This window comes from Pseudophryne corroboree, chromosome 4 (genome assembly GCF_028390025.1).
Source record: "Pseudophryne corroboree isolate aPseCor3 chromosome 4, aPseCor3.hap2, whole genome shotgun sequence".
Lineage (NCBI taxonomy): Eukaryota > Metazoa > Chordata > Amphibia > Anura > Myobatrachidae > Pseudophryne > Pseudophryne corroboree.
This window is the reverse complement of record NC_086447.1, coordinates 559,582,895-559,727,073: the sequence shown is the minus strand read 5'-3', so window position 1 is coordinate 559,727,073 and position 144,179 is coordinate 559,582,895. Positions and strand designations below refer to the sequence as shown.

Genomic DNA, 144,179 nt, shown 5'->3' with positions numbered 1-144,179 from the left:
ATATTTTTAGGCAACTATGGGTCTATCTTGCTAGTCTGGATGTTATATTAGCTGATTGTACAGTAGGTATTATTTCCTTAAAGGAGGATCTCTGCGATATCCGCGCTGCTGTGTCAGGAAATAACTAGGTTTACAATGTGCCACTTGATCCTGACTCGTCGTCCTTAAACACAATATAGGCAGCTAAGGTGTCTCTGTCCCTGTTATGAGCACTGTATCTCTGGAAGGGCTTGCAATGAGTAGTTAAGGGCACCTTACACTACAGCGACATGTCTGAGGCTAAAGTTGGATGCGATATCCCTTGAACCGGTAGCTTCCCAGGCGGCAGGATCGCATAGGATACATCGTATGCATTCCTTTTGCATTTGATGTATCTTATGCGATAACACACCAAGAGCTAGTCCGCACAAGGCCCCTCCTTGGAATAGAGAATTGCCACAAGGGCATAGACTGTTAACTTAGACAAGGAGGTTGATGATAACACATAACCAAATACCTCAAGAATTAATTAAATATAAATTATTATCAAGATTGCGAGAGGGCTGGTGTTGCTCCCCAGAGTCAGACACAATAGCATACACACACGAGAAAAAGAAGACTCTATTATGGGGGCACTCAAAATGAATTACTTCAAAGCCAAATTGGACCAGACAACTAAAATAGAGTATATTAAAATTGAACCTTTATTGATTCCATTAAAATGGGCACAGGTGTTAGACTAGGACATACACAACATATATACACATAAGAAATATAAAGCACATAACCTGTGAACCTAAGTCCAGTTCTAATGTGCAAGTTAAACACCTCAATAGGAATTATTCACCGAAAAAAATCGTGTATATTTCCAAAATCAAATTGATTTGAGTGGTATATCACAGACCAGTCATAATTATCCGGAAATTGTCCGTATTAATCCATGCTCAATTAGTACCACGGGATTATATACTAAATTATAGAGCCATATTGCCCCTCGTATATACAAAATAAAACAGTGCTCCTGTCATCAGTTCCGTAAGGGTTTGAACACACCTCAATGGTGTTGAAATATTGAGCCGATATAGGTATATCGTCCTCCTATTTACACTCCAACTTTAATAAAACAGCAAAAGATATAATCCTAAATACTTGATGACAGTATAATGAATCATATCATAAGTGCCTGATTTTCACAGCACTGTAAACCTTTACCCTAATTAGGATTGGGGTATATTGGAGTCATAATAATTCCCAAACCTTTCCTATAAATTAGACTCATACTATGACAAGCATCAAAGGATATTCAACCATGGTAAGTATTGAGATTGTAAAGGAATTTCTCGCTGTAATCACAGTATTGCCCTTTATGCAGCTTTAAATCATAGAATAATCCCCAACGGAATTCAAGTGGGAGGAAAATTACAGTGTACCCATCGATCCCATTGGTGAATCACTTCTGCTGTCACACCGTCTTGGCAGCCAATCGCCTATACTGGTCCAGCGGCTGGTGGATGAGAGAGCGACAGCCGGGGAACAGCCGAGTAGGAAGGAAGGAAAGAAAGCCGTACTTCTTTCCTTGTTAGTGCGGTAGTGACACCCTGTTGTCTATTGACACTCCGCAATTCAAGGATGAGATCTGGCAGAAAAGGATTAGTTACCTATTCAGCATTAACACATGAAGGAACCGGATCATTGGAGAGTCATGGGTCCGTGATGCCCACGTAGTTCAGACACAATTAGAGTGCGGATAAAATGTTTCACCTTCTGGCTTGCTCACATCACTGCACTGGTTTGGCATGTATTTTATGCGATCCCAGCCATGCCTGCGGGATCCGACATATCACAAGTGCAGCACTAATGACCTAGGGGCTCCAATCCGTTGCTCATGGGACCGCACATCCGATTTGATCGGATGTAAAACACATCTGATTTGCCGAAAGGTCGAAATCGGGCATTATCGTTCTAGTGTATGGGGCCCTTCAGTGAAACAGGGCTACTGACCTATACTCCAAAAAGGTTACTGTGCTCGATTGTTACATTTACACTGTCTGACTGAGAGCAGTACAACATCAGCTGGAGGCCCCTGTGATATTGAGGTCTGAATCCTTTTAGCTTTCTGTGTAAATAAGACAGTATTGTTCCTTACTGCGCTACAAAGTTCTGGCTGTGTGCTGAGATAAATGCAGCACGTGACTGTTTGCTTCTGCACAGAGGTGCTTACTGCTATTTGACGGCTCTTATCAGTCTCATAAAGGGTGTTGGTAATAATAAGATTTTACTCACCGGTAAATCTATTTCTCGTAGTCCGTAGTGGATGCTGGGGACTCCGTAAGGACCATGGGGAATAGACGGGCTCCGCAGGAGACTGGGCACTCTAAAGAAAGATTTAGGACTATCTGGTGTGCACTGGCTCCTCCCCCTATGACCCTCCTCCAAGCCTCAGTTAGGAACTGTGCCCGGAAGAGCTGACACAATAAGGAAGGATTTTGAATCCCGGGTAAGACTCATACCAGCCACACCAATCACACCATATAACACGTGATAGGAACCCCGGTTAACAGTATGATAACAATTGGAGCCTCTGAAGAGATGGCTCACAACAAAACCCGATTTTTGTAACAATAACTATGTACAAGTATTGCAGACAATCCGCACTAGGGATGGGCGCCCAGCATCCACTACGGACTACGAGAAATAGATTTACCGGTGAGTAAAATCTTATTTTCTCTCACGTCCTAGTGGATGCTGGGGACTCCGTAAAGACCATGGGGATTATACCAAAGCTCCCAAACGGGCGGGAGAGTGCGGATGACTCTGCAGCACCGAATGAGAGAACTCCAGGTCCTCCTCAGCCAGGGAATCAAATTTGTAGAATTTAGCAAACGTGTTTGCCCCTGACCAAGTAGCTGCTCGGCAAAGTTGTAAAGCCGAGACCCCTCGGGCAGCCGCCCAAGATGAGCCCACCTGCCTTGTGGAATGGGCTTTTATTGATTTAGGCTGCGGTAATCCCACCGCAGAATGCACCAGCTGAATAGTGCTACAAATCCAACGCGCAATAGACTGCTTAGAAGCAGGAGCACCCAGCTTGTTGGGTGCATACAGGATAAACAGCGAGTCAGTTTTTCTGACTCCAGCCGTCCTGGAAACATAAATTTTCAGGGCCCTGACTACGTCCAGCAACTTGGAATCCTCCAAGTCCCTAGTAGCCGCAGGCACCACAATAGGTTGGTTCAAGTGAAAAGCTGAGACCACCTTCGGGAGAAACTGAGGACGAGTCCTCAATTCTGCCCTATCCATCTGGAAAATCAGATAAGGGCTTTTACAAGACAAAGCCGCCAATTCTGAAACCCGCCTGGCCGAAGCCAGGGCCAACAGTATGACCACTTTCCACGTGAGATATTTTAATTCCACAGTCTTAAGTGGTTCGAACCAATGTGATTTCAGGAATGCCAAAACCACATTGAGATCCCAAGGTGCCACTGGGGGCACAAAAGGAGGCTGAATATGCAGAACTCCTTTGACAAACGTCTGAACTTCAGGCAGTGAAACCAGTTCTTTCTGGAAGAAAATCGACAGAGCCGAAATCTGGACCTTGATGGACCCCAATTTGAGGCCCAACGTCACCCCTGCTTGCAGGAAGTGTAGGAATCGACCCAGTTGAAATTCCTCCCTCGGGGCCTTCATGGCCTCACACCAAGCAACATATTTCCGCCAAATGCGGTAATAATGTCTTGCGGTGACATCCTTCCTGGCTTTGATCAGGGTAGGGATGACTTCCTCCGGAATACCCTTTTCCTTTAGGATCCGATGTTCAACCGCCATGCCGTCAAACGCAGCCGCGGTAAGTCTTGGAACAGACAGGGTCCCTGCTGCAGCAGGTCTTGTCTGAGCGGCAGAGGCCAAGGGTCCTCTGCCAGCATCTCTTGAAGTTCCGGGTACCAAGCTCTTCTTGGCCAATCCTGAACCACGAGTATGGTTTTCACTCCTCGCATTCTTATTATTCTCAGTACCTTGGGTATGAGAGGTAGAGGAGGAAACACATAAACCGACTGGTACACCCACGGTGTCACTAGAGCGTCCACAGCGATCGCCTGAGGGTCCCTTGACCTGGCGCAATATCTTTTCAACTTTTTGTTGAGGCGGGACGCCATCATGTCCACCCGTGGTCATTCCCAACGGTTTACCCGCATTTGGAAAACTTCTGGAAGAAGTCCCCATTCTCCCGGGTGTAGGTCGCCCATCGGAGAATCCTTGTGGCTTCTGCCATCGCCATCCTGCTTCTTGTGCCGCCCTGTCTGTTTACATGGGCGACCGCCGTGATGTTGTCTGATTGGATCAGTACCGGCTGGTTCTGAAGCAGGGGCCTTGCTTGGCTTAGGGCATTGTAAATGGCCCTTAGCTCCAGAATATTTATGTGAAGCGAAATCTCCTTGGAAATTTCTTCCCTGTGTGACTGCACCCCAGCCCCGAAGGCTGGCCTCCGTGGTCACCAGGACCCAGTCCTGTATTCCGAATCTGCGGCCCTCTAGTAGATGAGCCCTCTGCAGCCACCACAGCAGTGACACCCTGTTTCTTGCCGACAGGGTTATCCGCTGTTGTATCTGTAGATGGGACCCGGACCATTTGTCCCACAGGTCCCACTGGAACGTCCGAATGGAATTATGCTTCGTACGAAGCTACCATTTTTTTCCAGGACTCGTGTGCTTCCACTGGAAGAAACACTCTTTTCTGGTCTGTGTCCAGAATCATTTCCAGGAACAGAAGACGTGTCGTCGGGACCAGCTGTGACTTTGGAATATTGAGAATCCAGTCGTGCTGTTGTAGCACTTCCCGAGAGAGTGCTACCCCCACTTCCAACTGTTCTTTGGACCTCGCCTTTATCAGGAGATCGTCCAAGTACGGGATAATAAAAACTTCCTTCTTGCGAAGGAGTATCATCATTTCGGCCATTACCTTGGTAAAGACCTTCGGTGCCGTGGACAACTCCAACGGCAGCGTCTGGAACTGATAGTGACAGTCCTGTACCACACATCTGAGGTACTCCTGGTGAGGAGGGTAAATGGGGACATGCAGGTACGCATCCTTGATGTCCAGGGAGACCCTGTAATCCCCCTCGTCCAGGCTCGTAATAACCGCCCTGAGCGATTCCATCTTGAACTTGAATCTTCTGATATAAAAGTTCAAGTATTTTAATTTTAAGATGGGTCTCACCGAACCGTTCTGTTTCGGTACCACAACCATTGTGGAATAGTAACCCCTTCCTTGCTGAAGGAGGGGCACCTTGACAATCACTTGTTGTGATTATAGTGTTGAATAGCCACCAACACCGCCTCCCTGGCAGAGGGAGGTGCCGGTAAGGCAGATTTTAGGAAACGGCGGGGGGAAGAACGTCTCGAACTCCAGCCTGTACCCCTGAGATACTACTTGAAGGACCCAGGGATCCATGAGAGAGAGCCCACTGGGCGCTGAAATTTCTGAGACGGGCCCCCACCGTACCCGGGTCCGCCTGAGCAGCCCCAGCGTCATGCTGTGGACTTACCGGACGCAGGGAGGACTTCTGCTCTTGGGAACTAGCTGTGTGCTGCAGCTTTTTCCTCTACCTTTGCCTCTTGGCAGAAAGGATGAGCCTCTAGCCCTCTTGCTTTTCTGGGGCCGAAAGGACTGTACTTGATGATACGGTGCTTTCTTTTGTTGTGGGGTAGCCTGTGGCAAAAAAGTAGATTTCCCAGCAGTAGCTGTGGAAACGAGGTCTGAAAGACCATCCCCAAACAGTTTTACCCCCTTATAGGGCAAAACTTCCATGTGCCGATTCGAGTCGGCATCGCCTGACCATTGCCGAGTCCATAACCCCCGTCTGGTGGCAATGGACCTAGCGCTTATTTTTGATGCCAGCCGGCAAATATCCCTCTGTGCATCACGCATGTATAAGACCACGTCTTTTATATGCTCTATTGTCAGCAAAATATTGTCCCTATCCATAGTTATTTTCCGACAGGGAATCTGACCACGCAGCGGGAGCACTGCACATCCATGCCGAAGCAATGGCTGGTCGCAATATAATGCCCGGGTGTGTGACTATATCTTTCAGGGTAACCCCCTGCTTTTTATCAGCAGGTTCCTTCAGGGCGGCCGTATCCGGAGACGGTAGTGCCACCTTTTCTGATAAGCGTGTAAGCACTGTATCTACCCTATGGGGTGTTTCCCAACGTGACCTATCCTCTGGCGGGAAAGGGTACGCTGCCAATTACCGTTTAGAAATTATCAATTTCTTACCGGGGGAAGACCACGCTTCCTCACACACCTCATTTAATTTCTCAGATGCAGGAAAAAATAAGATTTTACTTACCGATAAATCTATTTCTCATAGTCCGTAGTGGATGCTGGGGACTCCGTCAGGACCATGGGGAATAGCGGCTCCGCAGGAGACAGGGCACAAAAGCAAGCTTTTAGGATCACATGGTGTGTACTGGCTCCTCCCCCTATGACCCTCCTCCAAGCCTCAGTTAGGTACTGTGCCCGGACGAGCGTACACAATAAGGAAGGATCTTGAATCCCGGGTAAGACTCATACCAGCCACACCAATCACACCGTACAACTTGTGATTTGAACCCAGTTAACAGTATGATAACAATGAAGTAGCCTCTAAAAAAGATGGCTCACAACAATAATAACCCGATTTTTTGTAACAATAACTATGTACAAGTAATGCAGACAATCCGCACTTGGGATGGGCGCCCAGCATCCACTACGGACTATGAGAAATAGATTTATCGGTAAGTAAAATCTTATTTTCTCTAACGTCCTAGTGGATGCTGGGGACTCCGTCAGGACCATGGGGATTATACCAAAGCTCCCAAACGGGCGGGAGAGTGCGGATGACTCTGCAGCACCGAATGAGAGAACTCCAGGTCCTCCTCAGCCAGGGTATCAAATTTGTAGAATTTTGCAAACGTGTTTGCCCCTGACCAAGTAGCTGCTCGGCAAAGTTGTAAAGCCGAGACCCCTCGGGCAGCCGCCCAAGATGAGCCCACCTTCCTTGTGGAATGGGCATTTACAGATTTTGGCTGTGGCAGGCCTGCCACAGAATGTGCAAGCTGAATTGTACTACAAATCCAACGAGCAATAGTCTGCTTAGAAGCAGGAGCACCCAGCTTTTTGGGTGCCTACAATATAAACAGCAAGTCAGACTTTCTGACTCCAGCCGTCCTGGAATTATATATATATATATATATATATATATATATATATATATTTTCAGGGCCCTGACAACGTCTAGCAACTTGGAGTCCTCCAAGTCCCTAGTAGCCGCAGGCACCACAATAGGTTGTTTCAGGTGAAACGCTGACACCACCTTAGGAAGAAACTGGGGACGAGTCCGCAGTTCTGCCCTGTCCGAATGGAAAATCAAATATGGGCTTTTGTAAGACAAAGCCGCCAATTTTGACAATCGCCTGGCCGAGGCCAGGGCCAACAGCATGGTCACTTTCCATGTGAGATATTTCAAATCCACAGATTTGAGTGGTTCAAACCAATATGATTTGAGGAATCCCAACACTACGTTGAGATCCCACGGTGCCACTGGAGGCACACAAGGGCTGTATATGCAATACTCCCTTGACAAACGTCTGGACTTCAGGAACTGAAGCCAATTCTTTCTGGAAGAAAATCTATAGGGCCGAAACTTGAACCTTAATGGACCCCAATTTGAGGCTCATAGACACTCCTGTTTGCAGGAAGTGCAGAAATCGACCTAGTTGAAATTTTTTTCGTGGGGCCTTCCTGGCCTCACCCACGCAACATATTTTTACCACATGTGGTGATAACGTTGTGCGGTCACCTCCTTCCTGGCTTTGACCAGGGTAGGTATGACCTCTTCCGGAATGCCTTTTCCCTTAGGATCCGGCGTTCAAACCGCCATGCCGTCAAACGCAGTCGCGGTAAGTCTTGGAACAGACAAGGTCCCTGCTGGAGCAGGTCCTTTCTTAAAGGCCGATGCCACGGTTCCTCTTGGAACAGACATGGTACTTGCTGAAAGCAAAACCCTTCTTAGCTCCCGAGGCCATTAGTCCTCTGTGAGCATCTCTTGAAGTTCCGGTTACCAAGTCCCTCTTGGCCAATCCGGAGCCACGAGTATAGTTCTTACTCCTCTATGTCTTATAATTCTCAATACCTTGGTTATGAGAAGCAGAGGAGGGAACACATACACCGACTGTTACACCCACGGTGTTACCAGGACGTCCACAGCTATCGCCTGAAGGTCTCGTGACCTGGCGCAATACCTGTCCCATTTTTTGTTCGGGCGGGACGCCATCATGTCCACCTTTGGTCTTTCCCAACGGTTCACAATCATGCGGAAAACTTCCCGATGAAGTTCCCACTCTCCCGGGTGGAGGTCGTGCCTGCTGAGGAAGTCTGCTTCCCAGTCGTCCACTCCCGGAATGAACACTGCTGACAGTGCTATCACATGATTTTCCGCCTAGCGAAAAATCCTTGCAGTTTTGCCACTGCCCTCCTGCTTCTTGTGCCGCCCTTTCTGTTTACGTGGGCGACTGCCGTGATGTTATCCCACTGGATCAATACCGGCTGACCTTGAAGCAGAGGTCTTGCTAAGCTTAGAGCATTATAAATTTGCTCTTAGCTCCAGTATATTTATGTGGAGAGAATTCTCCAGACTTGATCACACTCCTTGTGTGACTGCTCCCCAGCCTCTCAGGCTGGCCTCCGTGGTCACCAGCATCCAATCCTGAATGCCGAATCTGCGGCCCTCTAGAAGATGAGCACTCTGTAATCACCACAGGAGAGACACCCTTGTCCTTGGATATAGGGTTATCCGCTGATGCATCTGAAGATGCGATCCGGACCATTTGTCCAGCAGATCCCACTGAAGAGTTCTTGCGTGAAATCTGCCGAATGGAAGCGCTTCGTAATAAGCCACCATTTTTACCAGGACTCTTGTGCAATGATGCACTGACACTTTTCCTGGTTTTAGGAGGATCCCGATTAGCTCGGATAACTCCCTGGCTTTCTCCTGTGGGAGAAACACCTTTTCCTGGACTGTGTCCAGAATCATCCCTAGGACCAGCAGACGTGTCGTCGGAACAACTGCGGTTTTGGAATATTTAGAATCCACCCGTGCTGTCGTAGAACTACTTGAGATAGTGCTACTCCGACCTCCAACTGTTCTCTGGACCTTGTTCTTATCAGGAGGTCGTCCATTTTCTTTGAAGACGAATCCTCCTTTCGGTCATTACCTTGGTAAGGACCCGGGGTGCCTTGGACAATCCAACGGCATCGTCTTGAAACTGATAGTGACAGTTCTGTACCACGAACCTGAGGTACCCTTGGTGAGAAAAGGCAAATTTTGGGACATGGAGGTAAGCATCCCTGATGTCCCGGGACACCATATAGTCCCCTTGTTCTTTGCTATCACTGCTCTGAGTGACTCCATCTGGATTTGAACCCTTGCAAGTGTTCAAATTTTTCAGATTTAGAATAGGTCTCACCTAGCCTTCAGTACCACCATATAGTGTGGAGTAATACCCCTTTCCTTGTTGTCGGAGGGGTAATTTTATTATCACCTGCTGGGAATACAGCTTGTGAATTGTTTTCAATACTGCCTCCCTGTCGGAGGGAGACATTGGTACAGCAGACTACAGGAACCTGCGAGGGGGGAAACCTCTTGACATTCCAATCTGTACCCCTTGGATACTACTTGTAGGATCCAGGGGTCCTGTACGGTCCCAGCGTCATGCTGAGAACTTGGTAGAAGCGGTGGAGGGCTTCTGTTCCTGGGAATGGGCTGCCTGCTGCAGTCTTCTTCCCTTTCCTCTATCCCTGGGCAGATATGACTCTTATAGGGACGAAAGGACTGAGGCTGAAAAGACGGTGTCTTTTTCTGCAGAGATGTGACTTAGGGTAAAAAACGGTGGATTTTCCAGCAGTTGCCCTGGCCACCAGGTCCCATGGACCGACCCCAAATAACTCCTCCCCTTTATACGGCAATACATCTTTGTGCCGTTTGGAATCTGCATCACCTGACCACTGTCGTGTCCATAAACATCTTCTTGCAGATATGGACATCGCATTTACTCTTGATGCCAGAGTGCAAATATCCCTCTGCGCATCTCGCATATATAGAAATGCATCCTTTAAATGCTCTATAGTCAATAAAATACTGTCCCTGTCAAAGGTATCAATATTTTTAGTCAGGGAATCCGACCAAGCCACCTCAGCTCTGCACATCCAGGCTGAGGCGATCGCTGGTCGCAGTATAACTAGAGATGAGCGCCTGAAATTTTTCGGGTTTTGTGTTTTGGTTTTGGGTTCGGTTCCGCGGCCGTGTTTTGGGTTCGAACGCGTTTTGGCAAAACCTCACCGAATTTTTTTTGTCGGATTCGGGTGTGTTTTGGATTCGGGTGTTTTTTTCCAAAAACACTAAAAAACAGCTTAAATCATAGAATTTGGGGGTCATTTTGATCCCAAAGTATTATTAACCTCAAAAACCATAATTTACACTCATTTTCAGTCTATTCTGAATACCTCACACCTCACAATATTATTTTTAGTCCTAAAATTTGCACCGAGGTCGCTGTGTGAGTAAGATAAGCGACCCTAGTGGCCGACACAAACACCGGGCCCATCTAGGAGTGGCACTGCAGTGTCACGCAGGATGTCCCTTCCAAAAAACCCTCCCCAAACAGCACATGACGCAAAGAAAAAAAGAGGCGCAATGAGGTAGCTGTGTGAGTAAGATTAGCGACCCTAGTGGCCGACACAAACACCGGGCCCATCTAGGAGTGGCACTGCAGTGTCACGCAGGATGGCCCTTCCAAAAAACCCTCCCCAAACAGCACATGACGCAAAGAAAAAAAGAGGCGCAATGAGGTAGCTGTGTGAGTAAGATTAGCGACCCTAGTGGCCGACACAAACACCGGGCCCATCTAGGAGTGGCACTGCAGTGTCACGCAGGATGTCCCTTCCAAAAAACCCTCCCCAAACAGCACATGACGCAAAGAAAAAAAGAGGCGCAATGAGGTAGCTGACTGTGTGAGTAAGATTAGCGACCCTAGTGGCCGTCACAAACACCGGGCCCATCTAGGAGTGGCACTGCAGTGTCACGCAGGATGTCCCTTCCAAAAAAACCCTCCCCAATCAGCACATGATGCAAAGAAAAAGAAAAGAAAAAAGAGGTGCAAGATGGAATTGTCCTTGGGCCCTCCCACCCACCCTTATGTTGTATAAACAAAACAGGACATGCACACTTTAACCAACCCATCATTTCAGTGACAGGGTCTGCCACACGACTGTGACTGATATGACGGGTTGGTTTGGACCCCCCCCAAAAAAGAAGCAATTAATCTCTCCTTGCACAAACTGGCTCTACAGAGGCAAGATGTCCACCTCATCTTCACCCTCCGATATATCACCGTGTACATCCCCCTCCTCACAGATTATCAATTCGTCCCCACTGGAATCCACCATCTCAGCTCCCTGTGTACTTTGTGGAGGCAATTGCTGCTGGTCAATGTCTCCGCGGAGGAATTGATTATAATTCATTTTAATGAACATCATCTTCTCCACATTTTCTGGATGTAACCTCGTACGCCGATTGCTGACAAGGTGAGCGGCGGCACTAAACACTCTTTCGGAGTACACACTTGTGGGAGGGCAACTTAGGTAGAATAAAGCCAGTTTGTGCAAGGGCCTCCAAATTGCCTCTTTTTCCTGCCAGTATAAGTACGGACTGTGTGACGTGCCTACTTGGATGCGGTCACTCATATAATCCTCCACCATTCTATCAATGTTGAGAGAATCATATGCAGTGACAGTAGACGACATGTCCGTAATCGTTGTCAGGTCCTTCAGTCCGGACCAGATGTCAGCATCAGCAGTCGCTCCAGACTGCCCTGCATCACCGCCAGCGGGTGGGCTCGGAATTCTGAGCCTTTTCCTCGCACCCCCAGTTGCGGGAGAATGTGAAGGAGGAGATGTTGACAGGTCGCGTTCCGCTTGACTTGACAATTTTGTCACCAGCAGGTCTTTCAACCCCAGCAGACCTGTGTCTGCCGGAAAGAGAGATCCAAGGTATGCTTTAAATCTAGGATCGAGCACGGTGGCCAAAATGTAGTGCTCTGATTTCAACAGATTGACCACCCGTGAATCCTTGTTAAGCGAATTAAGGGCTGCATCCACAAGTCCCACATGCCTAGCGGAATCGCTCCCTTTTAGCTCCTTCTTCAATGCCTCCAGCTTCTTCTGCAAAAGCCTGATGAGGGGAATGACCTGACTCAGGCTGGCAGTGTCTGAACTGACTTCACGTGTGGCAAGTTCAAAGGGCATCAGAACCTTGCACAACGTTGAAATCATTCTCCACTGCACTTGAGACAGGTGCATTCCATCTCCTATATCGTGCTCAATTGTATAGGCTTGAATGGCCTTTTGCTGCTCCTCCAACCTCTGAAGCATATAGAGGGTTGAATTCCACCTCGTTACCACTTCTTGCTTCAGATGATGGCAGGGCAGGTTCAGTAGTTTTTGGTGGTGCTCCAGTCTTCTGTACGTGGTGCCTGTACGCCGAAAGTGTCCCGCAATTTTTCTGGCCACCGACAGCATCTCTTGCACGCCCCTGTCGTTTTTTAAAAAATTCTGCACCACCAAATTCAAGGTATGTGCAAAACATGGGACGTGCTGGAATTTGCCCATATTTAATGCACACACAATATTGCTGGCGTTGTCCGATGCCACAAATCCACAGGAGAGTCCAATTGGGGTAAGCCATTCCGCGATGATCTTCCTCAGTTGCCGTAAGAGGTTTTCAGCTGTGTGCGTATTCTGGAAAGCGGTGATACAAAGCGTAGCCTGCCTAGGAAAGAGTTGGCGTTTGCGAGATGCTGCTACTGGTGCCGCCGCTGCTGTTCTTGCGGCGGGAGTCCATACATCTACCCAGTGGGCTGTCACAGTCATATAGTCCTGACCCTGCCCTGCTCCACTTGTCCACATGTCCGTGGTTAAGTGGACATTGGGTACAACTGCATTTTTTAGGAGACTGGTGAGTCTTTTTCTGACGTCCGTGTACATTCTCGGTATCGCCTGCCTAGAGAAGTGGAACCTAGATGGTATTTGGTAACGGGGGCACACTGCCTCAATAAATTGTCTAGTTCCCTGTGAACTAACGGCGGATACCGGACGCACGTCTAACACCAACATAGTTGTCAAGGACTCAGTTATCCGCTTTGCAGTAGGATGACTGCTGTGATATTTCATCTTCCTCGCAAAGGACTGTTGAACAGTCAATTGCTTACTGGAAGTAGTACAAGTGGGCTTACGACTTCCCCTCTGGGATGACCATCGACTCCGAGCGGCAACAACAGCAGCGCCAGCAGCAGTAGGCGTTACACGCAAGGATGCATCGGAGGAATCCCAGGCAGGAGAGGACTCGTCAGACTTGCCAGTGACATGGCCTGCAGGACTATTGGCATTCCTGGGGAAGGAGGAAATTGACACTGAGGGAGTTGGTGGGGTGGTTTGCGTGAGCTTGGTTACAAGAGGAAGGGATTTACTGGTCAGTGGACTGCTTCCGCTGTCACCCAAAGTTTTTGAACTTGTCACTGACTTATTATGAATGCGCTGCAGGTGACGTATAAGGGAGGATGTTCCGAGGTGGTTAACGTCCTTACCCCTACTTATTACAGCTTGACAAAGGGAACACACGGCTTGACACCTGTTGTCCGCATTTCTGGTGAAATACCTCCACACCGAAGAGCTGATTTTTTTGGTATTTTCACCTGGCATGTCAACGGCCATATTCCTCCCACGGACAACAGGTGTCTCCCCGGGTGCCTGACTTAAACAAACCACCTCACCATCAGAATCCTCCTGGTCAATTTCCTCCCCAGCGCCAGCAACACCCATATCCTCCTCATCCTGGTGTACTTCAACACTGACATCTTCAATCTGACTATCAGGAACTGGACTGCGGGTGCTCCTTCCAGCACTTGCAGGGGGCGTGCAAATGGTGGAAGGCGCATGCTCTTCACGTCCAGTGTTGGGAAGGTCAGGCATCGCAACCGACACAATTGGACTCTCCTTGTGGATTTGGGATTTCAAAGAACGCACAGTTCTTTGCGGTGCTTTTGCCAGCTTGAGTCTTTTCATTTTTCTAGCGAGAGGCTGAGTGCTTCCATCCTCATGTGAAGCTGAACCACTAGCCATGAACATAGGCCAGGGCCTCAGCCGTTCCTTGCCACTCCGTGTGGTAAATGGCATATTGGCAAGTTTACGCTTCTCCTCCGACAATTTTATTTTAGGTTTTGGAGTCCTTTTTTTACTGATATTTGGTGTTTTGGTTTTGACATGCTCTGTACTATGCCATTGGGCATCGGCCTTGGCAGACGACGTTGCTGGCATTTCATCGTCTCGGCCATGACTAGTGGCAGCAGCTTCAGCACGAGGTGGAAGTGGATCTTGATCTTTCCCTAATTTTGGAACCTCAACATTTTTGTTCTCCATATTTTAATAGGCACAACTAAAAGGCACCTCAGGTAAACAATGGAGATGGATGGATTGGATACTAGTATACAATTATGGACGGGCTGCCGAGTGCCGACACAGAGGTAGCCACAGCCGTGAACTACCGCACTGTACTGTGTCTGCTGCTAATATATAGACTGGTTGATAAAGAGATAGTATACTCGTAACTAGTATGTATGTATAAAGAAAGAAAAAAAAACCACGGTTAGGTGGTATATACAATTATGGACGGGCTGCCGAGTGCCGACACAGAGGTAGCCACAGCCGTGAACTACCGCACTGTACTGTGTCTGCTGCTAATATATAGACTGGTTGATAAAGAGATAGTATACTCGTAACTAGTATGTATGTATAAAGAAAGAAAGAAAAACCACGGTTAGGTGGTATATACAATTATGGACGGGCTGCCGAGTGCCGACACAGAGGTAGCCACAGCCGTGAACTACCGCACTGTACTGTGTCTGCTGCTAATATATAGACTGGTTGATAAAGAGATAGTATACTCGTAACTAGTATGTATGTATAAAGAAAGAAAAAAAAACCACGGTTAGGTGGTATATACAATTATGGACGGGCTGCCGAGTGCCGACACAGAGGTAGCCACAGCCGTGAACTACCGCACTGTACTGTGTCTGCTGCTAATATATAGACTGGTTGATAAAGAGATAGTATACTCGTAACTAGTATGTATGTATAAAGAAAGAAAAAAAAACCACGGTTAGGTGGTATATACAATTATGGACGGGCTGCCGAGTGCCGACACAGAGGTAGCCACAGCCGTGAACTACCGCACTGTACTGTGTCTGCTGCTAATATATAGACTGGTTGATAAAGAGATAGTATACTCGTAACTAGTATGTATGTATAAAGAAAGAAAAAAAAACCACGGTTAGGTCACTGGTATATACAATTATGGACGGGCTGCCGAGTGCCGACACAGAGGTAGCCACAGCCGTGAACTACCGCACTGTACTGTGTCTGCTGCTAATATATAGACTGGTTGATAAAGAGATAGTATACTCGTAACTAGTATGTATGTATAAAGAAAGAAAAAAAAACCACGGTTAGGTGGTATATACAATTATGGACGGGCTGCCGAGTGCCGACACAGAGGTAGCCACAGCCGTGAACTACCGCACTGTACTGTGTCTGCTGCTAATATATAGACTGGTTGATAAAGAGATCGTATACTCGTAACTAGTATGTATGTATAAAGAAAGAAAAAAAAACCACGGTTAGGTGGTATATACAATTATGGACGGGCTGCCGAGTGCCGACACAGAGGTAGCCACAGCCGTGAACTACCGCACTGTACTGTGTCTGCTGCTAATATATAGACTGGTTGATAAAGAGATAGTATACTCGTAACTAGTATGTATGTATAAAGAAAGAAAAAAAAAACACGGTTAGGTGGTATATACAATTATGGACGGGCTGCCGAGTGCCGACACAGAGGTAGCCACAGCCGTGAACTACCGCACTGTACTGTGTCTGCTGCTAATATATAGACTGGTTGATAAAGAGATAGTATACTCGTAACTAGTATGTATGTATAAAGAAAGAAAAAAAAACCACGGTTAGGTCACTGGTATATACAATTATGGACGGGCTGCCGAGTGCCGACACAGAGGTAGCCACAGCCGTGAACTACCGCACTGTACTGTGTCTGCTGCTAATATAGACTGGTTGATAAAGAGATAGTATACTACTAATATTATATATACTGGTGGTCAGGTCACTGGTCACTAGTCACACTGGCAGTGGCACTCCTGCAGCAAAAGTGTGCACTGTTTAATTTTAATATAATATTATGTACTCCTGGCTCCTGCTATAACCTATAACTGGCACTGCAGTAGTGCTCCCCAGTCTCCCCCACAATTATAAGCTGTGTGAGCTGAGCAGTCAGACAGATATATAATATATATAGATGATGCAGCACACTGGCCTGAGCCTGAGCAGTGCACACAGATATGGTATGTGACTGAGTCACTGTGTGCTGTGTATCGCTTTTTTCAGGCAGAGAACGGATTATAAATAAAAGTGGTGGTCACTGGTCACTATCAGCAAAACTCTGCACTGTACACTACTGAGTACTCCTAATGCTCCCCAAAATTAGTAAATCAAGTGTCTAAACGGAGAGGACGCCAGCCACGTCCTCTCCCTATCAATCTCAATGCACGTGTGAAAATGGCGGCGACGCGCGGCTCCTTATATAGAATCCGAGTCTCGCGATAGAATCCGAGCCTCGCGAGAATCCGACAGCGTCATGATGACGTTCGGGCGCGCTCGGGTTAACCGAGCAAGGCGGGAAGATCCGAGTCGCTCGGACCCGTGAAAAAAAACATGAAGTTCTGGCGGGTTCGGATTCAGAGAAACCGAACCCGCTCATCTCTAAGTATAACACCAGCATGTGTGTGTATACTTTTTAGGATATTTTTCAGCCTCCTATCAGCTGGCTCCTTAAGTACGGCCCTATCCGTAGATGGTACCGCCACTTGTTCTGATAAGCGTGTGAGCGCCTTATCCACCCTGAGGGGTGTTTCCCACCGCGCCTTAACTTCTGGCGGGAAAGGGTATACCGCCAATAATTTTCTATCGGGGGAAACCCACGCATCATCACACACTTCATTTAATTTATCTGATTCAGGAAAAACTACAGGTAGTTTTTTCACCTCACACATAATACCCTTTTTTGTGGTACTTGGAGTATCAGAAATATGTAACACCTCCTTCATTGCCCTTAACGTGTGGCCCTAAAAGAAAATACGTTTGTTTCTTCACCGTCGACACTGAAATCAGTGTCCGTGTCTGGGTCTGTGTCGACCGACTGAGGTAAATGGGCATTTTACAGCCCCTGACGGTGTTTGAGACGCCTGGACAGATACTAATTTGTTCGCCGGCCCTCTCATGTCGTCAACCGGCTTGCAGCGTGTTGACATTGTCACGTAATTTCCATAAATAAGCCATCCATTCCGGTGTCGACTCCCTAGAGAGTGACATCACCATTACAGGCAATTTGCTCCGCCTCCTCACCAATATTTTCCTCATACATGTCGACACACACGTACCGACATACAGCACACACATAGGGAATGCTCTGATAGAGGACAGGACCCACTAGCCCTTTGGGGAGACAGAGGGAGAGTTTGCCAGCACACACCAAAACGCTATAATTATCCAGGGACAACCTTTATATAAGTGTTCCTTTTATAGCATTTTAATATATATACATATCGCCAAATCAGTGCCCCCCCTCTCTGTTTTAACCCTGTTTCTGTAGTGCAGTGCAGGGGAGATCATGGGAGCCTTCCCACCAGCCTTTCTGTGAGGGAAAATGGCGCTGTGTGCTGAGGAGAATAGGCCCCGCCCCCTTTTCGGCTGGCTTCTTCTCCGGAGTTTTAGATATCTGGCAGGGGTTAAATACATCCATATAGCCTCAAGGGCTATATGTGATGTATTTTTCGCCATACAGGTATTATACATTGCTGCCCAGGGCGCCCCCCCCCAGCGCCCTGCACCCTCCGTGACCGCTGTGTGAAGTGTGCTGACAACAATGGCGCACAGCTGCAGTGCTGTGCGCTACCTGATGAAGACTGAGAGTCTTCTGCCGCCTGGTTCCGGACCTCTTCATCTTCAGCATCTGCAAGGGGGGTCGGCGGCGCGGCTCCGGGACGAACCCCAGGGCGAGCCCTGTGTTCCGACTCCCTCTGGAGCTATGTCCAGTAGCCTAAGAATCCAATCCATCCTGCACGCAGGTGAGTTGAAAATCTCTCCCCTAAGTCCCTCGATGCAGTGAGCCTGTTGCCAGCAGGACTCACTGAAAATAAAGAACCTAAAAACTTTTTCTAAGCAACTCTTTAAGAGAGCCACCTAGATTGCACCCTTCTCGGCCGGGCACAAAAACCTAACTGAGGCTTGGAGGAGGGTCATAGGGGGAGGAGCCAGTACACACCATGTGATCCTAAAAGCTTGCTTTTGTGCCCTGTCTCCTGCGGAGCCGCTATTCCCCATGGTCCTGACGGAGTCCCCAGCATCCACTAGGACGTTAGAGAAACTACTGGTAGTTTTCTCTCACCAAACATAATACCCTTTTATGTGGTACCTGGGGTATTATCATAAATGTGTAATACATTTTTCATTGCCTCAATCATGTAACGGGTGGACCTATTTGGAGGGTACACTAGTCTCATCGTCGTCGACACTGGAGTCGGTATCCGTGTCGACATCTGTTTCTGCCATCTGAGGTAGCGGGCGTTTTTAGAGCTCCCCATGACATTTGAGACGCTGGAACAGGCACAAGCTGAGTAGCCGGCTGTTCTGTGTCGTCGACCTTTTGTGTAAGGAGTTGACACTTTCACGTAATCCTTCCATAAGTCCAACCACACCGGTGTCGATCCCGCAGGGGGTGACATCACATTTACAGGCATTCGCTCCGCCTCCACATCATTATCCTCCTCATACATGTCGACACAGCCGTACCGACACACAGCACACACACAGGGAATGCTCTGACAGAGGACAGGACCCCACAAAGCCCTTTGGGGAGACAGAGGGAGAGTATGCCAGCACACACCAGGGCGCTATATATCACAGGGATATCACATATAAAGAGTGTTTTCCCTTATAGCTGCCTATATATATTGTATACTGCGCCTAAATTGTGCCCCCCCTCTCTTTTTAACCCTTTCTGTAGTGTATTGACTGCAGGGGAGAGCCAGGGAGCTTCCCTCCAACGGAGCTGTGAGGGAAAAATGGCGCCAGTGTGCTGAAGGAGATAGCTCCGCCCCCTTTTCGCAGACTTTCTCCCGCATTTTTATGGATTCTGGCAGGGGTTAAAAAGCACCTATATAGCCTCTGGGGCTATATATGGTGCCAGTTTGCCAGCCAAGGTGTCAGTATTGCTGCTCAGGGCGCCCCCCCCCCCCCAGCGCCCTGCACCCATCAGCGACCGCAGTGTGTGGTGTGCATGAGGAGCAATGGCGCACAGCTGCAGTGCTGTGCGCTACCTTGGAGAAGACAGAAGTCTTCAGCCGCCGATTTTCCGGACCACCTTCTTGCTTCTGGCTCTGTAAGGGGGACGGCGGCGCGGCTCCGGACGACGAGGTCGGGTCCTGTGTTCGATCCCTCTGGAGCTAATGGTGTCCAGTAGCCTAAGAAGCCCAAGCTACCACCACTTAGGTAGGTTCACTTCTTCTCCCCTTAGTCCCTCGGTGCAGTGAGCCTGTTGCCAGCAGGTCTCACTGAAAATAAAAAACCTAACAAACACTTTCTTTCTAGGAGCTCAGGAGAGCCCCTAGTGTGCATCCAGCTCAGCCGGGCACAGAAATCTAACTGAGGCTTGGAGGAGGGTCATAGGGGGAGGAGCCAGTGCACACCAGATAGTCCTAAATCTTTCTTTATAGTGCCCAGTCTCCTGCGGAGCCCGACTATTCCCCATGGTCCTTACGGAGTCCCCAGCATCCACTAGGACGTCAGAGAAATAGAAACTGGCTAATTTACTGTATAAAACTGTATTCTCTTGTATACCAGGTTATTTCAGCAGGGAGTCTGTGACAATCAATTAGAAGAATCAACAATTTTACTGAGGCTCCTACTATGGAGTGTGAGGATGTACAGTTTGCAATGCGGCTCCTGGATCTCACTAGAAATGGCTATTTTGCCTCAGGGCTGACGTAATCTGCTCACTGCTCCATAGACGCTCTCTTTGTCAGATGCTGGACTCTGATGAGGTGCCTCTTCCACCTCACTGGTCACCAGCTGATTTACTGAAGGTGGGGCCACTTTTGTGCCCATCAGATTAGGCTCTTCCTTTGGTCCCCAGGGACACCACCAAATCGGGTTAAGTACACCTCAGCCCCTTCTGCTGCAAGGAGCTGTTCCACTCTGCCTATCCTCCTAAGATGGCTGCCGCCCAACTACCAACAGGCTCGGCATACGGCTGTTAACTGTCCCAGCATATGCCAGCTACAAGCACAGAAAGGGGGATATTCAATTGTTGATGTCGGTCTTTTCCTAATAGACAGAAAAAAAACATACACCCAACCAACACCCCAAACATCCGAATTCCCAAAAAAATGTTCTTAACCCTTTCCCTTCTGAAGTTTCAAAGCATTTAGCCAGGCTGAATTTTGTAGAGTGGGAAAAAGGGCAGAGAAATAAGATAAATGACCGTGGCAACCCTGATGGGGTGTCACATTTATAGTGCACAACACGCGCCCCACCAGGCTGTCAGTCAGCATGACTGCCCTCCCCTGGGCCAGAGGCAAAACTAGCAGCCCACTGCTATTAAGGGCCCCATAACTGGTGGTTATATAATGAGTCAAACTGACTTATTAGTATGCCACCACACCACCGTCCCATGCGCCGTGACAAAGAGGACGTGGTCTGGCCAGAGGAAGAGGGGGGAGTGATGGCAGGGAGGCCTCCCCTCGTCTCTCCCCAGCTCCTCCTCTCTGCCTCCTGAGTTGCTAGAACTTGCTGGGTGCTGATTAGGAGGTGGTGGAGGTAGTGCTGCCCGGGTGATGGCACAATCTTGGCATGGTGGATAGGAGCCACCCTACCCGTCTGCAATTCCTGTGCCATTCTCCAAGACTGAGCCAGCCAAACCAGTCATGCTGCTCTGTTGTGGATTCAGCACCCAGACCCAACAGTAAGTAAACCTATGTCTCTGCCTGCAGCCACCTTATAGCTGTCATATACTGCCTACCAAGTCACCCACTGTGTATCTTTGTCACTCCCTGCCTATTCCCATCACCCACTGCTTCTACCTGCCACGCACTGCCTCTCTCTCACCCACTGCCACCCCCTGCCGCACACTGCCTCTACCTGTCACTCTCTGCCTTTTCCTGTCACTCTCTTCTTCTCCGTAACCCTCTGCCTCTCCCCATGAGTGGGGGACCAAAGCATAATTTTGCACCTGAACCCACCACTTACAAGTTCTACCACTTCCCTGGGCAGCTATGAAAGATCAGCCCAGGTCCGCCTCCTGCATTCTTATTCGTGAGCTAGGCTTAATTCTTGTTTTTGGCTGTCACCCTCAGACAGTCTTTACTCAGTCTCTACAACTGTCTATATAGATGTGGCCTCAATATGCCACGCAGTGGGAGATGCCTGGCGTGAGTAAGCTGACAGGTCCCATGCAACTCTGATAGTGTTGGGTGTCTTTTTTTGCTGACAGTGCATCTTATTTGCATCTCTATGTGAATAGGACACACAAGCAGACTCTGCGGATTAAAATGATAGGTGGCATACCTATATTCTCTGTGAGTCTGCGGCTTCTAGGAAAACCATGGTCACACACAGAATATAGGCATGCCACATATCATTTAAATCAGCATAAGCTGCTTGCATGTCCTATATAAAAAAATAAAAATTATTTTTGCGCTATGAAAAAAAGCAGCTCACATTAGCAGTAATAATAACAATATAAAAATTGAGCGCTAAATGTACTGTAGCACCTATGAAGAAAAATTGTTAAAACCTCATTTTGTTTACATTTTAGGGCTTTTTGTGGAAGTCCGAGTTCATCACATCCTAACTGTCCTTACCTACCAGTTACCAAGGGATTCCTCAATCTCAATGCAGGAATGGCTGTCTGCGTCCTCTCAGTGTTGCTTGCGCTGCACTGCCGCTGCATCCAGCGGGCGAGCGGGAGAGCCGGGAGGTTGACGTCACTCGGCAGCGCCGGGTCTGCCGTGCTGCAGCATCTGAGTGTCCTCGTTATTTTACTTATCCACCAACACGTTTCGTGCTGAAGCACTTTTTCAAGGTTGACTGAGTTGGCATTTAGCAGATATTTATATCTAAAACTTTATTGTCCCAATACGGAAAAACGGAAGTTCCAGTCTGGAAGTAAGGCTAAAATAGCAGGAACCACATGTTTGATAAAAACGGTTTTCTTTAATAAAAATTCAACAACAGGTGCCACTATACAATATGGAGAGCAATTATGTATAAAGTATGTGATATGAGTATGAAAAAATGCTTATTTATAAAAATACATTTAATTAAATGTCAATATTGTGTCCCAGAGGTTGTAATGTTTTAAATTCGAAGATCCATTTGCTTTCGTTTTTCTTCAGTTCTGATACTAGATCTCCTCCTCGCCAGTTACTTCTATTTTTCTGTATAGGTAGAAATGTTAATCCTGATGGATCTTTATTGTGACTTTCCAAAAAATGGTTAGACAAACTGTGTGTATTCAGTCCTCTTTTTACATTATAAACAGGTTCAGCAAACCTAGTTTGGGCCTTTCTTTTCGTTTGGCCGATATATTGAAGTCCACATGGACAGGTTGCTAGATATATTACCCCTTCTGTGTCACATGTGAGATGATCTTGAATAGCATATTCTTTTCTAGTTATATATGATTTGAAACTAGTGATTGCTTTTGTAGATTTATCCTTTTCGTTTCTGCACGCCTTACAATTTAAACATTTTTAATATCCTTTTATATTTCTTGAGGTATGGTGTTCTTCCTCTTTCAAGAAACTAGAAACTAAAACTTGTTTAATATTTTTCGCTTTCTGATATATGATTTGTGGTGTTTCTGAAATGAATGGTCGTAATGTTTCGGCCAACAAAAGGACATGCCAATGTTTTTCCATCATATTTTTAATCACAGAGGTATTGCTGTTGAATTGTTATTTTTTTCTTTGTATTATAGCATGTTTCCTTTCCATGTTCTCTATCGATGTTAATTGTAACTCTAAGTTTTCTTTTTGGTACCCTTTTTCTATGAAGTTTGTCATCATCTCTTTACTCTGGATCTTGAAATTGTTTGAATCAGTACAATTGTGTTTGATATGTTGAAAGTGACCTCATGGAATGTTGGAAATCCAATTTCTATGATGGTAACTGGAGGTCAAAAGGGCATTGTTGCCATTAACCTGTTTGATATGTGTTTTTGTTTGCATTTGGTCGTTTTCAATGTACATTACTAAATCCAAAAAGATAATTGATTCCTTGCTTGCATGTCCTATTTGCATCACTTTGGGAATAGCACACATTTTAATAGTAAACATTACATGTAAAGATGATCAGCGCTACAAAGTCACACCACTGCATCCTATGATTAGAAGGGCTGTTTAACGTGCAGGAAGGCTAGATGTAAGTGGACACATCTGTACATTTAATTGGATCTATTCCAGAAACAAAGTTAGAATAGTGGAAGCCAGGGCTGCACCTCTATTTGGTGGGGTTCGGTATATAATGTCAATGCTAATCATGCTGAAAATAATGTAGCTATGTTCATCATGTTGACAGTCAGTACGTCGACACTCTAACCTGAATGGTAATGTTGACATTTTCACTATGCTGACATTTTGACAATGTCAAGAATGATGTTGACACTTTAGCCACGTCGATAACATAACTGTCAACATTCTGGTGCCAATATTCTGAATATCGACATAGCGAGCGTCGACAGGCTGACTGCGGGCTATTTTGCATACATAGTCTTTATTCACCCAGCTAAAATGTCACCAATGTTCCACCACAACCATTTATAACGTATATGCAACCTAAAGGGGAAAGAAAGTCTGAACATAACTAGATCTAAGTTAGAAGGTTAGAAAAGATTTACAGGCACTATAAAATACTTAAAAAATTGCATAAACAAAATAATTTTTAATTCAGTAATATATCAGCATTCCCTTATTTCTTTCTCAAAGTTAGAAGGTTGCATACATAGCTATGCAGGACACAGCCAGGACTCATTACACCTAGCTAACAGTGTACTTAACGTCTACTAGTTTGCCTAGTCCTCCATTTGTATGCTCAGCTCCCAGCGTTCTGTCAGCTGCACTAACTCATCATTCTCTGGGGGTGCCTCCGGTTGGGGTGGTATGCAGAGTTGCGACAAAAGTCCTTCTTTTGCTTCCAGGCATTGTTTTGTGGAGAATTCCTCCTGTACATGGTTACACAAGTTTGGGATACGGAGGTGAGGATTCTTTGGACTCCAATCTAAAAACAGGGTTCCAGATTCACAGAGACCGGTATCATTTATTACATTTGCATTTTCCCAAGTGTGGTCTATTAAACATTCTTCTTCAAAATGGTCATCATTTAATGAGTCTAATTTGGTACAATTATCATTCTTTGGGAGGTAGGCAGACAAAGTTCTATCTGACATATTTTGAATAACTTTCAAATCATCTTTTTCTTGCAGAGGAGCAGTGTCAGACTTGCATTTAATTTGTCCATACAGATCTTGCTCCCCAAGTACAGGATCTAATGGTGCTGACACAGGTCTAGCTTGTTCTCTAACAAAATAATGAGGCATATCATATGGTGAGGGTGACAGCTGTGGCCTACATGGCCTATCATCTGGGACTGGTTCAGAAAGACTGACATAACCATGATCATCTTCTAGAACTCCTGAGTCATGACTGATATTGTCTCCACCATCAGTGAGGTACGTCTCACTCTTTGTCTGGATTTGCTCTTCGCCAGACATGTCTTTTTGCACGTTTTTAATGCCAGAACCAATGGTAATAAGATTTATGGTCACGGTGTGCCCTTCAACCAAAACTGTGTTGTTGTTACTGCTGGCGGTTATGTTCTGAAATAATAAAAAATGTAATTTGTTACATAACTGAGATGAAAAAATATGGATATTGTGGGATTCCCAGAAACCTTTAAAGACAGTCAATCGATAACACATGACAACATTATCCCAGTATATATTATATATATATATATATATATATATATATATATATATATATGTGCCCACTCCAGTGACCTAAGTAATGCCAAAACTACAGTATAGGGAGCAACCCCCCACCCCACCCCCAATCTAGCTACATATGTCCAAACACAGCAATACATAACAACCGTCCCTCTCTGCTGTCATAGTTCTGTAAAGTCTCACATCTTGGTCTTAAATAGTAAGTTTAACCGCTTCCTATCCTCCCCATAGCAGCTTTTCATCTGGTTGCATTGTACAGTATTTATTCAATAGGAGTGTCTGCCAGTCATTGTCAGCAATTAGGTATCATTTGTAACCAACATAAAAAATGCTTTGATTTCACTGAAATTCTAGCAAGAAAAAGCTTCTTGATCTTTACAGAACCTAGAACAGTGTTATCACGAACAGTGGAGTACTGTACTTTATAACATAAAATGCCAATGACATAAATGTAAGTTTACATCCACATTCAATAATTCACATTCAATAATAAGTAGTATTGCTGTGATATGCTTATAGAAATTTGAGACTTACCAGAATGTGTGGTTGACGCAGGTTGCTGACATGGATATATTTATGTACACCATATCCTGCTGCAAATAACATACAAGCGAAAAGTACCACAGACAGAATACCTACAATAACTTTAACAATTTCAATGGATCTCTGATCTGTAAAAAATAACAGCAATTTAAACCCTTCATTAATATGCTCTCATAATAGTCAACTATAGCAAGTAGATAATACATGCGCACTCCCGTGATTCGCCTATTCAATTGCAAAACTGGATTACCACGAAAATTGTTTCCAGCAGTGAAAAATGGGTAAATCTGCCTGTACCCCACAAAAAAGCTAGACTAACATTGGATAACAGTATAGAAGTTTATTATTGGTTATAATAAAAGTATTTCTGGTACTCAAATCGGGTCAAATGGCTGTTATATGCATTGTTAAAAAAATATTTTAAAAATGATAGAAAGCAACTTTTTTTTTAGCAAAATAAGTGCTAAAATTTAATTTGGGGTACATAAAAATGGGTATAAGTATATATTTGGATAATTTTAGCAGACTTTGAACCTGCCAGTCTAAAAATACTTGTCCAACTCGTAAAGTACCCCACTATACCTGACCAATACTTTCTAATCCACTTTCCATCATTTTGCACTTTTTCACCTCAAAAATAACATCATTATAGGCTAATTAAATGAGTCATTCAGGGATGTGTCCCAGGGTTCTGAACCAAATTCCGACATCTTTAGTTTAAAATAGAGATTTTTCCCTACTTTTCTCCTGCTTAGAGGATTGAATAGGCACTTTTCACTATAAAGTTCCAGTTTTTACTGCGAAAATAGCTTTTCGCAACTAATTGAATTCGGTCCAATATCCCTTCAAAATTTTGCAGTGTTACCTGGAAACCAGTTCCCATCTAAAAATACATACACTGTACCAGTGGCGCAACTAGGGTAGGGTGAGCAGGGCGCGGGCCCTGGGTGCAGTGGTAGGCCCAGCAGAGGGGGCACTGCTGGCCAAGGCATCATACCAGCACCGCCCACAACCGATCGCCCATGTAACACAGACCCGGCTGGACAGTGAAGGAAGAGGGGTAATATGGGATTTGTAGTTTATTTTTTATTGCGCAGAATCTGAGTGGTAAAACAAACTACAAATCCCATGATGCATTGCACTCTCTAAAGATGGCCACCACTGGAGCAGGACAACATGTGAGGTGTGTGTGTTTGTTTGTTTGTGTGTGTGTGTGTGTGTGTGTGTGTGTGTGTGTGTGTGTGTGTGTGTGTGTGTGTGTGTGTGTGTTGAATGCATGGGTCTTGCAATGTATGTGTGAGTGCTGCAAAAAATGGTGTAGAAGAATGAATCTGTAAGTATGTGACTGATTGCATGGATTGGAACGCATGCTTGTGTGTGCTTGCAGAAAAGATAAGTGTAAGTGTGGGTGCTAAATGCATACATGTGGCCCACACTTACTGTATACCTATTCATTCAGAACCCACGCATATACTGCAATACCCACATGTGGTACTGAATGTGCATGCATGCGTTACAGCAAAATGCATGTGTGGATGCTCAAATAAAAGTATCAGTGCTGAATGTACAGTATATACCAAAGAGATATGTGAGGCTGTAATTTATGTGTGTATAGTATGTCTATATGTTGGTCTATGTAGCTGTACCTGAATGTGCTGAATGGTGGGAGATGGTGTGCTAAGAGACGACGCAGGAGGGAGATGGTGTGCTGAGAGACAACACAGCGGTGAGATGGTACGACAGAGATGGAGCAGATTATGGTGCGGTTGAGAGATGCAGGGGGGAGATGGTGTGGTGAGAGACGATGCAGAGGGGAGATGATGGTGTGCTGAGACGCAGGGGTCAGAGAGTGACAGTGAAGGCACAAGTGTGGTTAAGCTGCTCTTATATGATGCTGACCTTGTTAATATTCCTACACAATCAGGCATCTTCCAGACAATGTGAAATCCTACATGAATAGTGAATACTGGCTGAAGATGTCATCTTCCCACGGTTGCTACATTTCTTCAGCGGTTCCCCATTGTGAGAAACAGTCATATAGGTAAGGTGCATATGGAATGCAAAGGAATGTTCTCAGAGTGACGAAAAATGGGTGGCGTGTCATGTTGACACACCACTTTTTCAGCGATCATGCCCCTTTCGCCACGCACACATAATTTTGGGGGGCGGGTGTGTGTGTGTGTGTGTGTGTGTGTGTGTGTGTATGGGGGGAGGTTGGAGGGGGTGTTCGCCATCTTGCCCTGGGTGCCGAAGACCCTAGATACGTCTCTGCACTATACACACAGAATCAATGAAATAATAGATAAAATTGTTATTCAGATATGTCTATGCATGCCCTTATTGTAAAGTTCTGAAACATTCTGAGAATCATTTACAATTAGGAGTAAAACCAGCTACATGCAAAACCATGCTGAACTGCAGGAGGAGCAGATATAAAATGTACGGACAGATTAAGAGTTGGGCTAGTGACACATCTTAGGTTTACAGTGTAGAATAAAGCTGCCCAGTGTGTGTGTGCTACTGTACATGCACAGTCAGGCAGTATTTTCCATGCAGGCACGAAAGTCTGCACTTTATCACTTGCATCACAATATGATTTGTCTAGGTGCAAATTTGCACCTAAAGGGCTCTATGACAGGCCGCTCAGCACACATCTCTCCCCCGCGCTCAGCACTCAGCTGATGTGTGCTGAGCAGAGGGGGGGAGCGCTCACTTCACACATCGGTGAAGTGAGCGACCTGACTAGATTCCGGTGATAGCGACGCATGGGGTCGCGCAATTGCTATTGCTTTGGGCATACACACGGAGAGATCTGTGCTTAAGTTTTAGAAATTAAGCACGGATCTCTCCGTGTGTTCCCCCCTATACACTGTTGCACGCTAGTTTGATCAACAGACAGAAATAGTGATTTTTAGCACTGCCAACACTTTGTAGCCATGCGTGTGTATTTGTGATGGACTCGTAAGCATTTTAGTCACAACTTCACTTGCAAAAAATAAGCCAATGGGGTGTTTTCACGTAGGCTGAATTCAGTGAGTCCATGTAGTCGGAATTACAGGCCAAGCTGAGTTATGCATGAGTAAAAATTCTTCTGCTTCCAGGTGGATCTATTGCGCCAGATATAGGGTGAAAGTGTGTGTTTTGAGCATGACAATGGCCCTTTGAACAGGTGGAAAAATGGGGGTGTTAGCCCAAACAGATGTGTAAAACTTGTTACATTTAGTTTAGTGTGAGTGTAATTGTAGACAATCCCCAGGGTCCTTCTTCCCCACTTGTGTATACAGGTGCATTGCACAGGTGTGCTGTCTCTACATAATAAACCTTAGGGGACGATTCATCAACAAGTTTTATCATATGTAACAAGTTTTAAAACTCATTGCGTATGATAAAACTCATTGATAAATCAGTCCCTAAACATTTTAACATAAATATAAACAACTTAAAATAAAATATGCAGCTATAAATGTGGTAGACTTTGAGAAACAAAACACATTCAGTATTGCTAGAAGCCAGAGAAATAAAATATATCTTGGGCATGGATAACCTGGGCAGAATCAAGAAATCTAAAATATAATATAATATTGGAAGCTAAAGTTGCATACACACTTGTTGAGAAAATGAGCGACATAACTCATTTTCACCCTTGTGACGTCGCTCATTTTCTCGGCACGTGTGTATGCCACCAACGACGATCGATGCGCGGCCCCGCGGGTTGTTAATGACCCTTGCTGTCAGCTGTGCAGGCAGCTCAATCTGGACTGTCGTCCAGGAGCTGCCTGCTCGGCACGGCCGCTGTGTGACGTCACTGAACGATATGAATGGTCATATGTGTACAGCCGGCCGCCAACCGCCCAGCCCGGGAGGGGAAACACTGGGCGACATCGTTCATAGAGCACGTTGCCTAGTGTGTATGCACCTTAAGAAACACGATCACAAAATAGACGTAGAGCTTCCTATTTCCTTACCAGCTTTAGTTGTGATACATTTTTCGTTTGATGGATAACTTTCTCTTTTCCCGGATACAGACACTTTTGCAGTTATACAGTATGTTGTATGAGAGTCTAAATGTTCTATCTTATAATATGGCACCTACAAGAAAATTAGGCATGGTTAGAAACAGTGAGTATGGATTATGTCAAACAGGTTCACATTATGGATTTCAAAATACATTATTGGAAATATCTTTTCTTCTACCCTTATGTGAAGTCTGGGTCTTGTATATATTGGCTATTAATGCAAAGCTGAAACTCTAGGCAGAAGTCCTTATTAATATTCCTGCTAAATGTACAGTCATCAACATATAAAAGTGTCTTCTTCAGTGACTCAATGAAAAGAAAAGGAAACGAAAAAGGAAGGAATACCCAGCTATAATTAACTACTGTAGATGTTCTACCCGTTCTTCGCACCGAGGTTTCTGATTTTCACCGTTGTAAACATAAATGAGTGTTAAAAATTTGGTAAATTTGAGACGTCTAAATGCAAGTAAATATTAATCCATGGTTCATGGCGTTACCCGAGGAGCATCTGTAGCAGATACGGTAAAAAGTGACAGGACCATTTTTGTAGTCTATTAAATTTTATCCACTGGAGGTGCAATCCAAATTTTGATCCGATCGTGATTGTTTCATTTGGGCATTATCATTCATGCAACGCAAGCCACGCATCGGCAATGACGTCATTATGTCAACCCCCTGTTCATCCCGTTAGGGGAGGTTTATTAAAATTGTAATTAAGTAGTCTTCCTATTTCCCACCTGAACAATACCTATGTTATACTTCAGCTCGCTAACATAATCAGGAAGTAGAAGAACTAGTGATGAGTGAGTGAGTTAGTTAGTTAGTGAGTGAATGAGGGCTTTCACTTATATATATATATATATATATATATATATATATATATATTTATTTATACCTCTGCCTTTATGGTCTTTAATCCGAGTGCCGCCGACAGCATGCTATATATCGGACCTGACAAGGTACCTAAGAGGGCAACGGGACAGTAATTGGTGTAATCGGAGTGCCGCTCCAACATTGTTATTTATATATATATATATATATATATATATATATATATATAAAACGAACACGGGAATCGGCACTCACCCTAAGTTGTATAAAATGCTCTGGTGCCATCCGGGTAAATAAAACCCAGGTAAAATACTAATATATATATATATATATATATATATATATATATATATATATATACACACATACATAAGCACAGGCCCAGCGACAGGGGGGGCACAAACGGGACACCTGTAACAGGCCCCCGAGGGTTAAAGGGGCCCAGAGGATCCAGGGCAGCCAGTAGCATCTGTTAATACTGCTGCACCCCAATTAACTAACAAACTAATGGAACCAGCTGGCAGCACAAACCTCCCATGCAACTCCCTTCCCCCGTACCGCTTAGTTGGTCCCGTCCCAGTTGTGCTGGCGTCGTGACCTCATGGCGCTTATGCTGCTGCTCCACCTGCCGCTACCGCGGCTGGTGAGGAGCAGCCCATCCTCCGAGTGTGCCCACTGCCCAGTCTCCTCACAAAGACTCAGTCAGTCGGTCAGATGGGGTATTTTCTGTGCAGACAGCAACAGCAGCCCGCAGGTCAACCTCTACAGAAGACAGGGAAGTAAGTCCCTCCTGGGTTCTTGCACCTCAGTAATGATCCTGCACTCTTAAATATGTAACCACTGCAATGTTACCTGCTTAGTTGCCCTTTCCTGGGGATGGCACACCCCAAATGCACAAATAATAAGATTTTACTTACCGATAAATCTATTTCTCGTAGTCCGTAGTGGATGCTGGGACTCCGTCAGGACCATGGGGAATAGCGGCTCCGCAGGAGACAGGGCACAAAATTTAAAAGTTTGACCACTAGGTGGTGTGTACTGGCTCCTCCCCCTATGACCCTCCTCCAAGCCTCAGTTAGGATACTGTGCCCGGACGAGCGTACACAATAAGGAAGGATTTTGAATCCCGGGTAAGACTCATACCAGCCACACCAATCACACCGTACAACTTGTGATCTGAACCCAGTTAACAGTATGACAAACGTAGGAGCCTCTGAACAGACGGCTCACAACAATAACAACCCGATTTTTTTGTAACAATAACTATGTACAAGTATTGCAGACAATCCGCACTTGGGATGGGCGCCCAGCATCCACTACGGACTACGAGAAATAGATTTATCGGTAAGTAAAATCTTATTTTCTCTGACGTCCTAGTGGATGCTGGGACTCCGTCAGGACCATGGGGATTATACCAAAGCTCCCAAACGGGCGGGAGAGTGCGGATGACTCTGCAGCACCGAATGAGAGAACTCCAGGTCCTCTTTAGCCAGGGTATCAAATTTGTAGAATTTTACAAACGTGTTCTCCCCCGACCACGTAGCTGCTCGGCAGAGTTGTAATGCCGAGAGCCCTCGGGCAGCCGCCCAAGATGAGCCCACCTTCCTTGTGGAATGGGCCTTGATAGATTTAGGCTGTGGCAGGCCTGCCACAGAATGTGCAAGTTGAATTGTGCTACAAATCCAACGAGCAATCGTCTGCTTAGAAGCAGGAGCACCCAGCTTGTTGGGTGCATACATTATAAACAGCGAGTCAGATTTTCTGACTCCAGCGTCCTTGAAATATATATTTTCAATGCCCTGACAACGTCCAGCAACTTGGAATCCTCCAAATCGCTAGTAGCCGCAGGCACCACAATAGGCTGGTTCAGGTGAAACGCTGAAACCACCTTAGGCAGAAACTGAGGACGCGTCCGCAGTTCTGCCCTGTCCGAATGGAAAATCAGATATGGGCTTTTATACGATAAAGCCGCCAATTCTGACACTCTCCTGGCTGAAGCCAGGGCCAGTAGCATGGTTACTTTCCATGTAAGATATTTCAAATTCACCGATTTGAGTGGCTCAAACTAATGGGATTTGAGAAAATCCAAAACTACATTAAGATCCCACGGAGCCACTGGGGGCACAACCGGGGGCTGTATATGTAGTACTCCTTTCACAAAAGTCTGGACTTCAGGAACTGAAGCCAATTCTTTCTGGAAGAAAATCGACAGGGCCGAAATTTGAACCTTAATGGACCCTAATTTGAGGCCCATAGACAATCCTGTTTGCAGGAAATGTAGGAATCGACCCAGTTGAAATTCCTCCGTCGGGGCCTTCCTGGCCTCACACCACGCAACATATTTTCTCCAAATGCGGTGATAATGTTGTGCAGTCACCTCCTTCCTGGCTTTTACCAGGGTAGGGATGACCTCTTCCGGAATGCCTTTTTCCCTTAGAATTCGGCGTTCAACCGCCATGCCGTCAAACGCAGCCGCGGTAAGTCTTGGAATAGACACGGTCCCTGCTGAAGCAGGTCCCGTCTTAGAGGTAGAGGCCATGGATCTTCCGTGAGCATCTCCTGAAGTTCCGGGTACCAAGTTCTTCTTGGCCAATCCGGAGCCACGAGTATCGTTCTTACTCCCCTTTGCCGTATAATTCTCAGTACTTTTGGTATGAGAGGCAGAGGAGGAAACACATACACTGACTGGAACACCCACGGTGTTACCAGAACGTCCACAGCTATTGCCTGAGGGTCTCTTGACCTGGCGCAATACCTGTCCAGTTTTTTGTTGAGGCGGGACGCCATCATATCCACCTTTGGTTTTTCCCAACGGTTCACAATCATGTGGAAGACTTCTGGATGAAGTCTCCACTCTCCCGGGTGTAGATCGTGTCTGCTGAGGAAGTCCGCTTCCCAGTTGTCCACTCCCGGAATGAACACTGCTGACAGTGCTATCACATGATCTTCCGCCCAGCGAAGAATCCTTGCAGCTTCTGCCATTGCCCTCCTGCTTCTTGTGCCGCCCTGTCTGTTTACGTGGGCGACTGCCGTGATGTTGTCCGACTGGATCAACACCGGCTGACCCTGAAGCAGGGGTTTTGCCAGGCTTAGAGCATTGTAAATCGCTCTTAGCTCCAGTATATTTATGTGAAGAGACATCTCCAGGCTTGACCACACTCCCTGGAAGTTTCTTCCCTGTGTGACCGCTCCCCAGCCTCTCAGACTGGCATCCGTGGTCACCAGGACCCAGTCCTGTATGCCGAATCTGCGGCCCTCTAACAGATGAGCACTCTGCAACCACCACAGAAGAGACACCCTTGTCCGTGGAGACAAAGTTATCCGCTGATGCATCTGCAGATGCGATCCGGACCATTTGTCCAGCAGATCCCACTGAAAAGTTCGTGCGTGGAATCTGCCGAATGGAATCGCTTCGTAAGAAGCCACCATTTTTCCCAGGACTCTTGTGCATTGATGCACAGACACTTTTCCTGGTTTTAGGAGGTTCCTGACAAGTTCGGATAACTCCCTGGCTTTCTCCTCCGGAAGAAACACCTTTTTCTGAACCGTGTCCAGAATCATTCCCAGGAACAGCAGACGTGTCGTCGGGGTCAATTGAGATTTTGGAAAATTCAGAATCCACCCGTGCTGTTGCAGCACTACTTGGGTTAGTGCTACTACGTCCTCCAGCTGTTCTCTGGACCTTGCCCTTATCAGGAGATCGTCCAAGTAAGGGATAATTAATACGCCTTTTCTTCGCAGAAGAAACATCATTTCGGCCATTACCTTGGTAAAGACCCGAGGTGCCGTGGACAATCCAAACGGCAGCGTCTGAAACTGATAATGACAGTTTTGCACCACGAACCTGAGGTACCCTTGATGTGAAGGGCAAATTGGGACATGCAGGTAAGCATCCTTGATGTCCAGGGACACCATAAAGTCCCCTTCTTCCAGATTCGCTATCACTGCTCTGAGTGACTCCATCTTGAACTTGAATTTTTGTATGTACAGGTTCAAAGATTTCAGATTTAGAATAGGTCTTACCGAGCCGTCCGGCTTCGGTACCACAAATAGTGTGGAATAATACCCCTTTCCCTGTTGTAGGAGGGGTACCTTGACTATCACCTGCTGAGAATACAGCTTGTGAATGGCTTCCAATACCGTCGCCCTGTCTGAGGGAGACGTTGGCAGAGCAGACTTTAGGAACCGGCGAGGGGGAGACTTCTCGAATTCCAACCTGTAACCCTGAGATACTACCTGCAGGATCCAGGGGTCCACCTGTGAGTGAGCCCACTGTGCGCTGAAATTCTTGAGTCGACCCCCCACCGCCCCTGAGTCCGCTTGTAAAGCCCCAGCGTCATGCTGAGGGCTTTGCAGAAGCCGGGGAGGGCTTCTGCTCCTGGGAGGGAGCTGCTTGGTGCACTCTCTTACCCTTTCCTTTGCCTCGGGGCAGATATGACTGTCCTTTTGCCCGCTTGTTCTTATAGGAACTAAAGGACTGCGGCTGAAAAGACTGTGTCTTTTTCTGTTGGGAGGGGACCTGAGGTAAAAAGGTGGATTTCCCGGCTGTTGCCGTGGCCACCAAATCCGATAGACCGACCCCAAATAATTCCTCCCCTTTATACGGCAATACTTCCATATGCCGTTTGGAATCCGCATCACCTGACCACTGTCGCGTCCATAAACTTCTTCTGGCAGATATGGACATCGCACTTACTCTCGATGCCAGAGTGCAAATATCCCTCTGAGCATCTCGCATATAAAGAAAAGCATCCTTTAATTGCTCTATAGTCAATAAAATACTGTCCCTATCCAGGGTATCAATATTTTCAGTCAGGGAATCCGACCAAACCACCCCAGCACTGCACATCCATGATGAGGCGATGGCTGGTCGCAGTATAACACCAGTATGAGTGTATATACTTTTCAGGGTAGTTTCCAGCCTCCTATCAGCTGGATCCTTGAGGGCGGCCGTTTCATGTTTTGATAAGCGTGTGAGTGCCTTATCCACCCTAGGGGGTGTTTCCCAGCGCGCCCTAACCTCTGGCGGGAAAGGATATAATGCCAATAACTTCTTTGAAATTAGCAGTTTTCTATCGGGGTTAACCCACGCTTCATCACACACTTCATTCAATTCCTCTGATTCAGGAAAAACTACAGGTAGTTTTTTCAGACCCCACATAATACCCCTTTTTGTGGTACTTGCAGTATCAGAGATATGCAAAGCCTCCTTCATTGCCGTGATCATATAACGTGTGGCCCTACTGGAAAATACGTTTGTTTCTTCACCGTCGACACTAGATTCGGTGTCCGTGTCTGGGTCTGTGTCGACCGACTGAGGTAAAGGGCGTTTTACAGCCCCTGACGGTGTCTGATACGCCTGGACAGGTACTAACTGGTTTGCCGGCCGTCTCATGTCGTCAACTGATTTTTGTAACGTGCTGACATTATCACGTAATTCCATAAACAAAGCCATCCATTCCGGTGTCGACTCCCTAGGGGGTGACATCACCATTACCGGCAATTGCTCCGCCTCCACACCAACATCGTCCTCATACATGTCGACACACACGTACCGACACACAGCAGACACACAGGGAATGCTCTTATCGAAGACAGGACCCCACTAGCCCTTTGGGGAGACAGAGGGAGAGTTTGCCAGCACACACCCAAGCGCTATAAATATATAGGAACAACCCTACAGAAGGGTTGTTTCCTTTATAGCAGCTTAATATATCAATATCGCCAAAAAAGTGCCCCCCCTCTCTGTTTTTTTACCCTGTTTCTGTAGTGCAGTGCAGGGGAGAGTCCTGGGAGCCTTCCTCGCAGCGGAGCTGTGCAGGAAAATGGCGCTGTGTGCTGAGGAGATAGGCCCCGCCCCCTATTACGGCAGGCTCTTCTCCCGGTGTTTGTGAGACCTGGCAGGGGTTAAATACATCCATATAGCCCCAGGGGCTATATGTGATGTATTTTTAGCCAGAACAAGGTATTATCATTGCTGCCCAGGGCGCCCCCCCCCAGCGCCCTGCACCCTCAGTGACCGCTGGTGTGAAGTGTGCTGACAACAATGGCGCACAGCTGCAGTGCTGTGCGCTACCTCATGAAGACTGAAAAGTCTTCTGCCGCCGGTTTCTGGACCTCTTCACTTTTCGGCATCTGCAAGGGGGTCGGCGGCGCGGCTCCGGGACCGGACTCCATGGCTGGGCCTGTGTTCGATCCCTCTGGAGCTAATGGTGTCCAGTAGCCTAAGAAGCCAATCCATCCTGCACGCAGGTGAGTTCACTTCTTCTCCCCTAAGTCCCTCGTTGCAGTGAGCCTGTTGCCAGCAGGACTCACTGAAAATAAAAAACCTAATAACTTTTTCTAAGCAGCTCTTTAGGAGAGCCACCTAGATTGCACCCTGCTCGGACGGGCACAAAAACCTAACTGAGGCTTGGAGGAGGGTCATAGGGGGAGGAGCCAGTGCACACTACCTAGTCCTAAAGCTTTTATTTTTGTGCCCTGTCTCCTGCGGAGCCGCTAATCCCCATGGTCCTGACGGAGTCCCAGCATCCACTAGGACGTCAGAGAAATCTTATTTTCTCTGACGTCCTAGTGGATGCTGGGACTCCGTCAGGACCATGGGGATTATACCAAAGCTCCCAAACGGGCGGGAGAGTGCGGATGACTCTGCAGCACCGAATGAGAGAACTCCAGGTCCTCCTTAGCCAGGGTATCAAATTTGTAGAATTTTACAAACGTGTTCTCCCCTGACCGCGTAGCTGCTCGGCAGAGTTGTAATGCCGAGACCCCTCGGGCAGCCGCCCAAGATGAGCCCACCTTCCTTGTGGAATGGGCCTTGACAGATTTAGGCTGTGGCAGGCCTGCCACAGAATGTGCAAGTTGAATTGTGCTACAAATCCAACGAGCAATCGTCTGCTTAGAAGCAGGAGCACCCAGCTTGTTGGGTGCATACAGTATAAACAGCGAGTCAGATTTTCTGACTCCAGCCGTCCTTGAAATATATATACAATAGGCTGGTTCAGGTGAAACGCTGAAACCACCTTAGGCAGAAAGTGAGGACGCGTCCGCAGTTCTGCCCTGTCCGAATGGAAAATCAGATATGGGCTTTTATACGATAAAGCCGCCAATTCTGACACTCTCCTGGCTGAAGCCAGGGCCAGTAGCATGGTTACTTTCCATGTAAGATATTTCAAATCCACCGATTTGAGTGGCTCAAACCAATGGGATTTGAGAAAATCCAAAACTACATTAAGATCCCACGGTGCCACTGGGGGCACAACCGGGGGCTGTATATGTAGTACTCCTTTTACAAAAGTCTGGACTTCAGGAACTGAAGCCAATTCTTTCTGGAAGAAAATCGACAGGGCCGAAATTTGAACCTTAATGGACCCTAATTTGAGGCCCATAGACAATCCTGTTTGCAGGAAATGTAGGAATCGACCCAGTTGAAATTCCTCCGTCGGGGCCTTCCTGGCCTCACACCAACATATTTTCTCCAAATGCGGTGATAATGTTGTGCAGTCAACTCCTTCCTGGCTTTGACCAGGGTAGGGATGACCTCTTCCGGAATGCCTTTTTTCCCTTAGGATTCGGCGTTCAACCGCCATGCCGTCAAACGCAGCCGCGGTAAGTCTTGGAATAGACACGGTACCTGCTGAAGCAGGTCCCGTTTTAGAGGTAGAGGCCACGGATCTTCCGTGAGCATCTCCTGAAGTTCCGGGTACCAAGTTCTTCTTGGCCAATCCGGAGCCACGAGTATCGTTCTTACTCCCCTTTGCCGTATAATTCTCAGTACTTTTGGTATGAGAGGCAGAGGAGGAAACACATACACTGACTGGTACACCCATGGTGTTACCAGAGCGTCTACAGCTATTGCCTGAGGGTCTCTTGACCTGGCGCAATACCTGTCCAGTTTTTTGTTGAGGCGGGACGCCATCATGTCCACCATTGGTCTTTCCCAAAGGACCACAATCATGTGGAAGACTTCTGGATGAAGTCCCCACTCTCCCGGGTGCAGATCGTGTCTGCTGAGGAAGTCTGCTTCCCAGTTGTCCACTCCCGGGATGAACACAGCTGACAGTGCTAACACATGATTTTTTGCCCAGCGGAGAATCCTTGCAGCTTCTGCCATTGCCCTCCTGCTTCTTGTGCCGCCCTGTCTGTTTACGTGGGCGACTGCCGTGATGTTGTCCGACTGAATCAACACCGGCTGACCCTGAAGCAGAGGTTTTGCCAGGCTTAGAGCATTGTAGATTGCTCTTAGCTCCAGTATATTTATGTGAAGAGACGTCTCCAGGCTTGACCACACGCCCTGGAAGTTTCTTCCCTGTGTGACCGCTCCCCAGCCTCTCAGGCTGGCATCCGTGGTCACTAGGACCCAGTTCTGTATGCCGAATCTGCGGCCCTCTAACAGATGAGCACTCTGCAACCACCATAGCAGAGACACTCTTGTCCTTGTGGACAATTTTATCCGCTGATGCATCTGCAGATGCGATCCGGACCATTTGTCCAGCAGATCCCACTGAAAAGTTCGTGCATGGAATCTGCCGAATGGAATCGCTTCGTAAGAAGCTACCATTTTTCCCAGGACTCTTGTGCATTGATGCACAGATACTTTTCCTGGTTTTAGGAGGTTCCTGACTAGATCGGATAACTCCCTGGCTTTCTCCTCCGGAAGAAATACCTTTTTCTGAACAGTGTCCAGAATCATCCCTAGGAACAACAGACGTGTCGTCGGGATCAGTTGGGATTTTGGAAAATTCAGAATCCACCCGTGTTGTTGGAGCACTACTTGGGTTAGTGTTACTCCGACCTCCAGCTGTTCTCTGGATCTTGCCCTTATCAGGAGATCGTCCAAGTAAGGGATAATTAAGACGCCTTCTCTTCGAAGAAGGATCATCATTTCGGCCATTACCTTGGTAAAGACCCGGGGTGCCGTGGACAATCCAAACGGCAGCGTCTGAAACTGATAATGACAGTTTTGGACCACTAACCTGAGGTACCCTTGGTGTAGGAGGGGTACCTTGACTATCACCTGCTGAGAATACAGCTTGTGAATGGCCTCCAATACCGTCGCCCTGTCGGAGGGAGACGTTGGCAAAGCAGACTTTAGGAAACGGCGAGGAGGGGACTTCTCGAATTCCAACCTGTAACCCTGAGATACTACCTGCAGGATCCAGGGGTCCACCTGCGAGTGAGCCCACTGTGCGCTGAAATGTTTGAGGCGACCCCCCACCGCCCCTGAGTCTGCTTGTAAGGTCCCAGCGTCATTCTGACGCCTTTGTAGAAGCCGGGGAGGGCTTCTGCTCCTGGGAAGGAGCTGCTTGTTGCAGTCTCTTACCCTTTCCTTTGCCTCGGGGCAAATAGGAATGTCCTTTTGCTCGTTTGTTCTTATAGGAACGAAAGGACTGCGGCTGAAAAGCCTGCGGCTTTTTCTGCTGGGAGGTGACCTGGGGTAAAAAGGTGGATTTTCCGGCCGTTGCCGTGGCCACCAGATCCGATAGACCGACCCCAAATAATTCCTCCCCCTTATACGGCAATACTTCCATATGTCGTTTGGAATCCGCATCACCTGACCACTGGCGCGTCCATAAACTTCTTCTGGCAGATATGGACATCGCACTTACTCTTGATGCCAGAGTGCAAATATCTCTCTGTGCATCTCGCATATAAAGAAATGCATCCTTTAACTGCTCTATAGTCAGTAAAATACTGTCCCTATCCAGGGTATCAATATTTTCAGACAGTGACTCCGACCAAGCCACGCCAGCACTGCACATCCAGGCTGAGGCGATTGCTGGTCTCAGTATAACACCCGTATGTGTGTATATACTTTTTAATGTATTCTCCAGCCTCCTATCAGCTGGATCCTTGAGGGCGGCCGTATCAGGAGACGGTAACGCCACTTGCTTTGATAAGCGTGTGAGCGCCTTATCCACCCTAGGAGGTGTTTCCCAGCGCGCCCTAACCTCTGGCGGGAAAGGGTATAATGCCAATAACTTCTTTGAAATTAGCAGTTTTCTATCTGGGGTAACCCACGCTTCATCACACACTTCATTCAGTTCCTCTGATTCAGGAAAAACTATCGGTAGTTTTTTCACACCCCACATAATACCCCTTTTTGTGGTACTTGCAGTATCAGAGATATGCAAAGCCTCCTTCATTGCCGTGATCATATAACGTGTGGCCCTACTGGAAAATACGTTTGTTTCTTCACCGTCGACACTGGATTCAGTGTCAGTGTCTGGGTCTGTGTCGACCGACTGAGGTAAAGGGCGTTTTACAGCCCCTGACGGTGTCTGAGACGCCTGGACAGGTACTAACTGGTTTGCCGGCTGTCTCATGTCGTCAACCGACTTTTGTAGCGTGCTGACACTATCCCGTAATTCCATAAACAAAGCCATCCATTCTGGTGTCGACTCCCTAGGGGGCGACATCACCATTACAGGCAATTGCTCCGCCTCCACGCCAACATCGTCCTCATACATGTCGACACACACGTACCGACACACAGCAGACACACAGGGAATGCTCTGATAGAAGACAGGACCCCACTAGCCCTTTGGGGAGACAGAGGGAGAGTTTGCCAGCACACACACCCAAGCGCTATAAATATATATAGGGACAACCTTAATAAGTGTGTTCCCTTTATAGCAGCTCAAATATTATAAATATCGCCAATAAGTGCCCCCCCTCTCTGTTTTTACCCTGTTTCTGTAGTGCAGTGCAGGGGAGAGTCCTGGGAGCCTTCCTCGCAGCGGAGCTGGGCAGGAAAATGGCGCTGTGTGCTGAGGAGAATAGGCCCCGCCCCCTTTTCGGCGGGCTTCTTCTCCCGGTTTTTTTGGAACCTGGCAGGGGTTAAATACATCCATATAGCCCCAGGGGCTATATGTGATATATTTTAGCCAGAATAGGTATATTACATTGCTGCCCAGGGCGCCCCCCCCAGCGCCCTGCACCCTCAGTGACCGCTGGTGTGAAGTGTGCGGAGAGCAATGGCGCACAGCTGCAGTGCTGTGCGCTACCTCATGAAGACTGAGACGTCTTCTGCCGCCGGTTTCTGGACCTCTTCTCTATTCGGCATCTGCAAGGGGGTCGGCGGCGCGGCTCCGGTGACCCATCCAGGCTGTACCTGTGATCGTCCCTCTGGAGCTAGTGTCCAGTAGCCTAAGAAGCAAATCCATCCTGCACGCAGGCGAGTTCACTTCTTCTCCCCTAAGTCCCTCGTTGCAGTGAGCCTGTTGCCAGCAGGACTCACTGAAAATAAAAAACCTAACAAACTTTTTCTAAGCAGCTCTTTAGGAGAGCCACCTAGATTGCACCCTGCTCGGACGGGCACAAAAACCTAACTGAGGCTTGGAGGAGGGTCATAGGGGGAGGAGCCAGTACACACCACCTAGTGGTCAAACTTTTAAATTTTGTGCCCTGTCTCCTGCGGAGCCGCTATTCCCCATGGTCCTGACGGAGTCCCAGCATCCACTAGGACGTCAGAGAAAATAACAATGGGAATGGCACTCCAAGACTGACAAACGGTGAACAAAACTGGGGTTTAATATCAATGTATAGGGGTCTCCCCCTTCATCAGGACACACAATGTTATGATCAAGGGGAAGACCCCGAAACGCTGATATTATACACCAGTTTGTTCACTGCTCGTCAGTCTTGGAGTGTATAATGTTGGGAGTTGAGTGTGTTTGGAAGGGGGCCAAGACAACGCCAGTGTACCGGGCCTCAAGATTTCTGTTGCCAGTCCTGCATATATACAAATAAAGCAAGGACATACTAATGGTCTCAAATATTTGGAAACAAAAACTGTAGTGGGGTGACCAAAAAAAATAATACCACATGGGCCAGAAACATCTGGAGGACGATACTTGTTCCCCAGGGGTTTGGTCAAAGTGAAACAAAGGGATGGTATCAGAAGACAGACGTTCAGAATCTCCACGGATTCTGGTAAGTATTTTAACCCTACCCTTAACCCTAACCCACCCAAGCCTAACCATCTCCTCCTGGGGCTTAACCCTAACACTCTTCCGTTTGTCTATCGCTAACCCTAAACCTATCTGCAGTACTTACCATCATGATCCATCTGGATCCTGACTGCCAGGATGCCGCATTAGACTGTCAGGATACTGACCGCATCCCAATACAGATATAGCACTTTAAGGGGGATATTCAATTGTTTGAATAGTCAGTTGGGTGTCTGTTTTTTCCTATCTAATAGACAGGAAAAAATAGACTCCCAACTGGCTTTTCAAACATTTGAATTCCCCCCTAAGAGTATAAAGTGTATATACATCCAACTGAAAAGGTTTGGCACATTACTTTCACAGTTCACACATAACAAATGCTAGTTTGATGGGAGATAATTATTTCAAGCCAGGGGTGTAAATTCATCTCAGTCTCCCAGAGGCGAGTCGGACTTTTCCACATTATATTTGAGGGGGAGATTTATCAAAGCTTGTATGGGAGATAAAGCGGAAAGATATAAACTACCAACCGATCAACTCCTGTCATTTTTCAAACACTGCCTGTAACATGGGGGCTGATTGGTTGGTACTTTAGCTCTCTCGGCTTTATCCAAGGCTAGATACACTTCCACGAGTCTCCTCTGTTTAGAATTAGAACAGTCTTATTTGGGAAAACACACACACACACACACACACACACACACACACACACACACACACACACACACACACACAGACACTTACCTCAGTTTCCACAAACTTTTTGTTATTCTTGTAAATATGATACGTTACAGGTTTAAAAATAGGATGAAGAAATGTAATAGGGTGCGTTAAATTTATTTCAATTGATGTATCGGTTAAAAACAAGTGTACTGTTAGTGGTCCAAGTTCAGCTACAAAACAAAAATATTTTTTTTTAGTAAATAACAATTATTCTTTTGCATAATTATTTTTTGCAAATTGCTTCAGCTAAAGCCCACAAGACATCTGTAGATAATTAAAGAGGGGAAAACTATCAATGTAATTCTACAACTACTGTGCTGACAACTCTTATTAAAGTCAAATTATTAGTGTCAATTTACTGATTTATAAAAGTCAAAGCACTATTGGGCAACTGCCTGGATGAAGTGATTTTATTTACCCATCGATAAAAACAAAACCCACAACAGACCACTAAAATATACAGATGGAGCCCTACTCATCCATCCCTTTAATAGGATTAACTAAACCAGTGCTGTCATAGTTAATCCCCTGCTGTAATGACTTACCCTGCTGTATTGTTCTCTCTGTATTGTATTGCAGCTGAAAACAATAGATGAAAGGCTTATGCTAATAAACCTTGGTGCACCTAGGCGCAGCAGAGAAGGCTAGATGAGTGAGGCTCCATCTGTATGACTCCAACGTTACTAGATTGCACAAGATTAGGTCAGAATGTTTCAGTATGAATATGGTTGTTCACCCCTTATTTCTCTGACATGACACTACTGTCCTCTGGTGCCCTAGCTTTAATTTTTTTTAATTACGTTCAGAATTATAGTGTCAAAAATCATGTCTGTATATAAATTCTATTTTCAAGGGTTGTCCTTCTGTTACTTCACTTAAGGGGATATTAAGAGCGAATGCAGCCGCGTGTCTGCATGCAGCCATGCATCTAGTGTGTCTGCGCGCGCAGACTGTTTGCAGGGCGCGTGCGCGACCTTACACCATGCGGCCGCAAAGGTGATTGACAGTGGCGGGTGCTGTTTTGCCTTTGCGGGGAGGTCCGAAACAGGGGCATGTCGCAAGCATTTTCGGGGCAGCTGTGTGACGTCACACGCAGCCACTCCGATAAAAATAAATGACGGCAGACCGCCTGCCACGCTGCATTGGCAGGGGTCAACCGCTAATAGATGCGTCCGCAATTAAATTACGGAAGCATCATGAGGCGGTGCCACACACATCCTGGCCTGCCTCCAGCAGGTGAGAAGATGGACGCAGATTTTGCTGTGGGAGGTGTCACGATCCAGGTAATCAGTAACATGTTTTTACTTTCTAAGTGCCTTCTGAGACTGTCCCTGCGCTCCAAGCCTGGATTCCACCTGCGCAGTCTGCGTGCAGCACGCTGTACAGCATCGCTTCAGTTTCCCCTCAGCGATCCCTGCAGCGCTGTCATGGCGACTTCACAGCATGTTCCACCTGTTTCCAGAGATGGCATCTTCTGTCCTCCGTGGCCTCCGCCGCCATTATTACAGGTTTCCACATGCTAATTACAAACAGACTTTCCCTCCAGAACCAAACATGGGCGCAGCCATGTTTAGTCTCATCACATGACTCTCCATAACCTATCCGCTGTACTCTGGACTCTGCCTGATTGCTTAGCCAATACCTGCTTCCCAGCAGGTATAAATATCCTGCATCAAGGCTGCCTAATCGTCAGTGCTTTGGTTGTCTATCCCAGTGTGAGATGACTCTCCTGTCAGTGGATGTTCCTACTTGCAGTTTCCAGGTATTCCAGCTCCTGTGACCTAGCTCCACTTAAAGAGACCTGCACCAGTTTCTACCCTGCGGTGCTGCCTGACTTCAGTGGTGTTCCTACATCACTCTCAGTGATCTGCAGTGATTCATCACCGGCTTCCAGCTTCCAGCGGTGTTCCAGTATCGCTTCCAACTTCCAGCGGTGTTCCAGTATCACTTCCAGCTCTCAGTGGTGTCCTGTATTACCTTCAGCTCTCTGCGGTATTCCAGTATCGCTCCCAACCACCATTGGTGTTCCTACATTGATCCACAGCTCACCATCGGTGCTCTCACCATAGGACTCTCTCAACATCGGTGAGTTCCACTGCACCTTACCACCTGGTCCGTTCCGTCTGGCATTCCCGGCAGTTCTTCTGTGTTCATCTCAACTCCTGTGCATCATTACCATCTCCAGCTTCCAGAGTGTCATCTGCTGGTCAGTACCTGCTCGTTCCCTACTACAGTGGTTAACTGTGGCTAACTGACTTGTTATCTCCGGGACCTACAGAGACTTTGCTTATCCTGTCTGCATTGCCACAGTATATTATTACCATTGCGCCTAAGGAACTGTACTGCCATCTGTGTCTGCACATTCTACTGCTGAGCTTACCATTCTGCTGAACTGCCAAGGAGTTTATGAACTGTGTGTTCAACAAACTTTATCTTTTACTCCGTTGTCATGGTCACGCCTTCGGGCATTGGTGCTAAGGTTCCTTGCATGTCCAAGAATCCTATATTACCTCCCCGGTTCAAGTACACGTCAGCCTCAGCCCTCAGGTGTGACAGGAGGCAAGATCTGCGTCCATCTCTGAATAACCCCCCTAGTTTTAATTAATCACTTTCTTCTTTTTCTTACATGCATTATACTTTATTTTTAAATGAGCACCTTCTATCAGAATATTACACGAATGAGACCTAATCTCCTGGACAGTGAAAATGGTGATGCTGGCCCTAAAAGTGCACCATTACACCCTTCTATCTAATGTCACTAATCTTAGCAATATACTGTAAGTGTATGAACTGTTATTAATGAATGCTTTCTATCTGCTGTAGACCCACATTTAAGACAAAAAATAGGATTTTAATTACCAACCACTAAATCCTTTTCTCGTAGTCCGTAGAGGATGCGGGGGTCCATATTAGTACCATGGGGGTATAGATGGGTCCACCAGGAGCCATTGGCACTTTAAGAGTTTAACAGTGTGGGCTGGCTCCTCCCTCTATGCCCCTCCTACTAGACTCAGTCTAGAAACTGTGCCCGAGGAGACGACATACTTCGAGAGAAGGAATTACACAGATAGTGGCGAGATTCAAACCAGCTCACACAACAAGGCAAATCCGGCCAACATGCCGGAAAACTCAGCCACAGCTGAAACAGTAAAGAACGCAGAATTTACCTAGGAACCAGGCAGTACTGAACCAAATAACCACTGCAGGAAAAAGAAGCGCTGGGCAGGCGCACAGCATCCTCTACGGACTACGAGAAAAGGATTTACCGGTAGATAATTAAAATCCTATTTTCTCTTACGTCCTAGAGGATGCTGGGGTCCATATTAGTACCATGGGGATGTACCAAAGCTCCCAGAACGGGAGGGAGAGAGTGCAGGCTCCTGCAGAACTGCTTGACCAAACTTGAGGTCATCAGAGGCCAAAGTATCAAACTTTTAAAACTTAGCAAACGTGTTCGAACCAGACCAAGTAGCTGCTCTGCAAAGCTGTAAGACCAAGACACCACGGGCAGCCGCCCAGGAAGAACCCACTTTACGAGTAGAGTGGGCCTTAACCGATTTCGGACACGGCAATCCTGCTGTAGAATAGGCATGCTGGATGGTGAACCTGATCCAGCGAGAAATCGACTGCTTAGAAGGAGGACACACAACTTTCTTGGGATCATAGAGGACAAACAGGACAATTTTCTTGGGATCATAGAGGACAAACAGAGTCCTCTATGATCCCTTTCCTGAGATGAGCAGTCCTCTTCACATAAATCTTCAAAGTCCTCACGACATCCAAGGCCTTTGAAGCAATTGAGGAGTCAGTAGCCACTGGCACCCCAATAGGTTGGTTGATATAAAAAGCCGACACAACCTTAGGAAGGAACTGTGGACGAGTCCTGAGTTCCGCCCTATCTTCATGGAAGACCAGATAGGGACTTTTACAGGACAAAGCCCCCAATTCCGACACACGTCGAGCAGAAGCCAAGACCAACAAAGTGACCGCCTTCCACGTGAGAAACTTGATTTCTACCTCCTGCAGAGGCTCAAACCAATCCGATTGCAGGAACTGCAACACCACATCAAGATCCCATGGGGCTGTTGGCACCACAAAAGGAGGCTGGATGTGCAGAACCTCTATCAAAAAGGTCTGAACCTTAGGGAGGACAGACAAATGTTTCTGGAAGAAAATGGATAAGGCCGAAATCTGGACTTTGATGGAGCCCAGTCTCAGGCCCATGTCCACACCTGCTTGCAGGAAAAGGAGAAAACGTCCAAGTTAAAACTCCACCGCAGGAAACTTCTTGGATTCACACCAAGACACATACTTTTTCCAAATACGATGGTAATGTTTAGACGTTATCCCCTTCCTAGCCTGTATCAGGGTAGGAATAACCTTGCTCGGAATACCCTTCCGAGCTAAGATCTGGCGCTCAACCGCCATGCGGTCAAACGTAGCCGTGGTATGTCTTGATAAGCGAACGGCCCCTGTAGTAGAAGATCCTCCAGAAGAGGCAGAGGCCTTGGATCTTCCAACAGTAGATTCAGCAGATCTGCGTACCAAGCACTCCTTGGCCAGTCCGGAGCAATGAGGATTGCCAGAACCTTTGTTCTTCTTACAAGTTGTAGAACTCTTGGGATAAGAAGAAGTGGAGGGAACACATACACTGACGTGAACATCCACGGTGTTACTAGTGCGTCCACCGCCACTGCCTGTGGGTCTCTCGACCTGGAACAGTACCTCCTCAGCTTCTTGTTGAGGCAGGAGGCCATCATGTCTATGTGAGGAACCCCGCACCAACCGGTTACCTCCTCGAACACCTCCGGGTGGAGGTCCCACTCTCCTGGATGGATCGTGTCTGCTGAGAAAGTCCGCTTCCCAGTTGTCTACTCCCGGAACGAAGATCGCTGACATCGCTACAGCGTGCTTTTCTGCCCAGAGGAGGATTCTTGTCACCTCCGACATTGCAGCCCTGCTCTTCGTTCAGCCTTGTTGGTTTATGTAGACCACTGTGGTCACGTTGTCCGACTGCAACTGAACAGCCCGATCCTGTAGAAGGTGTGCTGCTTGAAGAAGGCCGTTGTATACGGCTCTTAGCTCTAGGATGGTTATCGGAAGAAGAGATTCCTGACTTGACCACCGTCCTTGGAAGGTATCCCCTTGAGCTCTATGGAAGGTTACACCAACCTCTTAGACTTGCATCCGTGGTTAGAAGGATCCAGTCCTGAATTCCAAACCTTCGGCCCTCCAGAAGGTGAGGTAGTTGCAGCTACCAGAGGAGCGAAATCCTTGCTTTCAGCGACAGACGTATCCTTTGGTGCATATGTACTGTGTATTATGTACTGTGTAATGGGCGCTGTGGATCCCTTGTGGCGCCATATAAAGATAAATAATAATAATAATAATAATAATAATATGTAGGTGAGATCCCGACCACTGGTCCAAGAGATCCAGTTGAAAGGACCGAGCATGAACCCTTCCGTACTGCAGAGCTTTGTAGGAGGCAACCATCTTCCCCAGAAGGTGGATGCACTGATGAACCGATACCCGGGCCGGCTTCAAGACATCCCGGCCCATTGTTTGTATCACCAACGCTTTCTCCACTGGTACAGCCACCCTCTGCTCCTCCGTGTCGAGGATCATCCCCAGGAAAGACAGCCTCCTTGTCGGCTCCAGATGAGACTTTGGAAGTTTCAGGATCCAACCGTGCTCCCTGAGCAGATGCATCGTGAGAGCAATGGATCTTAACAATTTCTCCCTGGACGATGCCTTGATGAGCAGGTCATCCAGATATGGAATTACGTTCACCCCCTGCTTGCGGAGGAGAACCATCATCTCTGCCATCACCTTGGAGAAGATCCTCGGTGCCGTGGAGACCGAATGGCAGTGCCTGAAACTGATAGTGATCGTCTAACAGTGCAAACCTGAGATAAGCCTAATGCGGCGACCAAATTGGAATGTGGAGGTATGCATCCTTGATGTCCAAGGACACTAGGAACTCCCCCTCCGTCAGTCCTGTCATGATTTCAAGTTCAGAATTGGCCTGACCGACCCATCCGGCTTCGGTACCACAAAAGGGTTCGAATAGTAACCTTTGTTCAACTGATGAGGTGGAACTGGAACAATGACCTCCGACAAAACCATTTTTCGGATAGCGTCCAGTAAAATAGCTCTGTCTGCCTGACTTGAAGAATCGGTGAAGTGGGAGAGTTTGAAACTCCAGCCTGTACCCCCGGGACACAAAATCCTATATCCAGGGATCCAGGCCGGACGACACCCAGAAGTGGCTGAAATGCCGGAGTCTTGCTCCCACCTGACCTACTTCCAGGCTGTGCGGTCAACCGTCATGCGGAGGACTTTGAGGCACCAGAAGCAGGGTTTTGGTCCTGGGAACCTGCGGGAGCAGGCTTTTTGGATTTGGCACGATCGCCTCTAAAGAAGGTGTGAGAGGGCTTGTTCTTTCTAGTCCTAGTGGGCCGAAAGGACTGTGACGTGTTATGAGAAAAAGGCTTCTTCGTAGCCGGTGCAGCTGAGGGGAGAAAAGAAGACTTACTCGCTGTAGCTGTGGCAATCCACGCATCCAGCGCCTCCCCAAACAGAGCCTGACCTGTATAGGGTAGGCTCTCCACACTTTTCCTGGATTCCGCGTCCGCAGACCATTGGCGCAGCCAGAGACCGCTGCGAGCCAAGATGGACATGGAGGAGTTCCCCGCCGCAATGGAACCCAGATCCTTAATGGACTCCACCAGAAACCCTGCAGAATCCTGTATGTTACGTAAAAACCAATCAATGTCACCTTTTTCCATCGTAGTCAAGTCCTCCTGCAGAGTGACTGACCACTTTGCAATTGCTTTTGAAATCCATGCACAGGCATTTATAGGCTACAGTATCGCCCCTGAAGCCATGTAAATGGATTTGAGCGTAGCATCCACCCTGTCTTTCAACTTGGTAGATCCCGGGACAGGCAAAACCACTTGTTTTGACAGCCTGGAAACAGAGGCGTCAGCTATAGGCGAGGACTTTTTTCTCCGGGTTTTCCCAGGCCTTTTCAAAAATAGGATTTTAATACCTACCGGTAAATCCTTTTCTCTTAGTCCGCAGAGGATGCTGCGGTCAATTCAAGAACCATGGGGTATAGACGGGATCCGCAGGAGACATGGGCACTTTAAGACTTTCAAAGGGTGTGACCTGGCTCCTCCCTATATGCCCCTCCTCCAGACTCCAGTTTAAGGAACTGTGCCCAGGGAGACGGACATTTCGAGGAAAGGATTTATTGTTAAACCACGGTGAGCATCTTACCAGCTCACACCGCAAGCATGCCGCAGAACGTGGCATTCAACAGAACACAAGCCAACGGCATGAAGAAATTTGCAGCAACATGCTGACAAAAACCGTAACACAACCTGTGTGTAACCACAACCAATAACTGCAGATACAGTACGCACTGGGACGGGCACCCAGCACCCTCTACGGACTAAGAGAAAAGGATTTATCGGTAGGTATTAAAATCCTATTTTCTCATACGTCCTAGAGGATGCTGGGGTCACTTCAAGAACCATGGGGTTACACCAAAGCTCTAGAACGGGCGGGAGAGTGCGGTTGACTCTGCAGCACCGATTGACCAAACATGAGGTCCTCATCGGCCAGGGTATCAAACTTGTAAAACATTGCAAAGGTGTTTAAACCCGACCAAACATCTGCTCGGCAAAGTTGTAATGCCGAGATTCCCCCGGGCAGCCGCCCAGGACGAGCCCACCTCTCTAGTAGAACGGGCCCTCACCGATTTCGGTAACGTGAATCCAGCCATGGAATGAGCATGCTGAATCTCAACACAGACCAACGCGCAATGGTCTGCTTGGAAGCAGGACACCCAACCTTGTTGGAAGCGTACAGGACAAACAGAGCCACTGTTTTCCTAATCTGAGCCGTTCAGGCGACATAACCTTCAAAGCTCCAACCTCATCCGGGGACTTTGACTCAGCGAAGGTATCAGTAGCCACATGCGCCACAATAGGTCGGTTCCTGTAGAAAGAGGAAACCACCTTCGGTAGAAAACGCTGACGTGTCCTCAATTCAGTTCTATCTTCATGGAAGATCAAATAAGGGCTCTTGTGAGACAAGGCCGCTAACTCAGACACCCGCCTTGCAGATGTCAAGGCCAACAGGATGGCCACTTTTCAAGTGAAAAAAGCAACATCACTTTCTTAAAGGTTCAAACCCACGTGACTGAAGAACCTGCAACACCACATTACGATCCCATGGTGCCACTGGAGGCACAAATGAAGGTTGGACACGCAACACGCCGTCCACGCAAGATTGAACTTCCGGAAGGGAAGCTAATAGTTTCAGAAAGAAAATTGCCAATGCTGAAATCTGGACCTTAATGGAGTCCAACTTCAGTCTGCATTCCCTCCAGCCTGTAGGAAATGGAGAAAACGCCCTAACTGAAACTTTGACGTCGAAACTTTCTTGGATTCACACCAAGACACATATTTTCTCCAAAACGGTGGTAATGTTTAGACGTTACTCCTTTCCTGGCCTGAATAAGAGTGTGGAATACCCTTTCGGCTAGGATCCGGCGCTCAACAGTTATGCTGTCAAACGTAGCCGCGGTAAGTCTAGGTACACGCACGGCACCTACCGTAGTAGGTCCTCGCGAAGAGGAAGAGGCCCAGGATCTTTTAATGAGCAACTTCTGAAGATCTGGGCACCAAGCCCTCCTCGGCCAGTCTGGGGCAATGAAAATTGCCCGAACCCTTGTTCTGATGCCGAGAACTTTTGGGATCAGCGGAAGTGGAAGGAATACATACACAGACCGGAATAGCCACTGGGTCACCAGAGCATCTACTGCTATTGCCTGAGGGTCTGGAATATTTCTGAAGCTTCTCGTTGAGACGAGAAGTCATCATATCTACTTGAGGAACTCCCCAAAGACTTGTCACCTCTGCGAAGACTTCTTGGTGGAGGTCCCACTCTCCCGGATGGAGATCGTGTCTGCTGAGGAAGTCTGCTTCCCAGTTGTCCACTCCCAGAATGAAAATTGCCGACAGAGCCCTTACATGTTTTTCTGCCCAGAGGAGGCTCTTCATCACCTCTGCCATTTCCGCTCTGCTTTTCGTTCCGCCTTACTGTTACATTGTCCAACTGGATCTGCATGGGGTGATCTTGAAGAAGATGTACCGCATGTTGAAGGCCGTTGTAAATGGCTCTCAATTCCAGCATGTTCATGTGAAGGTAGGCTTCCTGACTTTAGTATTTTTCTTGGAAGCTTTTCCCCTTGACTGACAGCTCCCCAGCCTTGGAGACTTGCATCCGTGGTTACCAGGACCCAGTACTGAATCACGAACCTGCGTCCCTCCGTAGTAGGTGCGAGCTGTGGAGCCACCATAGGAGTGAAATCCTGGCTTTCGACGACAGGACTATCTTCCGGTGCATGTGCAGGTGGGATCCAATCTTCCAACAGGTCCCACTGGAATACCCTGGCATGGAACCTGCCAAACTGTACGGCCTCGTAGGCCGCCACCATATTTGCACTGATGGATCGACACTCTTGATGGTTTCAAAACTAGTTTTACCATTTTCTGGATTGCCAGAGCCTTTTCCACCGGAAGAAAAACTATCTGAACTTCCCTGTCCAGAATCATCCCGAAAAAAAAAAAAGAGAATCTTTCCTGGAAAATTTATGATCCAACCGTGTTGTTGGAGTATGGACAGGGAGAGCGCGATGTTTTGTACCAACCGCTCCCTGGATCTCGCCTTTATCAAGAGATTGTCTAGATAAGGAATTATATTGACTCCCTCTTGACGCAGGAGGACCATCATCTCCGCCATCACCTTGGTGAAAACTCTCGGCGCCTTGGAGAGACCGAAAGGTAATGTCTGGAATTGGTAATGGCAATCCTGATCCGCGAATCTCAGATAAGCCTGGTGAGAAGGATAAATGGGGACATGCAGGTAAGCATCCTTTACGTCTACAGACACCATGTAGTCCCCCTCCAGACTGGAAATCACTGCTCTCAGCGATTCAATTTTGAACTTGAATCGTTTCAAATAGAGATTCAGATTCTTTAGGTTTAGGATCTGTCTGACCGAGCCGTCCGGCTTCGGAACTACAAAAAAGGCATGAATAAAACCCCTCCCCCTGTTGAGACAAAGGTACCAGGACTATGACCTGATCCTGACATAATTTTTGGATTGCCGCTATTACTGCTTCTCTTTCTGGAAGAGAAGCTGGCAAGGTCGATTTGAAAAATCGACATGGGGGAACGTCTTGAAACTCCAGCTTGTATATCTGGGACACTATCTGCAACACCCAGGGATCCAGGCCAGACAGAATCCAACCTTGGCTGAACAGTTTGAGACGTGCCCCCACCCGAGCGGCCTCCCGCAAGGGAGCCCCAGCGTCATGCTAAAGATTTGGCAGAAGTAGGGGTAGACTTCTGCTCCTGGGAACCTGAAGCCACTGTGGATTTCTTTCCCTTTTCCCTTCCCCTACCTGCAAAGAAGGGGAAACCTCTCGCTTTTTTGTATTTATTTGGGCCGAAAGGACTGCATGTGAGAGTGATATGTCTTTTTTCTTTTTTTAGTTTTGTTTTTTCTTTTGCCGGTGCAGGAGCAGAGGGCAAAAATGTTGACTTATCTGCGGTAGCCGCCGAGACTAACGCATCTAGTCCATCGCCAAATAAGGCCTCACCTTTATATGGGAGAGCCTCCATATTTCTTTTGGAATCTGCATCCGCGTTCCACTGGCGAATCCACAACTCCCGCCGAGCCGATACTGCCCTGGTAGTCAAGAGTCCAATATCTTTCATCGCCTCTAGCATGTATGCGGTAGCGTCTTTGATATTCCCTAACTTAAGAAGTATCTCATCTTAATCAATCGTGTCAATTTCTGATGACACGCTTTCTGACCATTATTCAATAGCGCGATTCACCCGCGCGCACATACCATTTGCAACATAAATGGATTTTAATGTAGTTTTCACCTTTCGGTCTGTCGGCTCTTTTAGTAACGCCGTGCCCGGTGCAGGGAGAATTACTTTCTTTGTCACCCTGGACAGTGCACTAATCTAACACAGGGGGTGACTGCCGGGCAAGAATATATTAAGCTCGTGGGAGGGACTCTTATTAGATCTATTTCCCTGGAGTCCCTATCGTCGACACAGGACTTAGAGTCCGTGTCGGTATCAATAGTCATAACATTTGTAAATGGACTTTATGTGACCCAGGGAGGGTCGCCTGCAGATGGAAGAACAGAATTCCACATATCCAGCATGCAGTATTAGATACAGTCAATCTAATCTCCTATTGATATAATGCATACTACCACGTATTTCTTTCACCCATGCAGGCTCTTGGTGTGTCGGTATCGCCACCACCTTACAACTCTGTGTCCCTACAATGGCTTCCTCCAGGGAGGATCTCCCTGCCTCAGACATGTCACACACGTGTACCACACACACCCACAGATACACTGGAACTTATAGGGAACAGACCTCTGTCAGATGGACACAGAGAGGAAAAACCAGCTCACACCCCAGCGCCAAGACACACAATCTGTGAAACATATCATTGAAAAACAGACCTGCAGCGCTTTTATTATTAAAATACAAGCACCATATACCTCTCCCCCCCCCCCCCGTTTTTGCACCCTGATACATGTCAGTAGTGAAGGGAGGACCAGCGTTTCTCTTGTGAGGAGAAAATGGCGCTGACTAGTGTGCTGGCTTAGTGAGGAAGAAGCCCCACCCCCATACTGGCGCGCTTCACTCGCTCTTAAATAAATAATTATACTGGCGGGGGTAGGGCAATGTGCCTTTTGCCATAAACCAAGTTTCATGCTGCCCAGGGCGCCCCCCTTGCGCCCTGCAGTTGTCAGCAGTGTGTGTGTGAGCTGTGAGGAAGAAGCTCCGCCCCCATAATGGCGCGTTTCCTTCCCGCAATTTTCCACAAATATTTATACTGGCGGGGGTTAGGACAGTGCCATTGCACAAATGTCCCCTCATGCCAGTGTCAGAATGAGGATTTATATGCTGCCCAGGGCCCCCCCCCCCCCCGCACCATGCACCTTGTAGTGCCGCTGTGTGTGGGAGCATGGCGCGCATCGTGCGATCGCTGTGCGGTACCTCAGAAGCCGTCACTGAAGTCTTCTTTGCTTCTTCTACTCACCTGTCTTCTGACTTCTGGCTCTGCAAGGGGGGTGACAGCCGGCTCTGGGAACGAGCATCTAGGCGTACCTAGCGATCAGACCCTCAGGAGCTAATGGTGTCCTGTAGCCAAGAAGCAGAGCCTTTAAACTCACTAGAAGTAGGTCTAACTTCTCTCCCCTAAGTCCCATGAAGCAGGGAGACTGTTGCCAGCAGTACTCTCTGAAAATAAAAAACCTAACATAAGTATTTTTCAGAGAAAATAAGAATTTACTTACCGATAATTCTATTTCTCGTAGTCCGTAGTGGATGCTGGGAACTCCGTAAGGACCATGGGGTTTAGCGGCTCCGCAGGGATTAGCGGCTCCGCAGGAGACTGGGCACATCTAAAGAAAGCTTTAGGACTATCTGGTGTGCACTGGCTCCTCCCCCTATGACCCTCCTCCAAGCCTCAGTTAGGATACTGTGCCCGGACGAGCGTACACAATAAGGAAGGATTTTGAATCCCGGGTAAGACTCATACCAGCCACACCAATCACACCGTATAACTTGTGATCTGAACCCAGTTAACAGTATGATAACAGATGAGCCTCTAGAAAAGATGGCTCACTACAACAATAACCCGATTTAGTTAACAATAACTATGTACAAGTATTGCAGACAATCCGCACTTGGGATGGGCGCCCAGCATCCACTACGGACTACGAGAAATAGAATTATTGGTAAGTAAATTCTTATTTTCTCTGACGTCCTAGTGGATGCTGGGAACTCCGTAAGGACCATGGGGATTATACCAAAGCTCCCAAAACGGGCGGGAGAGTGCGGATGACTCTGCAGCACCGAATGAGAGAACTCCAGGTCCTCCTCAGCCAGGGTATTAAATTTGTAGAAATTAGCAAACGTGTTTGCCCCTGACCAAGTAGCTGCTCGGCAAAGTTGTAACGCCGAGACCCCTCGGGCAGCCGCCCAAGATGAGCCCACCTTCCTTGTGGAATGGGCTTTTACAGATTTTGGTTGTGGCAGGCCTGCCACAGAATGTGCAAGCTGAATTGTACTACAAATCCAACGAGCAATAGTCTGCTTAAAAGCAGGAGCACCCAGCTTGTTTGGTGCATATATGATAAACAGCGAGTCAGATTTTCTGACTCCAGCCGTCCTGGAAACATATATTTTCAGGGCCCTGACTACGTCCAGCAACTTGGAGTCCTCCAAGTCCCTAGTAGCCGCAGGTACCACAATAGGGTGGTTCACATGAAAAACTGCTACCACCTTAGGAAGGAATTGGGAACGAGTCCTCAATTCCGCCTTATCCATATAAAATACAGATAAGAGCTTTTGACAAAGCCGCCAATTCTGATACACGCCTGGCCGACGCCAAGGCTCACAGCATGAACACTTTCCATGTGAGGTATTATAGCTCCACGGATTTAAGTGGCTCAACTCAAAGCGACTTCAGGAAATCCAACACTACGTTGAGATCCCACGGTGCCACTGGAGGCACACACGGGGGCTGACTATGCAGCACTCCCTTAACAAAAATCTGAACTTCAGGCAGTGAAGCCAGTTCTATTTAGGAAGAAAATCGATAGAGCCGAAATCAGGACCTTAATGGAACCCAATTTTAGGCCCATAGTCACCTCTGACTTGTAGGAAGTGCAGAAATTGACTTAGCTGAAATTCCTCCTTTGGGGCCGTACTGGCCTCACAGCACGCAACATATTTTCGCAATATGCGGTGATAATGGTTTGCGTTCACTTCTGTCCCAGCTTTAAATAGCGTAGGGATAACTTCCTCCGGAATGCCTTTTTCCTTCAGGATCCGGCGTTCAACCGCCCTGCCGTCAAATGCAGCCGCGGTAAGTCTTGGAACAGACAGGACCCCTGCTTCAGCAGGTCCTGTCTGAGCTGCAGAGGCCATGGGTCCTCTGAGATCATTTCTTGGAGTTCTGGGTACCAAGCTCTTCTTGGCCCCCCGGAACAATGAGTATAGTTCTTATTCCTCTCCTTCTTATTATTCTCATTACCCTGGGTATGAGAGGCAGAGAAGGGAACACATACACCGACTGGTACACCCACGGTGTTACCAGAGCGTCCACAGCTATCGCCTGAGGGTCCCTTGACCTGGCGCAATATCTTTGTAGCTTTTTGTTGAGGCGGGACGCCCTCCTGTCCACCTGTGGCCTTTCCCCACGGTGTACAATCATTTGGAAAACTTCTGGATGAAGTCCCCACTCTCCCGGGTGGAGGTTATATCTGCTGAGAAAGTCTGCTTCTCAGTTGTCCACTCCAGGAATGAACACTGCTGACAGTGTTAACACATGATTTTCCGCCCATCGGCGAATCCTTGTGGCTTCTCTCATCGCCATCCTACTTCTTGTGCCGCCCTGTCGGTTTACATGAGCGACCGCCGTGATGTTGTCTGACTGGATCAGCACCGGCCGGTGTTGAAGCAGGGGTCTAGCCTGACTTAGGGCATTGTAAATGGCCCATAGTTCCAGAACATTTATGTGTAGGGAAGTCTCCTGACTTTTCCATAGGCCTTGGAAGTTTCTTCCCTGTGTGACTGCCCCCCAGCCTATGAGCACTCTGCAGTCACCACCACAGCGACACCCTGGCCCTTGGAGACAGGGTTATCCGCCGATGCATCTGAGGATGCGACCCGGACCACTTGTCCAACAGATCCCTTGCATGGGAATTGACGAATGGGAATTCTTCGTAAGAAGCTACCATCCTTTCCAAGGCTCGCGTGCATTGATGCACCGATACCTGTATTTGTATTAGGAGGTCTCCGTCTAGAGACGCCAACTCCTTGGACTTCTCCTCCGGGAGAAACCCATTTTAACCTGTTCTGTGTCCAGAACCATATCCAGGAACAGTAGACGCGTCGCAGGAACCAGCTGCGACTTTGGAATATTCAGAATCCAGCCGTGCTGTTGTAGCACTTCCCGAGATAGTGCTACTCCGACGAACAACTGCTCCCTGGACCTCGCCTTTATAAGGAGATCGTCCAAGTACGGGATAAGTACTTCGGCCATTACCTTGGTAAATACCCTCAGTGCCGGGGACAGACCAACGGCAACGTCTGGAATTGGTAATGACAATCCTGTACCACAATTTTTGAGGTACACCTGGTGAAGAGGGTAAATAGGGACATGCAGGTAAGTATCCTTGATGTCCAGTGATACCCTGAAATTTTCCAGGCTTGCAATAATCGCCCTGAGCGATTCCATTTTGAACTTGAACCTTCGTATATAAGTGTTCAAAGATTTCAATTTTAGAATGGGTCTCACCGAACCGTCTGGTTTCGGTATCACAACATTTTGGAATAGTAACCCCGGCCTTGTTTAAGGAGGGGTACCTTGATTTCACCTGCTGGAAGTACAGCTTGTGAATTTCCGCCAGTACTACCTTTCCGAGGGCAGCAGGCAAGGCTGATGTGAAGGCAATGGCGAGGGGGAGTCGTCTCGAACTCCAGCCTGTATCCCTGTGATACTACTTGCAGAACCTAGGGATCCACCTGTGGGCAAGCCCACTGGTCCCTGCAGTTCCCGAGACGCGCCCCCACCGCACCTGTCTCCACCTGTGGAGCCCCAGCGTCATGCGGTGGACTCAGAGGAAGCGAGGGAAGAGATTTGATCCTGGGAACTGGCTGACTGGTGCAGCTTTTTCCTTCTTCCCTTGTCTCTGTGTCGAAAGGAAGCGCCTTTGACCCGCTTGCTTTTCTGAAGCCGAAAGGACTGTACCTGAAAATACGGTGCTTTCTTAGGCTTTTGTGAGGAAACTTGAGGTAAAAAATTTTTATTCCCAGCTGTTGCTGTGGATACGAGGTCCCAGAGACCAGCCCCAAACAATTCCTCACCCTTATAAGGCAGAATCTCATGTGCCTTTTAAATGCAGCATCACCTGTCCACTGCCAGGTTTCTAATACCTTCCTGGCAGAATGGACATTGCATTAATTCTGGATGCCAGCCGGCAAATATCCCTCTGTGCATCCTTTATATATATATATGACAACGTCTTCAATATACTCAATGTTAGCAAACATTATCCCTGTCTTAGCTATTATCTGACAGGGTATCAGACCACGCTGCAGCAGCACTATTTATGCTGAGGTAATAGCAGGCTTCAGTGTATAACCTGAGTGTGTAATTACAGACTTCAGGATCGCCTCCTGCTTTTTATCAGCAGGTTCCTTCAAGGTGACCGTATCCTAAGACGGTAGTGTCACCTTTTGACAAACGTGTGAGCGCCTCATCCACCCCAAGGGATATCTCCCCACGTGACCTATCCTCTGGCGGGAAAGGATATAATGCCAATAACATTTTAGAAATTATCAGTTGTTATCGGGGGAAACCCACGCATCATCACACACCTCATTTAATTTCTCAGATTCAGGAAAACTACAGGTAGTTTTTCCTCACCGAACATAATACCCCTTTTTTGGTGGTACTCGTATTATCAGAAATGTGTAAAACATTTTTCATTGCCTCAATCATGTAACGTGTGGCCCTACTGGAAGTCACATTTGTCTCTTCACCGTCGACACTGGAGTCAGTATCCGTGTCGGCGTCTATATCTGCCATCTGAGGTAACGGGCGCTTTAGAGCCCCTGACGGCCTATGAGACGTCTGGACAGGCACAAGCTGAGTAGCCGGCTGTCTCATGTCAACCACTGTCTTTTATACAGAGCTGACACTGTCACGTAATTCCTTCCAACAGTTCATCCACTCAGGTGTCGACCCCCTAGGGGGTAACATCACTATTACAGGCAATCTGCTCCGTCTCCACATCATTTTTCTCCTCATACATGACGACACAAACGTACCGACACACAGCACACACACAGGGAATGCTCTGATAGAGGACAGGACCCCACTAGCCCTTTGGGGAGACAGAGGGAGAGTTTGCCAGCACACACCAGAGCGCTATATATATACAGGGATAACCTTATATAAGTGTTTTTCCCCTTATAGCTGCTGTTTTATTAATACTGCGCCTAATTAGTGCCCCCCTCTCTTTTTTAACCCTTTCTGTAGTGTAGTGACTGCAGGGGAGAGCCAGGGAGCTTCCCTCTAACGGAGCTGTGAGGGAAAATGGCGCCAGTGTGCTGAGGAGATAGGCTCCGCCCCCTTCTCGGCGGCCTTATCTCCCGTTTTTCTGTGTATTTTGGCAGGGGTTAAATTCATCCATATTGCCCAGGAGCTATATGTGATGCATTTTTTTTGCCATCCAAGGTGTTTTTATTGCGTCTCAGGGCACCCCCCCCCCAGCGCCCTGCACCCTCAGTGACCGGAGTGTGAAGTGTGCTGAGAGCAATGGCGCACAGCTGCAGTGCTGTGCGCTACCTTGTTGAAGACAGGACGTCTTCTGCCGCCGATTTTCCGGACCTCTTCTGTCTTCTGGCTCTGTAAGGGGGCCGGCGGCGCGGCTCTGGGACCTATCCATGGCTGGGCCTGTGATCGGTCCCTCTGGAGCTAATGTCCAGTAGCCTAAGAAGCCCAATCCACTCTGCACGCAGGTGAGTTCGCTTCTTCTCCCCTTAGTCCCTCGATGCAGTGAGCCTGTTGCCAGCAGGTCTCACTGAACATAAAAAAACTAAAACTAACTTTTCACTAAGCAGCTCAGGAGAGCCACCTAGTGTGCACCCTTATTGTGTACGCTCGTCCGGGCACAGTATCATAACTGAGGCTTGGAGGAGGGTCATAGGGGGAGGAGCCAGTGCACACCAGATAGTCCTAAAGCTTTCTTTAGATGTGCCCAGTCTCCTGCGGAGCCGCTAATCCCTGCGGAGCCGCTAATCCCCATGGTCCTTACGGAGTTCCCAGCATTCACTAGGACGTCAGAGAAACTCAGTAGAGCTCCTCAGAGTGCATCCAGTCTCACTGGGCACAGATTCTAAACTGGATTCTGGAGGAGGGGCATAGAGGAAGGAGCCAGGTCACACCCTTTGAAAGTCTTAAAGTGCCCATGTCTCCTGCGGATCCCGTCCATACACCATGGTTCTTGAAGTGACCCCAGCATCCTCTAGGACGTATGAGAAAATGGCATTTAGTTCCTTAGAAGCAGGGAAGGTGAGAGGGGTTTTCTTACCGTCTGTGAAAAAAGCCTCCTCAACCTGCTCAGGAGGTGTGTCAGAAATATGTAACACATCCCGCATGGCCTCAATCATCAACTGCACCCCCCTAGCAAGTGATGCCGGCCCCCTTGACACATCCCCATCGCAGTCTGCTGTGTCAGAATCGGTATCCGTGTCATCCTGCATAATTTGGGCAAGAGCACGTTTGTGAGAATGTACCACAGGGGGCCCCGGGGGAGCAGTATCTGACCATACTGCCATAGAGGACTGCAATACCTGAGTTGCATGCTCAGTTCTTGCAACCCTTTCAGAAATTTAAGAGAGGCTAACCATTCCGGTTCCTAGCCGGGATCTGCGCTACAACAGTGCAATCCTGATTACATGGGATGGGATCTTCCTGAGAAGATATATCCTCTGCAGCATATGAGACAGAGTCTCTAGACATGGTTGCTTGTACACCCCACATACACACAGGGTACAGGGCAGACAGAGTTTCCCCCCCAAGAATGGCAGAGACACACAGAGATTGGAACCAGCCGACACACAGCACAATATAGGTATAGGGAGACCCTTAAACAGCGCTGACTGTGTCCCTTAATAGGTGACACAGTCCATACACAGCCTCCCCTCCCTTCTACAACCCCCTGGTACCGTACAGATAGTTGGAGGTGCTCTGGAGGGACTGCTCTTCACTTGGCAGCGTGTCTGCAGGCAGGAAAATGGCGCTGAACGCTGCTGGGTCCGCTCTGAGAAGCTCCACCCCCTTAATGGCGCTGTCTTCCCGTTCTTACAAGATTATACTGGCCTGAGGATTTAGTGCTGGCTGAGATCCGAGGACCCCAACAGGCTTTCTGGTCAGTGTAGGGTTAAGGCGCCGGCTCAGGGCGCCTCTCACAGTGCCGCACCTTGTACCGCTGAGCCCCCGGAGCGCAATCAGTACTGTGCTCCTACCCTGTAGACGCCATCTTCCCATTGGCTCCCTGCTTGTTAGGGAGCTGATGACTCACTCACCACACTTCAGCTCTGCAAGGGGGTGGCGGCATGCTGCCGGGGTGAGCGTTCCCCTGCGGCGGGGAGCAATCTATCCCCTCTGGAGCTCAGTGTCCAGTCAGCGGAGACAGTGGCTCAGACCCCGCAGGGCGGACACTGCTCCCCCCCTCAGTCCCTCGATGCAGGGAGGCTGTTGCCAGCAGCCTCCCTGTAAAATAATAAACTCTAAAACAAACTTTACTAAAGAAGCTCTGTAGAGCTCCTCTAGCTGTGACCGGCTCCTCCGGGCACATTTTCTAAACTGAGTCTGGTAGGAGGGGCATAGAGGGAGGAGCCAGCCCACACTGTTAAACTCTTAAAGTTCCACGGCTCCTGGTGGACCCGTCTATACCCCATCGTACTAATATAGATCCCAGCATCCTGTATGCCGTAAGAGAAACATACTTGGTCCCAATTAAATTTACACATAATTGTGCAGTTAATGGATGTAATGGAGCTACGTGGTTATGGACCACAAAAGTAGTACCATGCATTTCACACCAGAATTGCCTCCTATGCCATCAGTATCTGGATCCCAAGTTCCCGGCAGAGTTGTGATCGTGATGTAATGATGTCACAACACTGCAACAGGAAGAGCCACAAACATCAGCACTGCTGGAGGGGGCCGTGTAGCTGTGGCAGACAGAACTGGAGGATGGCATGCATAAGGTAAGCTAATGTGTGTCTGTGTGTGGGGTTATGTTGAGAGCACTGTATAAAACACATATGTATATGTATATGATATATATAGCTCACACAAACTAATGAATACTTACTCTCATCGGATGGGTCAAACCTTTGTGTTCGGTTTGACCGTGAACAGACTTGGCTAGTTGCAGTGACTCTGCCATAATATTGTTTCTCAGAAACACTTGTTTCGTTGGTTAAGTCACAGAAGGTCTCAGTTATATTTGTGCATTCTAATTTTTTCTGCCAACATTTTTCACCATATCTGCGTAGGAGAAATTCAATAAAAATATCAAATGTGTGTAAACAAGAAGATATTGCGTCAACAATATTATGTCATTATTTTAATTATCTCATAAGAAAGAAAAAAAAAAGATTATAGCATATAAAATATGCAGATTTTGCTTGCAATCTATCTCAAGGTCCGTACACATTAGACGATGTCGCTCTATGTTTCCCCTCTCGGGCCGGCCAGTCGGCGGCCGACTGTACACACTGAGCGATATGACCGCTCATATCGCTCAGTGACATCACGCCTCCGCCAGCTGTGCATGCAGGTCCTGGACGACAGTCCAGATCCTGCATGCCGTACCGACAGCGACGATCGTTGCCGACCCACGGGGCCACGCATCGGTCGTCGCTGGCGGCATACACACTTGCCGATAAAATGAGCGACGTCGCTCATTTTATCAGCAAGTGTGTATGGTCCTTCAGGAACACTTGCTGTATTAGCTAATTGCAAGTTTTATATTTACAGTAAGTTCTATTTTGTTGCTGTTAGGAAAAAATAAACAATGACATAATAAAAAAGCCAATCTACTTAAAATTCAGATGTATTCTTTGATAAATCAGTGCCAGTATATCTAATTGCAGTCCTATATATTACTATGTCATGGTTATTACCAGATTCCCAAATATGTATTCCACCCACGTTGCGCACTGTGTGTGAACAGTTCAGGTTAAGGGCCTAATTCAGACCTGTTCGCTCCCTAGGGTTTTTTTGGCAGTCCTGTGTTTGCATAGTCGCCACCAGTGGTACAAGTAGAAAAAATGTGTTACGGGTACTGTAGAAAATGGGTGTGGCCAAATGCCACATGGGGCGTGGCCAATGAAAATGGGGGCGTGATACACATATGAGGGGAGGGGCAGATACACGTATGACCCCAATAGTGCCAGATACACGTTGCCCCACAGTGCCAGATATACATTGCCCCACAGTGCCAGATACACATTGCCCCACAGTGCCAGATACACATTGCCTCACAGTGCCAGATACACATTGCCCCACAGTGCCAGATACAGAAATGCCCCCAGAGTGCCAGATACACATTGCCTCACAGTGTCAGATACACATTGCCCCACAGTGCCAGATACACAAATGCCCCCACTGTGTCAGATATACATTGCCCCCCGTGCCAGATACAGAAATGCCCCTACAGTGCCAGATATGCCCCCAGTGCCAGATATCCCCCAGTGCCAGGTATACATGCCCCCCAGTGCCAGATATCCCCCAGTGCCAGGTATACATGCCCCCCTGTGCCAGATATCCCCCAGTGCCAGGTATACATGCCCCCCCAGTGCCAGATATCCCCCAGTGCCAGGTATACATGCCCCCCTGTGCCAGATATCCCCCAGTGCCAGGTATATATGCCCCCCTGTGCCAGATATCCCCCAGTGCCAGGTATATATGCCCCCCTGTGCCAGATATCCCACAGTGCCAGGTATACATGCCCCCCCAGTGCCAGATATCCCCCAGTGCCAGGTATACATGCCCCCTGTGCCAGATATCCCCCAGTGCCAGGTATATATGCCCCCCTGTGCCAGATATCCCCCAGTGCCAGATATCCCCCAGTGCCAGGTATACATGCCCCCTTGTGCCAGATATCCCCCAGTGCCAGGTATATATGCCCCCCTGTGCCAGATATGCCCCCAGTGCCAGATATCCTTCAGTGCCAGGTATAACATGCGCCACCAGTGCCAGATATCCCCCAGTGTCAGGTATACATGTTTCCCTCCCCCCTCCTCCCCTGCTCACCGCTGCCGCTGCCGTCTGTCTGTGTGAGGGGAGGAGAGCGCAGCCTGCGCCTCTCCTTCCCCTCAGTCTCCGGCGGGTGTCTCACAGTTTAATTCAGCGCCGATCCGTGAGCCAATCAGAGCTCGCACCGCGAGGGAGGGAGGGAAGAGGAGCGGCGGCCCGTCGGTGTGGGTACGGCGTACCCACGGCTAAATTCTTACGGGTACGCCGTACCCACCCATACCCGCCCACTTGCACCACTGGTCGCCACCCATAGGGGAGTGTATTTTAGATGTGCAAGTGTGCGAATGCATGCGTAGCAGAGCTGTACAAACAGATTTTCTGAGTAGCCCAGGACTTACTCAGCCGCTGCGATCACTTCAGCCTGTTCAGGACCGGAATTGACGTCACACGCCCTGCAAACGCTTGGACACGCCTGCGTTTTTCCAAACACTCCCAGAAAATGGTCAGTTGACACCCACAAATGCCTTCTTCCTGTCAATCTCCTTGCGAACGCCCGTCACACAAACCCATCGATGAGTGGCGATCCGCTTTGTACCCGTGTGACGCACCTGCGTATTGCGGTGCATACGCATGCGCAGTTTAGACCTGATCGCCTGCTGTACAAAAATGCAGCCTAGCAATCAGGTCTGAATTAGGCCCTAAATACAGACTCAAGGAGGGTAATTCCAAGTTGATTGCAGCAGGTTTTTTTTTAGCAGTTGGGCAAAACCATGTGCACTGCAGGGGAGGCAGATATAACATGTGCAGAGAGAGTTAGATTTGGGTGGGTTATTTTATTTCTGTGCAGGGTAAATACTGGCTGCTTTATTTTTACACTGCAATTTAGATTGCAGATTGAACACACCCCACCCAAATCTAACTCTCTCTGCACATGTTATATCTGCCTCCCCTGCAGTGCACATGGTTTTGCCCAACTGCTAAAAAAAATCCTGCTGCGATCAACTTGGAATTACCCCCAAGGTGAGGAAGCTGTAGGTATAAATCTGGAACTGGTACTTGATAAATCAGAAAATCAATGGAGGAAGTCCACTGATACAGTAGGAAGTAGCAATAGGCTATTGGCAATGAGTAGTCTGCTATACAGGATCCAAGTGTGTGCCACAAAGGCATATCCCACTCTTGTGAGACACATATGTGGTGTGGCATCCTGCTGATGCAAGCGTCCGCAAACTGGCTACACCCCCTTACCCATGGCCCCGCCTCTTTTCCTAATTTATACCAGTTTTCGAGGGTACAATGTTGGAGGGTATGCAGTATACATAGAAATATTTATATGTATTGCATTTTGATATGGCAAAATCTTTTTTTGATGACATTGGGTGGCCAAATATCGACAACTTGTACAGATCCATATTTTGGCACACACCAGAGGCTTACATGTTTGTGTCTTTTGTATTAGCAGATGTACAGATATTACATTTTTAAAAATGCATAAGAATATTTGGCGTACTGTATATCAATCTCCACATGAATGTTACTGTTGCATTTCTTTGTTATGTACCCGACATCTACGTTTTATAACTACAGTACATACATATGTACTGTTTTATGGTAAATCCTAACAAGTGAATACCCAATCAGACTATCAACTTCACTTCTTGGAACAAGCCAGAGGTAATGTGTTAAGCGGTAATCAGATGGACGATAGAAAGGAAATAGGTACTCAATAGGTCGAAACTTGAATGTCTACACTGAATAGGTTTACAGGGTCAAAAGGTCGACAGCGTCAAAAGGTTGACAGTTAAATAGTCGACGTAGACTTAGGTTGACAGGGTCAAAAACTCAACAGGTTCATAGGGTCGCCATGCAAATTCTGAAAGTATAAAAGGGCAACACTTATTTTGTGATTTTTAGGGTTAAGGTTAGGTACTTTGAGGAGAGCTAGGGTTAAGTATTTGGGGGGATGGTTAGGGTTAGGCTGCAGAAGGAGATGGCTAGGGATAGGCACCAGGTGGAGGTTTAGGATTAAGCTCTAGGGCAGGCCTGGCCAACCTGTGGCTCTCCAGATGTTGTGAAACTACATATCCCAGCATGCCCTGCCACAGTTTTAGCATTCCCTAATAGCAAAACTGTGGCAAAGCATGATGGGACTTGTAGTTTTACAACAGCTGGAGAGCCACAGGTTGGCCAGGCCTGCTCTAGGGGGAGAGTTATGTTTAAGGTTAGGTTTAAAAAACAACAACAAACAAACAAAAAAAGTGCCGATTTGAAAAGATGGCAATTTTTGGATGTGTAGAGGTGCTATCAATACTAACAGATACATTTGCATAGCCCCCTAACTATGACATAGATAAAATGTACACATTATTTTGTAATATTGTTTTGTGCCTATAAATTATCACTTAGAAAATGTTATCATATATTGGACCTGATTCTGAAGTGGAGTAAAGCAGTGCAAGAGCTAGTAACTGTGCATAGAAACATAGAATAAGACGGCAGATAAGAACCACTTGGCTCATGCACCTTGGCAAAGTGGAGCACATTGGTGGTGATTCCAAGTTGTTCACTCGTTGCCGATTTTCGCTATGCTGCAATTTGTTGCTAAATGCACATGCGCATGGTACGCAGCGTGCATGCGCTTAGTTATTTAACTAAAAACTTAGCAGTTTTGCTGTTGTTCGTGCGGCGCTTTTCAGTCGTACGGCTGATCGGTGAGTGATTGACAGGAAAGGGGCGTTTCTGGGTGGTAACTGAGCGTTTTCCGGGAGTGTGCTAAAAAACGCAGGCGTGTAATGGAAAAACGCGGGAGTGTCTGGAGAAACGGGGGAGTGGCTGGCCGAACGCGGGGCGTGTTTGTGACGTCAAACCAGGAACTAAACAGACCGAGCTGATCGCAATCTAGGAGTAGGTCTGGAGCTACTCAGAAACTGCAAGAAAATATTTAGTAGCAATTCTGCTAATCTTTCGTTCACTATTCTGCTAAGCTAAGCTACACTCCCAGAGGGCGGCGGCCTAGCGTGTGCAATGCTGCTAAAATATTTGTGGTATTGTGGACTGTAAGCATGCAATAGTTTGATAAATTAATGATTGAATATATAAATAAATGTATTTGCACCCTTGCACTGCAACATGTCCAGGTGCATAGTTATTTGCTCTTTTTTGTTCCTTAGAAAATGTTATGCATCAGTCTTCTGATCGCCGGGCTACCAGTCGCTAGCATTTCGTACTGAATCCTTACAAACTTCATCCATTTATATGAACTATCTGTACACAGGAAATCACTGAGTTCTTTGCATGTCCTTTATAGACCGAGCAGTCCGAGTACCTCTTTAAACTTGTCAGAGGGACCCGGTGGGGGCCTAGGCCAGCTGATGAGAGCAGCATACAGCTCTGTTTTGTGGTGCATCATGTTTTACATTGTGTTTTTCCAGAGGTTGGCTTGGCCATGCGTCCCGGATTTAGCCAGACACCCCAGTACCCAGGCACTGTGGCGTCTCAACGGTCTGGCATACATAAACCTGACTGACTTTTCTGACCTAATTTTATCGTGTATGGCTTTCTTTTTTATTGAGATATCACAATACTTGCTATTGCAATTGATTGGTGATTAAAAGCACAATAAAATATTTTTCCAGGACCCTACTGCAGACAATACAACTGTATTTGCTTCACTCTTTGACCTGCTTGGGTATTTGTTATTACTATATATGTTTTTTGCATGTCCCTAAAATATACACGTGACGTTACCAACTGTTAAGATAAAAACTATTAAAAGTTCTAGTTTAATTAACACTTACTGTAAATGCAAACGAGTGCTTGCACTAATTTCCCAGTTTATGCATCTGCAGAATCTTAATGTTGCTGCAGGCAATATCTTGGTCATACCTTCTGTTAATACTGGCTGGACGATTCTCCAGATACCTCAGTCTAAGAATCACCACCACTGACTTGTGGTTAGCTCAGCTTGTATGGTTAATAAAAAGCTGGTAACTGCCACCAGCAAAGGAACCCAAAACATCAGTATATTCCAAGTTGATCGCAGCAGGATTTTTGATAGCAACTGGGCAAAACCATGTGCACTGCAGGGGAGGCAGATATAACATGTGCAGAGAGTTAGATTTGGGTGGGGTGTGTTCAATCTGCAATCTAATTTGCAGTGTAGAAATAAAGCAGACAGTATTTACCCTGCACAGAAATAAAATAACCCACCCAAATCTAACTCTCTCTGCACATGTTATATCTGCCTCCCCTGCAGTGCACATGGTTTTGCCCAATTGCTATCAAAAATCCTGCTGCGATCAACTCAGAATTACCCCCATGGACACCAGACCGTCCTTTGCAGGTATCTGTATCCAGAATTATTAATTGCACACTCACTTTCACTTAGGTACGTAGCTTTGACTTCACAGACACAGAGAATATGCTAGAATTATTTTTTAATTCGAACAATATAATCCATGGTATGATTTAAAAAATATAAGATTACAAATATGGACAGAAACAGTACATAAAGCTCAAAAATAATACATAGGAAATAGTTAGAAACCTAACACTTAAAGAGCCTAGGTGATTCCGATGTGTGGGGACTTCACAATTGAGCATATAAGTAGCATCCCCCAGCACGTGGCTGAATCTCCAAGAAAAGGCACTCATATCATTGAGAGACAAGTGTAATTATACCTTCACAGCTGCAATCCCCCTCCCACCTTTGTGTTTCTTAACTAGCTCAATGCTGGACACTTAAGGGATCATACATTCCCTTAACTTAGCTTTCTTGCAATTGATAGGGGAGGGGGAGTTAGCCCAGATGTCCACACCATCCCACAACTCCCTGGAGGTGAAACTCTCATTACCTTACTGACCTGGTCTGGTTGTTGAAGAATTAATGTTTTCCCTCCTCCAGTTTATTGCTGGGGTCTGGATAAGAGATTCTTATCTCATTTTCTGACTCCAACATACTCAATTTCCCTGCTCCCAGGTCTGTGTACAGATAGGGTCAGACACAGGACACATACTAGCAGCGATATTGCTCTTAGGTCAAATGGGAAAAAATTCTAGTACAATTCTAGTACTGCTGTCTGCGTGTAAATGTCACATCCCCGTCACACCTCCCAACCATCAAACTTTGTTTGGGACATTCACAATTTAGAAGAGCTGGTTCCCAATTTACAGGGGGTTGGGAGGTCTTGCATTGCCGCACACTGTAGATGCAAATGTCTCCATCGTGTACGTAACAATTTTTTTTTTATCTAAACACCAATCTGGTGTTTCTCCAGGTGTAGTATGGTATGCCGGCGGCCGGGCTCCCGGCGACCAGCATACCGGCGCCGGGAGCCCGACCGCCGGCATACCGACAGTGTGGCGAGCGCAAAGTAGCCCCTTGAGGGCTCGCTGCGGGCACGGTGGCGCGCTACGCGCGCCACGCTATTTTATTCTCCCTCCAGGGGAGTCGTGGACCCCCACGAGGGAGAATAGATGTCAGTATGCCGGGTGTCGGGATCCCGACGCCGGTATACTGTGCGCCGGGATCCCGTCATTCGGCATACTGAAGACCACCCGTTTCTCCTCCTGTGTGCTGCAGTCATGGGCCGAATGCACTTTTGTGGCTTTAAAAGTTGAGATGTATGACTTTGGAAATATTATAATTTTCTAAAAGCTGTGGGGATAACTTCTAACAACAGGAAGAAGAAAAACAGGCTTCTGGTCAGTAAACATTTAAACATAAACATTTATGAACTACATGACAACATGCCTGAGGCAGACACCATGGAATATTTTAAATGCACAAATTGTTTCACTACCTGCCAGCTCCAAAACACATTTTGACGCATGCACAGTATGTAACAGCTATGAAAAATCTGAAACATTGGGGTCTATTGGAGAGAGATAAAGTGGACGGAGATAACATACCAGCCAATCAGCTCCTAACTACCTTGTTACAGGATGAGTTTGAAAAATGACAGGAGCTGGTTGGTTGGTACTTTATCTCTCTCCAAGGCTTAGTACATATTATTTATTACCAGTTTCTTATAATAATCTGTTGAGGAATATTGTGAAACATAAGGCAAATCAGAGATTTTAGAGATTAAATCTTATGTTCAAAATATGTACTAAGCCGTGGAGAGTGATAAAAGTGGAGAGAGATAAAGTACCAGTCAATCAACCAACTCCTAACTACCATGTTACCAGCTGTGTTTGAAAAATGACAAGAGCTGATTGGCTGGTACTTTATCGCTCTCCACTTTATCACTGTCCAAAGCTTCGTACATTGGGGGTCATTCCGAGTTGATCGTAGCTGTGCTAAATTTAGCACAGTTACGATCATGTCCCCTAACATGCGGGGGGGACGCCCTGCGCAGGGCTAGCCCGCCCCGCATGTCAGTGCCGGCATCCCCCGCAGAAGTGCAAAGGCATCGCACAGCGGCGATGCCTTTGCACTTCAGGAATAGCTCCCGGCCAGCGCAGCTTTAGCGAGCTGGCCGGGAGCTACTCCTCGCTCCCCGGCCCGCAGCGGATGCGTATGATGTCACCCAGCTGCTGCGGCCCGCCCCCCGTTCGGTCCGGCCACGCCTGTGTTGGCCTGACCGCGCCTACAAAACGGTGGCCAAACGCCGCTGTTTCGCCCCCTCCCGCCCATCGATCGCCTCTGTCTGTCAATCAGGCAGAGGCGAACGCTGTCCTGCTACGGCCTTCGGCCGTCCGGCATGCGCAGGTGCAATACGGTGCCGGCGCATGCTCAGCAGGGACCCGTTCGCTCTGCTGCGTTAAATCGCAGCGAGCGAACGGGTTGGAATGACCCCCATTGGCTCCTATGTCCTTGCCTCCGCTGCTTCCTGCCTTTTTAGCCATTAAAACACTGCACACTGTTCCACACGTGGCCACACTCCACACCCACATACCTTTTTAGACATTAGAAATATATCACTAGGGTAGGTTGGGTGTAGTATGGTATGCCGACGCTCGGGCTCCCGGCGACCAGCATACCGGCACCGGGAGCCCGACCGCCGGCATACCGACAGCGGGGCGAGCGCAAAGGAGCCCCTTGCCCCACGAGGGAGAATAGCTGTTGGTATGCCGGGTGTCGGGATTCCGGCGCCGGTATACTGTGCGCCGGGATCCCGACATTCGGCATACTGAAGACCACCCGGGTAGGTTGCCTCTGCCCACACCTAATAAATATATAAATCCTCACTTTTACTGTTGTAAGTGTGTGAGAGAAAGCGGACATGATTGACATTGAGCCAATGCTTTAGAGAACTGAGACAGGTATATTGTGTTTATAGGCGTATGTATCATAGGTGCAGGGAGTGCGGTTGCTATGGGGCCCTGGCCACCTCCAGGGCCCGGCCCTCCCCCTGCACCTGAGTATGCTGCCTGCTAGCTAACTTCACTTTACCAGAGGCCTGTGCCCCGTGGCTTTTCCTTAATCAGCAGTGTGCTGCTCCTGCAGCAGGCACATCTGCTGTCAGTGTTATGGATGGCTGTCTCCCCGTTCTCACTGATGCTGGGAGGAGCCGTGGTATTGCTTAGCCTGGCTCCTCCCAGCGTTAGTGAGCATGGAGAGACACGGAACCTGCCGGATAGGACGATGGGGGACATTTACTAAGTAGTGATAAGAGCGGAGAAGTGAGCCAGTGGAGAAGTTGCCCAAGGCAACCAATCAGAACTGAAGTAACATCTATAATTTGCATACTATAAAATGATACAGAGCTGCTGATTGGTTGATGGGGCAACTTCTCCACTGGCTCACTTCTCCACTCTTATCACTGCTTAGTAAATGTCCCCCACTGACACTGCAATAGATGTACCTGCAGCAGCAGCACACTGCTGTTAGAGGAAAAACCAAGGGGCACAGGCGGTGAGTGCCCGCCGATACAGCCAAAAATGATGATGCGGGTAAGCGCATACACATATCGGAAAATATACAGATAATACATTGCGCCGAAGCTCTGGCCCGCTTCTATGCGATCAAGACGAGAAGCGGGACCAGACACTTAAAGAGCGTTGCAGGAAAGTTAATACATTTACCCCAGAGTCCGGTGGTGGTGGTGGGGTGGGGGCAGCAGGCAGGTGAATAGGGTTGCAGTACCCTTTGTTTGTACCATGCAGCAAGTTTTTATTTATTTTGGGGTTTTTTTTGGGGGGGGGGGGGGGGGGGCTGGTGAACAGAAATTTGCTTTGGGGCCCCATTAGTCACATGTAGCTGCACCCCTGATTGTGTTGTTAATTGCAAGCAGACTTGATGTATTATAAATATGACCTCTGGCCCTCATTCCGAGTTGATCGCTCGCAAGGCGATTTTAGCAGAGTTACACACGCTAAGCCGCCGCCTACTGGGAGTGAATCTTAGCTTCTTAAAATTGCGAACGATGTATTCGCAATATTGCGATTACAAACTACTTAGCAGTTTCAGAGTAGCTTCAGACTTACTCGGCATCTGCGATCAGTTCAGTGCTTGTCGTTCCTGGTTTGACGTCACAAACACACCCAGCGTTCGCCCAGACACTCCCCCGTTTCTCCGGCCACTCCTGCGTTTTTTCCGGAAACGGTAGCGTTTTTTCCCACACGCCCATAAAACGGCCTGTTTCCGCCCAGTAACACCCATTTCCTGTCAATCACATTACGATCGCCGGAGCGAAGAAAAAGCCGTGAGTAAAAATACTATCTTCATTGTAAAATTACTTGGCGCAGTCGCAGTGCGAATATTGCGCATGCGTACTAAGTGGAATTTCACTGCGATGCGATGAAAAATACCGAGCGAACGACTCGGAATGAGGGCCATAGAGTTTTAACTATGCAGCTGGTGTGTTGAATTATCAAAATGTAATGCAGTTGACAGAGGCCCTCATTCCGAGTCGTTCGCTCGGTAATTTTCATCGCATCGCAGTGAAATTCCGCTTAGTACGCATGCGCAATATTCGCACTGCGACTGCGCCAAGTAATTTTACAATGAAGATAGTATTTTTACTCACGGCTTTTTCTATCTTCATTGTAAAATTACTTGGCGCAGTCGCAGTGCGAATATTGCGCATGCGTACTAAGCGGAATTTCACTGCGATGCGATGAAAATTACCGAGCGAACGACTCGGAATGAGGGCCTCTGTCAACTGCATTACATTTTGATAATTCAACACACCAGCTGCATAGTTAAAACTCTATGGCCCTCATTCCGAGTCGTTCGCTCGGTATTTTTCATCGCATCGCAGTGAAATTCCGCTTAGTGCGCATGCGCAATATTCGCACTGCGCCAAGTATCTTTGCTATGAAGAAAGTATTTTTACTCACGGCTTTTTCATCGCTCCGGCGATCGTAATGTGATTGACAGGAAATGGGTGTTACTGGGCGGAAACACGGCGTTTTATGGGCGTGTGGCTGAAAACGCTACCGTTTCCGGAAAAAACGCAGGAGTGGCCGGAGAAACGGGGGAGTGGTTGGGCGAACGCTGGGTGTGTTTGTGACGTCAAACCAGGAACGACAAGCACTGAACTGATCGCACAGGCAGAGTAAGTGTGGAGCTACTCTAAAACTGCTAAGTAGTTTGTGATCGCAATATTGCGAATACATCGGTCGCAATTTTAAGATGCTAAGATACACTCCCAGTAGGCGGCGGCTTAGCGTGTGTAACTCTGCTAAATTCGCCTTGCGACCGATCAACTCGGAATGAGGGCCAATATCTATTTCAGGTAAACAGTAACAAAACAAGAAAAAAAGATATACCCCCCCCCCCTTCCCCCATCCTCCACCCCCCAAAAAATATATACAAATTAAGTAAAATTATTTACGCAGAATCTTATAGTCATTCACTACTTAAACAGAGTGAGCCATATACACATCATAATACAATGAGGAAGTTATAACTTACTCGAGGTATTCCACAGTATAGCGTATTCCTTCAGATTTTATTGGTGGCAGCCAGGTAAGATTAGTTTTCAGATTCTTAGAAGTAAACATTACATTTCTTGGAGCACATTTTGCTGCAAGAGACATTGAAACAAATCTGTTGAGACCCAAATTTGATTTCTTGTGCAGAATAATCACCATGTAACATTTTTTTTGCTTATTATGTATTTACTGACAGGCACTGTATTCTCATCGAACTGAGCAATAGATTTGAAAAGAAATTTGGAAACTATGGACCTAATTCAGACCTGATCGTAGCAGCAAATTTGTTAGCAGTTGGGCAAAATCATGTCCAGATATAACATGTGCAGAGAGAGTTATGGTGTGTACACACGATGAGATTTTTTCTTTCGATTTTGACTATATAGTCAAAATCGCAAGAAAAGTTAGTGCAAATCACAAGGTGTTATGCCATTTGCGATCCTGATTCGATCCCGGTGCGCGATCCCGCCAGGTCGGTATCGCAAGAAAAGATAGACTGTGCAGGCAAGTCAATCCTTGCTAGATCGGTGTACTATCTAGTTCATCTAATTAAGTCTCACATAAGCCAAAATCGTAAGCACACATAATTGTGAGTTGATCGCAGCAGCAAGTTTGTTAGCAATTGGGCAAAACCATGTTTACTGCAGGGGGGACAGATATAACATTTGCAGAGAGAGTTAGATTTGGGTGGGTTATTTCATTTCTGTGCAGGGTAAATACTGACTGCTTTATTTTTACACTGCAATTTAGATTTCAGTTTGAATACACCCCACCCAAATCTAACTCTCTCTGCACATGATATATCTGTCCCCCCTGCAGTAAACATGGTTTTGCCCAACTGCTAACAAATTTGCTGCTGCAATCAACTCAGAATTAGGCCCTTAGGGGGTAATTTCAAGTTGATCGCAGCAGGAATTTTTTTTAGCAGTTGGGCAAAACCATGTCCACTGCAAGGGGGGGGGGGGGGGGGGGGCAGATATAACATTTGCAGAGAGAGTTAGATTTGGGTGGGTTATTTTGTTTCTGTGCAGGGTAAATACTGGCTGCTTTATTTTTACACTGCAATTTAGATTGCAGATTGAACTCGCCACACCCAAATCTATCTCTCTCTGCACATGTTATATCTGCTCCCCCTGCAGTGCACATGGTTTTGCCCAACTGCTAAATAATTTCCTGCTGCGATCAACTTGGAATTACCCCCTTAGTCCATATCCTAGTCAAAATCGGTGGTGCTGGGCTCCAGGGAGTTCAGGGGAAATCGCAAAGTGAAAATCGGGCATAGCAAGGATCTCACCGTGTGTACACACAGGGCCGGTTCTACCCCTTGTGGCGCCCAGTGCGAGAGTTACCACTGGCGCCCCCCCATCCCGTGGCAAAACAGTGTGCGGGGGCGTGGCTTCATAGGGGAGGGGCGTGGCCAGTTATGCTCACAGTAGCTGTGCCCCCCAGTTGATTTGCCCCTGTAGATATGCCCCCAGTAGTTGTGCCCCCTCTTTATTTGCTCCCAGTATTTGTGCCTCCTCTTTATTTGCCCCCAGTAGTTGTGCCCCCTCTTTATTTGCGCCTCCTCTTTATTTTGCCCCCAGTAGTTGTGCCCCCTCTTTATGTGCCCCCAGTATTTGTGCCTCCTCTTTATTTGCCCCCAGTTGTTGTGCCCCCTCTTTATTTGCCCCCTGTAGTTGTGCCCCCTCTTTATGTACCCCCAGTATTTGTGCCTCCTCTTTATTTGCCCCCAGTTGTTGTGCCCCCTCTTTATTTGCCCCCTGTCGCTGTGCCCCCCCGCTTACAAACACACACACACACACACACAAAATATTAAAAACAATACTTACCACTGCCCCGCTCCTGCTTCTTCTGCTGCTGCTTCTGCTGCTCCGTCAGTCTGGCCGCCCGCTCCTCTCTATGGGAGAGACGTCAATGACGTCTCTCCCATAGCGCCGCACAGACACTAGAGGTCAATAACGACCTCTAGTGTCTGTGCCTGGAGCCGGCTGCAGCGGACGCCCACACACAGCCCACAGCGTCTGCTGCAGCCGTGGAGCGGGGAGCGGAGTGCGGGCAGGCGGCGGTGCCTCCGGGGTGACTGCGGCCGCGCCCCCAGGCCGCAGCGCCCCGGGCAAAGGCACTGCTTGCCCGCACCAAGAACCGCTCCTGTGTACACACCATTAGTATTTGGGTGGGGTGTGTTCAATCTGAAATCTAATTTGCAGTGTAAAAACAAAGCTGCCAGTATTTACACTGCACAAAAACAAAATTACCCACCCAAATCTAACTCTCTCTGCACATGTTATATCTGTGCCCCCCCGCACCCCCCCCCCCCCCCCTCCTCACCTACCTCCCTGCAGTGCACATGGTTTTGCCCATCTGCTTACAAATTTGCTGCTATGATCAGGTATGATTCAGGCCCTATGTCTTGCTGAGGTTTCTTATAAACTGTATTTATTTTATTTATTTGCTTGTTACTGTGATGCCACCTCCCCCTCCCTTTACCATTTGGCTTACACTGTTATGTTTCACCCCCTCTTTCCCTTCTGCACCTCATTTCCTGTGCAAACCCTTAATTAAAAAAAGATCTTACAATAGAACAGGCTCTAGCTCTTTCCATAAAGACCATTCTAATAAGCAGTGGCAAGCCAAATATGCACACTGACATTCCTCTGGCTTGTTCTTTAATGTATAAAATGGTTTACAGAGCTTCATCCTTTGGGTTAATTCATACTCTAGGTAAGATACCCACTGGCTGAGTTTGGAATTGATGCACAGAAAATAAGAATTTACTCACCGGTAATTCTATTTCTCTGACGTCCTAGTGGATGCTGGGAACTCCGTAAGGACCATGGGGAATACACGGGCTCCGCAGGAGACTGGGCACTCTAAAAGAAAGATTAGGTACTATCTGGTGTGCACTGGCTCCTCCCACTATGACCCTCCTCCAGACCTCAGTTAGATTTCTGTGCCCGGCCGAGCTGGATGCACACTAGGGGCTCTCCTGAGCTCCTAGAAAGAAAGTTTATTTTAGGTTTTTTATTTTACAGTGAGACCTGCTGGCAACAGGCTCACTGCATCGAGGGACTAAGGGGAGAAGAGGCGAACCTACCTGCTTGCAGCTAGCTTGGGCTTCTTAGGCTACTGGACACCATTAGCTCCAGAGGGATCGACCGCATGGAACTGCCCTTGGTGTTCGTTCCCGGAGCCGCGCCGCCGTCCCCCTTACAGAGCAAGAAGCAAGAAGAGGTCCGGAAAATCGGCGGCAGAAGACTTCGGTCTTCACCAAGGTAGCGCACAGCACTGCAGCTGTGCGCCATTGCTCCTCATGCACACTTCACACTCCGGTCACTGAGGGTGCAGGGCGCTGGGGGGGGGCGCCCTGAGGGCAATATATGACACCTTGGCTGGCAAATCTACATCATATATAGTCCTAGAGGCTATATAGATGTAAAATTACCCCTGCCAGTATTCCAGAAAAAGCGGGAGAAAGTCAGTTGAAAAAGGGGCGGGGCTTCTCCCTCAGCACACTGGCGCCATTTTCTCTTCACAGTGTAGCTGGAAGACAGCTCCCTAGGCTCTCCCCTGTAGTTTTCAGGCTCAAAGGGTTAAAAAGAGAGGGGGGGCACAAAATTTAGGCGCAATATTGTATATACAAGCAGCTATTGGGAAAAATTCACTCAATATAGTGTTAATCCCAAAATTATATAGCGCTCTGGTGTGTGCTGGCATACTCTCTCTCTGTCTCCCCAAAGGGCTGTGTGGGGTCCTGTCCTCAGTCAGAGCATTCCCTGTGTGTGTGTGCGGTGTGTCGGTACGGCTGTGTCGACATGTTTGATGAGGAGGCTTATGTGATGGCAGAGCAGATGCCGATAAATGTGATGTCGCCCCCTGTGGGGCAGACACCAGAGTGGATGGGTAGGTGGAAGGTATAAACCGACAGTGTCAACTCCTTACATAAAAGGCTGGATGACGTAACAGCTATGGGACAGCCGGCTTCTCAGCCCGCGCCTGCCCAGGCGTCTCAAAGGCCATCAGGGGCTCAAAAACGCCCGCTCCCTCAGATGGCAGACACAGATGTCGACACGGAGTCTGACTCCAGTGTCGACGAGGTTGAGACATATACACAATCCACTAGGAACATCCGTTACATGATCCCGGCAATAAAAAATGTGTTACACATTTCTGACATTAACCCAAGTACCACTAAAAAAGGGTTTTATGTTTGGGGAGAAAAAGCAGGCAGTGTTTTGTTCCCCCATCAAATGAGTGAATGAAGTGTGAAAAAGCGTGGGTTCCCCCGATAAGAAACTGGTAATTTCTAAAAAGTTACTGATGGCGTACCCTTTCCCGCCAGAGGATAAGTTACGCTGGGAGATATCCCCTAGGGTGGATAAGGCGCTCACACGTTTGTCAAAAAAGGTGGCACTGCCGTCTTAGGATACGGCCACTTTGAAGGTACCTGCTGATAAAAAGCAGGAGGCTATCCTTAAGTCTGTATTTACACACTCAGGTACTAGACTGAGACCTGCAGATAGTGCTGCTGCAGCGTGGTCTGTAACCCTGTCAAACAGGGATACTATTTTGCGAACATAAGACGTCGTCTTATATATGAGGGATGCACAGAGGGATATTTTGCCGGCTGGCATCCAGAATTAATGCAATGTCCATTCTGTCAGGAGGGTATTAGAGACCCGACACTGGACAGGTGATGCTGACTTTAAAAGGAACATAGAGCCTTATAAGGGTGAGGAATTGTTTGGGGATGGTCTCTGGGACCTCGTATCCACAGCAACAGCTGGGAAGAAAATTTTTTACCTCAGGTTTCCTCACAGCTTAAGAAAGCACTGTATTATCAGGTACAGTCCTTTCGGCTTCAGAAAAGCAAGTGGGTCAAAGGCGCTTCCTTTCTGCACAGAGACGAGGGAAGAGGGAAAAAGCTGCACCAGTCAGCCAGTTCCCAGAATCAAAATTCTTCCCCCGCTTCCTCTGAGTCCACCGCATGACGCGGGGGCTCCACAGGCGTAGCCAGGTACGGTGGGGGGCCGCCTCAAAAATGTCAGCGATCAGTGGGCTCGCTCACAGGTGGATCCCTGGATCCTTCAAGTAGTATCTCAGGGGTACAAGCTGGAATTCGAGGCGTCTCCCCCCCGCCGTTTCCTCAAATCTGCCTTGCCGACAACTCCCTCAGGCAGGGAGGCTGTGCTAGAGGCAATTCACAAGCTGTATTCCCAGCAGGTGATAGTCAAGGTGCCCCTACTTCAACAAGGACGGGGTTACTATTCCACAATGTTTGTGGTACCGAAACCGGACGGTTCGGTGAGACCCATTTTAAATTTGAAATCCTTGAACACATACATAAAAAAATTCAAGTTCAAGATGGAATCGCTCAGGGCGGTTATTGCAAGCCTGGAGGAGGGGGATTACATGGTATCCCTGGACATCAAGGATGCTTACCTACATGTCCCCATTTACCATCCTCACCAGGAGTACCTCAGATTTGTGGTACAGGATTGCCATTACCAATTCCAAACACTGCCGTTTGGACTGTCCACGGCACCGAGGGTCTTTACCAAGGTAATGGCAGAAATGATTCCTCCTTCGAAAAAAGGGAGTTTTAATTATCCCGTACTTGGACGATCTCCTTATAAAGGTGAGGTCCAAGGAGCAGTTGTTGGTCGGAGTAGCACTATCTCGGGAAGTGCTACAACAGCACGGATGGATTCTATACATTCCAAAGTCACAGCTGGTTCATACCACACGCCTACTGTTCATGGGGATGGTTCTGGACACAGAACAGAAAAAAGTGTTTCTCCCGCAGGAGAAAGCCATGGAGCTGTCATCTCTAGTCAGAGACCTCCTGAAACCAAAACAGGTATCGGTGCATCACTGCACAGGAGTCCTGGGAAAAATGGTAGCTTCTTACGAAGCAAAATTCCATTCGGCAGGTTCCATGCAAGAACCTTTCAGTGGGACCTCTTGGACAAGTGGTTGGGATCGCATCTTCAGATGCATCGGCTGATAACCATGTCTCCAAGGACCAGGGTATCTCTACTGTGGTGGCTGCAGAGTGCTCATCTTCAAGAGGGCCGCAGATTCGGCATACAGGACTGGGTCCTGGTAACCACGGATGCCAGCCTTCGAGGCTGGGGGGCAGTCACACAGGGAAGAAATTTCCAAGGACTTTGGTCAAGTCAGGAGTCGTCCCTACACATAAATATTCTGGAACTGAGAGCCATTTACAATGCCCTAAGTCTGGCAAGGCCTCTGCTTCAAAACCAGCCGGTACTGATTCAATCAGACAACATCACGGCAGTCGCCCATGTAAACCGACAGGACGGCACAAGAAGCAGGATGGCGATGGCAGAAGCCACAAGGATTCTCCGACGGGCGGAAAATCACGTCTTAGCACTGTCAGCAGTGTTCATTCCGGGAGTGGACAACTGGGAAGCAGACTTCCTCAGCAGACATGACCTACACCCGGGAGAGTGGGTACTTCATCCAGAAGTCTTCCAACTGTTGGTAAACCGTTGGGAAAGGCCACAGGTGGACATGATGGCGTCCCGCCTAAACAAAAAACTAGATATTGCGCCAGGTCAAGGGACCCTCAGGCAATAGCTGTGGACGCTCTAGTGACACCGTGGGTGTACCAGTCGGTTTATGTATTCCCTCCTCTGCCTCTCATACCAAAGGTACTGAGAATAATAAGAAAACGAGGAGTAAGAACGATACTCGTGGTTCCGGATGGGCCAAGAAGAGCTTGGTACCCAGAACTTCAAGAAATGATATCAGAGGACCAATGGCCTCTACCGCTCAGACAGGATCTGCTACAGCAGGGGCCCTGTCTGTTCCAAGACTTACCGTGGCTGCGTTTGACGGCATGGCGGTTGAATTCCGGATCCTAAAGGAAAAGGGCATTCCGGAAGAAGTAATTCCTACGCTGATAAAAGCCAGGAAAGAAGTAACCGCAAACCATTATCACCGTATTTGGCGAAAATATGTTGCGTGGTGTGAGGCCAGGAAGGCCCCAACAGAGGAATTTCAGCTGGGTCGTTTTCTGCACTTCCTACAGTCAGGGGTGACTATGGGCCTAAAATTGGGTTCCATTAAGGTCCAGATTTCGGCTCTGTCGATTTTCTTCCAGAAAGAACTGGCTTCACTGCCTGGAGTTCAGACATTTGTAAAGGGAGTGCTACATATTCAGCCCCCTTTTGTGCCTCCTGTGGCACCTTGGGATCTCAACGTGGTGTTGAGTTTCTTAAAATCACATTGGTTTGAGCCACTTAAAACTGTGGATTTGAAATATCTCACGTGGAAAGTGGTCATGTTATTGGCCTTGGCTTCGGCCAGGCGTGTGTCAGAATTGGCGGCTTTGTCATGTAAAAGCCCTTATCTGATTTTCCATATGGATAGGGCAGAATTGAGGACTCGTCCCCAGTTTCTCCCTAAGGTGGTATCAGCTTTTCACTTGAACCAACCTATTGTAGTGCCTGCGGCTACTAGGGACTTGGAAGATTCCAAGTTACTGGACGTAGTCAGGGCCTTAAAAATTTATATTTCCAGGACGGCTGGAGTCAGGAAAACTGACTCGCTTTTTATCCTGTAGGCACCCAACAAAATAGGTGCTCCTGCTTCTAAGCAGACTCTTGCTCGCTGAATTTGTAGCACAATTCAGCTGGAGCATTCTGCGGCTGGATTGCAGCATCCTAAATCAGTAAAAGCCCATTCCACGGGGAAAGTGGGCTCATCTTGGGCGGCTGCCCGAGGGGTCTCGGCTTTACAATTTTGCCGAGCTGCAACTTGGTCAGGGGCAAACACGTTTGCTAAATTCTACCCGGGATTCAAAATCCTTCCTTATTGTGTCAGCTCTTCCGGGCACAGTATCTTAACTGAGGTCTGGAGGAGGGTCATAGTGGGAGGAGCCAGTGTACACCAGATAGTACCTAATCTTTCTTTTAGAGTGCCCAGTCTCCTGCGGAGCCCGTCTATTCCCCATGGTCCTTACGGAGTTCGCAGCATCCACTACGGACTACTAGAAATAGATTTACCGGTGAGTAAAATCTTATTTTCTCGTAGTCCGTAGTGGATGCTGGGAACTCCGTAAGGACCATGGGGAATAGACGGCTCCGCAGGAGACTGGGCACATCTAAAGAAAGATTTAGGACTATCTGGTGTGCACTGGCTCCTCCCACTATGACCCTCCTCCAGACCTCAGTTAGGATACTGTGCCCGGAAGAGCTGACACAATAAGGAAGGATTTTGAATCCCGGGTAAGACTCATACCAGCCACACCAATCACACCGTATAACTCGTGATACTACACCCAGTTAACAGTATGAAATATAACTGAGCCTCTCAACAGATGGCTCAACAATAACCTTTAGTTAGGCAATAACTACATACAAGTATTGCAGACAATCCGCACTTGGGATGGGCGCCCAGCATCCACTACGGACTACGAGAAATAGAATTACCGGTGAGTAAATTCTTATTTTCTCTGACGTCCTAGTGGATGCTGGGAACTCCGTAAGGACCATGGGGATTATACCAAAGCTCCCAAATGGGCGGGAGAGTGCGGATGACTCTGCAGCACCGAATGAGAGAACTCCAGGTCCTCCTCAGCCAGGGTATCAAATTTATAGAATTTTGCAAACGTGTTTGCCCCTGACCAAGTAGCAGCTCGGCAAAGTTGTAAAGCCGAGACCCCTCGGGCAGCCGCCCAAGATGAGCCCACCTTCCTTGTGGAATGGGCTTTTACAGATTTAGGCTGCGGTAGTCCCACCGCAGAATGCGCCAGCTGAATAGTGCTACAAATCCAGCGCGCGATAGTCTGCTTAGAAGCAGGAGCACCCAGTTTGTTGGGTGCATACAGGATAAACAGCGAGTCAGTTTTCCTGACTCCAGCCGTCCTGGAAACATACATTTTCAGGGCCCTGACTACGTCCAGTAACTTGGAATCCTCCAAGTCCCTAGTAGCCGCAGGCACCACAATAGGCTGGTTCAAGTGAAACGCTGATACCACCTTCGGGAGAAACTGAGGACGAGTCCTCAACTCTGCCCTATCCATATGGAAAATCAGATAAGGGCTTTTATAGGACAAAGCCGCCAATTCTGACACACGCCTGGCCGAAGCCAGGGCCAACAGCATGACCACTTTCCACGTGAGATATTTCAAATCCACAGTCTTAAGTGGTTCAAACCAATGTGATTTCAGGAACTCCAAAACCACATTGAGATCCCAAGGTGCCACTGGGGGCACAAAAGGAGGCTGAATATGCAGAACTCCTTTGACAAAAGTCTGAACTTCAGGCAGTGCAGCCAGTTCTTTCTGGAAGAAAATCGACAGGGCCGAAATCTGGACCTTAATGGACCCCAATTTGAGGCCCAACGTCACCCCTGCTTGCAGGAAATGCAGGAATCGACCCAGTTGAAATTCCTCCGTTGGGGCCTTCCTGGCCTCACACCAAGCAACATATTTTTGCCAAATGCGGTGATAATGTTTTGCGGTGACATCCTTCCTGGCTTTGATCAGGGTAGGGATGACTTCCTCCGGAATGCCCTTTTCCTTCAGGATCCGGTGTTCAACCGCCATGCCGTCAAACGTAGCCGCGGTAAGTCTTGGAACAGACAGGGCCCCTGCTGCAGCAGGTCCTGTCTGAGCGGCAGAGGCCAAGGGTCCTCTGAAAGCATCTCTTGAAGTTCCGGGTACCAAGCTCTTCTTGGCCAATCCGGAACCACGAGTATAGTTTTCACTCCTCGCCTTCGTATTATTCTCAGTACCTTGGGAATGAGAGGCAGAGGAGGAAACACATAAACCGACTGGTACACCCACGGTGTTACTAGAGCGTCCACAGCGATCGCCTGAGGGTCCCTTGACCTGGCGCAATATCTTTTTAGCTTTTTGTTGAGGCGGGACGCCATCATGTCCACCTGTGGTCTTTCCCAACGGTTTACCAGCATTTGGAAGACTACTGGATGAAGTCCCCATTCTCCAGGGTGGAGGTCGTGCCTGCTGAGGAAGTCTGCTTCCCAGTTGTCCACTCCCGGAATGAACACTGCTGTCAGTGCTAACACATGATTTTCCGCCCATCGGAGAATCCTTGTGGCTTCTGCCAATGCCCTCCTGTTTCTTGTGTCGCCCTGTCTGTTTACATGGGCGACCGCCGTGATGTTGTCTGATTGGATCAGTACCGGCTGGTTCTGAAGCAGGGGCCTTGCTTGGCTTAGGGCATTGTAAATGGCCCTTAGCTCCAGAATATTTATGTGAAGCGAAATCTCCTGATTTGACCACAGTCCTTGGAAATTTCTTCCCTGTGTGACTGCACCCCAGCCCCGAAGGCTGGCATCCGTGGTCACCAGGACCCAGTCCTGTATTCCGAATCTGCGGCCCTCTAGTAGATGAGCCCTCTGCAGCCACCACAGCAGCGACACCCTGGTCCCTGCCGACAGGGTTATCCGCTGTTGCATCTGGAGATGGGACCCGGACCATTTGTCCAACAGGTCCCACTGGAAAGTCCTTGCGTGGAACCTTCCGAATGGAATTGCTTCGTACGAAGCTACCATTTTTCCCAGGACTCGTGTGCATTGATGTACCGACACCTGTCCCGGTTTTAGGAGGTCTCTGACTAGAGATGACAACTCCTCGGCTTTTTCCACTGGAAGAAACACTTTTTTCTGGTCTGTGTCCAGAATCATTCCCAGGAACAGAAGACGTGTCGTCGGGACCAGCTGTGACTTTGGAATATTGAGAATCCAGCCGTGCTGTTGCAGCACTTCCCGAGAAAGTGCTACCCCCACTACCAACTGTTCCTTGGACCTCGCCTTTATCAGGAGATCGTCCAAGTACGGGATAATTAAAAACTCCCTTCTTGCGAAGGAGTATCATCATGTCGGCCATTACCTTGGTAAAGACCCTCGGTGCCGTGGATAACCCAAACGGCAGCGTCTGGAACTGATAGTGACAGTCCTGTACCACAAACCTGAGGTACTCCTGGTGAGGAGGGTAAATGGGGACATGCAGGTAAGCATCCTTGATGTCCAGAGAGACCCTGTAATCCCCCTCGTCCAGGTTCGCAATAACCGCCCTGAGCGATTCCATCTTGAACTTGAATCTTTTGATATATGTGTTCAAGGATTTTAAATTTAATATGGGTCTCACCGAACCTTCCGGTTTCGGTACCACAAACATTGTGGAATAGTAACCCTTTCCTTGTTGAAGGAGGGGTACCTTGACAATCACTTGCAGTGAATACAGTTTTTAGATAACCACCACACTGCCTCCCTGGCAGAGGGAGTTGCCGGTAAGGCAGATTTTAGGAAACGGCGGGGGGGGAGACGTCTCGTATTCCAGCCTGTACCCCTGAGATACTGTTTGAAGAACCCCGGGATCCGCCTGTGAGAGAGCCCACTGTGCGCTGAAATTTTTGAGACGGGCCCCCACCGTACCCGGGTCCGCCTGAGCAGTCCCAGCGTCATGCTGTGGACTTACCGGACGCAGGGGAGGACTTCTGCTCTTGGGAACTAGCTGTGTGCTGCAGCTTTTTCCCTCTACCTTTTCCTCTTGGCAGAAAAGATGAGCCTCCAGCCCTCTTGCTTTTCTGGGGCCGAAAGGACTGTACCTGATAATACAGTGCTTTCTTTTGCTGTGGGGTAGCTTGTGGCAACCAGTTTGATTTCCCAGCAGTAGCTGTGGAAACGAGGTCTGAAAGACCATCCCCAAACAGTTCCACCCCCTTATAGGGCAAAACTTCCATGTGCCGTTTTGAATCGGCATCGCTTTTACATAGCGCTTATTTGTGATGCCAGCCGGCAAATATCCCTCTGTGCATCACGCATGTATAAGACAGCGTCTTTTATATGCTCTATTGTCAGCAAAATATTGTCCCTATCCATAGTATTATCCGACAGGGAATCTGACCACGCAGCTGCCGCACTGCACCTCCATGCCGAGGCAATAGCTGGTCTCAATATAGTGCCCGTGTGTGTGTATATAGCTTTAAGGGTAGTTTCCTGCTTTCTATCAGCAGGTTCCTTTAGGGCGGCCGTATCCGGAGACGGTAGTGCCACCTTTTTTAATAAGCGTGTCAGCGCTTTATCTACCCTAGGGGGTATTTCCCAACGTGACCTATCCTCTGGCGGAAAAGGGTACGCTGCTTAGAAATTATCCATTTCTTATCGGGGGAAGTCCACGCTTCCTCACACACCTCATATTAATTTCTCAGATGCAGGAAAAACTACAGGTAGTTTTTTCTCACCAAACATAATACCCTTTTTTGTGGTACCTGGGGTATTATCAGAAATGTGTAATACATTTTTCATTGCCTCAATCATGTAACGGGTGGACCTATTGGAGGGTACACTAGTCTCATCGTCGCCGACACTGGAGTCGGTATCCGTGTCGACATCTGTGTCTGTCACCTGAGGTAGCGGGCGTTTTAAAGCCCCTGATGACATTTGAGACGCTGGAACAGGCACAAGCTGAGTAGCCGGCTGTCCTATGTCGTCAAACCTTTTGTGTAAGGAGTTGACACCTTCCATAAGTCCATCCACACAGGTGTCGACCCCGCAGGGGGTGACATCACATTCACAGGCATTTGCTCCGCCTCCACATCATTTTCCTCATCATACATGTCGACACAGCAGTACCGACACACAGCACACACACAGGGAATGCTCTGACAGAGGACAGGACCCCACAAAGCCCTTTGGGGAGACAGAGGGAGAGTATGCCAGCACACACCAGAGCGCTATATATCACAGGGATATTACCTATAGAGAGTGTTTTCCCTTATAGCTGCATTATTATAATATACTGCGCCTAATTTTTGTGCCCCCCTCTCTTTTTAACCCTTTCTGTAGTGCAGGACTGCAGGGGAGAGCCAGGGAGCGATCCTTCCAGCTGAGCTGTGAGGGAAAATGGCGCCAGTGTGCTGAGGGAGATGGCTCCGCCCCTTTTTCGGCGGGCTTTCTCTCGCTATTTTAATCATTCTGGCAGGGGTTAATATACACCTATATAGCCCCTGGGGCTATATATGGTGTCAGTTTGCCAGCCAAGGTGCTATTTATTGCTGCTCAGGGCGCCCCCCCCCCCCCAGCGCCCTGCACCCATCAGTGACCGCAGTGTGTGGTGTGCATGAGGAGCAATGGCGCACAGCTGCAGTGCTGTGCGCTACCTTGGAGAAGACAGAAGTCTTCAGCCGCCGATTTTCCGGACCTTCTTGCTTCTGGCTCTGTAAGGGGGACGGCGGCGCGGCTCCGGGAATGGACGACGAGGTCGGGTCCTGTGTTCGATCCCTCTGGAGCTAATGGTGTCCAGTAGCCTAAGAAGCCCAAGCTACCACCACTTAGGTAGGTTTGCTTCTTCTCCCCTTAGTCCCTCGGTGCAGTGAGCCTGTTGCCAGCAGGTCTCACTGTAAAATAAAAAACCTAAACTATACTTTCTTTCTAGGAGCTCAGGAGAGCCCCTAGTGTGCATCCAGCTCGGCCGGGCACAGAAATCTAACTGAGGCTTGGAGGAGGGTCATGGGGGGAGGAGCCAGTGCACACCAGATAGTCCTAAATCTTTCTTTAGATGTGCCCAGTCTCCTGCGGAGCCGTCTATTCCCCATGGTCCTTACGGAGTTCCCAGCATCCACTAGGACGTCAGAGAAAAGTAGAGGAATCAAATGGAGAAAGAGCAGGAGCCAGGTTTGTTGAAGATTATCAGGCGTAGGGAACTTTTGCTATCTCAAATGAATGAAACCTGTACCAGAAACACTAAATAAATAAAAATACATACATATACTGATAGAGTATTATCATGCAAATATATTTTCATTTTACTATGCTGCAAAGAAATGTAAGTCTTTAGGATGTATACCAGAGGTTCTCAAAACCAGTCCTCAAGACACCCCAATGGTCCAGGTTTTAAATGTATCCATGCTTGGCCACAGGTGACTTAATTAGCACCTCAGTCAATTTGATTTAACCATCTGTGCTGAGCCATAGATATATCTAAAACCTGGACTGTTGGGGTGCCTTGAAGGACCACGTTTGAGAACCTCAGATGTACAGTATATGTAGAAATCATTTATTTAACGACCTACATTGAAATTGACCATAAAGTAGACCATTAATATCCAGAGGTCCCCATTTTCCCATTTACCACAATGGTGCAGAAAAAAACTTGTTTACCAAATAGTGGTTTTCTTAGACGGTTATATAAATTAAATTGAAAAAAATGTATACTTACATCCTCCAAGTCTATTAACTAGCTGCTTTTGTTTTGATCGTGGGGAACAGACTTGGCTAGTTACATTGACCCTACCATAAAAGGTTTTTGCAGAATTACTAGTTTCATTGGTTAAATCACACAGGGTCTCAGTGATATTTGTGCATTCTAATTTTGTCTTGCAATGTAAACTACCAGAAGAACATCTGTGAATACAGGAAACACAATAAAATGTCAATGTGTGGCAACATTTTTTTTTTCAAAGTATAACAGAATAAAAAAGAAAACGATTGCACCATTACAGAAAGAAAAAAGTGTGTCTGCTTTATAGTTGTATTAATATTATTACAGAAGGAAAACAAATCAAAACAAAACATGGAAGCAAATACACCATATGTGTGTAACAGAATGTGAACCCCTTGGGCTTTAATAGTCTGATTAGTGAGTAAGCAGCAAAGTGTTAAACACAAAAGCTGTTTTCTGCCCCAAGCTTTTGTTTTAAAATATATCAGATCACAGATTTCTGGGTTCAATGCATTATAGATTATTAAGTTAACCATACTAGAGCTTAGCCAAGAATTAAATGTAGGCTGTTCGAGATCTTCGGACTGCAGTAAGTTTTATGTAAAGTTAATGAATAGTGGGAATACTGTTTATGGGATCCAGTCTTTAGGTCGACTGCACTTAGGTCGACACTCATTAGGTCGACCACTATTGGTTGAAATGCATTAGGTCGACATGGTCACTAGGTCGACATGCGTTTTTCAAAATTTTCTTCATTTTTTTGAACTTTTTCATACTTTATGATCCACGTGGACTACGATTGGGTATAGTAACCTGCCCGAAGCATTACGAGCGAAGCGAGCCATGCGAGGGGACACGGTGCACTAATTGGGGTCCCCGGTCACTTTACGAAGAAAACGACAACACATTTTTAAAAAACCCTCATGTCGACCTATTGACCGTGTCGACCTATTTCAGGTGTTGACCAATAGTGGTCGACCTAATGACTGTCAAACCTATGATCCAAACCCACTGTTTATAAGACCCATATGACAACTATAGTCTCAAATAAGTGATACCTTTCCTGAGAATGCAATCGCACACTGCACGAGCTGGAGACACATGGGGGGTCATTCCGAGTTGATCGCTAGCTGCAATTGTTCGCAGCGCAGTGACCAGGCTAAAAAACGGCAGTTCTGCGCATGCGGCACAATGCGCACGCACGACGTACGGGCACAATGACCGATGTAGTTTTGCACAGGGTCTAGCGATGGCAACTGACCGTTTTCAGGGAGTGTGCGGAAAACGCAGGCGTGCCAGGAAAAATGCAGGCGTGGCTGGGCAAACGCTGGGCGGGTTTGTGACGTCAAATCCGGAACTGAACAGGCTGAAGTGATCGCAAGCGCTGAGTAGGTTTTGAGCTACTCTGAAACTACACAAAAAAAAATTGTGGCCGCTGTGCGATACAACCGTTCGCACTTCTGCTAAGCTAAAATACACTCCCGGTGGGCGGCGGCATAGCGTTTGCACGGCTGCTAAAAACTGCTAGCAAGCGATCAACTCTGAATGACCCCCATAATTAAGTGAATAAGTTGTAACTCACTCGCAGTATTCCACAATGTAACGTATATCTTCTGATGTTTCGGGTGGCAACCAGCTCAGCTTATTTTTCTTATTTGAAGAAGAGAAAGTTACGTTTCTTGGCGCACAATTAAATTTTGCTGCAAGAGAGATTAAAACAAACCTGTTGATAAACAAAGTATTGTTCTTATGCAGAATCATCATCATATAAAGTATTTTGCATGTTACAAATCAAGCTGCTGAATTATCATTAGACTTCATGAAAAGTTGTTGAGGCTTGAGTTCATTTAATTTAAATTGTTCTAAATTCATATAACATTAAAAAAATATACTTGATTAGTTTAAAGAGCAAGAGCAAAATATGTCAGCAGGAATAAAAGGGTCACAAACATTCCTTGCATTTTTTACATAATTGGTCAAATTAGCAGGTTTTCAAAAATGTGCATCCATAAAGAGCATTCTTAAAAATAGTGGCCAGATAACCATCTTAGGACAGGCATTGGTGGCATCTCAAAGTGTAGAGTTCTGGCAAGGGATCCTGGGGATTCCTTTAAACAAGAAAAGTAGATACTGTGACCCAGTGGTGACTCCTATATGTGGTCTCAAGGGGGGGCTGCCTCTATGCTGCCTGCCTGAGCAGCACCGTGAGTGTAGAAGGAGAAGAAAAAAAAAAAAGGATTTTCTCATTTGCATAAGAAGCAGCACATCAGTGAAGTGTAAGGGAAAGAAAGAAAATGAGACTCCAGCATGCGCACAAGCCCCTGGTTTCAAGGGACTGCAATGGTTGTAGCGCCTAGAAGCACATAATGGCTTGAAGGTATACTTGCGCATGTGCACCCCCTTCTCCTGTGCAGCTGCAACCCCTGCAAGCATATTACAGCTGGCATAAAAGCATGGGAGTGGCTTGCCATTAGAAACACTACCTGCCAATCGCACCCCAGACTGCCTGTCTAGCATGTGATTAGCAGATAGTGCTTCCAGTGAAAAGCCACTGCAATTACTAGGGTCTCATTGGATTTTTACTGGCGGGGGCTGCAGCCCTGTAATCCCTGGGTACACTAACATCTGACACTATTGTAGATTATAGTCTACAATGGTTAATTCCAAATAAAGACTGTGCTAGTTAACACTGTCAAGCTCCTAAAAGCTAAGTTTTTGGAATATTTACAGTTCCTATAGAAAGCTATGGAGACTACTTCTGCAATGAGAAACAGAAGGGCTGCCCTAGGTATGCAGTTAACATACCGCTCGTCGGGATCCCGGCTGTCTCAATACGGACGTCGGGATCCTGACAGGGGTACTATACCGCTGCCAGAATAGGTAGGCGATTCCCCCTCTATGGGTGTCCAGAACACCCATAGAGGAAGAATTGAATCTGTGGTGAGCAAAGATTGCCACCAATCCGGCAAGGGACTTCATTGCACTGGTCCCCCTACCGGCATTCTAGTGCCCGGGATGCCAATGTCTGTATACTGACATTCAGCATCCCAAGTGACGGGATCACAAACTGATCCCTATCTTCTCAGGGCTCTTCTTTCTTCTCTTTTTAATCTTTTATAATAGGACCTATTTAAATAGGTCCTATTGTAAAAGATTAAAAAGAGAAGAAAGAAGAACCCTGAGGAGATAGTAGCAAGAAATGAGTTGAAGGAAAGGCAGTAGCAGAGAACAAGGCATGTGGAGAGAATGGTATTGACTAAGAAAGCATGATAAAAAAAATAATGTGTTATTGTGTAAGAGAATGAATACACTGATACAAGGGGTGTGCAATACGTTCCTGGATGTGCAGTGCATAGGTAGAGTAGACACAATCTGACTGTCTGGTTGTAAACTGTAATCTCTGACTAAAGTCTGTGTGAAATGTCAAAGCACAGAACCACTGCATACCGAAGACGTCAGCATGTTCACGTACTTCACAACTCATTATGGAGCTCAACAAATTCCACTGGAGAGCCATGATCTTTTATGACTACAAGAGTGTTCTGCGACAGCAGGAGAGTTTTGACCAACTGTGAGCTGCTTTTGGGGACGAAGCAGCATCCTGAACTGCTGTGTGTGTTTGAGTTTGTTTCCAGAATTTTAGAGCAGGAGACATTCCCTGGAAGATGAGGAGCACTGCAGCCGACCTGGGCCCGCCATCAACGAGGACAACAATGCTGCCGTGCGAGCCCCAGTTGAGGTGGACGTCAGGGGTGACCATGGGTCAAGTTAGAGAAGATAGAGATCTCATCGGTATCCATCCATGTGATACTCCACGTAAAGTTTGGCCTGAGCCAGGTTTCTGCATGCTGGGTGCCCCATCAGCTGACTCGAGAGCAGAAGGAGTCTCGGGTGACTTGGTGCCGCAACATGCTGGCCAGGTTTGATGGTGGTTGCTCAAGCTAGGTCAAGTAGATTATCATTGGCGATGAATCCTGGATCTACAGTTTCAACCCTGAGACCAAACAATAGTCGGCTCAGTGGACCCCAGTTGTAGGTGCTCTTCCAGAGATGTTCCAACATGAACACAGCGTGGCCAAGCAGATGGTACCACCATACCACTTATGCAACAGCAATCATCACTGAGGACTGGTCCGCCAACCAATGCCTGCTGCAAGTGATGGAGGCATTTCCAGGTGCCATCCAAGAGTTTGCACTCATGGTGCCCTTCTCCATCACGACAATTCACCTGACCACAAGTCCAGGAAAGTGGTGGATTTTTCTGGTTCATGCACACATCCAGGAGCTTGACCATCTTTTGTACAGTCCAGACCTGGCCTCCTATGACTTCTTCATGTTCCCACAAATCAAGCACAAGATGTGTAGGATTAATTTTGAGTCACCGGAAGCTGCAGTGGAGAGCTTCATCCAGCATGTAGAAGACATACCTGCTTCAAACTGGTCCAGCTGATTCACCAAGTGGTTTGAGCACATGCAACTTTGCATAGACTTCTCTGGCAAATATTTAGAAAAATTTTATATTCACTTTGTTTGTAAATGTAATCGTTTTTTTGCATCCAGAAACTTAATGCACACTCCTCGTATATAATTGTATTACTATGAGTCATTCAATATATTAACGTTAGAGCTGCCAGGGGAACTATTCTCTAATACAGGCATTCCCAACCACGGTCCTCAAGGCACACCAACAGTGCAGGTGTTAGTGATATCCAGGCTGCAGCACAGATGGTTAAATCAAAATAACTGAGCTACTAATTAATTCACCTGTGCTGGAGCCTGGATATCACTAAAACCTGCACTGTTAGTGTGCCTTGAGGACCGTGGTTGGGAATGCCTGCTCTAATAGCTAGTAAATGTATCATATCGTGTACATATTGTACTTGTATAATTACTATAAAATTGATGTCCAGCTGATGTGATGTAAGTTAGTACTACAGTAGGTTTGAATAAAACAAGTGAAACAAAACATGTAGTATAGTTTTATTTGGGCCCACTGCTTTCACAGTGAAAGCAAAGAAAAAATAAGATTTTACTTACCGATAAATCTATTTCTCGTAGTCCGTAGTGGATGCTGGGGACTCCGTCAGGACCATGGGGATTAGCGGCTCCGCAGGAGACAGGGCACAAAACTAAAGCTTTAGGATCAGGTGGTGTGTACTGGCTCCTCCCCCTATGACCCTCCTCCAAGCCTCAGTTAGGATACTGTGCCCGGACGAGCGTACACAATAAGGAAGGATATTGAATCCCGGGTAAGACTCATACCAGCCACACCAATCACACCGTATAACTTGTGATCTAAACCCAGTTAACAGTATGACAAACGTAGGAGCCTCTGAACAGACGGCTCACAACAAATAACAACCCGATTTTTTTGTAACAATAACTATGTACAAGTATTGCAGACAATCCGCACTTGGGATGGGCGCCCAGCATCCACTACGGACTACGAGAAATAGATTTATCGGTAAGTAAAATCTTATTTTCTCTAACGTCCTAAGTGGATGCTGGGGACTCCGTCAGGACCATGGGGATTATACCAAAGCTCCCAAACGGGCGGGAGAGTGCGGATGACTCTGCAGCACCGAATGAGAGAACTCCAGGTCCTCTTTAGCCAGGGTATCAAATTTGTAGAATTTTACAAACGTGTTCTCCCCCGACCACGTAGCTGCTCGGCAGAGTTGTAATGCCGAGACCCCTCGGGCAGCCGCCCAGGATGAGCCCACCTTCCTTGTGGAATGGGCCTTGACAGATTTAGGCTGTGGCAGGCCTGCCACAGGATGTGCAAGTTGAATTGTGCTACAAATCCAACGAGCAATCGTCTGCTTAGAAGCAGGAGCACCCAGCTTGTTGGGTGCATACAGTATAAACAGCGAGTCAGATTTTCTGACTCCAGCCGTCCTTGAAATGTATATTTTCAATGCCCTGACAACGTCCAGCAACTTGGAATCTTCCAAATCGCTAGTAGCCGCAGGCACCACAATAGGCCGGTTCAGGTGAAACGCTGACACCACCTTAGGCAGAAACTGAGGACGCGTCCGCAGTTCTGCCCTGTCCGAATGGAAAATCAGATATGGGCTCTTATACGATAAAGCCGCCAATTCTGATACTCTCCTGGCTGAAGCCAGGGCCAGTAGCATGGTTACTTTCCATGTAAGATATTTCAAATCCACCGATTTGAGTGGCTCAAACCAATGGGATTTGAGAAAATCCAAAACTACATTCAGGTCCCACGGAGCCACTGGGGGCACAACCGGGGGCTGTATATGTAGTACTCCTTTTACAAAAGTCTGGACTTCAGGAACTGAAGCCAATTCTTTCTGGAAGAAAATCGACAGGGCCGAAATTTGAACCTTAATGGACCCCAATTTGAGGCCCATAGACAATCCTGTTTGCAGGAAATGTAGGAATCGACCCAGTTGAAATTCCTCCGTGGGGGCCTTCCTGGCCTCACACCACGCAACATATTTTCTCCAAATGCGGTGATAATGTTGTGCAGTCACCTCCTTCCTGGCTTTAACCAGTGTAGGAATGACCTCTTCTGGAATGCCTTTTTCCTTTAGAATTCGGCGTTCAACCGCCATGCCGTCAAACGCAGCCGCGGTAAGTCTTGGAATAGACACGGTCCCTGCTGAATCAGGTCCCGTCTTAGAGGTAGAGGCCACGGATTTTCCGTGAGCATCTCCTGAAGTTCCGGGTACCAAGTTCTTCTTGGCCAATCCGGAGCCACGAGTATCGTTCTTACTCCCCTTTGCCGTATAATTCTCAGTACTTTGGGTATGAGAGGCAGAGGAGGAAACACATACACTGACTGGTACACCCACGGTGTTACCAGAGCGTCCACAGCTATTGCCTGAGGGTCTCTTGACCTGGCGCAATACCTGTCCAGTTTTTTGTTGAGGCGAGACGCCATTATATCCACCTTTGGTTTTTCCCAACGGTTCACAATCATGTGGAAGACTTCTGGATGAAGTCCCCACTCTCCCGGGTGTAGATCGTGTCTGCTGAGGAAGTCTGCTTCCCAGTTGTCTACTTCCGGAATGAACACTGCTGACAGTGCTATCACATGATCTTCCGCCCAGCGAAGGATCCTTGCAGCTTCTGCCATTGCTCTCCTGCTTCTTGTGCCGCCCTGTCTGTTTACGTGGGCGACTGCCGTGATGTTGTCCGACTGGATCAACACCGGCTGACCCTGAAGCAGGGGTTTTGCCAGGCTTAGAGCATTGTAAATTGCTCTTAGCTCCAGTATATTTATATGAAGAGACATCTCCAGGCTTGACCATACTCCCTGGAAGTTTCTTCCCTGTGTGACCGCTCCCCAGCCTCTCAGACTGGCATCCGTGGTCACCAGGACCCAGTCCTGTATGCCGAATCTGCGGCCCTCTAACAGATGAGCAATCTGCAACCACCACAGAAGAGACACCCTTGTCCGTGGCGATAAGGTTATCCGCTGATGCATCTGCAGATGCGATCCGGACCATTTGTCCAGCAGATCCCACTGAAAAGTTCGTGCGTGGAATCTGCCGAATGGAATTGCTTCGTAAGAAGCCACCATCTTTCCCAGGACTCTTGTGCATTGATGCACAGACACTTTTCCTGGTTTTAGGAGGTTCCTGACAAGTTCGGATAACTCCTTGGCTTTCTCCTCCGGAAGAAACACCTTTTTCTGAACCGTGTCCAGAATCATTCCCAGGAACAGCAGACGTGTTGTCGGGGTCAACTGAGATTTTGGAAAATTCAGAATCCACCCGTGTTGTTGCAGCACTACTTGGGTTAGTGCTACTCCGTCCTCCAGCTGTTCTCTGGACCTTGCCCTTATCAGGAGATCGTCCAAGTAAGGGATAATTAATACGCCTCTTCTTCGCAGAAGAATCATCATTTCGGCCATTACCTTGGTAAAGACCTGAGGTGCCGTGGACAATCCAAACGGCAGCGTCTGAAACTGATAATGACAGTTTTGCACCACGAACCTGAGGTACCCTTGATGTGAAGGGCAAATTGGGACATGCAGGTAAGCATCCTTTATGTCCAGGGACACCATAAAGTCCCCTTCTTCCAGATTCGCTATCACTGCTCTGAGTGATTCCATCTTGAACTTGAATTTTTGTATGTACAGGTTCAAAGATTTCAGATTTAGAATAGGTCTTACCGAGCCGTCCGGCTTCGGTACCACAAATAGCGTGGAGTAATACCCCTTTCCCTGTTGTAGGAGGGGTACCTTGACTATCACCTGCTGAGAAAACAGCTTGTGAATGGCTTCCAATACCGTCGCCCTGTCTGAGGGAGACGTTGGCAAAGCAGACTTTAGGAACCGGCGAGGGGGAGACTTCTCGAATTCCAACCTGTAACCCTGAGATACTACCTGCAGGATCCAAGGGTCCACCTGTGAGCAAGCCCACTGTGCGCTGAAATTCCTGAGTCGACCCCCCACCGCTCCTGAGTCCGCTTGTACAGCCCCAGCGTCATGCTGAGGGCTTTGCAGAACCCTGGGAGGGCTTCTGTTCCTGGGCAGGGGCTGCTTGCTGCCCTCTCTTACCCCTTCCTCTGCCCCGGGGCAGATATGACTGTCCTTTTGCCCTCTTGTTCTTATAGGACCGAAAGGACTGTGGCTGAAAAGACGGTGTCTTTTTCTGTTGGGAGGGGGTCTGAGGTAAAAAGGTGGATTTTCCGGCAGTTGCCGTGGCCACCAGATCCGATAGACCTACGCCAAATAATTCTTCCCCTTTATACGGCAATACTTCCATATGTCGTTTGGAATCCGCATCACCTGACCACTGTCGCGTCCATAAACTTCTTCTGGCAGATATGGACATCGCACTTACTCTCGATGCCAGAGTGCAAATATCCCTCTGAGCATCTCGCATATAAAGAAAAGCATCCTTTAATTGCTCTATAGTCAATAAAATACTGTCCCTATCCAGGGTATCAATATTTTCAGTCAGGGAATCCGACCAGACCACCCCAGCACTGCACATCCAGGCTGAGGCGATGGCTGGTCGCAGTATAACACCAGTATGTGTGTATATACTCTTTAGGGTAGTTTCCAGCCTCCTATCAGCTGGATCCTTGAGGGCGGCCGTATCAGGAGACGGTAACGCCACTTGTTTTGATAAGCGTGTGAGCGCCTTATCCACCCTAGGGGGTGTTTCCCAGCGCGCCCTAACCTCTGGCGGGAAAGGGTATAATGCCAATAACTTTTTTGAAATTAGCACTTTTCTATCTGGGTTAACCCACGCTTCATCACATACATCATTCAATTCCTCTGATTCAGGAAAAACTACAGGTAGTTTTTTCACCCCCCACATAATACCCCTTTTTGTGGTACTTGCAGTATCAGAGATATGCAAAGCCTCCTTCATTGCCGTGATCATATAACGTGTGGCTCTACTTGAAAATACGTTTGTTTCTTCACCGTCGACACTAGATTCAGTGTCCGTGTCTGGGTCTGTGTCGACCGACTGAGGTAAAGGGCGTTTTACAGCCCCTGACGGTGTCTGAGACGCCTGGGCAGGTACCAACTGGTTTTCCGGCCGTCTCATGTCGTCAACTGATTTTTGTAATGTGCTGACATTATCACGTAATTCCATAAACAAAGCCATCCATTCCGGTGTCGACTCCCTGGGGGGTGACATCACCATTACCGGCAATTGCTCTGCCTCCACACCAACATCGTCCTCATACATGTCGACACACACGTACCGACACACAGCAGACACACAGGGAATGCTCTTATCGAAGACAGGACCCCACTAGCCCTTTGGGGAGACAGAGGGAGAGTTTGCCAGCACACACCCAAGCGCTATAATATATATGGGAACAACCTTATATAAGTGTTGTATCCTTATAGCAGCTTAAATATATAAAATATCGCCATAAAAAGTGCCCCCCCTCTCTGTTTTACCCTGTTTCTGTAGTGCAGTGCAGGGGAGAGTCCTGGGAGCCTTCCTCACAGCGGAGCTGAGCAGGAAAATGGCGCTGTGTGCTGAGGAGAATAAGCCCCGCCCCCTATTCCGGCGGGCTTTTCTCCCGTAGTTTGTAATATCTGGCAGGGGTTAAATACATCCATATAGCCTCAAGGGCTATATGTGATGTATTTTTTAGCCATAAAAGGTATTTACATTGCTGCCCAGGGCGCCCCCAGCAGCGACCCTGCACCCTCCGTGACCGTTGGTGAGAAGTGTGTGACAAACAATGGCGCACAGCTGCAGTGCTGTGCGCTACCTTCAAGAAGACTGAAGAGCCTTCTGCCGCCGGTTTCTGGACCTTCAATCTTCAGCATCTGCAAGGGGGGTCGGCGGCGCGGCTCCGGGACGAACCACAGGGTGAGACCTGTGTTCCGACTCCCTCTGGAGCTAATGGTGTCCAGTAGCCTAAGAAGCCAATCCATCCTGCACGCAGGTGAGTTGAACTTCTCTCCCCTAAGTCCCTCGATGCAGTGAGCCTGTTGCCAGCAGGACTCACTGAAAATAATAAACCTAAAAACTTTTTCTAAGCAGCTCCTTAAGAGAGCCACCTAGATTGCACCCTGCTCGGACGGGCACAAAAATCTAACTGAGGCTTGGAGGAGGGTCATAGGGGGAGGAGCCAGTACACACCACCTGATCCTAAAGCTTTAGTTTTGTGCCCTGTCTCCTGCGGAGCCGCTAATCCCCATGGTCCTGACGGAGTCCCCAGCATCCACTTAGGACGTTAGAGAAATAGGATTTTAATACCTACCGGTAAATCCATTTCTCCTAGTCCGTAGAGGATGCTGGGGACTCCAAAAGGACCATGGGGTATAGACGGGATCCGCAGGAGACATGGGCACACTATAAGACTTTTAATGGGTGTGAACTGGCTCCTCCCTCTATGCCCCTCCTCCAGACTTCAGTTATAGGAACTGTGCCCAGGGAGACGGACATTTTGAGGGAAATGATTTTTGTTACACTAAGGGTGAGATACATACCAGCTCACACCACAAACACACCGTACAACATGGGTTGTAAGCAATACCAGATAACAGCATGAACTTAAAACAGCAACAAGCTGAACATAACCGTTACACAACCTTCGTGTAACCGAAAACAACAACTAACAATACAACTGCAAGTAACAGTCCGCACTGGGACGGGCGCCCAGCATCCTCTACGGACTAGGAGAAAAGGATTTACCGGTAGGTATTAAAATCCTATTTTCTCTTACGTCCTAGAGGATTCTGGGGACTCCAACAGGACCATGGGGTCTATACCAAAGCTCCAGACTGGGCAGGAGAGTGCGGACGACTCTGCAGCACCGACTGAGCAAACATGAGGTCCTCATCAGCCAGGGTATCAAACTTGTAGAACTTAGCAAAAGTGTTTGAACCCGACCACGTAGCTGCTCGGCAAAGTTGAAGTGCCGAGACCCCTCGGGCAGCTGCCCAAGATGAGCCCACCTTCCTGGTAGAATGGGCCTTCACTGACTTCGGCAACGGCAATCCAGCCGTAGAATGAGCATGCTGAATCGTATTACAAATCCAGCGTGCAATAGTCTGCTTGGAAGCAGGATTTCCAATCTTGTTGGAAGCATACAGGACAAACAGAGCCTCCGTTTTCCTAACAAGAGCCGTTCTGGTGACATAAATTTTCAAAGCTCTCACAACATCGAGAGATTTTGGCACCGCCCCGGCATCCGTAGCCACAAGCACCACAATAGGTTGATTTATGTGAAACGAAGAAACCATCTTCGGCAGAAATTGTTGACGAGTCCGCAATTCCGCTCTATCCACATGGAAAATCAAATATGGGCTCTTGTGAGACAAAGCCGCCAATTCTGACACCCATCTGGCGGACGCCAAGGCTAAAAGCATGACCACTTTCCAAGTGAGAAATTTCAACTCAACCTTTCGCAAAGATTCAAACCAGTGAGACATAAGACATTGTAACACCACGTCAAGATCCCACGGTGCCACGGGTGGCACAAACGGAGGACGGATATGCAGCACTCCCTTCACGAAAGTCTGAACTTCAGGAAGGACGGCCAATTCTTTTTGAAAGAAAACAGATAAAGCCGAAATCTGCACTTTGATGGAACCCAATTTCAGGCCTGCATCCACGCCTGCCTGCAAAAAATGGAGGAAACGCCCTAGCTGAAACTCCTCCGCAGGAGCTTTCTTGGCTTCACACCACGACACATATTTTCTCCAAATACGGTGATAATGCTTTGCCGTGACCTCCTTTCTAGCCTTAAGGAGAGTGGGGATGACTTCCCCAGGAATACCCTTTCGAGCTAGGATTTGGCATTCAACCTCCACGCCGTCAAACGCAGCCACGGTAAGTCTTGAAATACGCATGGCCCCTGTAGGAACAGGTCGTCTCTGAGAGGAAGCGGCCAAGGATCTTCTATGAGCAATTCCTGAAGATCCGGATACCAGGCCCTCCGTGGCCAAACTGGAACGACGAGTACTGCCGGAACTCTTGTTCGTCTTATGATCCTCAATACTTTTGGAATGAGAGGAAGTGGAGGGAACACATATACCGACTGACACACCCATGGAGTTACCTGGGCGTCCACTGCACTGGCTTGGGGGTCCCTTGACCTGGAACAATACCTCAGAAGTTTCTTGTTGAGGCGAGACGCCATCATGTCTATTTGAGGAATTCCCCAACGCCTTGTCACTTCTGCAAATACCTCTTTATGAAGAGCCCACTCTCCTGGATGGAGATCGTGCCTGCTGAGGAAGTCTGCTTCCCAGTTGTCCACGCCCTGAAGGAAGACTGCTGATAGAGCGCTCACGTGCTTTTCCGCCCAGCGGAGAACTCTTGTGCCCAAACGGCAACGTCTGAAATTGGTAATGATAATCCTGCACTGCAAATCTCAGGAAAGCCTGATGTGGAGGATATATCGGGACGTGTAAGCAGGCATCTTTTATGTTGACTGACGCCATAAAATCCCCCCCTTCTAGACTGGAGATCACTGCTCGAAGAGATTCCATCTTGAACTTGAAAGTTTCCAAATACAGATTGAGGGATTTTAGGTCTGACCGAGCCGTCCGGCTTTGGTACGACAAATAGGCTCGAATAAAACCCTTCTCCCCGTTGGGACGGAGGTACCGAAACAATGACACTCTGTTGACACAGTTTGTGTATCGCAGCACTCACTACATCCCTCTCTGGGAGAGAAACTGGCAAGGCTGATTTGAAAAACCGGTGGGGGGGCACCTCCTGAAACTCCAGTTTGTACTCTTGGGACACTATGTTTAACACCCAAAGATCTAGGCCCGAATGAAACCAGACCTGACTGAAGAGTCTGAGACGCGCCCCCACCGGCACGGACTCCCGTAGGGGAGCCCCAGCGTCATACGGTGGACTTGGCAAAGATCGGGGAGAACTTTTGGCCCTGGGAGCCTGACACAGCAGGCGACCTTTTTCCCCTTCCTCTACCTTTTGAAGCTAAGAAGGATGAGCCTCTTCCTTTTTTGTATTTATTAGGCCGAAAGGACTGCATCTGATAATGGGGTGCCTTTTTCTGTTGTGCCGGAACATACGGAAAAAAAAGACGACTTACCCGCTGTAGCGGTAGACACCAGGTCAGCGAGGCCATCACCAAACAAGACACTATCTTTATAAGGGAGAGCTTCCATAGCTTTCTTGGAGTCGGCATCAGCATTCCATTGATGAATCCACAGCGCTCTTCTGGCCGAGACTGCCATGGCATTGGCCCTTGATCCCAAAAGGCCAATATACCTCGCCGCATCCTTTAGGTAAGCTGCAGCGTCCCTGATATAACCGAGAGTCAACATAATGTTATCCCTATCCAGGGTATCCATGTCAGATGCCAAATTTTCAGCCCACTTAGCAATAGCACTACTCACCCATGCCGACGCCACGGCCGGTCTGAGGAGTGCACCCGTAGTGACATAAATGGCCTTTAAAGTCGTTTCCTGCTCACGATCCGCAGGATCCTTGAGGGCAGCAGTGTCGGGAGGCGGAAGCGCCACCTTCTTGGACAGCCGTGACAGAGCTTTGTCCACATTGGGAGATGACTCCCACTTTTCCCTGTCGTCAGAGGGGAAAGGATATGCCATAAAAATTCTATTGGGGATCTGCCACCTTTTATCAGGCAATTCCCAAGCTTTTTCACAAAGAGCGTTCAGTTCATGAGAGGGGGGAAACATCACCTCGGGTTTCTTTCCCTTATACAAACAAACCCTTGTATCAGGAACAGCAGGCACTTCAGAAATCTTTAATAGCCACAATCATGTACTGAATACTCTTAACCAATTTTGGATGTAAACTGGCCTCACTATAGTCGACACTGGATACAGAGTCCGTGTCAGTATCCGCATCAGCTATTTGGTTAAATGAACGCTTTTGCGGTCAGCGGTTGACCGAAAGTAACCTCACCGCTGACCGCAAAGTTCCCACCATTGGCTATAATGGAGCGCATAGGCGCTACATTGTATCTGTGCCATGTGCTGCCTGACAGACACTACAGGAGCACACAGCCAATCAGGAGAGTGCCACGACGTGGTGCTCCCTGATTGGCTGAAGGGACCCTCTTTGACACGAGTCAGGGGGGGGTCCTGGCAGTCGGGGAAAGGGGTCCCATGTGTAAACATGGGGCCCCTTTCAGTGTGTGGTCGGGTTTCCGTTTTATTATTTTGCCAAGTACGTGGATTATACAAAGAACAGAAGGTACCCTGGATTATGTGAGTATAATTTTTTACACAGGTACCCCTAGGATTCTACATGGAGAAGAGGACCGAGCCTCGTGGGAACATAGGTAAGTATGTGTGTATGTTGGTGTGCATGTATGTAATAAAGTTGTACTTTCACGGTGTGTGTGTCCTGTTTTTATTGGGGTATTTTTTTAGTAGTAGTACTACAGGTACCAGTGGGCCCGGTTTTCCACCGCATGCTGGTACTTGTGGTTCTCCAAGTACCAGCTTGCGGGGGAGGCTTGCTGGGACTTGTAGTACTGCTACTAAAAGCAATATTCACATTTTGTAAACAAGGCTATCAGCCCCCCATCCGCCGCCCTTGGATGGGGGGGACAGCCTCGGGCTTCACCCCTGGCCCTTGGGTGGCTGGAGGGGGGGACCCCTTGATTGAAGGGGACCCCACTCCTCCAGGGTACCCCGGCCAGGGGTGACTAGTTGGGGTTTTAATGGCACGGCTGCAGGGACCGATATCAAAGTGTCCCCCGGCTGTGGCATTATCTCCCCAGCTAGTGGAGCCCAGTGCTGGTTTCAAAAATACGGGGGACCCCTACGCTTTTTATCCCCGTATTTTTGGAACCAGGACCAGGTGCAGAGCCCGGTGCTGGTTGATTAAATATGGGGGAACCCCTGTCATTTTTTTCCCCATATTTTTTCAACCAGGACCGGCTCAAAGAGCCCGAGGCTGGTTATGCTTAGGAGGGGGGACCCCACGCAATTTTTTTTTCAGATTTTACACTAAACAGACCCTTTCCCATAGATAACCATGCACAGATCTCACTGATCCGTGCATGGTTATCCAAACTCGACTGGAAAAAGCAGGTCTATTTTTTTGCTGCTTTTTTTAACGAATCAAAAAAAAGCAGACCCGCACTTGAGCACTCAGAAACTAACACCCAAATACGAATGAATAGTGAATTCCCGTATTCTATGAAATAACAGCCGCGTTTGACCGATGGTCTATTCATTCGTATTTCGGAACATTGTCATTCAAACCATTCCGAATAGACCAGACACTGCCGAGATTGGTGCTTAGTGAATTCCCGGATTTGGACTTAGAAAAAAAAACACAAATCGGCCAAACTCGGATTTTTAGTAAATACTGGCCAGAGAGAGAGTATGCCAGCACACACCCCAGCGCTATATAACCCAGGAATCACACAGTAACTTAGTGTTAACCCAGTAGCCGCTGTAATAATGATTTTTGCGCCTAATTATGTGCCTCCCCTCTCTTTTGTACCCTCTTCTACCGTGTATCTGCAGGGGAGAGCCTGGGGAGCTTCCTCTCAGCGGAGCTGTGGAGAAAAAATGCAGCTGGTGAGTGCTGAGGAAGAAGCCCCGCCCCCTCAGCGTTTATGTACAATATTATGTCCCGCGTTTATGTACAATATTATGGCGGGGGCTCATACATATATACAGTGCCCAACTGTATATATGTCAAACTTTTGCCAAGAGGTCCTAATTGCTGCCCAGGGCGCCCCCCCCTGCGCCCTGCACCCTTACAGTGACCGGAGTATGTGGGTGTAGTGTGGGAGCAATGGCGCACAGCTGCAGTGCTGTGCGCTACCTCAGTGAAGACTGAAGTCTTCTGCCGCCGATTTCGAAGTCTTCTTGCTTCTTTCACCCGGCTTCTGTCTTCCGGCTCTGCGAGGGGGACCGCGGCGCGGCTCCGGGATCGGACGACGAGGGTGAGATCCTGTGTACGATCCCTCTGGAGCTAATGGTGTCCAGTAGCCTAAGAAGCAGTACCTATCTGCAGAGAGTAGGGCTGCTTCTCTCCCCTCAGTCCCACGATGCAGGGAGTCTGTTGCCAGCAGAGCTCCCTGAAAATAAAAAAAAAAACCTAACAAAATACTTTCTTACAGCAAGCTCAGGAGAGCTCACTGAACAGCACCCAGCTCATCCGGGCACAGATTCAAACTGAGGTCTGGAGGAGGGTCATAGAGGGAGGAGCCAGAGCACACCAGAATCCAAATTCTTTCTTAAAGTGCCCATGTCTCCTGCGGAGCCCGTCTTTTCCCCATGGTCCTTACGGAGTCCCCAGCATCCACTAGGACGTTAGAGAAATACTGTATTATAATATAATACTGAGTGCGCTGTTATATAGCCACGCCCCCACCTCGGCGCACTGTAGTCCCGCTCAATTTTAAATATTTATACTGGCGGGGGCTGATATTTAGTGCCTAGGCACTTATAATATGTCTCTTTGACAGTTATACTGCCTCAGTAACATGCTGCCCCGGGCGCCCACCCTGCGCCCTGCACCCTGCAAGTGCCGTTGGAAGTGTGTGTGGGAGCATGGCGCGCAGCGCGACCGCTGCGCTCTACCTCGTTACTGAAGTCTTCTGCCGTCACTGAAGTCTTCTTTCTTCTATATACTCATCCGGCTTCTTTCTTCTGGCTTCTGTGAGGGGATTGACGGCGCGGCTCCGGGAACAAGCAGCTAGGCGCACCAAGTGATCGAACCCTCTGGAGCTAATGGTGTCCAGTAGCCTAAGAAGCAGAGCCTTTAACTCAGAAGAAATAGGTCTGTCCCCTCACTCCCACGAAGCAGGGAGCCTGTAGCCAGCAGGTCTCCCTGAAAATAAAAAACCTAACATAAAGTCTTTTCACAGAAACTCAGGAGAGCTCCCCTAGTGTGTGTCCAGTCTCTCTGGGCACAGAATCTAACTGAGGTCTGGAGGAGGGGCATAGAGGGAGGAGCCAGTTCACACCCATTCAAATTCTTATAGTGTGCCCATGTCCCCTGCGGATCCCGTCTATACCCCATGGTCCTTTTGGAGTCCCCAGCATCCTCTAGGACGTAAGAGAAATATAATTTAAGAGTAAAGTTACATAAGAGGATGAATACAGATGGGCCCACATTTATCTTGACCTTTAATAGGATTAACTGGCTGTATTGTTCTCTGTATTGTATTGCAGCTGAGAACAACAGATGAAGGGTTTATTCTAATAAGTCATGTTGTGCCTAGGCGCAGAAAACTAGTCAAGATAACCCATCTGTACATTTATCATCTGAATTTAAATACATAAAGATAGTAAAGAATTATGATACTAGTTGGACTAAGATAATGAACTTGTTGCTTGAAAAAAAAAAACATTTGTAGAAGGAATTAAACCATGTTGAAGTTTAAGGAGAGTTTGCACCACATATAGATATATTGGCTGAAATTATGAATACTAGTCAACCGCGTTGCTCGTAATCGAGCCCAATTTTTTTTTTTGTGTTCTACAATGTGTTCCTCTTAAGTTTATTGTATCCCGAAATTTAACTATATCCCGAAAGTGTAAACTTTCAGGATGCAGTATTTAGAAAGAATTCATTATACCAACTGAATTTAGGGCAGAAAAATATTGGTAAGGACTTCACTGCAATTTATAACTCAAAAGGAAAAAGCGCCCCCCCTCCCCCACCACTTATTGACCACTTATCACTCTGTATTGGGAAGACAGTGCCGTAGGCCCAGGGCCATCCACAATTCTAGTGGCATTCGTGCAAGGATTGGTGGTGGTCATACAATCAGAGCGGCGAGGCAGTATTCTCTACCTGCCTCCCAGCCTGCCTCCAGACAGTGAATGACTCTCAGCATGCTGACTGGTGTATGGCTAGAGCTATCCACCAATGAGAGCGCTGACATCCATTCACTATTTGGAAGCATGTAGAGAGGTGGTGTAGGACTGCAGGAGGGAAAAGTTATGATTTTTCTTTATCTTGTTCCCATGAATGTGAGGGTAGAGACCTCAGTGCATTGCTTTGCCCAGGGCCTACAATGCTGTTAAGGTGTTATGATTCCAGCACTCCTGGTCAGAGGAGATCTTATGGCAAGGACCGGAGCACTGGAACGGAATGCTGGGGAAGGGAGCAGAAAAGAACAATAGCCCCTGGCGCCCTAACTCTGTTGTCTCACCCGTGCTGTCAGAAATCCCTTGCGAGACTATGGTTTCTTGAGCCCTTGGCAGCCGCGTTTGAAGGGCGGATTATGTCTGCCCAACTTCGATGCCCCCCGGTCTTAGTGAGAGACAAAGGGAAATCCGAGACAGGATGATAACAAGAGGCAATCTAACTAAACAAACAAGCCAGGGACTACGAGCTAACTAAAAACCTAAAGTATGTGCGGAGAAACCGCCAGGGAAAAGGACAACCAAAATCCACTTGTCCAATACTCCTACCCGGCACCGCCGAATACCAGAGTGGACCTGTGGAAGCGGAACCCTCCGCAAATGCTCCAAACACAAAATATAAAAGGTAAAGCGGCCGAGCCGCAACACACGGCAGAGCCGCGACTCACGAACACCACTGGACGTTAAACGGTGATCAGTCAGGACTCCAGGGACGAGATGACAACTCCCGAGTACAGGACTTCAGAGAACTGGAATGACCGGTTACAGCAGGACTGGAAACAGACTCTCAGCAAACAAAGGCAGCATGCAGGAAGCTATTACCGGCGTCTGTGAGAAGCCCTGGGAGTGTATTTAACCAGGAGTCCTCCAATCAGCTGCAACAAGGACTGATTATAATAAATGCCGTGCAGCTGCCTTGCTGCATGGCCAGAGAGCATGTGAACCTATTACTACAAAAAACCCAGCAACGGGGAACGCGGTCCGCCAGTGACGTCCCCGTTGCTAGGGTCCGTGCGGCTCAGCGCGCCCGGCGTCTAGCGTTGCTAGGGAGCCGGCGGCTGTACGCGCACGGCGTCTCTAGTTGCTAGGCGCCGGGCCGCGCAGACAAGCGGACCCCGGCGCCTAACATAAGGTGGCCCTGTCTAGGCCCACAACAGCTATCTTTCAGTGACCACTACTAGTTCAGAAGGCATGAGCTAGCATTATGTGGTTAGTAGAACAGTTATATTCTCCAAGCTTAGTGTTCGTGGCGGGTATGGGTCATTTGATCGACAAGACTTAGGTCGACAGTCATTAGGTCGACCACTATTGGTCGACATGCATTAGGTCGACAGGGTCACTAGGTCTACATGGTCATTAGGTCGACATGTTTTTTTTTTTTACATTTTTTTGGTGTCATTTTCTTCGTAAAGTGATGGGGAAACCATCATCGTCATGCTTCGGGCAAGATGCCTCACTTTGCTACCTCTGCGCTTGGCACAGGTTACCGTTCCCAACTTTAGTCCACGTGGATCGTAAAGTATGAAAAAGGTAAAAAAATTGAAAAAAATAAGAATTTACTTACCGATAATTCTATTTCTCATAGTCCGTAGTGGATGCTGGGACTCCGTAAGGACCATGGGGGGATAGCGGCTCCGCAGGAGACTGGGCACAAAAGTAAAAGCTTGAACTAGCTGGTGTGCACTGGCTCCTCCCCCTATGACCCTCCTCCAAGCCTCAGTTAGGATACTGTGCCCGGACGAGCGTACATAATAAGGAAGGATATTGAATCCCGGGTAAGACTCATACCAGCCACACCAATCACACCGTACAACCTGTGATCTGAACCCAGTTAACAGTATGATAAACGAAGGAGCCTCTGAAAAGATGGCTCACAACAATAATAACCCGAATTTTGTAACAATAACTATATACAAGTATTGCAGACAATCCGCACTTGGGATGGGCGCCCAGCATCCACTACGGACTATGAGAAATAGAATTATCGGTAAGTAAATTCTTATTTTCTCTAACGTCCTAAGTGGATGCTGGGACTCCGTAAGGACCATGGGGATTATACCAAAGCTCCCAAACGGGCGGGAGAGTGCGGATGACTCTGCAGCACCGAATGAGAGAACTCCAGGTCCTCCTCAGCCAGGGTATCAAATTTGTAGAATTTAGCAAACGTGTTTGCCCCTGACCAAGTAGCTGCTCGGCAAAGTTGTAAAGCCGAGACCCCTCGGGCAGCCGCCCAAGATGAGCCCACCTTCCTTGTGGAATGGGCTTTTACAGATTTTGGCTGTGGCAGGCCTGCCACAGAATGTGCAAGCTGAATTGTACTACAAATCCAACGAGCAATCGTCTGCTTAGAAGCAGGAGCACCCAGCTTGTTGGGTGCATACAGGATAAACAGCGAGTCAGATTTCCTGACTCCAGCCGTCCTGGAAATATATATTTTCAGGGCCCTGACTACGTCCAGTAACTTGGAGTCCTCCAAGTCCCTAGTAGCCGCAGGCACCACAATAGGCTGGTTCACGTGAAACGCTGAAACCACCTTTGGGAGAAATTGAGGACGAGTCCTCAATTCTGCCCTATCCGTGTGAAAAATCAGGTAAGGGCTTTTATAAGATAAAGCCAGGGCTAACAGCATTACCACCTTCCATGTGAGATATTTTAATTCCACAGTGGTGAGTGGTTCAAACCAATGTGATTTTAGGAACCCCAAAACCACATTGAGATCCCAAGGTGCCACCGGGGGCACAAAAGGAGGCTGTATATGCAGTACCCCTTTGACAAACGTCTGGACTTCAGGCACTGAAGCCAGTTCTTTTTGGAAGAAAATCGACAGGGCCGAAATTTGAACCTTAATGGACCCTAATTTTAGGCCCATAGACAGTCCTGTTTGCAGGAAATGTAGGAAGCGACCCAGTTGAAATTCCTCTGTAGGGGCCTCTTTGGCCTCACACCACGCAACATATTTTCGCCAAATGCGGTGATAATGTTTCGCGGTTACATCCTTCCTGGCCTTTATCAGGGTAGGGATGACTTCTTCTGGAATGCCTTTTTCCTTCAGGATCCGGCGTTCAACCGCCATGCCGTCAAACGCAGCCGCGGTAAGTCTTGGAACAGACAAGGTCCCTGCTGGAGCAGGTCCTTTCTTAGAGGTAGAGGCCACGGGTCCTCCGTGAGCATCTCTTGAAGTTCCGGGTACCAAGTCCTTCTTGGCCAATCCGGAACCACGAGTATAGTTCTTACTCCTCTCCTTTTTATGATTCTCAGTACTTTTGGTATGAGAGGCAGAGGAGGGAACACATACACTGACTGGTACACCCATGGTGTTACCAGAGCGTCCACCGCTATTGCTTGAGGGTCCCTTGACCTGGCGCAATATCTGTCCAGTTTTTTGTTGAGACGGGACGCCATCATGTCCACCTTTGGTTTTTCCCAACGGTTTACCATCTCTTGGAAGACTTCTGGATGAAGTCCCCACTCCCCCGGGTGAAGGTCGTGTCTGCTGAGGAAGTCCGCTTCCCAGTTGTCCACTCCCGGAATGAACACTGCTGACAGTGCTAACACATGCTTCTCCGCCCAGCGAAGAATCCTTGCAGCTTCTGCCATCGCCCTCCTGCTTCTCGTGCCGCCCTGTCTGTTTACGTGGGCGACTGACGTGATGTTGTCCGATTGGATCAATACCGCCTGACCCTGAAGCAGGGGTTTTGCTTGACTTAGGGCATTGGAAATGGCCCTTAGTTCCAGAATGTTTATATGAAGAGATGTTTCCATGCTTGACCACAAGCCCTGGAAATTTTGTCCCTGTGTGACTGCTCCCCAGCCTCTCAGGCTGGCATCTGTGGTCACCAGGATCCAATCCTGAATGCCGAATCTGCGGCCCTCTAGTAGATGAGCACTCTGCAGCCACCACAGAAGAGACACCCTTGTCCTTGGCGACAGGGTTATCCGCTGATGCATCTGAAGATGCGATCCGGACCATTTGTCTAGAAGATCCCACTGAAACGTTCTTGCATGGAATCTTCCGAATGGAATCGCTTCGTAAGAAGCCACCATTTTTCCCAGGACCCTCGTGCACTGATGCACTGACACCTGGCCTGGTTTTAGGAGATTCCTGACTAGCTCGGATAACTCCCTGGCCTTCTCCTCTGGGAGAAACACCTTTTTCTGGACTGTGTCCAGAATCATTCCTAGGAACAGGAGACGTGTCGTTGGAATCAGCTGCGATTTTGGAATATTTAGAATCCACCCGTGCTGACGTAACACTAACTGAGATAGTGCTACTCCGACTTCTAACTGTTCCCTGGACCTTGCCCTTATCAGGAGATCGTCCAAGTAAGGGATAATTAAAACGCCTTTTCTTCGAAGAAGAATCATCATTTCGGCCATTACCTTGGTAAAGACCCGAGGTGCCGTGGACAATCCAAACGGCAGCGTCTGAAACTGATAATGACAGTTTTGTACTACAAACCTGAGGTACCCTTGGTGAGAAGGGTAGATTGGGACGTGGAGATAAGCATCTTTGATGTCCAGAGACACCATATAGTCCCCTTCTTCCAGGTTTGCTATCACTGCTCTGAGTGACTCCATCTTGAATTTGAACCTCTTTATGTAAGTGTTCAAGGATTTGAGATTTAAAATTGGTCTCACCGAGCCGTCCGGCTTCGGTACCACAAACAGCGTGGAATAATACCCCTTTCCCTGTTGTAGGAGAGGTACCTTTATTATCACCTGCTGGGAATACAGCTTGTGAATGGCTTCCAAAACTGCCTCCCTGTCGGAGGGAGACTTTGGTAGAGCAGACTTCAGGAACCGGCGAGGGGGAGACGTCTCGAATTCCAGTTTGTACCCCTGTGATACTACCTGCAGAATCCAGGGGTCCACTTGCGAGTGAGCCCACTGCGCGTTGAAATTTTTGAGACGGGCCCCCACCGTGTCCGAGTCCGCTTGTAAAGCCCCAGCGTCATGCTGAAGACTTGGCAGAAGCAGAGGAGGGCTTCTGCTCCTGGGAAGAGGCTGCCTGGTGCAGTCTTTTTCCTCTTCCTCTGCCCTGGGGCAGAAATGAGTGGCCTTTTGCCCGCCTGTACTTATGGGAACGAAAGGACTGAGTTTGAAAAGACGGTATCTTTTTCTGCTGAGAGGTGACCTGGGGTAAAAAGGTGGACTTTCCGGCCGTTGCCGTGGCCACCAGGTCCGATAGACCGGCCCCGAATAACTCCTCCCCTTTAAACGGTAATACTTCCATATGTCGTTTGGAATCCGCATCCCCTGACCACTGTCGCGTCCATAACGCTCTTCTGGCAGAAATGGACATAGCACTCACTCTTGATGCCAGGGTGCAAATATCCCTCTGTGCATCACGCATATATAGTAATGCATCCTTCAAATGCTCTATAGTTAGTAATATACTGTCCCTATTCAGGGTATCAATATTTTCAGTCAGGGAATCCGACCACGCAACTCCAGCACTGCACATCCAGGCTGATGCGATTGCTGGTCGCAGTATAACACCAGTATGTGTGTATATACCCTTCAGGATATTTTCCAGCCTTCTATCCGCTGGTTCTTTGAGGGCGGCCGTATCAGGAGACGGTAACGCTACTTGTTTAGATAAACGTGTGAGCACTTTATCTACTCAAGGGGGTGTTTCCCAACGTGCCCTAACCTCTGGCGGGAAAGGGTATAGTGCCAATAATTTTTTAGAAATTAGCACTTTTTTATCGGGGGAAACCCACGCTTTATCACACACCTCATTTAATTCATCTGACTCAGGAAAAGCTACTGGTAGTTTTTTCACTCCCCACATAATACCCTTCTTTGTGGTACTTGTAGTGTCAGAAATGTTCAATGCCTCCTTCATTGCCGTGATCATGTAACGTGTGGCCCTACTGGACATTACGTTTGTCTCCTCACCGTCGACAGTGGACTCAGTATCCGTGTCTGGGTCTGTGTCGACCCATTGAGGTAACGGGCGTTTTATCGCCCCTGACGGTGTCTGAGACGCCTGGACAGGCACTAATTGATTTGTCGGCTGTCTCATGTCGTCAACAGTTTTTTGTAAAGTGCTGACATTGTCACGTAGTTCTTTAAATACAACCATCCAGTCAGGGGTGACATCACTAATACAGGCAATTGCTCTGCTTCCACATCATTTTCCTCCTCATACATGTCGACACAATCGTACTGACACCCAGCACACACACAGGGAATGCTCTGATAGAGGACAGGACCCCACTAGCCCTTTGGGGAGACAGAGGGAGAGTTTGCCAGCACACACCAGAGCGCTATATATATCTATAGGGATAACCTTATATAAGTGTTACTCCCTTTATAGCTGCTGTTTATAATTTTAGCTGCCAATAGTGCCCCCCCTCTCTCGTTTTTACCCTGATTCTGTAGGGACTGCAGGGGAGAGTCAGGGAGCCGTCCTTCCAGCGGAACTGTGAGGGAAAATGGCGCTTGTGTGCTGAGGAGATAGGCTCCGCCCCTTCACGACGGCCTTATCTCCCGCTTTTTTCTGGAAAACTGGCAGGGGTTAAATACATCCATATAGCCCAGGAGCTATATGTGATGTATTTCTTTTGCCATCCTAAGGTATTTCTGTTTTTATTGCGTCTCAGGGCGCTCCCCCCCAGCGCCCTGCACCCTCAGTGACCGGAGTGTGAAGTGTGCTGAGAGCAATGGCGCACAGCTGCAGTGCTGTGCGCTACCTTAGTTGAAGACAGGAACGTCTTCTGCCGCCGATTTCACCGGACCTCTTCGTTCTTCTGGCTCTGTAAGGGGGCCGGCGGCGCGGCTCCGGGACCCATCCAGGCTGAACCTGTGATCGTCCCTCTGGAGCTAATGTCCAGTAGCCTAAGAAACCCAATCCACTCTGCACGCAGGTGAGTTCGTTTCTTCTCCCCTTAGTCCCACGATGCAGTGAGCCTGTTGCCAGCAGGACTCACTGAAAATAAAAAACCTAAAATAAACTTTTACTCTAAGCAGCTCAGGAGAGCCACCTAGCATGCACCCTTCTCGTTCGGGCACAAAAATCTAACTGAGGCTTGGAGGAGGGTCATAGGGGGAGGAGCCAGTGCACACCAGCTAGTTCAAGCTTTTACTTTTGTGCCCAGTCTCCTGCGGAGCCGCTATCCCCCCATGGTCCTTACGGAGTCCCAGCATCCACTTAGGACGTTAGAGAAAAGAGTGAAAAACACATGTCGACCTTTTTCCATGTCGACCTAGCACATGTCGACCTAATAACCATGTCAACATAATGCATGTCAACCAATAGTGGTCGACCTAATGACTGTCGACCTAAGTCTTGTCGACCAAATGACAGTAATCCTTAGTGGCCATAACCTACACCTGGGTGTCACCAAAATGCTGGTTCCACCACAGTGACAGGGGGCCAGGGTTGCTGCGCTATGACAATATTGTGCAGTATTCAGATCCAGTCACTAAAGAGAAGTCGGCAATGCAGCCAGAATCTCCGGGGTCAGCCCGGCATCTCCTCTAGGAATGCTGGGCACACCACCAAGTGAGCCTGATTCAGAGGAGTGCACAAATGCTATCGCTACTGCAATCCCGTACGCAGAGGAGTTTTGCCCCATTAATCTACACTATCTTCAGATGGCTCAAATAGGGTTGCGGTTACCTAAAAGTTTGAAAAAAAAAAGGGCAGATTAAATGGGCCGAGTGGTCTGCCATCAAATACTATGTTTACATGTAAACCACTTTAAGCCTATGGAGGCTTAATGCAGCCACTGAGCCCCTCCAGCATGTATAGCCTTAAATCCTGGACTGTTATGGTGCCTTGAGAACACTGGTTCAGAAGTAATTCTGTTATTTTATGTACTTGTTATAATGTATAGAGGTTTAGACAGTTCGATAATAACTTATTGAAAGTAATGTAGCGAGTAACAAGAGGTAAACTGCAATTTGTATATATAATAAAATGTTCCTTCAAAACAGTGAAATTGTTTAGGAGTTGTTAATGCTGATGCCAACACTTACTTGTGAAAGGATTCAATGTGGACGTCTGCAGAGGTTGAATTCCTAAAAAATACAAAAATACAACCTATGCATAAATTGTGTGATCAATACAGACATCATATATTTTATTCACATTATATTCTTCAGCATGATTATTATTATTATTATTATTATTATTATAATACTAAAAACATTGGTAGCGCCATGCTGTAGGGATGCTTTCTCTGAGTGGGGACTGGTCTTTTTGTCAAAATACAAGGAGATATTGCAGTCTGCTATAAAACTAAAGGTGCACATACACTAGACGACCTGTAAACGATGCATTCTCGTTAATGATTTCCCTTGAACTCCCCCGCAGCTCACGACAGTCCTGGGCAAACGATATAATACAATACACATAAGATATAGCTAAAGATCAGAGAGTCACTACATCCAGGAGCATGCTGTAGTTGACGATAGCTTCAGATCTCTGCAGCAGGGAAGATCAGAAGCTTAGATCAGTGGGACCGCGCATTGTGATCGTTATCGTTCAGACACCGAGCGATCTGCACTATTATGAACGATTTGTAGTTCCGATCCGTCAGAAATGGACAAATCGCTCATAATATCGTCTAGTGCATGGGTCTTCAACCTGTGGCCCTCCAGCTGTTGTGGAACTACACATCACAGTGTGCCCTACCACAGTTTTGCTATTAAAGCATGCTAAAACTGAGGCAGGGCATACTGTGATGTGTAGTTCCACAGCAGCTGGAGGGCTGCAGGTTGAAGACCCATGGTCTAGTGTATGACCCATTTTTTTGAAGCTTTGGAGAGTGATTGATTGCACGGTGATAAAGTACCAACCAATCACCTCCTAACTGCCATGTTACAGGCTGTGTTTTAAAAATGACAGTTAGGAGCTGATTGGATGGTAGTTTATCAAGGTGCAATTTAGCACTCTCCAAGGCTTGATAAATCTGGGCTTAATGCTGGGGAGAAAGGGAGACCTTTCAGCAGGACAATGATCCCAAGCAACATTGAAGTGGTTAAACAACAAAGATGTGATTGTTCTGCAATGGCTAAGTCAAAGTCTAAGGAGTTTATTTACTAGGTGTTGGATTTTAAAAGCAGCTGGATCTAGACACGGTTAAGCCCAACATTTTAAAAGGGCAATAATTTAGTAGCAAAGCATGGGAAGTCAATCCATGGGAAGCCGCCTTCCGAAGGGCGCTGCAGCCATCCGGAGGGCGCCGCCGCCGTGGCAAAATCCGCTACTGGTGGTGCCCCCCGGTGCTGGCTGTCACTGCTGTGCGGTGCGCGATGACGTCATTGTGCACCGCACAGCATTGTGGAACGGCACATAGACACTAGGGGTCATGATTGACCTCTAGTGTCTATGTGGTGCTATGGGAGAGACGTCATGACGTCTCTCCCACAGATCAGAGGAGCGGCGCCAGTGGCCGGAGATGGAGACAGAGGGCAGCGGGCAACAGCGGTTGGGAATCAGGAGCGGGGATGGTGAGTATGAATTAAAATGTTTTTTTATTTATTTATGTTTTTGTAAGCGGCGCAACTAGGAGGCACAAACGGGGGCCCAACTGTACTGGGGGCAATACCACTGAGGGCAATACCACTGGGGGCACAACTGTACTGCGGGCAATACCACTGGGGGCACAAACTGGGCACAACTCTACATGGGGCATAACTGACCACGCCCCTTTATGAAGCCATGCCCCGATTTTCGCCCGGGGCGCCACAAGGGCTAGAACCGGCCCTGGTGGCACTATTAAAACATTGCAGTCCATGAGCTTCATCCAACAACCTGAACAAATCAGCAAGAAATAATGGCCAAAAATCACACCCAAACAGTGTGCAAACTTAGTAAAAACTTACCTCAATACATTTAAAGCTGTTATTGTAGCAAAGGTGGTTATTCCAAGTACTAGTATATAGGGCTTGAATACTTATGCAAACAGCATTTTTCAGACATATTTTATTTATAAAAAAAATCTGCAAATAATGAATTTAAAACCTACTTTAGAGCCAAATTGCCACTTTTAATCTAGTCAATTAACTTTTTAGGTGGTGTAATATTTTTGCAAGTGATGATGTACACAGGAGCAGCTACAGTACCTAAGAACACTTGTACTCAGAAAATGACACGTATATACTCTCTTCTGTGAGCTGCAGAATGACTATTCCAAATGTACCATTAATAAAACAACAAGTCCCAATATTCCTATGTCTGGTAAGAATTTTTATGCATTCCCAACAGTGATGGTACATCATCAACTCCTTTTCATAGACCAAGCCCCCCCCCCACCCCCCCCACCCCCCCCACACACACACACACACACAACCCCCCACACCCCACACACTTTCCTTACAGTCATGTAAATAGCAGGCATTGTGCAGTCCAGATTATAAAGATGCTAAATGAAGACCTAAATTTAGACTGATTGGCCCCGGTATCCTGTAATGGGGCTCTCAGCCTATATGACCTCAGCCTATATGACCCACCATCTTTACCTCTCCCTCTCCCAGGAATAACACCACTGATTCCAAACTCAAAATGAACATTTAATTATTGAAGCCATTGCTTCTACCAAACTAAATACAACTCCAAAATGTTTTTATATTGTTTATGTTCCAGCGAGCCATCCTATTCAGAATATTTTATATGGTTATAAAGTAAAGCAAATGTGACAAATAAATTCAACTACAATTAATGTTTAGCTCATATGACACCCCATCATGTCATATGTGGAATTCCTTATATAACCAGCTAATCGTATTGCAAGTGAGCCCTCCAAGGTAGAAGTGCGTGCAGTGTTTCAGGCTTTTGAACATAGTAAGAAAATAAAAGACACCAACACTAAAACTGTACTACCCTGTTTGAGAATAACTGCACCATGAAAAGGAGGCGTGGTGACCCCCTTCAGGACATACCTAGCGTTTCCAAACTGTTAGGCCATCCCAACCCCTTCCCTCCCCTAAAAATGCCACGTTAGAGTAGTGTATTGGCACAAAATAGTGGGGCATAACTCCAAACTAAACTAGAATCTGGGAAAAGTCCTTATAAATGGGACAGAATCCAGATAATCAAGATGGCTGGTCAGTTCCATCTAAATTGGGACTGCTGGGAGGTATGCAAACGTCATGTAGGGATCAGACGACATTCAATGCTTCTTAATTCAAAACACATGCCTCTTCTTATTCCAATTTGAAAACAAAGCATGGGCAATAGTAAAAAATTAATCTCACCTTTTAGATTGTAAGCTCGCAAGAGCAGGGACTTCTTTCCTCATGTGCCTTTCCTTTTCTTACTTACACTATCTTATACTCCATACTCCCTTTGATGGCACCTAACCCCAGGTTTTCTATACCTGTCCTATTCTGTCCTGTACTGTAAGTGCGGTTTTCTTTTTTGCTCATTTTATTATGTACTGTGTAATGGGCGCTGCGGATCCCTTGTGGCGCCATATAAATAAAGGATAATAATAATAATAAAAATCTGTCCAGAGGTACACTGTACAGTAGTTGAGGAAGAGGAGGAGGACCATGTCAGTGTGTGACCAACACACCTTATAACCATGTTCATACAAAGCAATTTAAAGGAAGGCAAAGTGTTGAGTCTTTGGCTCATTTTACTTCTTTTATGTATTCTAGATAAAAAGTTAAGAACATTCTGTCGCTACCTCCACACACATTCTTTCCTCTTGAATATTGCTTCATGTTTCGACAATTCTGTTCTTCAAAAAAAAAAAAAGAAAGTCTCATGACACATTTATCAATGTGTTTCCTAAAGTGTGAACCATTTCACCTAACACACTTAAAGGCTTTCTGGGTACCTTGTGAAACCACTGAAACAGGATGTGTATAAAGTAAACACACGTGCAAGCCTCTAGTGAAAAACGAGTGGGATGTGAACGATACCAACATTCTAGTCCCTCCTGCTTTGCTGAAATTATACACAGCATCAACTGTCTAATTTTTCCAACACTTACATCATGATTCCTCATCTGAGAGTGTACAAAGAAGTGCAATTAAAATGGTGCATGGCCTACATCACAAAACTTACCCGTAAAGGCTAAAAGATCTAAACATGTATAGTTTGGAGGAGAGAAGGGAAAGGGGGGACATAATAGAAACTTTCAAATATACCAAAGGTTTTAACAAAGTTCAGGAGGGAAAGATTCTTCAAAGGAAGAGAAGTATTAGAACTCAAGGACATACACTGAAACTGGAGGGAGGCAGGTTCAGGGGAAATTTAAGGAAAAATTACTTCACAGAAAGGGTAGTGGATAAGTGGAATAGCCTCCCATCAGAGGTGGTAGAGGCTAAGACTGTAGAACAATTTAAACATGCTTGGGATAGGCATATGAATAGCCTTACAAAGAATTAAGGTCCAATAAGGGTTGAGATTACCTAAAAGATAAAAAAAGGGGCAGACTAGATGGGCCAAGTGGTTCTTATCTGCCGTCAAATTCTATGTTTCTATGGCCCTCATTCCGAGTTGTTCGCTCGCTAGCTGCTTTTAGCAGCATTGCACACGCTAGGCCGCCGCCCTCTGGGAGTGTATCTTATCTTAGCAGAATTGCGAATGAAAGATTAGCAGAATTGCGAATAGAAAATTCTTAGCCGTTTCTGAGTAGCTCGAGACTTACTCCTACATTGCGATCAGTTCAGTCAGTTTCGTTCCTGGTTTGACGTCACAAACACACCCAGCGTTCAGCCAGACACTCCCCCGTTTCTCCAGCCACTCCCGCGTTTTTCCCTGAAACGCCTGCGTTTTTCCGCACACTCCCAGAAAACGGTCAGTTTCCGCCCAGAAACACCCACTTCCTGTCAATCACTCACCGATCAGCAGAACGATGAAAAAGCTTTGTTATGCCGTGCGTAAATTACCTAACTTTTGAGTAAAATAACTAAGTGCATGCGCTCTGCGAACCTTGCGCATGCGCAGTAAGCGACTAATCGCAGTATAGCGAAAATCGGCAACGAGCGAACAACTCGGAATGACCCCCAATGTTTCTATTAATATCCTAACTTAAAGAATTTCACTAGAAACATGACTGGGCAGACTGTAGTGTATACTCTGTTAGAACATTACACACATAAAAACACATTAAGGATAGCCGTAAGTACTAGTTTATGCTACTGAAAATATCTGATTTGAAAATGTAAAGTTTAACTTCACACAAAAAATGTGGTACCCCAACTTAGAGGAAGCGGTCATTGCAAGACTTTCCATATTTTATGTACCTGTGCTTAGGCCATGACCTAGACAAACTGCCAATAGAGTATAAGATTTGACAATAGTTCACTATCTTTACATATTCTTATCAGATGTTCATTGGGATCTGCAGTTTTTTGGGCTGCAGTTTGTGTTGTGGCACAATTTGTCTACAACAGCTTACTGTAATTGACACAGTAAATTTCAGCTTATAGAATCACCTTCAAGCCAAAAGAATAGAAACAGCACAATGAGTATAAATCAGAGGAGTCAGGGCAGAACTACAGCTACACTGTACATCTCATTAGAGGGGAGATGTACTAAGCTTTGTAAAACGATAAAGTGCCAGCCAATCAGCTCCTAGCTGCCATGTTACAGGCTGTGTTTCAAAAATGACAGTTAAGAGCTGGTTGGCTGGAAATGTAATACTTTTCAAGGCTTAGTACATCTAGCCCTAGGGGAGATTTATCAAAGCTTGGAGAGTGATAAAGTACCAACCAGTCAGCTCCTGACATTTTACAGGCTGGTGGTGCATTATAACCTTCTACGTTATCACTTCTCCAGGCTTAATACATCTGCCCAAAATGTATCTCTCTAGCCATGATAAATCCCCCTCATTCCTCATTGTTTCTTGTAGTATTAACAGGACCACCAAGACATCTCACAGCCCCGATGTTACAGAGGGAGTGTGGCCACATCCTCTAAAACATTGCCTGTGAATATCATGCGTTTTGCACATTGCTGGAGCAGGCCCAATTACCAGGCACTTTTGCACCCCTTAGAAAGTTTCACTGTACGTATGCCTCATCTCCTCCAAACCTTGCATGCAATTGTTCTTGTACTGAGCTTTATGGTTGATTAGTTTCACAAAAGAGACCATGTGGGGGGAAAAAACAACAACTCCCAACTGTCATTTTTCAAACAAAGGCCCAGATTTATCAACCCTTGGAGAGCGATACAGTAAATTCCACGGTGATAAAGTACCAACCAACCAGCTCTTAACTGTCATTTTTCAAACACAGTCTGTAACTTGGCAGTTAGGAGTGGATTAGCTGGTACTTTATCACCGTGCAATTTATCACTCTCAAAGTCTTGATAAATCTTGGCCAAAGCTTGTAAAACGACAGCTAGGAGCTGATTGGTTGGTACTTTATCACTCTTCACTTAATCTCTCCAAGCTTTGATAAATCTCCCCAAGTCTTAGGAGCCTTTTTATTAAACCAAAATCAGACAGATACATCATTTAAAACACCATTTTTTATTTAGTATCAGGTCTATTACATAAAGGTAGGAGATATCAGATATATTTCGAACATACAGTTCAGTACAGCAGTCTACATAATTCTCAATAGGAACTGCAATCTTCACCAATTTATCAAGCTCCATATGCCCTGCACAATCTCCTACTTCACTGCTGAAGTAAGCAACGGTTGTAGAAGCTTTTAATGGGGTAGTCATCCCTAGGAAAGCCGCCAAAGAAATGTGATGTCCTAACATGACTTAAATGATACACTGGAATTTAATGAATCAGTTATTGTGAAAGTAGCAGCAATAAAATGTTAATTACCCTGCAAATACAGGTTGAGTCTCCCTTATCCAAAATGCTTGGGACCAGAGGTATTTTAGATATCGGATTTTTCCGTATTTTGGAATAATTGCATACCACAATGAGATATCATGGCAATGGGATCCAAGTCTAAGCACAGAATGCATTTATGTTTCATATACACCTTATACACACAGCCTGAAGGTAATTTTAGCCAATATTTTTAATAACTTTGTGCATTAAACAAAGTGTGTCTACATTCACACAATTCATTTATGTTTCATATACACCTTATACACACAGCCTGGAGGTCATTTAATACAATATTTTTAATAACTCTGTCTATTAAACAAAGTTTGTGTACATTGAGCCATCAGAAAACAAAGTTTCACTGTCTCACTCTCCGTCAAAAAATTCCGTATTTCAGAATATTCCGTATTTCGGAATATATGGATATGGGATACTCAACCTGTATAAGGAGTTTAATAAATAAGTCTTGTTTGCTATATAATGTCAATTTAATTTGTAAGAACAATTTACTTCCACTTCTTGCATTCTCCACTTTTAGATAACAGCTAGGATTTTATTCCCCATTCCCCAAACTTAGTTTTTCTCTACTATACTCTACTATACTGTCTCACGTTTGGTGTGTACATCGATATAGGCCCAGGTTGAGTGAATCACTGCAAAACTACTAAATATTACACATATATAATCAACATATATATTTCCCTTTTTTCTGCATAATTGTATGTATTGTTGCTATGTACTATTAGCCTAATGCAGCTAAAAGTTAATTAGCGCTGCAGACAACAGTACGTATTATTTCCAAAGGGGACTGCGGTCAGACCCCATGTACCGAACACCAAAAAGAATAGCTTTTGGAAGTTTGGTCCCATTGGTTTATGACATCCTCAAATTGTGTTAACCACTTTATGCATATGAAGGCATATTCACAGGAGAAGGATCTTACAATCCCTCCCCTGCAGCCTCCTTCTGACTTTGGTAACTGGCTCCTTGCGCACTGGCTACCAGTAAGATGGCTAGAATTTCATTCACTAATTATTATTTACTGTAGTTCCAAAAAAATAAAAATACAACCCAAATGCTTAGTTCCCTTTAATCTCTGTTAATCTTATTTTGTATGTTGTGTATTAGTTTTTAACATGCAAACGTAAAGCACTTTGAGACCTACTGGAGAAAAGTGTCATATAATCAACATTATCATTATTATTAGTGCCTATAATATGAGTAACAAATTACTCCAGGACACACACACATATTAGATAGATAGATAGATAGATAGATAGATAGATAGATAGATAGATAGATAGATAGATAGATAGATAGATAGATAGATAGAGATAGACAGACAGACAGACAGACAGACAGACAGACAGACAGACAGACAGATAGATAGATAGATAGATATACACACACAGTTTATTTTTTTAAATAAAAGACACAAACATGTTAATCAAAGTTTTTAACAAATGATTATATATATATATATATACACATACATATATATATATATATATATATATATATATATATATATATATATATATATAGTGCATCATTGAGTAAAGAGGTGCAGCATTGGATATTTTGTGACATTTAAATACTGGGTATTATTGGCCCTTTGTAAAACTGCTTGAAGCCTTCTGTTAGCACCAGAAGAAAACGTGTGCTTTGATATGCCTGTTCATAAAGATATCACAGTCCGGTTTGTTTTCAATTACAGTATATTAAACTTTGTCTAAAGTTCAGCTGCACCTGTTTTTATTGTATTACGCCATGAACGCGATAGAGCTCCCGTTGCAAATTTCCATAAGCAGCGCTGGCTGTATCAGATGGAAGCAGCTCACAAATCTTACCAATATGTACTAAACAAAATTGTAAGGGAAATGGGTATGGAAATGAGAAAGAAACTTTTATGTATGATCCTACCAAAATGTTATAAGCGTAAAGCAGACGTGTGACCGAGACTCACTCACACCTTCCATTCATGCTCTCAGTGTTTACCTGGTTCAGACTGTGGTAGTAGCAGTAATAGGAGCAGCAGAGGAATCCGCATTCTACACCAGGCTGCCAATACGATGAACCGCAGTTTGCATTATATCTTTATACACGGGGTCTTGTATAGAAAGACTCAGCTGACATGAATCGGTCCCAGTAGGGGGACATCGTGCAGACTGTGAAGATGGCACTCAGTCTCTGCTGACACTAGTAGCTGCATTAGAAACACGTGTATTCTCACAATTACATTCTATACCACTGCTGTAATTTCTCGCAGTCCCCTCCCATTTATGAATTGTACAAACTTATGTTTCCTGCTGTCATATGCCACTCCCAACATTTCCAGAAACTCATGACGCTGTGTTCTGTAGCCTGGTAACACCTGGATGATGTTTGCAAGCAGGAGGTGCGGTACTTATGGGAGGGAATAGTGTGATGATACCTACCAGGAAATATACACATTGTGACTTGGACTTTCCCTTTCATAGAGATACATACAGTACACAACAGGTTGCTCATTGCTTCAGCCACCTACTGCTGTACGTGAGAATGATGAACTTTTTTTTTTTCAGGTTGCAAAAAATAATGTGATAACAAAAGGGAGGGATGTTACTGTAACATGATTGGGGTTTTTTTTCTCATTGGTTTGTCTATTCCTCATACAATATCTAATGCCAATGCTCACATGAGGCTGAAGTTAATACATAAATAATAAGCACGTGTCAGTTTGCTGTGTAATGATCTGCTTGTGGAAGAGGAGGAACACAAAGGAGCTCATACTGCATAGACTTGAATGCACGTGTGTTCTTATTTTTAAGAAAAGCTTTCTCTTAGCATTTGTACAAAAAATTCCGTTGCTTACATCTTATATCCTGTGGACAGGCAGAAAGAAAAAGTATTCCTTTATTAGGGCACACAGGGACTAATACCATTCATTTAACTATAAGTCATCACCCTTTCAGATAATGACCACTAATGTTAAAATATAACTTTTATTATATAACGTTAATAGCTGGCGAAATATGTGAAATAAAATAATAAATTTGTGCAAGAAGTGAAAACAAAAAATTGGATAAATAAAAATAAAGTGATGTTAAAAAGCTAAACCACTGGATATGCTTGATGTATTATTCCTTATTAGGATATGTTCCTAGTTGCTATGCAGTAAATTGTTGTATTTGTAAATTATTACTCTTGATGTGTGTGCGGCTCTAATCAGACGCTCACATTCTACTGTAGTGGTGTTGAGCGGCCCCCGTTATTGACATGCCATGTGATTCTTCAATTCACAATCGAAAAGAGGCACTGGTGAATTTGCTTAAATGTATGCATTCACCCTCATTAATCCTTGCCTCATAGGTTGGTATGTTATTATAAACGGTTATATCTGTTAATCGACCTGTGCTTGTTGCATGCTCATATAATCAGAAAGTGACTGTGAGCATGCTATTATTCCACTACTATTTTGTTCAGATAGAGTAGAGAAGGATCACTATTCAAATGACCCGTAGCTGTATTTTTCTGCTACGAGTAGATGAGAGCTAATCTCCTGAGTTCAATATTTAAACTATTATCGGCTTTATAATTAGCCAGTTGAATTCATTGGATTATAGCTCCGGTTTGTTCACAAGTGACAGTCTTGTTGGTTATTTTGCAGCATGTGTGAAATTAATTAGTGAGCCATGTCTGACATGCATACTTTATTATCAATTGGCATGAGATTCCTGCCCTGAGCTTGATCAGGGATATAGTCTCAGCTCATTTTATTACACCGGATTACAAATTAAAATATGATCAGCTAGTGTCGTGTCATTTGCTTCACTGCTGACAGCTAGAATCTAGTGTTTGGTGCGGGTTCTGAGATTTTATTCTCCGCAATTGTATGCACCGGCTCATTCACATTAATTATCCATTAGTCTTTTGGGATTAATTAACAAAGTGAGTCTCACAGATTATTTGATCAGATCTCAGTGTATGTATGCTTAATTGCTATATAACGTGCTCCATCGGACGAACGCCCGTTCTTATTATATTTACAAATAATTGGTGTATTTAGGATTGTGTCCCAGATACAAACTTATTTAGGAGCTCGTTTGGCATACATCACGTCTCATAAGAGGACTCATTTGATATAACACCATGTGCTGCAGCCAGGGGCTCGGTGTCCAGCACGGACTTTTAAAAGTTTCCCCTGCTCCCCGTCACACTGAACGGCTCACTAAAATTGCTGTCATAGCACACACATGCCGCTATCTCAAATCCTTCTACCTCCTACGTACACACACATATCATTCACCTATTCTATCATAGTCCTATGATTAAGCTGTATAAGCGAAACGATCGTTAGGCTGAGCGGTACACGTGGAGACGTGTCCGTTTTATTCAGTTAAACCACTGTATGGGTGGATAAGCCCTGTAAATGTTCAATATATGCTTGATGAATAGAAATATGTTGCTAGAATAGGTGAATGATATGTGTGTGTACGTAGGAGGTAGAAGGATTTGAGATAGCGGCATGTGTGTGCTATGACAGCAATCTTAGTGAGCCGTTCAGTGTGACGGGGAGCAGGGGAAACTTTTAAAAGTCCGTGCTGGACACCGAGCCCCTGGCTGCAGCACATGGTGTTATATCAAATGAGTCCTCTTATGAGACGTGATGTATGCCAAACGAGCTCCTAAATAAGTTTGTATCTGGGACACAATCCTAAATACACCAATTATTTGTAAATATAATAAGAACGGGCGTTCGTCCGATGGAGCACGTTATATAGCAATTAAGCATACATACACTGAGATCTGATCAAATAATCTGTGAGACTCACTTTGTTAATTAATCCCAAAAGACTAATGGATAATTAATGTGAATGAGCCGGTGCATACAATTGCGGAGAATAAAATCTCAGAACCCGCACCAAACACTAGATTCTAGCTGTCAGCAGTGAAGCAAATGACACGACACTAGCTGATCATATTTTAATTTGTAATCCGGTGTAATAAAATGAGCTGAGACTATATCCCTGATCAAGCTCAGGGCAGGAATCTCATGCCAATTGATAATAAAGTATGCATGTCAGACATGGCTCACTAATTAATTTCACACATGCTGCAAAATAACCAACAAGACTGTCACTTGTGAACAAACCGGAGCTATAATCCAATGAATTCAACTGGCTAATTATAAAGCCGATAATAGTTTAAATATTGAACTCAGGAGATTAGCTCTCATCTACTCGTAGCAGAAAAATACAGCTACGGGTCATTTGAATAGTGATCCTTCTCTACTCTATCTGAACAAAATAGTAGTGGAATAATAGCATGCTCACAGTCACTTTCTGATTATATGAGCATGCAACAAGCACAGGTCGATTAACAGATATAACCGTTTATAATAACATACCAACCTATGAGGCAAGGATTAATGAGGGTGAATGCATACATTTAAGCAAATTCACCAGTGCCTCTTTTCGATTGTGAATTGAAGAATCACATGGCATGTCAATAACGGGGGCCGCTCAACACCACTACAGTAGAATGTGAGCGTCTGATTAGAGCCGCACACACATCAAGAGTAATAATTTACAAATACAACAATTTACTGCATAGCAACTAGGAACATATCCTAATAAGGAATAATACATCAAGCATATCCAGTGGTTTAGCTTTTTAACATCACTTTATTTTTATTTATCCAATTTTTTGTTTTCACTTCTTGCACAAATTTATTATTTTATTTCACATATTTCGCCAGCTATTAACGTTATATAATAAAAGTTATATTTTAACATTAGTGGTCATTATCTGAAAGGGTGATGACTTATAGTTAAATGAATGGTATTAGTCCCTGTGTGCCCTAATAAAGGAATACTTTTTCTTTCTGCCTGTCCAATACTGAATAGTTTTATTCCAGGTGCACCCCCCTAAAGATGCATTGTTAGTCCTGTTTAGGGACAAATCTATCTCTAGCTAGGGGAAAGACAATAATAAAATACCAGATATTAGAATACACTGGAGGTCTGTGCGGTCTTTTGCATTCCTAATATCTTATATCCTGTGAACAGTCGATGTTATCAGTAATCTCTTCCTAAATTGGCAACTTGAAAATATGAATTTTAATGCAAAGCCAGCAATGAAACATTTGCCTTGGACACAATAAGATTCTGTCCTATCTATCATTCTGTTTCCGTGTGTGGGCACAGATGGAGAGGAATCTGCTGGATCCCCCTCCTGTAAAATCTGTGCTGGAATATTCCAAATATGGGCTAACGCCATCTATGAGGGCTGCTGTGTAGTTGGAAATGGAGGGACCAGGGCAGATATTGCGGTCCTTCCTTAAATCCCAGGGATCCTTAATATTTGTGCATACCTGCAAATGTTTAATAAATATGTTCAGGTCTCTCATTGTCAGAGGTGTAAATGGAGGGACCAGGGCAGATATTGTGGTCCTTCCTTAAATCCCAGGGATCCTTAATATTTGTGCATACCTGCAAATGTTTAAAAATATGTTCAGGTCTCTCATTGTCAGAGGTGTAAAGTACAGTTTGAAAGTATTCTTGTAACTCCATCACAATTAGACATGGACACATTTGCAGGTGCACCACTTAGGTGGTGTATCTCTTACAGGATCTGGTCAGGATCCTGGCACTCAAAATGGTGACACCGGAATCCGGACACGCCTCGGAATGCCGACACTGGCATCCCCACAAAGTACACAATACCAGCGCCAGGATCCCAAACTATAATCTGCCGGGCCGCAGAAGAGGTAAGTCGTGAGGGGGTGTGGGGGACCTTAGTTTTAGGCTGCAGGAGTAGGATTAGGGTTAGGCTACGGGAAGGGGAGGTTAGGTTTAGGCTGCGGACGTAGGATTAGGGATAGGCTGCGTGAAGAGGGGGGGTTAGGGTTAGGCGACCCTGGGGAGGGTTAGGATTAGACTGCAAGAAGAGGCTGTTAGGTTCAGGCGCCACCACGGAGGGTAAGGGTTAGGCTATGAGAAGGGAGGGTTAGGGGGCCATGGGGGGGGAGGGGAGGTAAGTGTACTTCCCCCCTGTCAGGATTCTAACTGTTGGGATGCCGCGGTCGGTATTATGACCGCCGGCATTTCCAACCCTCTCTCACAGCTGCCAGAAATGACAAGCAGCAGCACTGTCTAGCCAATTCTTGTCTTTATACTGCTATACCACTGATACGATTTAAATAATTTGGGTAAGTGTAAAGTTTCAAGGCATCCCAGATCAGGCTTTCCCAACCTCGGTCCTCAAGGCACACTAACAGTGCAGGTTTTTAGTGATATCCATGCTTGAGAACAGGTGACTTAGGGCTCGTAAGAAGTGAAAAGTGTGGAGAAGTGAGCCAGTGGAGAAGTTGCCCATGCCAACCAATCAACTGCTCTGTATAATTTTATAGAATGCAAATTATAAATGTTACTTCAATACTGATTGGTTGCCACTGCCACTTCTCCACACTTTTCACTGCTTCATGAATAAACCCCTAATACCCCTTTTACATCAAAATCCCGGGTCAGATCCGGGATTTTGAACACAGGAGTTTCCCGGGTCGGTCCTGGCTTCATACCCCATTTACACTGCTCTACAATCCAGATTATTCCTGGGTCAGCACCGTTTATGCTGAAGCCGGGTCAGCCCTGCTTTTCCCTGTGGATGTCATTAAAAATGGCCTTGTAGGGCTCATAAAGATGAGGTCACAGAAGTTAACAAAAGGGAGGGGTGGTGCCATCTGGGAAATATTACGATAAACAACTGCATCCTTAACGGTGCCGGTCATCTGACGCCTGATTTCTTCTTCTGCTCTGATTAGCAGTATTACTCGGATCTCTGCATCGGACCAGTTGGTGGAACCAGACATGCTGCTGCAGGTCAGGATTCGGGTCTGGCAAAGAGTCTGGCCGAGGTTGAAGCTCTGGCTCACACTACGTGTCAGCAGTGTCTTGATGCAGATCAGGCTGTGAGCAGACTGGGAATATTGTATGCAGGTCAGGCTGTGGCTGTAGTGAAGGGAGCAGGCTACAGAAGCTGCATAAACGCTGCTGGTGTGCTCCAAGGGGGTCATTCCGAGTTGATCGCACGTAGCAACTGTTTGCTGCTCGTGTGATCAACTAGACGCCGCCTATGGGAGAGTGTATTTTAGCATAGCAGGGCTGCGATCGCTTGTGCAGCCCTGCTACGCTAAAAAGGTTTTGTGTAAAACAAGACTAGCCCTGCAGTTACTTACCCTGTGCGATGGATCCAGCGATGAAGGGTCCGGAATTGACGTCAGACATCCGCCCTCCAAGCGCCTGGACACGCTTGCATTCGCATCTCCATGCCCAGAAAACGGTGAGTTGACGCCCCGGAACGCATTCATCCTGTCAATCTTAATGCGGTCGCCGCTGCGACCGCTTTCTTTGTATGCGCCGTCGCCGGGCAACGACGCACGTGCGCAATGCGGCTGCCGCGCATGTGCAGTTCCGACCCGCTCGCACCGCTGCAATGAACTGCAGCGTGCAAACGGGTCGGAATGACCCCCCCTTGTGCACTGTCTGCGGGGCACTGACAAATGACATCATCTGCCAGTGCCACAGAAGCTCCAATCAGCTTCTCTCTGCAAAAGCCGGGTCAAATAACCGGGGTTGGGAGCGTTTACACTGCCACAGAATCCGGGTCCAACCCTGAGCATTTCCCGGGGGGGGGATTCCCGGGAAACAGGACCCAGATTATTTTTTAGAGTCCATTTACACCAAGCCCTGACCCAGATTGACTCTGCAATAATCCGGGTTATTTCTTTGGTTTAAAAGGGGTATTAATTAGTTCCTCAGTTATTTTGCTTTAACCATCTGTGCTGAAGCATGGATATCACTAAAGCCTGCACTGTTATACCCCTTTTACACTGCCATAAGTAACTCGGGGTATTGCATGTGAACGCACATCAACCCGGGTTTTTCTGCAAAGTATGAAAATTATATAAGAATATATAAAAGAGGCACTACTATGGTGGTCCTTCCCAAGCAGCTGAAGAAAGGAGATAGTCAGTCTCCATGCAGGTAATAAATAGCGTACAGCGCTCTCCTGATGAATATTAAAAAATTATATTTTAGCTACACAGTGCTGGTTAGAAAGTTGATATTCACATTTCATAATGAATATATGTATAAGTGCATGTAGATACACAAAAAAAGAAACAATTAAAAAAGAGAGTTGAAGAAACCTGTTCTCTCCTACTGGTCTATTTGTATGGGCTCAGTCACTGGGTTGTGCCAATGGATCCCAAGCCTGGGCATTGAAAAGCAATCCAATAATTTGTAAGTATACTTTCTGGGAGAATTATCCTGGCTTTTTGTTGCATAATTACAGAATCTTGTGGCAAGGCTTGGGCTTCCTAATTAGCCATGGTCCAAGAATTTAGCAATGGAGTCCAAAACAAGCAATATGAAGTCCCTTGATCCACAGACGGTTCGCCGGAATTCCCAGATGATAAGGGCTGGCTGTTTAAAGTACCAGGAATTAGGTCACAATGCCCAGAGGAGGATCAACTAACTTGTTTTGCTGTCTTATGGAAGATTTTTCAAAGGTTTTTGTGCAGTGTGAAACAGGTCAGGGAAAATAACCCGGGTAGCGACAAGGGCTGTACATAGCATCACCATGGGTCGCTGTACAGTGTGAATGGGTACACTGGGTTGATGCGACCCGGGACCCGTTCACACTACAGGAAAGCCAGCGCTTGGAAATGATCCAAGATGATCTCCAAGAGTCAACCCGGGGTACGTGACTAGCCTGTCACAGTCCTGATTAAAATCATAACATTTGGTGACTTACCTCTGCCATCTGTCCTATATCCTGCATGTTTTCTGCTCACTGGGAATACAGCTCTCCAGTACCATGAATTGCATGAGTGCTGAGTTCTCTGCCCAGGAACTGAGACTTGCTAACGAGCTGCCTCTGTGCTAATTAACCTTCTGTGTGAATACTGAATTCAGCAAGTCTCTCCATGCAGTGCCTACACAGCATTGTCCATGTTATCATTATTTCTCTGACGTCCTAGTGGATGCTGGGACTTCCGTAAGGACCATGGGGAATAGCGGCTCCGCAGGAGACTGGGCACAAAAGTAAAAGCTTTAGACCAGCTGGTGTGCACTGGCTCCTCCCCCTATGACCCTCCTCCAAGCCTCAGTTAGATTTTTGTGCCCGAACGAGAAGGGTGCATGCTAGGTGGCTCTCCTGAGCTGCTTAGAAGTAAAAGTTTAAATAGGTTTTTTATTTTCAGTGAGTACTGCTGGCAACAGGCTCACTGCATCGTGGGACTAAGGGGAGAAGAAGCGAACTCACCTGCGTGCAGAGTGGATTGGGCTTCTTGGCTACTGGACATTAGCTCCAGAGGGACGATCACAGGTTCAGCCTGGATGGGTCCCGGAGCCGCGCCGCTGGCCCCCTTACAGAGCCAGAAGAGCGAAGAGGTCCGGAGAAAGCGGCGGCAGAAGACGTTCCTGTCTTCAAATAAGGTAGCGCACAGCACTGCAGCTGTGCGCCATTGCTCTCAGCACACTTCACACTCCGGTCACTGAGGGTGCAGGGCGCTGGGGGGGAGCGCCCTGAGACGCAATAAAACACTATAAAAACCTTATATGGCTAAAGAAATGCATCACATATAGCTCCTAGGCTATATGGATGCACTTAACCCCTGCAAGTTTTCCTGAAAAAAGCGGGAGAAAAGGCCGCCGAGAAGGGGGCGGAGCCTATCTCCTCAGCACACAAGCGCCATTTTCCCTCACAGCTCCGCTGGAAGGACGGCTCCCTGACTCTCCCCTGCAGTCCTGCTACAAGAATCAGGGTAAAACAAGAGAGGGGGGGCACTATTGGCAGCTAATATATAATACAGCAGCTATAACAGGGAGTAACACTTATATAAGGTTATCCCTGCATATATATAGCGCTCTGGTGTGTGCTGGCAAACTCTCCCTCTGTCTCCCCAAAGGGCTAGTGGGGTCCTGTCCTCTATCAGAGCATTCCCTGTGTGTGTGCTGGGTGTCGGTACGATTGTGTCGACATGTATGAGGAGGAAAATGATGTGGAAGCAGAGCAATTGCCTGTGTTAGTGATGTCACCCCCTAGGGAGTCGACACCTGACTGGATGGTCGTATTTAAAGAATTACGTGACAATGTCAGCACTTGAAACTGTTGACGACATGAGACAGCCGGCAAATCAGTTAGTGCCTGTTCAGGCGTCTCAGACACCGTCAGGGGCGCTAAAACGCCCGTTACCTCAGATGGTCGACACAGACCCAGACACGGATACTGAATCCAGTGTCGACGGTGAGGAGACAAACGTAATGTACAGTAGGGCCACACGTTACATGATCACGGCAATGAAGGAGGCATTGAACATTTCTGACACTACAAGTACCACAAAAAAAGGGTATTATGTGGGGTGTGAAAAAACTACCAGTAGTTTTTCCTGAATCAGAGGAATTAAATGAGGTGTGTGATAAAGCGTGGGTTTCCCCCGATAAAAAACTGCTGATTTCTAACAAATTATTGGCACTATACCCTTTCCCACCAGAGGTTAGGGCACGTTGGGAAACACCCCCTAGGGTAGATAAGGCGCTCACACGCTTATCAAAACAAGTGGCGTTACCGTCTCCTGATACGGCCGCCCTCAAGGAACCAGCTGATAGAAGGCTGGAAAATATCCTAAAAGGTATATACACACATACTGGTTTTATACTGCGACCAGCAATCGCCTCAGCCTGGATGTGCAGAGAGGTGACCTTTTTACCCCAGGTCACCTCTCAGCAGAAAAAGACACCGTCTTTTCAAACTCAGTCCTTTCGTTCCTATAAGAACAAGCGAGCAAAAGGCCACTCATTTCTGCCCTGGGGCAGAGGAAGAGGAAAAAGACTGCACCAGGCAGCCTCTTCCCAGGAGCAGAAGCCCTCCCCCGCTTCTGCCAAGTCTTCAGCATGACGCTGGGGCTTTACAAGCGGACTCAGGCACGGTGGGGGCCCGTCTCAAAAATTTCAACGCGCAGTGGGCTCACTCGCAAGTGGACCCCTGGATCCTGCAGGTAGTATCACAGGGGTACAAATTGGAATTCGAGACGTCTCCCCCTCGCCGATTCCTGAAGTCTGCTCATCCAACGTCTCCCTCCGACAGGGAGGCAGTATTGGAAGCTATTCACAAGCTGTATTCCCAGCAGGTGATAATCAAGGTACCCCTCCTACAACAGGGAAAGGGGTATTATTCCACGCTGTTTGTGGTACCGAAGCCGGACGGCTCGGTGAGACCAATTTTAAATCTGAAATCCTTGAACACTTACATAAAAAGGTTCAAATTCAAGATGGAATCACTCAGAGCAGTGATAGCGAACCTGGAAGAAGGGGACTATATGGTATCTCTGGACATCAAAGATGCTTATCTCCATGTCCCAATCTTCCCTTCTCACCAGGGGTACCTCAGGTTTGTGGTTCAAAACTGTCATTATCAGTTTCAGACGCTGACGTTTGGATTGTCCACGGCACCCCGGGTCTTTACCAAGGTAATGGCCGAAATTATGATTCTTCTTCGAAGAGAAGGCGTCTTAATTATCCCTTACTTGGACGATCTCCTGATAAGGGCAAGATCCAGGGAACAGTTAGAGTTCGGAGTAGCACTGTCTCAGGTAGTGCTACGTCAGCACGGGTGGATTCTAAATATCCAAAAATCACAGCTGATTCCAACAACACGTCTACTGTTCCTGGGGATGATTCTGGACACAGTCTAGAAAAAGGTGTTTCTCCCGGAGGAGAAGGCCAGGGAGTTATTCGAGCTAGTCAGGAACCTCCTAAAACCAGGCCAAGTGTCAGTGCATCAATGCACGAGAGTCCTGGGAAAAATGGTGGCTTCTTACGAAGCAATTCCATTCGGAAGATTCCATGCAATGAGAGGCTGTGGAGCAGTCACACAGGGAAGAAATTTCCAGGGCTTGTGGCCAAGCATGGAAACGTCTCTTCACATAAATATCCTGGAACTAAGGGCCATTTACAATGCCCTAAGTCAAGCAAGGCCTCTGCTTCAGGGTCAGTCGGTATTGATCCAATCGGACAACATCACGGCAGTCGCCCACGTCAACAGACAGGGCGGCACAAGAAGCAGGAGGGCAATGGCAGAAGCTGCAAGGATTCTCCGCTGGGCGGAAAATCATGTGGTAGCACTGTCAGCAGTGTTCATTCCGGGAGTGGACAACTGGGAAGCAGACTTCCTCAGCAGACACGACCTCCACCCGGGGGAGTGGGGAGTTCACCCAGAAGTCTTCCAAGTGATTGTAAACCGTTGGGAAAAACCAAAGGTGGACATGATGGCGTCCCGTCTCAACAAAAAACTGGACAGATATTGCGCCAGGTCAAGGGACCCTCAGGCAATAGCGGTGGACGCTCTGGTAACACCGTGGGTGTACCAGTCGGTGTATGTGTTCCCTCCTCTGCCTCTCATACCCAAAGTACTGAGAATCATAAGAAGGAGAGGAGTAAGAACTATACTCGTGGCTCCGGATTGGCCAAGAAGAACTTGGTACCCGGAACTGCAAGAGATGCTCACGGAGGACCCGTGGCCTCTACCTCTCAGAAAGGACCTGCTCCAGCAGGGACCTTGTCTGTTTCAAGACTTACCGCGGCTGCGTTTGACGGCATGGAGGTTGAACGCCGGATCCTGAAGGAAAAAGGCATTCCAGATGAAGTCATCCCTACCCTGGTCAAGGCCAGAAAGGATGTAACCGCAAAACATTATCACCGCATTTGGCGGAAATATGTTGCGTGGTGTGAGGCCAAGAAGGCCCCTACAGAGGAATTTCAACTGGGTCGTTTCCTGCATTTCCTGCAAACAGGACTATCTATGGGCCTAAAATTAGGGTCCATTAAGGTTCAAATTTCGGCCCTGTCAATCTTCTTCCAAAAAGAACTGGCTTCAGTGCCTGAAGTTCGGACGTTTGTCAAAGGGGTACTGCATATACAGCCTCCTTTTGTGCCTCCAGTGGCACCTTGGGATCTCAATGTAGTGTTGAGTCTCCTAAAATCACATTGGTTTGAACCACTCACCACTGTGGAATTGAAATATCTCACATGGAAAGTGGTCATGCTGTTAGCCCTGGCTTCAGCCAGGCGTGTCTCTGAATTGGCGGCTTTATCATATAAAAGCCCTTACCTAATTTTTCATTCAGACAGGGCAGAACTGAGGACTCGCCCTCAATTTCTCCCTAAGGTGGTTTCAGCGTTTCACATGAACCAGCCTATTGTGGTACCTGCGGCGACTAGGGACTTGGAGGACTCCAAGTTGCTGGACGTAGTCAGGGCCCTGAAAATATATGTTTCCAGGACGGCTGGAGTCAGAAAATCTGACTCTCTGTTTATCCTGTATGCACCCAACAAGCTGGGTGCTCTTGCTTCTAAGCAGACGATTGCTCGTTGGATTTGTAGTACAATTCAGCTTGCACATTCTGTGGCAGGCCTGCCACAGCCAAAATCTGTAAAAGCCCATTCCACAAGGAAAGTGGGCTCATCTTGGGCGGCTGCCCGAGGGGTCTCGGCTTTACAACTTTGCCGAGCAGCTACTTGGTCAGGGGAAAACACGTTTGCTAAATTTTACAAATTCGATACCCTGGCTGAGGAGGACCCGGAGTTCTCTCATTCGGTGCTGCAGAGTCATCCGCACTCTCCCGCCCGTTTGGGAGCTTTGGTATAATCCCCATGGTCCTTACGGAAGTCCCAGCATCCACTAGGACGTCAGAGAAAATAAGAATTTACTTACCGATAATTCTATTTCTCGTAGTCCGTAGTGGATGCTGGGCGCCCATCCCAAGTGCGGATTGTCTGCAATACTTGTATATAGTTATTGTTACAAAAAAATCTGGTTGTTTATTGTTGTGAGCCATCTTTTCAGAGGCTCCTACGTTTATCATACTGTTAACTGGGTTCAGATCACAGGTTGTACGGTGTGATTGGTGTGGCTGGTATGAGTCTTACCCGGGATTCAAAATCCTTCCTTATTATGTACGCTCGTCCGGGCACAGTATCCTAACTGAGGCTTGGAGGAGGGTCATAGGGGGAGGAGCCAGTGCACACCAGCTGGTCTAAAGCTTTTACTTTTGTGCCCAGTCTCCTGCGGAGCCGCTATTCCCCATGGTCCTTACGGAAGTCCCAGCATCCACTACGGACTACGAGAAATAGAATTATCGGTAAGTAAATTCTTATTATTACATGCCTTCCTGACTCCAGTGGACACCAGCTACAGTCTCCGCTGACTCTGCGGCCATTACTACTTCCATGTGGTCCCACAACGCTGGAGTTCCCTCCAAAACCAGTTATGGACCTCGCCATGACAGTCTCCAGTCAGCTGATCTTCCAGGAGTCAATCCGGATTCACGTCTGCATCATGTGAGCCGCTCATCCACTCAGCTGTAAGCACTGGGTATAAGTTCCAGGTCTCAGCACTAAAACGTTGCCAGCGCTTTGGTGTCACTCAGCCTGGAGTGAGCTCCAGAATCTCCTGCTGGTAACCATCCCCCGCAATGCCTGACTCCCTGGATGATTTAAAGGGCCATTGCTGCCACTACATCCTGGCATCTCCAGATTCACTGGAAGTCCTCCAGTGATCCAGAGGGACTATCCTATATCCCTAGTGGCATTAGAGACTCTGCTGGTTCTTGCCAGCTTCCAGTACACCGCTGCGCAAGGTAGCGCACCATAGTATCCTGAAAACCTGCTACTGCTGTCTACTACAGTGCAGTATCCATTGTGCAGAACCACCACATCCCAGCTAGTGGGAAACCAGCTACATTGCACAGCATATGGAATCCCTATTGCGCTACCTCAGCTGCCCAGCATCTGGAAACCAGCATTGCCGATATCCTCGGCTTCGTCTACAAGTATTGCTGACATCCTTAGCTTCGTCTACAATCATTGCCGACGTCCTCTGCTTCATTTACAAGTATTGCTGACGTCCTCAGCTTCGGTTACAAGTATTGCTAATATCCTCAGCTTCGTCTACAAGCATTGCCGACGTCCTCGGCTTCATTTACAAGTATTGCTGATGTCCTCAGCTTCAGTTACAAGCACTGCCGACATCCTCGGCTTCATTTACAAGCATTGCTGACATCTTCAGCTTCGTCTACAAGCATTGCCAACGTCCTCAGCTTGGGTTACAAGTATTGCTGACGTCCTCAGCTTGGGTTACAAGTATTGCTGACGTCCTTAGCTTGGGTTACAAGTATTGCTGACATCCTCATTTTCGTCTACAAGTATTGCCGACTTCCTCAGCCTCGTCTATGAGTATTGCTGATGCCCTCGGCTTCCTCTACAGTCATTGCTGATGTCCTCAGCTTCGGCTACAATTATTGCTGATGCCCTCAGCGTCCTCTACAGTCATTGCTGATGCCCTCAGCTTCATTTACAATTATTGCTGATGCTCTCAGCTTCGTCTACAGTCATTGCTGTTGTCCTCAGCCTCATCAACAGCTATCACGCTGGTTCCAGCCAGTGATCTGTGACTTTCCTGCATTGCTGATCTTCCCAGCATTCCATCAACTCACCAGTTCTCACGTGACTCTCCATTAGGTGACAACCCAGCTACCTATTGCACTGGTGGCTTCCACCACCAGTGTTCCAGTACTCATAGTTGGTCACCTTTCCTCATAGAGTATACTGCCTGACTGCCACGTCTTGATGAGCGGATCATTCATTAAGCCATCCCGATTCTGTCCACTGCTCTCAAGACAGAACCCAGTGTCCAGTACTAGTCCGGGTTCACAAACAAGCTCAGTCGTGACATAGCCCTGCTGACCTGGCAATAAGCCATGTGCAGCCACACAGTGTGAAAGGGGCCAAAGCTGGGTCGCACCGTGTTGAACCTGTGTACAAGGTCCCGTGCACGACCCGGCTTTGGCGGTGCGAAAGAGGTTGGGGATGCCTGCACTAGGCAATTTTACACACACAATACTACTTCTGCTTCCCCCTGCTAGCCCATTAGGAGAGGCTTCAAAAGGGTACTGTACTGTGGCCTGATATTTTCCTTTTACTGTACGGATTTTTGGCTACTTTTTACCAACATTGCAAACTAAATTTACCGTGTAAATGTAGCAGTGACTTGCCCATGTCAACATAACTTACTTTTCTAATTGAATAGCAAAAAGTTGTGGATAATTGAATTAGACCAAAATATTATTTAAGCTGCCACCATATCTAAAAGATGCCCCAAATGTCTGATTCCATGTGATAATCCATGTATACCTACCTTTCCGGCGATGTAATCCGGTATCCTGGGCTCCAGCAGTGCATTCTTCTCCAGTGGTCCCCTCTTTGAAGCCTGCAGGTCACTTCTGCGCATGCTCTGGCATCTGAGGTCCCAGGGGGCTGCAGAGGTAGCTGGGAGGTCAGAGGGTGGAGCCAGCACGGGTGTCGGGCAGAGAGCATGGAAGCATTAAGCTTCCCTGCTGTTTATGCACCATAGTTCAGATTACGCCATCCCACAATGGCGAATCTGAACTCCATGGAGAAGCGGAAACAGAGCTTTCCATTCCTTATTGAATTGCACTTCAGGCACGGAGCAGGAGTCCCGCTGGAGGTCAGGAACGTCTATACATTAACCTTCAAAACAGGGCTTTACTCTACGTTACTGTATGTATAGACCCCATAATCATTTACATGTGTGGGCAGCTTCAGGCATGCCTAGCAATTAAAAAGTGTACATTTGTAGCATGATCATTAAAGGCCAATTAAAACTGTTCTGTGATTTAAATTCTTAACAGGTGTTTATATTAGAAGCAGGAACACTACACAGCGATTAATAAGACTGAAGGCATCATATCATCTAGTAAATTTAAGATACAGATACTGTATCCTTTAGCAAAACTCAACTATAATCAGGACCTCCTTAAATTGAAACTGTGATTATTAATCAAGTAACTACAGTTATACTAACCAGGCATCATGATGCATGTTATAGTACATAACAGATGTGTATGACTCAGGATATCCAAAGATAAACATTTTAACTCAGATGTCGAATAGATTTATAAGACGTATTGAGTTAATAGATGCCTCCTGCATGCTTGTTTGGTCTTCTGCTGTGTCTGCATACGCGGCATCGGATAACTTGCGTGAACATCGGCCATGTGAACAATCCTCAGCTTATGCTGGATGGCCAGGCTGTTCACGCTACTGGTACCATGAATATGCATTCAAAGATGCAGACCCTGGCCACTGCCAGAAATGGGGGTAATACACCCCCACTTTTGGGAATGCTGCCAGCTCTGCCCACCCCTGAAAAATGCAACTAGGTTAACTTATACCCCTTTCAGACATAAGCCTAAAACCCAGTTTTTTGCGCGTTAATGTGCATCAACCCAAGCCCAGCTCATATCTCAAAGGGACTACCAGGATTGAGTACCGGGTCCATGACCCTGCTCGCTAGCAGGATTTTTCTCCAGGACTTGCAACCCGGGTAGACTACCTGGCTGAGGCACGACCGGGGTCTTGATGACCTGGGTAATACCTACAAGAAATTGATTGGCCGGGAACAGTAGCACTTGGAGATAAGATCATCTCCAAGCTCCTACTGAGTGCCGGAAGACCTGAGTCACTGATGACCCAGGAATAACCTGGGTTGTCACCCGTGTGTGAAAGGAGTAACCCTGGCTTTAATCCGTGCTCTGTGTCCCGAGCCTGGGTCCCGAGCCGGGTTGAAGTCAGGTAGTTATGTCTGAAAGGGGCTTTAGGCTAGTATTAGCCCTGATTTCTGCTGGAAAAAAAAAATATGATGGTCACAATTAAAACCCTTTTTTTTTTTCGGGAGAAAAATGTCCTGTTTTCATGGGATAACACATGGGATCAGGGATAAGTATCCGGACCCATGTGTTATCGTGGCTCTGAGTGCTGTCTTTCGGGGATTATGCTTCGGGTGCATAATCCCCAATAAATACAGAGTATCGGGGCTAATTGAATAGCCCCAGGCAAATCAATTAGCTGCAGTAAATTACTGTATCTTATTGAATACTGTCCTTCATTGACACATATTAAATAACATCTGCACAGTCATGTTAACAAATAGAATTTTTTTTAATGCTCATCATACTCTTATTTTTGTATGAAGTTTAATTTAAAATCAACATCATGGGCCAAATGTAATAGAGTGAGAGTTTCAGAAAGTGAGAGATTTGGTAAGGTTTTTCAGGTTTTTTTTAAAGTGGCAATCATTACACTGCAAAACCAGGTTACTCTTGCTGTGTAAATGATTGCCACTTTAAAAAAAATCTGCAAAACCTTATCAAATTTCTCACTTTCTGAAACTCCACTCCATTACATTTGGCCCCATGTGCGTTTTCCTTTATATTGCTCATTTTAGACACGCATTAATACACCAAAATGGCAATCTCTTCTGCTGTTTTGTGTCTGAGAATGTTAAGTTGGTGTTTGACCACAAAGTCTTCACTGCCATTCACCATTTCTGCTTGCATTTTGTGTGCTTGCTGAACGTCTGATAATATCTTGAGAAAATATGATTAAATAGTTTTAAAAAGTGTGTTTTTTGTTGTTGTTGTTGTTGTTGTTGTTGTTGTAAACCATTCTCTAACGAAGTTAATATAAAAGACCAATAGCACCTCTTTTAGTACTGGCTATCTGTTCATTGATGCTTTGTGGGGGGAATTCAGACTGGATCGTTGGAGCGGCAGCGATCACAGTCTGAATTCCTTTGTGGAGTGTGCATGCTCACCCTGGGAGCCTAGTGAGATGCTAAAAGCATCTCAGGGCTGCGATCGCCTCTGCCTGATTGACAGGCACAGGCGGTCGTGGGGTGGGAGGGGGCATGCCAATGGCGTTAGAACGCCGTTGGCGGGGCAAGGTCAGGACAACTCAGGCGTGTCCGGACCATTGCGGGGGGCAGGCCGAGGTGGCTGCGTGATGGGGTGTGGCGGGTAGCCGCCTGCCAGCGTGCAGGAGCTGCACTGGCAGGGAGATACTCAGTAGGGCCTGACACGCGGGGCGGACTAGCTCTGTGCTGGGTGTCCCTCCCTGCATGTCAGAGAAACTGATCTTAGATGTGCTAAATTTAGCACATCTACGATAAGATCTGAATTAGGCCCTGTGTTTGTTTCTGGGAGTGTAAAACTTGCCAGGTTTGTCAGCCTCGTACCCTCTGTGACAATATAAAACATGGTAGATGTGCATATAGGGAGTTATTCAGGTGTGATCACTGCTGCGATTCCTTGTGCAGTTTCCCATAAATCGGGAAACTGCACATGCGCAGGACCCATTCTACGCATGTGCAGAACGGACCCTGCGATCGCATCGCAGTAATGTGAATGCCTCTGCGTAGACAGGCAGAGGCATTTGGGGGGAGGCCCCATTTTCTGGGAGTGGCAAGGCCAAGGACTGCGTCGCTGGATGCAGTTTTCATGGCCTCACAAGCCACCTTGCGAGCTAGCCTGAGTAAGCTGGGGCTTACTTGGCTTGCCTTCGCAGATGAACATCGCGACTGATGGTTGCGATGTTTGATCCTAGGCTGCAAGGCAGTCACAGTGCTGCGATCGCAAATGCAGCAAGGAGGTGTGTCTAAACCTCCTACTGCATTTGCAAATCCCTCCCAGTAAGAGCGGCCCTTTGCGATCAGCACTGGTTACTGGACTTCTGGGTTTATGACCCGGGAGTCCGTCTGCGCATGCGCAGAGTGTCGCAGGGGGTGCTGGGAGGAATCCGATTGGATTCCTCTTTGTGCTGAATCTGGAAAGAAGCTCCAATATGGTAATGGCAGCAAAAGCTGGCATTACCCTCCGCACCAAAGCCCAGGAATCAAGGGCTTAGTACATACGGTAAAACCCCCCCAAAATGATTATTATTATTTTTTTACAGCATTTTGGGCCTTATTCAGGTTTGTTAGCAAACAAAAAAGCGCACTAAGTAAAACCATGTAGCTCTGTAGGGGGGCAGATATAACATATGCAGAGAGAGTTAGATTTGGGTGCGGTGTGTTCAAACTGAAATCTAAATTGCAGTGTAAAAATAAAGTCAGTAGCTACCATGCACAGAAACAATATAATCCCCCCCCAAATTTAAATCTTTCTGCACATTGGTTGGTACTTTATCATCGTGCAATTGATCACTCTCCAGGGCTTAATAAATTCTGGGTGATGTTATTGTATTTGCTCCACAGTCCCACTGAGGGTACCATGTAGTGCGCCATCCACAACTGCCTCTTCTTGTTTCTCTTTCTTAGGCTATAATCATGAGAGGTCACCAATCCTGTGTGCTTTTAAGGCCCAACAAATCACCACTCTGTGGGTCTAATTCAGACCTGTTCGCTCGCTAGCATTTTTTTTTTGCAGTCGTGCGATCGCATAGTCCCCGTCCACCGGGGAGTGTATTTTAGCTGTGCAAGTGTGCTAACGCATGTGCAGCCTAGCGGTACAAAAAAACTTTGTGCAGTTTCTTAGTAGTCCAGGACTTACTCAGCCGCTGCGATCACTTCAGCCTGTCCGGGACCGGAATTGACGTCAGGTACCCTCCCTGCAAATGGAAAAAAAGATACGTGGAATACCACTCGACCAGCGCCTCACTCTACGTCAGTAGAGCCTTATTTTCACCCAGCTCTCAGATCCATATCATCCTTCAGACGTTTTATACAGGAGGAGATTCTCAGTATAGGTCACAGGAATTTTACCGGAAAGAGAGATAATGGGCAACCATAGTGTGATACTGTTTAAAAATTTAATACATCACACATGACAACATGACAATTAAAAACAATTTTAAAACACAAAAACCACACAATTGTGGTGCAGACATTCACTGGTATGGCTGACATCCTGGGCAACAACAGTAGAAATGGCTGATGATGGTCTATGTATGATCATCAGCATGGGAAAT

The 144,179-nt window shown here is 47.1% G+C and overlaps 1 protein-coding gene across 1 annotated transcript; it reads right to left on the bottom strand.

The window, feature by feature from the left end:
* Positions 1 to 23,948: 23,948 nt before the first annotated feature.
* LOC134909954 (interleukin-20 receptor subunit alpha-like) lies at positions 23,949 to 124,599 on the bottom strand. Its single transcript, XM_063917411.1, has 10 exons — positions 124,312 to 124,599; positions 115,544 to 115,585; positions 90,845 to 90,962; positions 89,260 to 89,444; positions 75,025 to 75,136; positions 63,274 to 63,449; positions 43,284 to 43,432; positions 29,707 to 29,830; positions 25,733 to 25,869; positions 23,949 to 25,069 (listed from the first exon to the last, which is right to left on the bottom strand). The coding sequence occupies exons 1-10, from the start codon at positions 124,361 to 124,363 to the stop codon at positions 24,266 to 24,268; spliced, it is 1,899 nt and encodes a 632-aa protein (XP_063773481.1). The 5' UTR covers positions 124,364 to 124,599; the 3' UTR covers positions 23,949 to 24,265.
* Positions 124,600 to 144,179: the final 19,580 nt, after the last annotated feature.

Excerpts from the sequence above, each read along its gene's own strand:
- LOC134909954 (XM_063917411.1), bottom strand. The coding sequence starts at position 124,363 with ATGCGGATTCCTCTGCTGCTCCTATTACTGCTACTACCACAGTCTGAA. Across the intron at positions 90,963-115,543 it reads CACATTGAATCCTTTCACAA|CAAAATTTAATTGTGCGCCA; the intron begins GTAAGTGTTGGC and ends TCTCTCTTGCAG. Across the intron at positions 89,445-90,844 it reads TACATTGTGGAATACTGCGA|ATGTTCTTCTGGTAGTTTAC; the intron begins GTGAGTTACAAC and ends CTGTATTCACAG.